The 143708-nt window shown below is 38.7% G+C and overlaps 5 protein-coding genes across 17 annotated transcripts; 1 reads left to right on the forward strand and 4 right to left on the reverse strand.

Annotated features, from left to right (window-relative positions):
- Positions 1-1372: 1372 nt before the first annotated feature.
- CCL28 (C-C motif chemokine ligand 28) lies at positions 1373-11835 on the reverse strand. The gene is made up of 3 exons (XM_050716596.1): positions 11754-11835; positions 3994-4120; positions 1373-3181 (listed from the first exon to the last, which is right to left on the reverse strand). Exons 1-3 carry the CDS (start codon positions 11815-11817, stop codon positions 3007-3009), a joined length of 366 nt encoding a protein of 121 aa, XP_050572553.1. The 5' UTR covers positions 11818-11835; the 3' UTR covers positions 1373-3006.
- A 13299-nt stretch (positions 11836-25134) lies between these two features.
- Positions 25135-36465, reverse strand: TMEM267 (transmembrane protein 267). Of its 5 annotated transcripts, XM_035566145.2 has the most exons (5): positions 36189-36427; positions 34550-34695; positions 33120-33289; positions 32067-32454; positions 25135-26325 (listed from the first exon to the last, which is right to left on the reverse strand). In XM_035566145.2, exons 4-5 carry the CDS (start codon positions 32388-32390, stop codon positions 25990-25992), a joined length of 660 nt encoding a protein of 219 aa, XP_035422038.1. In that variant the 5' UTR covers positions 32391-32454; positions 33120-33289; positions 34550-34695; positions 36189-36427; the 3' UTR covers positions 25135-25989. The 5 variants fall into 5 exon arrangements, with proteins under 5 accessions (XP_035422038.1, XP_035422039.1, XP_050572440.1 ...); XM_035566146.2 differs by lacking the exon at positions 33120-33289 and having other exon boundaries at positions 36189-36465; XM_050716483.1 differs by lacking the exons at positions 33120-33289; positions 36189-36427 and adding an exon at positions 36444-36464.
- Positions 36466-36864: 399 nt separating this feature from the next.
- Positions 36865-49503, reverse strand: CZH5orf34 (chromosome Z C5orf34 homolog). The gene is made up of 12 exons (XM_035566153.2): positions 49112-49503; positions 48846-48935; positions 44798-45444; positions 44073-44174; positions 42603-42726; positions 41897-41988; positions 41608-41677; positions 41143-41313; positions 39995-40083; positions 39155-39247; positions 38332-38372; positions 36865-37534 (listed from the first exon to the last, which is right to left on the reverse strand). Exons 1-12 carry the CDS (start codon positions 49304-49306, stop codon positions 37341-37343), a joined length of 1908 nt encoding a protein of 635 aa, XP_035422046.1. The 5' UTR covers positions 49307-49503; the 3' UTR covers positions 36865-37340.
- A 3352-nt stretch (positions 49504-52855) lies between these two features.
- PAIP1 (poly(A) binding protein interacting protein 1) lies at positions 52856-74112 on the reverse strand. Of its 6 annotated transcripts, none has more exons than XM_035566118.2 (13): positions 73855-74112; positions 72766-72947; positions 69077-69193; positions 68884-68934; positions 67728-67916; positions 65466-65578; positions 63597-63708; positions 62164-62289; positions 58543-58649; positions 57420-57537; positions 57187-57241; positions 56383-56476; positions 52856-54280 (listed from the first exon to the last, which is right to left on the reverse strand). In XM_035566118.2, exons 1-13 carry the CDS (start codon positions 74054-74056, stop codon positions 54187-54189), a joined length of 1560 nt encoding a protein of 519 aa, XP_035422011.1. In that variant the 5' UTR covers positions 74057-74112; the 3' UTR covers positions 52856-54186. The 6 variants fall into 6 exon arrangements, with proteins under 6 accessions (XP_035422011.1, XP_035422010.1, XP_035422012.1 ...); XM_035566117.2 differs by having other exon boundaries at positions 73846-74112; XM_035566119.2 differs by lacking the exon at positions 68884-68934 and having other exon boundaries at positions 73846-74111.
- A 2862-nt stretch (positions 74113-76974) lies between these two features.
- NNT (nicotinamide nucleotide transhydrogenase) lies at positions 76975-119696 on the forward strand. 4 transcript variants are annotated; one of them, XM_035566115.2, is made up of 22 exons: positions 76975-77131; positions 77976-78173; positions 84865-85094; positions 86265-86482; positions 87157-87244; positions 87976-88064; positions 89621-89808; positions 90024-90157; positions 92397-92588; positions 93734-93887; positions 94332-94493; positions 95262-95372; positions 96161-96306; positions 97317-97512; positions 98910-99143; positions 101054-101214; positions 101772-101951; positions 105829-105988; positions 107013-107094; positions 115927-116045; positions 117005-117120; positions 117473-119696. In XM_035566115.2, the coding sequence occupies exons 2-22, from the start codon at positions 78023-78025 to the stop codon at positions 117620-117622; spliced, it is 3261 nt and encodes a 1086-aa protein (XP_035422008.1). In that variant the 5' UTR covers positions 76975-77131; positions 77976-78022; the 3' UTR covers positions 117623-119696. The 4 variants fall into 4 exon arrangements, with proteins under 4 accessions (XP_035422008.1, XP_050572079.1, XP_050572080.1 ...); XM_050716122.1 differs by having other exon boundaries at positions 76975-77088; XM_050716123.1 differs by having other exon boundaries at positions 77063-77202.
- Positions 119697-143708: the final 24012 nt, after the last annotated feature.

Below are 143708 nucleotides of genomic sequence, written 5' to 3' on the forward strand. Positions count from 1 at the left end.
ACCAAGTCATGCCCCAGACTTGGGATTGCCACCATCTGAACCCCATCTTGTGAGAGTGCAGGTCGTTCCCCTTCCATGACTGAAGAACTTAACCAATCTGCCCAGTGATATTTTCAGTAGAGACCGTAACAGAGATGGTGTTTGGTGTATTTGTGTGCCAGAAGGATTGCTGCACCTCTGTAACCGTGGAACTTGTAACCTGAGAATGGGAAAGGTCCACTCATTAAAGATGCAATTACCAAAGAAAGACGGAATAATTCAGAATGACCTTGGAGCTCAGACGTTGGCAGTGAGAGGACAAACAAACATCCTTTTCCTCCCTTAAAACCCGTTCATCATTTGAGCCCATTAAGACAGAAGATGAGTTTGAATTTGAGTCTCTCTTAGCATTTCTCACTTACACAGAAGTGAGTGGAATCTCCTAAACCAAGTGCTTTGAGAGAAAATTGTTTCTTGTCTGATGATTCTCCTTTACCTCTGGTTACAAGTCACGGTAACAACTTTAGGACTCTGGTTTTGTCTCGATAGACCTGACAGATTCTTTGTTTCTGTTTCGTAGTTCTTAGGCAATCCTATCTGTGATAGGTTTTTCTAAAGCCCAGAGAGATGGAGATCACCATATTAGGTTAATATTTTAAGAGTTGATGACTCTTAAAATAAATTAAACAACCAAACGTTAAAACTGTTTCTTGAAACGGAGTAAATTTATTGGAATTTTCAAGAATATTAAATGAATCATGGGCCAAATTGGGATGGAATTCAATGGAAACTAGGCTTCTAAGTCACTAAAATGCTCAGTGAGGTTATCAGAAGCAGCTGACTGCATCTTTAGTTGCCTAAACCCATTGCTATCATTTTTTTGGAAAACAAAGTCATGTGCTGTAATAAGCCCTTCTGCAAAACAAGATGTTGAGATAACTACAGAAAAAAACATTGATTTCATTTTGTTGCCAAGTACAAAATAGTAAAGGTCAAAAATAATGCTCAGGTACAGAGAGTGTGAGGTCACCTAAGTGAAGGTTTGGAAACTGGAAGAATTTTCTTTTTTGTATTTGGTGTTTGTGTGTCAGGGTTCAGGGATAAATGAAGCTGTACCAGAGAGTAGGTCTTCAAAGTGCTGTTTTGATACTTGATATACCAATACTGGAGAAGACATTTCTTTAGATTGACTGCTAGACGTTATTCCTAATTCAATTCCCAAAAGAATGCACAGGAACACAAAATCAAAACACATTTGGCAGCTGGAGATAGAAGGCCTCTATCTTCTCCTAATCTTTCAATTTAATCTACTGGGTCCAGGAGAAACTAATAGGAGATAACATATAGTATGAAGAGCTGGAAGACGTAAACAAAAATATCACACACTGTCTTTCAAAGTAGGTCCAGTAAAGGCAAATATTTTAATAGCATTCGAGCTGCAGATCCGGCTGGGTCTTACAACACTTGTGACATTGTAGTAATTCCAGTTATTAAAAACTACAAAAATACATTTAGACTCCACTTTGCTGCTTTTCTGAATATGTTGAATATCCCCGATAAAACAAACATGGAAATTAGGGTACAGTCAGTATTATACCAGTCTCAATATTTAGGGTACACTCCATAGGCTCAAAAGCCACTGGTTGCATCGGTGAGAAAGCTATGAGGAGCTACGATGCCATCACAGACCCACCTGGATGGGGACTCAAGAGGGAAGCATGAAGATAAAATCTGGAATCAATAGCAGAGCACAAGGAATAAAGGGAACAGAGCTGCTGGGAATCGATAGCACAGTGTAATATATTTCAGTGTTCTTGGTGCTCTGCTAGCCTGGGCCCATGAGGTTTGGATTCCGTTTAATACACAAGACACCAACGCACTGCTGTACAAGGCAGTCGACAGGAAGAGCTCCTGTGCATGCCCAGCCAGAAAAAAAACTGCAACTCCTGCTCCTGGCAGCCTGCTTCCTACATGTCATCATGGCAGGCAGAGGATGGAACTGTGCCAGTGTAAGCAGCGTACACAGTATTCCCTAGAAACTGCAGGAAGCATTGCCTCATCCCTGTTAGGGCACCGTTGGCTTATCAGAGATGATAATTATGTTTCTTGTTTTCTCTTATCTGCTTTGGAAGGAGTTTCATCAGCTATGTGTCTGTGGGAGTGTGCTACCTGTTCTCTAGTGGCCTTGCTACAGATGTTCCTCTTCTTCTTTAGGGAACTCAGAAGCAGCTGCTTCTATCTACTGTCATCTGCCTTGCATCCTCCCACGTCTGCAGTATAGTTAGACATAAGAATTACAAAACAAATACAGGAGATAACTCTGAGGAGCTAATTCATCAAATGCCATGAAGAAGGGGGAATTAAATGCACAACATCAATCGAGATTATCTTTTCTGCATAGCTTTGGATGCCACATGCTGAGTCCTATGACCAGGCTTGGTTCAATGGTATTCTGGTATTTCCAGCGATAATAATGGCTGAGAGCAGAGAGTGTTTGGAGTAGGCAAAAAATCCATGGTTTTGGCCAACACTAACTAAACTAGGATCTAGAAATGTATCTGTAAAATCACATAGGAAAAAAATAATAGAAAAAAGTCCAGATTTGTGACTAGAAGAGTAGAAAAAAAGAAGGCAACAGCACAATGGTATTGCACAAAAATGATTGCAAAGGGGGAAGAAACGGAGCAAAGATTAGGAGTGGGATAAATAGAACAATGAGAAGGATTGTTGGCATGTTAAATAGAAATCACAGGGAGGTAGCTGTGAAGGCAGTGTGAGAAACAGGGGGATTTAAGTATACCCATAAATCAAGGAGGTACAGCAGAGCACATGCTACAAGACATTGTCAGGAACATCGAGTCATTTTGTTGGTAATTGGCCCAGCATCATCGTTGTATACAGGTGATGATTTTTGCCACTCTTGTCTCTAGAACATAGATATTTGGAAGGTTATTTTAATGCTATAGTCATCCTTCATTGATGTAGTTTGGTGTCTGTTCAGAGTGCTGTACGCCACAGGTATCTTCATCATGGGACTTGCTTCATCATGTTACTGCTGCTTCTCTCTTTTTTATTACTTTTGCTTCTTCTCTGTTTTCTACCGTGAGCTTTTTTCCCAGCAATTTTGTGCTTCTTCTTCATCCATTTTTTAACTCTTCTAATCTGCGGGCTCACACAGAACTTTCTGTCTCCTATGTAGAGACTGCCAGAGCAGAAATCAGTTGTCAAAGAAAAAAATGAAGAATAAATAAATAAATAAATAAATATCATACTTCTCATTCACCTACAAAAGCATCACAAAATATGTTTAGTCTTATATTTTGTAGCATGTCCATTTCCTTTTGTCTGTTTTCAGATATGGTAACTGCTAATACCGAAGGTTTACATGAATACACTTTCCTCCAAAGTCTGAAAAAACTTTCCTGCTTCAGTCACTCTGAAGAGAACCACAGTGCAAAACTCTACATTTCTATTGCCAAAAAAGTAAGTAGATCACTTTATTATTACTATTGTTGTGATCATCATGGAAATGGTCTAGAAATGAAAAATTTCCAGTATTACATACAAATTTGTCAGTTTGACCCAAACGTTGTAATATTGTACCAGCCAAAATAATAATAATAAAAAATTAAAATAATTGAAATTGCTCATGTGCAAAAGTAAAGCCAACTAATGAGTTTAGGCAGGGTTTGCAGGGGATCAAGAATTGGAATAAAAAATAAATAAATCAGAGAACCCTAAGGTGCCTAAGTCCTTTTTCAATGGTGAAAATAAAGCACGTGTCAAAGTTAGTGCAGGCTGAATAAAGATCAATATTTTTATTGAAAAGGAAATTCAATTTTAGCAGCCTTAAGTTCAAACAGCACAACAAAGGACAATTCTTAGATCACACACAATCTTATGTTTCAATGAATTTCTGTAAGCAAACTAAGATTCTACTTGTTAAAATGATGCCTAATAGGTTTCAATTTGACAGTACCCCTCTCACAGTGAAGCACCCAAAACATTTCTTACATAACAGCTTCTAGGTGACACAGGCCATCAGCTTTCTGGATTTCAAACCTCTCCACTCTTGGGAGAATTCCTTTGGGAATTTCATCTGAAATTTTCGTGCAACAGTTAAAGGCCCCAGGAAACAAAGCTAAAAAGAGTAATAACAAAGTTAGAAATGGCTTAGACATGAGGGGACAACCCGTAGCTTAACTTCACAGAATCACAGACTGGTTGAAGTTGAGAGGGACTTCCTAAGATCATCTAGCCCAGCTTCCCTGCTGAAGCTGCATCAGCTAGAGCAGGTTGCCCGGTACTGTGTTCAGTTGAGCTCTCAGCATCTCCACAAATGGAGACTCCACAGCCTCTCTGGGAAACCTCTTCCATTTTCTGACCACCCTCACAACAAAAAATGTTTTCTTGCATTCTTGCTTTTTACCCTCCTCTCTCGTCCTAAGATCTTGAATCAGCCTCATTATCGTTTGTGTTTGAAATTATTAATGCTATTGATGGATTTTGTGTTTTCTTTTCCCCCTGGGGCTTGTGGGTTCATGACTGAATCTGTCTCTGCTAGGGAATGATCTGCAGATTTTTTCCTGCTTGATAAACACCATCTTAAAATTAAAAAAAAAAAAAAGTGACTAGAGGTTAAAAATCAGATCCTAACTCAAGAATTTTTGGTAACAAATAGTAACACTTTGATATTTGTTTTTCTTCATCGCTAACACAGAAATACACCTTCTAAAAGGGATTCCCTTCGAGAGTTCAAGGACAAGCCAAGCTATGTGGTTGAGGGATTTATCTCGGGTGTGAGAGTCTCGGGATCAAAACCATGCTTCAAAGTGAGCACAACAAGGACTTCTCTGTCCCAGCCAATGAATCAATCTGTGTACGGTAGGGAAGGAATCTTCCTATTTAATTTTATTTTTTTCCTGGCCATGAAAAGAGTCATGCTGTTTCTTAAGTAACCATTCAGCCTTGGAGTGCAAGAGTTAAAGAGCAAAAAAGATAAAAATAAGAATAAGCGAGAGAATCCATTTTCAATGGTTGCTGTAAACAAGAAAATAGAAGTCTCTTTACAAAATTTCCCCTAAGAAGACTGTGTGACCTGGTTCTCGCAAGAATTCTCTCTGAGAGCTAGAATAACAGAGCATGCTGGCAGAGCTGCAGCAGTGAGCTAAAGCAGCTAGCAGTATAGCAAAATTCACCAAAGGCCAGTCACGCTACCTGCTACAGCTTGCAGGAGGTTTTTGTACCTGGTGGGGTAGCTGACAGAGCCCTGGGACTGCACAGTTATAAAGGAGGGTGAAAGGCACCAGCTGCTCTGGTAGTCGCCTCCTCGGCAACCCAGAGAGGAAGGCTATAAATAATTGTATGGTGCAGAAGGATTAATTAAGTATTGTATGTTACATGTATTATTTCCCTTATGTCCTTTTCTTTTCTCTCTTGAGAAGAGAGAAAACAGCATACTGTTCATGAAGCCAATTAATTCATGTTTGCAAATGGGAATTCAACTCGCAGAGCACCACTAAGTTTAATTTTTTCTGAGGGTTTATGACTGTTAGTGACTGAAGTATGAACGTTCATTGTTGCCAGTCGGTTCCTTGCAGAAAAATTACACAGGAAAAAAAGCTCAGGGAAGGGTAATTGTATCTTGAATGTTATCTGAAGTCTAGTCCTGTGCTTCTTTGGGGTCTAGTAAACTAAAAGACTTGCAAGGCCAGCACCGCCAGCCTCGGGCAGAATCACCAGATACTACAGAAGGTTTTAGGGTGAGGCAGCTGTCTCCTGAACTTGTACTCAGTTGTCACTTGCTTTGTTCCCTTGACCTGGATTGTACTGAACTGTCCTTTGCACACTTTATAACTGAAAATTAATAAATTATTTTTGATGTACTTTTATAGCTGTATAAGCTGTATAAACATATGAGGAAATTAAAGCAAAATTAGCAAAATTAATTGCTAATTAAAATTAGCAATTTTAGAATGAATTCAGTTACCTGATGCTCAGTAAATCTTTGAACTGGAGCATTAATCCTCTCTAAATCATGCAGCTATGCAAAAAAGTATGCCTCTACATATGAGAACACACAACGGACTCCAGTGAAACTGGTGAATACACTGACAGAAAACAGACTGAAATTTTGTAGTAGAGCATGAATGAGGTGGTGCTTATTTCCCTTTCTTACAGAGATTGAGAACCTGCTAGTAACTTTTTGTTGGAGGTGTGTGCTTAGAGAGGCAGTCTTGCTTTCATAGGCTTGTATGGGTGTTGACCGCGAGGAACTCCAGTCTGCACTAACTTCACTGCTTTTCAACAAAAAATAAGCTATCGCTTTTAAATAAAATTTGAATTTTTGTTGTTGTTGTTCTGTACATGAGTGTACAGTTACAATATGGCAAATAGAAATTAATTAGAAATTAAATGTAATAGAAATTAAAGAACAGTCAGGGCAGTGAGTCAAGGAACTTCTGTATTTCCCCCGAGCCCCAGAAGAAGGGACCTGTTGTCCTGGAGCACTGGGATGAGTTATTAACATAACTGTGCTCTGATCCCATAAGTGGGAAGGAACTAGGTGGTAATAAGCAAAGCTAATGAATTCAGCCCAACCCAATACCAGAAATGTGTTTGGGTTTCAGCAATTAGGTCAGGCTCATTAGTTGGTAATCACTGGTTCACACAGTGGTTAAAAGCAAAGAACTGTGGTTTTCCACACAGACGTTGGCCTGGCCTTTTATTGCCCTTTGTGACTCTAAGAGATTTTTCCAGTGCTGGCTATTTCACTTGTCTCTGTGGCCCAGTGACACAATGAGAAATCCACAGCCGCTTACCAAAAACTGTTTAGACCTGTTGTGTGACACTGAGCCTCTTTAATGAGGACACTAAAGGAGCAGCTGACAGGATCAACAAGCTTAGCAATCATCTCAAGACAGGTCCACTCAGGGATTGCTCTGCTGTTATTTCAGCAGGTGGTATTACTTGCTTTGGTATTTATTCCTTGGGAACACTCACCTGGGAAAGATCCACTGCTATTTAAATGTTTTGTGTCCTATTTTGGGGTGGCCTCTAATACTTCAAATCTTGCAGGAAATTCCACTGGTGCAAGTTAAGCACTCTTGCAGAGGGCGAACAAGAGTAACTGGAAAACACCCTCACTCACCCAACCTTCTCTCTCAAGGATGCCTAGGAAGGACCTCCTTTCTGGATGCATGCTTTGCCTCTGCGGCTTGTGGAATACACTATTACTATTCTTTTTATTATGCTGGATTTATTTAACATGCTATGTATAGCTTTACCAACTTCAGAAGAAGTGGAGAGAAAGGACAGCCTTGCATTGGCTTCCATATCTTATCCTCTACCCAGTCAAACTCAGTATGTAGAAACGTTTTTCATCATTTCTGCTTTGCTTTCTTTGGTCATCATTCTCAAATTCGAGAGCCACATGATTAGCAGTTGAAGAAGGCCATGTCATCTAGAGTTCAGGCAAGAAATGTTAAAAGCAGTTACTGCTTCCTGCTCAGTTTCTGGAGCAGTCATGAACACTTCACTCTTTCTCCAGTTTTGGGCTGATTACCCTAGATTTTCTTTCCCATTTACAGAAACTGTAGTGCCTGCTGAAGGGACCTCCTGTGGAATACAGCAGCAGTAGCAGATAGCTATTTTGCTGGTCTCTGACTGCCATTTTTAGGCAGACAGGGCTAGATAAATGTTCCTCTGTGGGTAGACACTGGGGAGGAGAAACACAGCAGCCATTGGCTCAGCCAGGCTCTTCTGTAGGAAATTTATTTATTTTTTTTATTTATAAATTTTTTTAGCCGGACAGGTCATTGTCTCATATTTTAGCTGAAGGGGACCAGGTGGAGAAAAAAGAGGAATCACAGAATCACAGGACTGTAGGTGTTGGAAGGGACCTCAAGAGATCATCGGGTCCAACCCCCCTGCCAAAGCAGGTTCCCTAGAGCAGGCTGCCCAGGTAGGCATCCAGACGGGCCTTGAATATCTCCAGAGAAGGAGACTCCACAACCTCCCTGGGCAGCCTGTTAAGGAGAGGAAGCCACACAGAAATAGATAGCGAGTGATGGAGCCATGGCATTCCCCACCCCTGCACCTTTTTGCTCCTTTTAACCAAGCACAATAGAAATACTGGGCTGTAGGTGGGAACAGTGGGAAAGACATTTTTGGTCCCATCTCAAATACCCGATAGATAGGTCTTGCACTTACACAGACCAAGGGAGTCTGGCAAAGATGCGCACAGTTATTAAGCAGAATGGGCTCTCCCAACAAATCCTGTGTTCATACAGACAGCTTATCTTGCATGGTGAAATCCGGGAACCTGGGACTCTTTCTGTGTCTAAACTGAAATGTGAGATCTGCTGCTAAAGTGTCTCAAATTCATCGTGCGTTGATGCAGCCCTGCACTGATTGCACAATTTCGGCACTGCTGGGATTATCAGCAGCAGTCATCAGTGTTTCCTAATGGAATTCTTTTGTGGTTACAAAGTAGGCTTTGTACATATGCACAAAAAGCCCTTGCATTGATTAACTGGATTAATGTCTTGATTAGTCAGACTATGATAAGTATTAAAACGCTCTAGTCTCAGTACAGCCATTCCCGTAGATAAATTTCCCACCTTAATCCAGTGCTGTTGATTTATGACCATAGAATCCGGGCTCTGCCCTTGGAAGGAAGATTTCTCTCAGAACACGTACACTTTATACTAACTTCTGTAAGGCAGATCATTTAGTACCCGTTTGCTAATGAAGCTGCCAGAAAATGTTTCTTTCATCTAAAACAAACTTGGGGCTGCTTTAAGAGTTCAGTACCTTAAAGCATGTCTTTTTAGCTTAACACAAAGTAGGTCAGTAACTATTTCATTATGAAGAAGGCTCTGAGCCTGCTTGGCAGGTGAACAAAGCAGGTTGCTAGAATCCTTGGCAAACACAGCGTAGTTGTACTCTGTTAAAACACGGAGGTTGCTCAACAGCTGGAGTTGAGAGGGGAACTCAGATGCTGAACTGTGCCTTATTAAACCTTTCCTTCAACTAGATTGTATGAGAATACACAAACCTGAAGCATAGAACTGAAAAAGAGACAAAGAAAAGATTTATAAGGGATTCTAAGCTATATCTGCTAAAGTGGTGAAAATAACATTTAATAAAATATAAATCATAGTATATAATTTTTCTGGCCTAGAATAAATATAAATGAAGTTATTTAGTGATGCCTTTTCTGCTCTGCTATGAGGACTGCTGTTAATACAGACAGTTTCAAGCCAGGAGGGCTAACTGGAGGCTGACAGATGGGTGTGCCATACAGGCCATGATTTGCAAATGTGTCTTGGTCCCTCAAATCACCATCAGATTGCAAGCTTTCTATTCCCATGCAGCATCCTTGATGCAGGCTGAAAATTGGCAAAGTACACTCTGAAAATTGGCAAGCAGTATGTTTCTGACCGCATACTGGTGTGGTCAAGCAAACACTATTATCCAGTGCCTTACCAGAAGGTGAAATTTCTACTTTTCTTAGCAAATAAAAAAAAAACATGTAATGTCTTGCACATTGCAATGCAACAAGAAGTTGTCATATTAACATACATCTGTTATTTTTCTGTGAAGCAATGCAGTTTAATAAGAAGAAACCCATCCCCCACACTGCACAGATGACCCTCATGCTGACTGGACTGGCGTTACTAGAATAACTTGACTGGGATAACTACAGCTAACTGCATCAGGAATACCCAGACAATCTTATTTACTTGTTATTCCAACCCTGTAGCATTTAGCACTTGTTTTGGATGCTTTTATTATTCAAGAATTATCAAGTTTCTGTCTTCATGTCTTCAAAATTAAATATATGTAGGAGTTTTCAAAAGAGAGCTGTCTTCTCAAATTGAAATTCAGATCAACCACCTTTGAAATATTTCCTTGTCCAACCTGCTGCTTAGCCCCTCATGCACTGCCACAGCGGGTGTGACAGTGTCTGGCACTGTAAAACCATGATGCTGAAAGCAATGAGTGGATAGAAGAATATTGTTTTTTGTTGTTGTTGTTTTCAAAGCAAATTTTACTTTTTTTTTTCTTTTAATTACGTTAAGGGGAAAAATAAAATATAAATTATTATTATTATTATTATTATTAATAATAATAATAATAATAATAATAATAATCGTTATTATTATAACAATAATAAAAACACCTTCCTGGAAACCCTTCCTGCCACACTTCAAAACAGCCTTGCTCTGCTCATTTTCTGGCACTGCCTGGCAGAAACGTTCCTGCCTGTGGCTGGGTGTAGTTTGGCCACCAGATGGCTTACCTGGCGTCCGTTCAACAGCTGCCAATCCACAGCCACGAGCAAAGGAAACTTTTGTAATTCGGTATGTAGCAGCCCAAAATTTATTCATGTCTCTGTACCGTTCCACTGAAATGAACAGATGCATAATGGCCAGCCTAACTAAGCAGCCTAACCGGAGTGCTGGTTCAGAAGAGGGTAGGGTGTGCCTGTGCCCATACAACCAGATGCAGTTCTGCCTTTTTTATTGCGGGCTCTGCTGTTTGAATGTTGTTGTTAAATGTGGAACATGTTTGTGTAAGGAAAATTAGGCAATGAAGGTATTTCCCCTGTGCCAGGTAGTTCAGTATGAAAGAATGAGCGTTAAGAAAACCTTTACTTTGACCTGTGTGTGTGTGTGTACATGCCATATCTGTTGTGCAAGACCTTGCTGACTGGCCAGATCATAAATCTAATGGAAAGGAACTCACACAATCTTCTCAGGCCAGCAGTTGCAGTAGCCATTTTAATGGGACAAAACGTTAAGGCACATTTTGTCCATGTGTTCTCTAAATCACCAGGGAACTCTGCATTTCCTACTCCTACTGTAACCAGTGGAAAATGGGGAAAGTGCAAGTGATATTTGCAAGAAATTGCAAAGATTGATGTTCTCCAGAATTTGAGTCATCTTCTCTGAGAACACAACTTATTTTACACTAGCAAATTACAAAGAAACACTATGAATTCAAGCACAGCACTGGCTAATCTGTTTTGAAAGTTATTTTGATGGAAATACAGGAGGAAAAAAGCAAGCATTAGGAGATCTCATGGAGCCTTGAGATGCACAGTGAATGCGAAGCAAAGCTGTGAAAACCTCTTCGCTGCGTGTGAGAAATTGGTTACGTGAAGTATGTCCTTATAAGCATTTTGAAATCTTTGCCATCCAGGACATGTGAACATAAAGGAAAAAGAACAAGTGATTTTCTAGCATATTGCCTCTCAAGAAGCTCAGAAAGTAGGAAATCACAGCTGAACTAGAGAGATCCCTTTAAACAAACAGTAAAATTTTATTACGTGTTCTGTCGGAAATTACTGCTTTAACGGTCTTACACCTTCAGCAATGAAAATTTCTCAGCTACTGTGTTCCTGACAATATTTGCTATGATAAATTACCCACACGGCTTTTCCTTGTTTAAGCCATTTTGCAGAATGACAAAGTCCTCACGTCTGTTAAGGGTAACACGAAGGAATGCTCAGGTGAAACTAATTCCACTGAAACAAACTCCAGTTGTTCTACATGGGTTAGGAGAGCCAGCTTTCAGTTTTAAAACCTTCCCATGCTACAGCACAGACCTTTAAGCTATCATCTTTGATCCCTTGCAGAGCTGCAGAGGCTTAAGGAGACACAATTCCAGGTAGACACACCTTGGGATTTTTTTTTTCTTTTCGTTTTTTTTCCTTCTACTTTTAGGAAATTAAAACATAGAAACAGATAAAGTGCAGTTGTACTTACTCTCAGACGTCTGACTAACTGCGACTGTTAGAAGAGCAAGAACAGTGACTAAGTTCACATCCATTCCTCCCAGGAGCCGAGGTACACTGAGGGAGCCGGCTGTGAGTTACAGGAAATATCGTGTGGCCCGACCTCCCGGCTGCTGGGGAAGAACGTGATTGCCAGCCCCACCCTGGGCAGCAGCTCGAAGTCGGCTCCGTCCTGTACGGCACAGCGGGCTTCAGCAGGACTCCTCTTCTTACCTCTTCTTGTCTTCTTACATGCAGACGGGGAAGTCTCGGCCCGGTGGGAGAGGAGGCTCTGCTTATGCGGCAGCACCAAGGCTGCTCTGCCTCACCGTTGCATCCTCCGAGCCCTCCTCGCTGAGGAGGCTTTTCAGCAGTAGAAGTGCTGCGTATAGAAATGCCTCGGAAACAAACATTTGCAGGATTAAATCAGGAGGACAAAAACAAACCAAGCATCTTTGTTATTAGATATTGCCTCTGTGTGAAAGCTAAACATGCGACCACACAGGCCAAACCCGCTGCACTGTAAACGGGCTCAGCCCCAAAGAGCCACTTGCCGTGCACCAGCTTTGTGTTTGAGTGTCGTGTTTTCAGCTGGTGAAAGACCCTAAACAAGGGCTGTGTTATTTAGCACGCCTTAGCCCCTTTCTGACCTGCTGGTAGGGCAGCAGCCATGCTGTTCAAGAAAGAGACTGGAAGGTTTTTTGGCAAAAGACAGCTGGGAATGGTATATCCCTGGTATATACCCCTCCATTTTCTCATAACTCTCATTTCTGCAGCCATGTCAATAATTTTCTGTGATATTAGAGGAACACTCAATCTGAACAAACGCATGGCTTTCCATGAGGAAAAAAAAAAAAAGTTGCGTATTTGGAGGCTGATAATATCTGTAATTCTTCAGTGAGCGGCATCAAAAAGGGTTTTCCTGACTCATGCAGGGGAAAACTCTGGGGAAAATAACACCTGAAATTTCCTGCTACACATGACATAGGTCACAGGTTCACATTTTCTAATGCCTGGAAATATTACCGCATGGTGTCTCCCTGAACTGAGCACTGCACCAGCAGCAGGTGGTTTCCATATTTTGCCACCCTCCACCACTGCCAGTGCCATGCAGGCTGTCTGCTGGGACCTTTTCTAAGAGCGAACTAGAAAAATCAGCTCAGGAAGTCCATGGACTCTTCAGCCAGGCTCACCTTTGCTCTGGCTCATTACAGCAGTTCTTACCATTCCTAAATTTCCAGAGCACAAGATATAAGAAATTGCTAACCTCAGTGACTTTAATCTATGCTTACACTGTCCCAACACCAGTTTTACAGTTCAGCCTCATAATAAATTACTATCGTGCGATCAAACTGACCGGCTATTACAGCTTTACTTCTTAGCTCTTGGTTCCTGCTTGACACTGTTATCTACCAGGATAAGAGAATAAGGCACCTGCAGAGTACTACACATTCAAATGAGGCTCTACTGTGTTAAGAGAAGATAATGTGTGCCACTTCAAGTATGATTTCGGGGAAGTCATTTGTGTTGAAATCAACAAGCTGACTCATTGCTGGCATTTAATTACAGTGAAAAATCTGTTAAAAAGTCTAAACTGCCACTACCAAAGCTAAGACAGCTCTCAGCACCTTAATTAATATGAACTTAGGTAAGGACAAGACTATTAGCAGCATTAATGTACTTCAACGTAGCACAAAGAGGAATAGGCTAAATAAAAAAAGTGTTACTGAAGTAACGTGCTAAAGAAATGGCTTCTGTCAGTACTAATTGGGTTTTGTCTCCTCTACAGTGCAGAACTGGGTGCTTTGTGTCCCCGAGGATACTGACACCAAGTAGTTTGCTCTGACAAATGCTTTGCATGGGATCTCCAGATGCAGTTTTAAACGCCTGGTACAGATTGCAAAAGTTTCAGTCCAGTAAGAGTAAGGAGTGTGCTGAGCTGTAGCAGGGATGGGGTGGGAGAAGGAACCAAAGCACCCTGCACAAGAAATGCAGAGTGTTCCCAGGTGGCTGCTCAGACACACACACACATATCCTGTGTCACACAAACACAGAATAAACACAGATACCTGCAGGCATTCATTTCTCTGCTGCTGAGAAAATGCTGTGGCATGCTGAATACAACTCACTTCTTCAGTCAGATTTTAGCTCAAGTTTAACATCTTCTGTGCCTTCAGAGTTCACAGTGACATTTACAGCTCCAGAACAAAATAAATGCATGTTCACTTCAATGGGAAAGTACAGCAAGGAAATGATGATTATGGCAGACCCAGAACATGATTTCCACTTTATGGAGGCTGTGTAATGTGCTAGTAATTTAGAATGTCAAACCTATTAGAACAGGACAAAATGTAAACTGAGAAAATAACTCCATTTTATGACATTGAGAAATTCAAAATAAAAAATAAAGCCAGGAAACAATAGCAAATATTGTGCTATGACTCCGCTTAAACATACAGGCAGCCATCCAACATACAAAGAAAGAACAAGTTAGCCAGAAATTCTTTTCCCAGAATTGCACTGACATAGTTGACAATGGCATTAGTTGCAATTATGGCTGGAGGAACGTGAAGGCTTTTATTGACATATTGGCCTGGACTGAATTCAAACCTCAAATGAAAGCTCTAACCTGCAGGCAGAAGTATTGCAAGTGAGAAGGTAGTTATTCCTCTGCCCTGAGAAACAAGGCAAATTCTTCCTTTAGCCATTTTTAAAGTTCTGTCTTGATTTTTTTCTACTTTAACTGATGGAAAAGCTACATCTGAGAGCAAAGCCTTTAATTTTTTGAGCAGAGGACTGTGACTTTCTCTATGCTAAAATGCACTCTAACGTGTCTCACACCTTTCTCCAATTACACAAGCACAGGCAGGAGTAAACTGGCCTTCTTTAACCCCCTCCTTGCCCTTGAACAGCTTTCTGCAGTGAAAGGTACGGCATGGGGAACAGTAGCCACATGCTTCTGCCCTGCCCGTGTACCTGCACCCCAAACCAAGAAGTTCTGTGCAGCACACATGAGGAAAGCGAGGCTTGAGAGCCTTCCAGTCTCTGGAGCCAAACTTCCAACAGAAGTGCTGATTACTGGTGAAGAACAAAACCACCAATTCCACTTTTTAAGTCAGGATAAATCATGTTAAAACAACTTTGGATTATTGCTGTCTTCAGCAAGACTTAATTTGAGCCTTTGCTCTTGGCTTACTGGTAGATGTAATGGACTTCTCTGGACTTCACTTCCCATTACTCTGCTAAGGCACACAATAATCAACTTGCAATAACTTTTTTTTTTCTTAGAATGGCCTAAATCATGAATGAACTGAGGATATAATTTACAATTATACTTTGGACTTTCTAGAGATGTCTCCAATTGTTTGTGTGGGTAACAAAACCCCAAGCCATGATCTCTTCAGACATCCCCTATTCTAGACAACACCTTACACAGGTGGAAGGAAGAGAGGCACCTTGAGGAGGCACTGGAGCACCCACGTCCCTTCCTGCTGGCCGATGTCCCCGCAGGCAGACGATGCTGCCATGGCTCCCTCTTCACCGCCCAGCTGGGGCTCAGGACCCCGTGCAGCAGTTGCAGCCCCGGCGGGGGGAGATGGGGGCACTTGTCCCAGCCTCTGCTATTACCTGGCACCTAGGGGTGAGGGCCTGAGCCTGGATCTCCTGCTCCCTCAGCAGGCCTCCTGACCGTTAGGTTGCTATAGACTGGGGTGGAAGCGGAGCTCAGCAGAATAATGCAGGCTTTTGTGCTGGGAAGGAGGCTTCAGGCTCTCTGCACCAGGAAGACGAAGGTGTGGTGCCAGCTCTGTCTCCAGTGCGAAAAGTGCAGAGAAACACCTCCTTTTTTCTACTGTCTGTTTCAAAAAAATGTCCTTTGCAGGTATTGCATCTGCAGCAGCTGACCCCACAGACACGAAGCAACAGCCAGGCATTTACCTGCAGGTGCCTTTACTGGATTTTAGCTCTTACTGTGGTAGCTTCTCTCTTCCCCAATGGAAATAGCATGGAGAAAGCATGAGCAGAGAGCAGGATTCACCTCACAAACTTTCTTTAGGACTGCTAGAGTGCATTATTGCCAGTGGACTGGATGGCTTGGCTGCCAGCATAGTGTTTCCATTATCTGGGATGTCCAAATTAAAGCCCTTTCCATATCTCCAATATGACTTTAAAAGTTGACATGCTGTTATGGAGGTTGAGAAAAAGGACCTATTTCACTGGGAAAATGGACAGAGGGAGAAACAGAAGATGTTATTAATCTCCCAGGTCAGGGGGGGAAAAAGAAGCGCAAAGTAAGCCCTTAGGAAGTTGTGGAAGTTGTGAAGTCCCTTTCTCAGGCTGGCAGCTATAACACTTCCCCTCTCAACCCCTCTACCCTTTACAAGCCAGTTTTACTGCAGAGGAAGACCATGTAAGAGAGGCTCTGAGAGGACCTGCATGCACTAAAAAGAAAGGAGAGTGGAGGTTTTCCATGGCTGGCTGCTGCTTTATTCAGGTGATAACCCGATGCTGAGATATAAAACAGGAAATAAGAATATTGGAATTTGTGTTTCTTAATAGAACAAAGACCAACAATTCTGCATGCTTTCCTATTAAAGATCCTTATTTTAAGAGATTTTATTGGCTACATAGCTTAGTAATTCTCTCAAACCAAACCCAAAATATGAAGTTTACATCAGTTGTCCACATACTCTTTTCTCAACTCTGTCTCTCAAAAGACTTCTCATGACAAGGCTGAGTACCAAAGACCAGGTGCTCCTAAGTTTTGTTGGCATTTTTTTCGTCGTAGGCCTTAACTGACTTTTGGACAAGACAGAGTCTGTTAATTTGGATTCTGAAATGCAAAAACCAGACAAACACATGCAAAAACTCACAAACACACCATGGGTGAAAATGCACGCCTGTAGGGCCAATATCTGACCAGTGGTCTGGTTCAGCATGATGCTTTTTTTCTAACCTTCTTCTCCTGAGCCCAAAAGAGCTTGAGACTGGTTTTCAGAGCATAGATTCTGAACATCTACCTGGATTTCCCTATCTTTTAAACCCCAACATTGTCTGTATAGGGGCATAACACAAGTGACAAATGTTCAATGGAAACTAATCAAACCAAGTTTAAAAAAAATAGTTGGTGCTCTTTTCCACAAACATAAATAAATACAGATGTTCTGGTCTTACGCTTTGGCTAAAACATGTTTATGGTCACGAGAGATTTACGCAGGGACAAACGCAAACATAACCACTGCACGAGGTTATACTAACACAGGGCTGTACATGACAGACGTTACATCAAAACGTGAGGATCAACAGACTTGCAACAATTTTACGGGGAATAAATGTGATTCTCCCTCTTTCCTAACCCAAATTCACCGACTGTTAGTGTGGCTTGTGAAGTCACTATTAACCCTGAACTATGATCTCTTGCAGCCATTGGTTGTACCGGGAAATTAAATTTTGCCTTGTAAACCATCACGCCCACATTACATCTTCGTTACTGAGCTGGCACCAAGGCTTTCAAGCTGCCTCTGATGGTCTCCCTCCTGCCAGGTAACAGAGTCCCTCGCAGCTCTGAGGCCGTGGCGTGCTCTTTAGTCCAGTGTAGTGTGCCTGGTTATTCATTCACAGGATCAAATTCACACTTTCCCTATGCTCAGCATAAGTTTGGAAGCTGGGGAAGAGGAAAAAGAGCTTCATGACTTCGTTTGTGCTTCTCACAGACAGAGCTCAGACAGGAGAAGGGAGCTTTGGTGAAGGATCTTCCCTTTCTGAAGGGTGCCCAGGCCCCTGATCGCGGCTTTGTGCAGAGCACAAGCCAGAGTGCTGTGTTTTTACCCCAGGTCTGTGTGTGGATTTCCTCCTAATGCTCGTCCTGCATCAGGAGTTGGTGTAAATGGGGAAAACTCACTGCATGAGGAGCCTTCATCCAAAACACCTGCTTGCCCTGCCTGTTTTGATTTTAATTCCCCCTTCTTATAGAAGGGCACAAAAGAACTTTGGTGCAAAAATCTACTGAAGATTTTTTTTTTTTTTAAAGAGAGATTAAGAAAAAAATCAACTGTGGGGGGCAAGTTTGGCAGCTCTCTTTCTGGAAGACCAGGCGCTTGAGTTTCACAAGTCCAAGGGGCATTGAAAATGCCAACATTTTGAAAAAATATATATATAATTTATGATTTGCAAGTCTATTACTTGAAGCTAAACAAGACCAGGATCATTTCTTCTCTTTTCATTTACATTTTTATAGTTAAATGTTACCTAGAAGATGTAAAACAGACTAGATTGGAGACTACTTGTAAGGGACTGTGTCATTGTTATACAACAGACAACATAATGAGTGACTGAAACCTTCCTGCACTACCCAGAACAAATACATTATTAATAAGGATGTTGTTAATGATATGCCTGCTTCTGCAGTCCTCACTCACTAATACCAGGAAGAGTTTTGTGTTTTGTTTGCTGGATTTGGCTTGCTTTTTCTTTTTTCTTTTTTTTTCTTTTTTCTTTTTGAGTCCCACTTAAAGAAACGTGGTCACCACATATTCCTCACTTACAACAAAGGTGATGGTATTAAATTTGCACAGTGAAGCAAACCCATCTCCCAGCTAACTAATTGAGGCTGCACAGGGCTGGCAGAATACAATTTGACCAGCAGATTGGAAAGACACATGATCAACTTTGCACTGAAACCCCTTCCAGGTTACACTGACCACTGAAAGTCAGGCAAGCAAACATTCCCCCGTGCTGCATCTCTGTCCTCAGGCACCCCCTGAGCATAACACTGGGGCAAGGATGGAGCCATGCAGCAGGTAGGGGCTGCCCGCCCTGCCGTGAGCTCTGCTCCCCAAAAGCCTCACGCACACTCGCCACCATAGTTCCTTTGCTCCCCCTTCTCCAATTACCTGATGGCTTCCAGTCCATCAGACACTTGGATGGAACAACACTGTTGTATGTTTGTATTTACGGACTTGGGGCAGGAAGGAGGTTTACTTTGGCAAGTGAATTTATTGCCTTAGTTCCTTGTCGCTATTCCAAAGCCTGTTTGCTGGCATTGGAAAGTGGTTTGCAATAACCTGTTCTCTTTCTGTAGATCTAAAGCCCAAACTGTTTCATCATTTCAGGCCAGCTAGCAAGATGTGACTGATATATCTTTTAACCATGAAATTCCCTGCTAGAAATTGCCAAGTTTGAAACAAGCTCCTCTCTGGAGCTTTTTCTTGAAAAACTACATTTCATCCCAGCATTCCCCAATCAGCTCTACTTCTTCAGCTTTGAAGAATTTCTCTTTGAACATACTTATCTGGCCCAGCTTCCCTGTTTGTTTTTGTTTGTTTTTTTGTTTGTGTTTGTTTGTTTGTTTTATACATGTATATGTTTTATATATGTATATATATATATATTTAAGCTTAATTAAAGACCTAGTGAGATTAAGTAATGCTTATAAAGCACTTGGGAGATAAAGGTATCTGTGCTAAATGTTACCAGCAGGTGACTTGTGGAGATAGGAATAGTAGAGGGAAGAAAACAAGTGTCAGGCAAGACGTTTTGCTTTGATAAGTTGTGAAGGGATGTAACACCTAATAGCATTAAAATGTATTTCGTGCATGTCACGGGACACTTCTGTTCACTGTTTTGATTCTGAAAGCCTAGCAGTTACCTCCTTCAGAAGGCCTGAGTAACACAACAAACCTTACAGCCACTCTCATGGCACAACAAAAAAACAGGTCAAGCAGGAGATAAACAAACAACTTAGTAAAACACTTTCTTCTCTATGCATCTCTGTAAGTCATCTCCTTCTCCTTTAAGTAGGCTATTAATTTATTCCCCAAATGCCAGCAAGTATGGGTTTCTTTGTGATAGGAAGTAAGCAGAAATACCAAATTCCCTTTGCAAATGTGATAGGAGAGTGTTTTCAAACAATGTCTTACATACAGATTATTCTGCCACGTTTTTTCAAGTCTGGATATAATATATATTTCAAAGATTTTAGTAGAAGCTGTTCGCATTACACAGAGAAAATCTGTGCTTGTTACCTCTCTAGATGTAATTATGGCAGTTTGCCAAGCTGGCTGGAATCTGAGCTGAAAACTAAAGCTTTTATCTCCATCAATAAAGTAACTTCTGCCAGGGAAACTGGCATGATATGCTTGCATAAGGAAACATCATCAGTGCCAGGGAAATAGCCTGTTCTCTACCTCAGCCAATACTGCTGCTTTTGAGAGATGCTTCCCCCGCACCGTCAGTGTCAGGTACCATCAGCGGCTCAGTAGCAGAGCGTTCAGCTGCGATCATATAACTCACCTTCACCTCTGCACTTGAAACCTCTCACCTGTTCATTTCTCAGGGACATGGTTTAGTGCTTGATTGGTCAGTGCTAGGTTAAAGGTTGGGCTAGATGGTCCTGGAGGTCTTTTCCTACATAAATGCTTTTGTGATTCTGCGATCCTTCATGGAAGCACAGGGCATGTGTACACTGTGTGGTAATGCAAACAAGCTCACTGAAAGGCCGGTCCTTCCACAAGCTGGAGGGGTAGAACAACTGGATGGAGAAAAAAATAATGCGAAGCAACTCTGCCATTGGTGTTTTGTGTTTTGTCTTTTCATTGATGTTTTCCTGTTCAAATCACAAACAAAAAAAAATCTGGCCTTTATCCTTCTCCACCATCCTCACTTCTCACTCTCAAGTGTTGAACATAACTTTCTAGACAAGTACACACCTGCCCTTCTGCCCACTGCTGAGACAGTCTTCAGACCTACTGTGACTTTTGTGTTGGCATCGTAGAAGAGTTAGAAGATACCTAAAGGGAAATGTGGGATTCATCTCACCTTGTCTGCATCAGAGCTACCTGCCTCAGCTGCCATTTTAGTCAGCTGCCCCTGGGTTAGGGCAAAACATGGCAAGAAGAATGCAATCCTGTACACCAGTAGACGTCTCTTGTGGGAAGAGCTACACGGTGATCTGCGCACCACTGCACGGACTGACTGGCCACACACGGATATAATGGCAGTCTACGACGGTTTGCTGTGAGATGGATCTACACTATTGGCCAACAGATGCCTAGGATGTAACAGCATGTCGAATTGTTCTTACTTTGGGGAAGTAATGTACAAATAAATTATGTGCATACATTTTTATGGTATGAAGTTGTAACATGCATTTAGTTGCTTATTCGCGTTTTATGCACAAGACATATAAAGCATTCACCCAAAATATTCTTGCAAGTCATTCAAACTTTCACCTTGACATGTGTCTAGAAGAAGGGAAAGCCTGTCTCTCTGAGGACTAATGAAACAAAAACAGCTAATGTTAAAAGGTTTTGCTAGCTAGGGTATTCTGTACCAGAACCCCCCCAAACCCTATCCATGAATCCACAGTAAGACCAAGGGTATAACTGAATGCTTGGCTCTATCTATTATAAAGAGTTAAACGAACAAATAGATTATTTTGTTGAAGTTACACTGATAAAGCCTTATGACTTGAATCTTACAGTACTCATTTGTCCCGGAACATTTCACATTTTTAGAGGGGTCCTCACAAGATTTCCTTCCAAGTTGTTGGCAGCAATACACGAAAAGAAGCTGGTTTTGGCTATCAGCAATTTAAATTGAAATGTAAATGTGAAACCAGCAGCATTACAAACTTTCGAAGTGTCCTTGTAGGACTGAACAGTCTGCTAATGTAAATGACAAAGTGACCCTGAACATCGTGGATGTTGAAAATTCCTTATGCCATTGTTATGTCTGACATCTTTGGTTTTGTTTTTTTACCACGGCTCCTGTACTAAAACAGCTGCCAACTTAGACTATCGAAATACTTGTTATGAATGAGCAAGAGCAGATTAAGGAAACTACCCCACACCTGTTCAGGAATCCTTACCAAATGCTATGCGAAGGCGAAGAATGTCTAAGATCAAAGTAAGATCAGGTTTACTTGACAGCATGAGGAAGGCTCCAAGGAGAACGATAACTTTCCTTGGGCAAAGGAGTTGCTTCTGTAGTGGATGTGGCAACACAGCATATAGTCTGACGTGGGGGGTTACCCCTGCCATAGCTGCAGTATACAAATTCACTTTCACAGATTGCTCAGTGCAAATGTTTTCAGTCAGCTGGTTTTGATTAAACACGTTTTTACAAAATGAAATCTGTTTAACACTTCTGTCAAAAGGAATACAGTATAATTTCTTTTAATTGCTTCTCAATATTCTGAAGATTTCCTTAACATTGCTATAAAAGCTTTTTTTGCTAAGTAGTAGTGTGTCTGGATCTCCTATACATTCAAACACTCCTCCTTCCCTCAGGAAAATTAAATACAAATTTAGGTTACAGAAATAGAAAGTGATTATATAAGCATCAAAGAAAAGATGTGTGATACACATAAATACAAGTACTATTTACCTTTAATGTTACTCTTCTGTTATAAACAAAAAAAAGCAGTTCTACCATGCAACATTCAAATTTACAATTCAATGTAAAGAACACAGAATTGGGGGTATCAATTTAGTGTTCTGAGGAAAATCTTACTACTGTTTCTGTAATGAATGCAAAGGGTACTTCATCCTGACAGCACTTCCTTTGCTTCAAAGCAAGGTCTGCCCACAACAGGGAAACAAATCCTAACTGGTGGACTCAAATTGCCAGTTGATCAAAGCCCACGCTATGCAACGCTTACAATACAAATTTCTACTGCTGTGAATAAATTTGCATAAGTGACAGAATTTAGATCAGCTCAAATAGTTAAACTGAAGTGTGCTCTTGTGCATTTCATCACTTTGTTTAATTCTGGGAGAAGTTGGTGGAGTAAATGCATATATCTGTACTCAAAATGAACATTGTACTAACGATTCCTTAGATTAAATTTTAACCCCTCCCTCTAAGTCTCTTTCTAGAACTTTATTTCCATTAGCAGAGGAAATGTCCTTCCAATAATAAGCCACTACCAATAGGCTGACCACTAAAATTAAAATTATTTCAATTTAATTCAAACTCACCAACATTTTCCTTAGAGGATGGCATCAATTATGAATAATTCACTTATCAATAACTGGTTAAAGGCACACGACCATTAATACAATGTACTTCACTGCAGAAAAAACGGTACCTGTAGTTATGTGAAAATACAGATTATATTCTAAATTAGAATTATAAGATGATAGGAAATGCATTCATTCTTTCTGTTAAGGCCAACATGGAATTAAGAGAAATTTTATCTTGCTTTTTTGGGGGGGCTGGGGACTCAAACATTCAAACATTTTTAACTTGGCAGTTATGAGAACCTACTTTTTAAGACAGCAATCCATTAAAATCAGTACAACCTCTTCCTTTAACTTTAAAAGTACAATTTGAAAATATGTGGAAATAGTTTCAGTTGGCATAAGAAATGTATGAGTTAACAGTAATATTTTAGTGATATGTATTGCACACTGTGCATGAAGCTACTACCTTGAGTAAACAAATTTTTTGTGTAATTCACATACTTTTTGTATTTCATATTAATTCAATTGTGACAATGCAGTAAAGCACAAATTCATCAAGATATGTTTTTAGGGTTGGTTTATTTTTGCTATGTTTTTTCTACACACGGCAAATATCACTGCATAGCTGGAAAGATCAATGCAGTTGAAATGCACTGGTAAGAAAACGTTAGGAAGTTCATTTATAATAGGGAGGTGCATCTCCTAGGTGATGTGGGCTGAAACAAATATTTAACTTCTTTTTTTCTTTAACCTGGCTACCCACAAACTAGGTGTCACTTTACCTTAAAAATCTATCCACGGCCTGAGATAATGTTGTCTAAATGTCAGGAAGAGGCACAAGATTAACGTCTGTCTGGAGAGGGACAGAAAGAAGTCACATGTGACAGGTGCTTGCTACTTTCCTCAATATATGTATTTCTGCATGGTGCTTATGTGTTGCTTTGGTAGAACTGCTAGAAATGCAGAAAATGAACACATGCATTTTTAAACTATCTAAGAAGTACCCCATCATCCGATCTTTAAACACAGCTAGAAAGAGAAATCATTTGAAGTGAGAATCAAGCATCTTATGGTACAGTACCAGTCTGAAGGACTGATGGAGGATATAGAGTTACCAAAAATGTTAAACGATAATCTAAAAATGAGAAAGTGTTAATTTTCCACATTGTTTCTATGCACATTTAACTTTGAAACAAATCTGGCTAAAGCACAAAACTCTACGCATATATTATGAAACAAGAACATACAATTTTTTTACAGTGACTTGTACTCACTCTTGCACAAAAGATATTTATTACTGGCATTTTACAGCCTGTAGTTCAAAACACAGAACAAACAGGCAGACTATTCTTGTTGAGGGAAGGCACATTTTGAGGTGGTGTAACATTTTCCATACGTAGCTGAGTGTGCTCCAGAGAGCCTTTAGAACTTTGCATAGAAGGTCCCTGGTACCCATTAAGCCAGTCATCACAGTTCATAGTTTCTTATTTTTAGTACTTTTTACTAATATGTATTTATTAATGTAAATGTAGTATAATTTTAAGTTACGCTAAACATAAACACGTCACCTGATCTTTGCACCCTTTGATAAGTTCAGCACCTGCTAGCCTACCTATGCTTTTCCACAGAATTACCCCCTTTTGTCAGCTATTCATCAACAACTGAGGAAATTAATGCCCCATCTCCTCAGTAGACAATGGAGCTCAATGAAACAAAACCAAAAGCAACACCCCCCTCAGCCTGTCCTCACAAGATAGGTGCTCCAGCCCCCTGATCGTCCTTGTGGCCCTCTGGACTCGCTCCAACAGCTCCATGTCCTTCTTGTGCTGGGGGCCCCAAAGCTGAACACAGGACTCCAGGTGGGGTCTCATGAGAACAAAGAGATGGTGCATCACCTTGCTCAACCTTCTATCCTTACTGCTCTTGATGCCGCCCAGGACAGGGGTGGCTTTCTGGGCTGCAAGCGCACATTGCCAGCTCGTGCTGAGCTTTTCTTCAACCAACAGCCCCAGGTCCTTCTCCTCAGAGCTGCTCTCAATGCATTCTCCACCCAGCCTGTATCGGTGCTTGGGATTGCCCCGGCCCAGGTGCAGGACCTTGCACTTGGCCTTGTTGAACCTCATGAGGTTTGCACAGCCCCACCTCTCAGGCCTGGGCAGGTCCCTCTGGATGGCATCCCTTCCCTCCAGCTTGTCAGCCGCACCACACAGCTTGGTGTCATCAGCAAACTTGCTGAGGTTGTACACCGTAAACTAGACAAAAGCTAAACTTTTACTTTGTGACTTTTTCTGAGACTTTTTCTTTTTTTCTGAAATTTCTATTTCAGTGTAATAATAATGCATTTTATTTTGCAGTAAGGATGATGTTGCACTTCAGGAAGAATGCTATGTATGTACAGTAGTAAGATCAAACTCACATTTTAAGCAATTTTTATTTTCTTATACCTTCCAGAATCTTCTGTAAAGCTTACACTTTATTGTAATAAACGTTTGCCTTTAAACAGTCCTTAAATATTTACTAGAATTCCTTAGTTCCAAATTAAATACTCATAATTAATGTATTTTAAATCAAGCGTTTTGTTGACACACATAATATTGTAATCAAACTGTCTTCTTTCCATTGTCTAATTGTCTGCAAACTGAGTACCAAGCAACTACAGAAGAACAGAATTTAGTGTAAACACTGTATTATGGCAATTCGTGTTGAACGAGGTGCAGATTCACAGCTTCACTTTTTGAAATAAAAAAAAAGCATTTTAAAAAAAACCAATTGAATACGAGAGTCCAGCAGAAAAGCAAATAAATCACTTCAAGAGGCTAACTGATGTTTTTCAGAAGTGGCACACACTACTAGGTTATAATACTTAGCATCTATATAGTACTTCATGTTTTTAAAGTGCTATACGAATGCTATCTAGGTGAAACGTAGCCAGAATTCAAATCCAGAGTGAATGGTGATCAGATGAATGGCACGATGACACCAAAATGTAACACAGTTACTACAGAGAGACTAAGTGTTTCACAAATTAGTTAGCTATACATGAATGATAATGACCACATAGTTTTCAAGGGGAATGTATAAATACGAAATTATTACCATTTATGGAATAGGTTTCTGTGACCACAATGAATTGACACAGGAGCTGTAACTGGCTCCACAGGCTTCAAACGCCTAACTTGGAATTAACAGGGAACATAAGGAAACCTTATCAGTGACGAACACAGCTCATTTCAACTGCTAATACGAAAAACTTCAGACCTGTCATCCTTATACATCAATGTGAATTCCGTGTTTTATAGACATTAATTCTCTAGTGCCTGTCAAATACATAATAAATGAACATAGATGAGGTAAAGATGCTGTTATTGCCACATACAGCCAATATGGCAAAGGAGGAGTTTTTCCGAACGGGCAGATCCAGAGGCCATGGCGAATCCCATCACGAACATGATGAGAAGTCCAGGATATGAACAACATCCAAGGAAGAAAGCACCATGAGTCTTTAAGCCTGAAAAGGTGCATAATAAACTTTAATGTCAGAGCCACAACAGGAATCACAGTAGAACAGTGGAGAAGTGGTCTCTGGGGAAGATTGAGAGCAGCCTGCAGAAAAGAAAAATATAATTGGCAATGGCTAGAAATCATGACAAGCAAAAAAAGGTTTCATGGATGATTACAGGTGTATTGCCAATGGGCTAAGAGGAAGCTCAAAGAAAAACATACCATTCTTTTCCACCGTGGCTATTCAAAGCCAACAATACGAACAGCCAGATGTGTCAGAGCTGCGTACTGTCCTGTCAGTAGCAGGGCTGAGGGTGCTGGGACAGGTTTTTCTCTATTTTATGATATGAATCACGCATCCTACTGAGCAGTACTAGCAGCAGGAGAGGAAGGGAGAGGGATGAGGTATGCTGTTCGTCATCTACTCACACGGCAAACAGGAATCTGCACAGTATGCTGCACTGATTACATATATTTAATTTCACAACAATGAAAAGGACACCAGCCATACGATACGCTTGGAACATTTAATGTGTTTTATTGGCATTTACTCTCAAAAATTATACTTTAGTTAATACCTGTGAAGTTGTATTGTTCTCTATTAAATACTGTCATGCCAGAAATTTCCAATTCGGCAAAAAATACCAAAGTTACATATATTTCACTTGCCTAAGCTTTGCTCCATTAGCTTCCCACATGCTTGTTTGTGACACTCTTACAAGGTAGTGACTCTCACAAAGTAGTGACTAAGCTTAGTCCTGTTTAGGTGACAGGACTAAAGAGCTCACAAATAAAAACAACAACAACAACAAAAAATCTCAACAACTTTTAAAGGTATAGACCCAACTCCTTTAAGTTGCTGCAATGGGTACATTTTCAGCAAATCTGTTTCATACAAGCAGATTGTTCAGGGATTAAAGTAGAAAATCTTTTGATGGTGAAATTGTTTGTCACCTACCTTACAAAGACAATCAGATTTGTGTTACTGTCAGCAAGAAGCTAAAATATATATATTTTTGTAATTGCAGTACTGTCATCAGGCTTCCAAAATGCTGTTGCCCAAGTTCTGAGAGGATAGTCTGTTTTCTCTTTTACAGTCTGTAACTGGATCAACATTTACATCCTTAAGTTGCCAAGCCCAAGAGAGGGAGATGCAGTTCTGTTTGGCAATATAAGCTATTATGTTCTTTCTCCTACCAGTCAAATTACTTGCCCTTTAGAAATCATGATGAGATCTTAAAAAAAAAAAAAGTATATTCCTTTCCTGCCTTACAACATCCACCCACCCCATGAAAAGTACATGCTTAGTTTTGAGGCTTAGTCTACATCTGTAAATTCAATCTTAAATTCACTGTCTGTGAAAAGCTTATCCTCCAATTCCAGAAATGCTCCTGTGCAGCCCAGGTTAGGTCAGCAGTGGCACATTTAACAGCTCTGTTATGTATGTTTGCTGGTACAATCTCGTTTGCCATCAGTAGCATTCTCTACACTTTCACAAGCTGGTAAATCTTAAGTAGCAAGCTAGCAATTTCCACTTTTTTGTTCTGCAACATGAGTGTTTGGACCACAGGCCTGGGGGACTCTTGTCATTGAAGTCACGCCTGTACCACCTTCAACCCATCACACCACTCTAGTTTATCAGCAAAGCTGAATGCAATGGCAGGCTGCAGTAACTTCCTCATTTAGAGCTAGTCAGTGAGACTGAGCACTGGTTCTTAGACTTTATACATTCGTGTGCAACTATATAAACTATCTGGAATACACAGAGGTACAAATTCTAACCAGAAAATTCTTTGTAGACTTCATATTTATTGCCAAAAATAATGTGGGCAAAAGGTTAGATCACATGCTGCTCGGTACACAAGTATTTGTCAGAGTAAACATAAGTACCGCAGGTGACTATTTACCCTGAATACTCCAGAAAAAATAATGATGAAATTGGGAAAAGCAGCCCATTAGCCAAATAGTCCAAGCAACGAGCAGTGTCAGCAGGAACAAGAGGAGGAGTCTGTAGGTAGCAACCTGCAGTAGATGGCAATACTGCCTTGTGCTGCACTGAAGAGCTACTTCAACAAAGTAACCTATCATCAGATTTAATAGTTGTGATTAAGAGCATGATAATTAATTGTGTATAGCAATGTAAACAGTACTACTGTTATAAATTAGTAACAGTGGAGTGGTTAGTTAATTAGATTTCTTAATTTATTAGTTTCTCAGTAATGTGTTGCATAAGCAACAAACAGTGTAGTCTTGTAAAACAGTTACTCTCAGTCCTGCAATCTGGTAAGGGAGAATGAGACTGGGACTAACAAATTAGCAGTAAAAGGTAGTAAGTAATAAATCATACAGGCAACAGTTTGAAATTACGACATGAAACCAAAAGTCGCATCATATTAAGCTGAGGAAAGAAAAATCACACATTAAAATCTGGTCTAGCTAGCCAGGCAACAACACAGCAGAAAAGTTTATGGGGATTAGGTTAGATCACAAACTAAAAAGACTGCTGGCACTGCAAGAAGACAAAACACATAGCAGGATTTTTATGTTGTTTTAAAAAAGACAAAATTCTTGTATGCATTTGTTAGCAAAAAAGAATTAAACTAAGAACTTAGCTCAAATTTAGGGTATTTTTGCTAAAATACTGTATGTGGTTTGTGACAGGGCCCTTCAAAGACAATTTAAGCAAAAGGCAATCCAGAGGAGACCAGAAAAATGGCAGGACGTTTAGAAATCACAAATCCAGGCTCTTCAGCCTTTACTCAGTGAGTTACTTAGTTAAGAGACTTATAGTAAAGCATAATGTCTATTCAAGTTGCAAAAATAACACTGTTACAGATCTACATCCCTGATTTAGAAACCTACACAGGACACAGTTTACAGCTAAATATCCTTTATTAACCCAATTAACATATGGAGGAGAGTGGAGTTAGGTAGGCAAGGGACTTTGACAGGGCCTTTGGGCATCTTGCCTTCTCCTTATTTCAGCTATGTATGTGTGGCTACTCAAGGGCTACTCTTCTGTATGCTGCGCTTGTATTCCTAATTTGTCAAAAAATAAAAAAATTAAAAAAATGGAGAGAGCACAGCAACCAGACATCTTTTCCAGACAGGCATTGAAGAAAACGAAATCTAACTGTCAACATCATTAATTTAGGTTCAATACTAGAAAAAAAAAAAATATATATAACTACTTGGAAACCGAAAAAACACAGGAAGAAATTGACTGATACAATTCCAATAATTAACTTTGTCTGGGAGACAAGGGGCAGGCTACACAAACATTCTCCATCATGGAAAGTGTAAGCATATTTAACCTTGCCTCACTGGAGGCAGTTAAGGAAGCAGGTCACCTCCCAGTCCTACCATACAATGCCCGATTTTCTGAACTAGCACTGATGAAGAGCGCCATCTAGTCGTCATTATCAAGAAAAAATACCCGTGGTAAGTACCAGAAAAAGTAGCAAGAACATTTTAATATTTTTTATAACTTTTTAGTCATTCATTACTTGTGCTTACTGATTTTAAAATAAGGAATAAATGTGAGAATAATTAGGTTTACATGTTGTACTAAGGTGTCAGTATTACATGACTCATTAAACAAACTTTGCTTTTCTTTATCTAGTTTTCTAATTTTATGGCATTGCCACATGCAGAAAGTACATAAGAGGGGAGAACCAGGAGGTACCTAGGGAAGAACCACCCCAGGCACCAGTACATGCTGGGGACCAACGGTGCAGAAAGCAGCTTTGCAGAGAAGGCCCCGGGTGTCCTTGTGGAAGCGAGCTGAACAGCAGCCAGCAGCGTGCCCATGCCGCAGAGAAGGCCCTGGGTGTCCTGGGCTGCACTGAGGAGCGCGGCCAGCAGGCGGAGGGAGGCGATTCTCCCCCTCTCCGCAGCACTGGTAAGGCCATCTCCGGAGTACTGTGCCCAGTTCTCGGCGCCCCAGCACACGGGAGAGGTGGAGCTACGGAAAACTCTATCCGATGAAGGGCCACTACGATAACTAAGGGGCTGAAGGAGCTACCGTTGGAGGAAAGGCTGAGAGAGCTGAGACTGTTCTGCCTGGAGGAGAAATGGCCGAAGGGGGCAGATCTCACTCAAGGTCTAAAAATATCTGAAGGAAGGGTGCAGAGAGGACAGAGCCAGCCTCTTTCAGTGGGCTCAGCACCACGACAACAAAAACAGAGGCAACAGGCACAAAGCGGAGCACAGGAGGTTCCCTCTGAACGTCAGGAAGCACCTCCGTGCTGTGCGGGTGACGAACCCTGGGCACAGGTTGCCCAGAGAGGTTGTGGAGTTTCCTTCCTTGGAGATCTTCTGAAGAAGATCCAGGTGAAAATTCACCTGGACGTGGACCTGGGCACCCTGCTGGTGGTGTCCCTGCCTGAGCAGGGGTCAGACCGGGTGGCTTCCAGAGGCACCTTCCAACCTCAGCCATCCCGTGATGCTGTGAAAATGTCCTCTTTGTCAAAGAGGAACAAAACTGATCATATTAGAAGGTCCATCAAACTTACCAATAGGAAAAAACATCTTTTATTTACAATAAATACCCATGCTGTACACAAATAAAAAAAACTGTTTTCCCACTGGAAGTCTGATTTTTACATCTCAACTATAAACAATAATGTTTCTTACATATATATCTCTCTTACATATTTTTTTAAAAAAGGTAAAACATTTTGGATTGTTGTTCTTTAAATAAAGGATTGCAAAGAACAGCAATTTCCTTCCCACCTCTCCTTCCTCTCCTGCCTCTGTGTCCTAAGAATTATGTCCTCTGTCATCCATGTGAGCAGTTCAACACTACTCTGAGCAAGCAGGAGGAGAAGAAAGAAGACAAGACCGGCCGCTGAACAACTTATGCTCTGGTTGAATAAATAAAAGTTTCCCCTTCTGTACAAAGTAGCACATATGCATACATATGCTAGCAACACCGTAGCAATTCCTGGTTACAAGCAGAGTGGCATGGCTCTAGGGGTGGGGACCATGAGCTGGTACAGCCAGAGCTTGTGGGCAGAGCAAATGTTTTGGAGAGCATACAGAACAGACTGTTGTTTCAGGGAAAGCTGAGAACAGGTGGCTGGAGCACACAAGGATATATGTACGTGTGTCAATAGGGGAGTGGGAACAGGACACACCAAAAACACGGAAGAACCCCTGAGAAGGAGTGCCACAAGCTGGTAAACTCATTCTGCTGATAAACTGTGTCCTAACAGGCAGTTCTGCAAATGGAGGATGATCACATATATTCCTTAGCAGGAGCCAATTCACTTTTTTCCTTTTATTAAAAAGTTTGACACTTGCTTGATTTTCTTTTACAACCAACTATACTTAAGGTCAATCTCAGATTGTTTTTTTTAAAGGTGAACAGGCTATACACATATTGCTGGTTTGCGGGAGAAATGTTGATAGAATCAACTAAAAACAAACCTCCTACTGCTCAGTATGACTGGTTGAATGAAACAAAACATCAGCTGGATGATCTGTTTTCCAGATTTCTACTCCTTACCTTAAACAGAAATGGAATAATCCACTTTATACACAAAGTGTGCGTGGCAGCACTTAAATGTTAATTTGGATAACCAAACAACCATATTTGGATAACCATAGGATACCATGGAAAGAGGCTTTCAGAACTCTTTTTTTCAGAGCCTTGTAAGGGGTAGAACTTAACAGGGGATGTGGTATTTCTTCATTTTAAAATCATAACAATTGTATAAAAATATGAATTCCCATATATCTTTTTAAAATGCATCTAATTAAAGTATCGTTTAATTTTTGTTGTTGTTTAGGATATGGTAGATGAACAATAAAAATGAGCTGCCACCAATCTATTCACTTACCTTTAATGACAGGGAGCCAGCAAGGAAGAAGTGGTCCACGTCGATGACAGAGGCAAGGAAGCCAGCCAGGGTGACTTCTGTGAAGTCGCTTTTCTTCCGGAGTCCGATCACTATCGCCCAGGACCACATTCCTAGTATACCGTGCACTGCATTATCAGAGAAGGCTCGGAGCCAGTCGTTTTGCTGAATGAAGGAAAACTGCAGAAGCCTGTCTGCAGCAAAGCAGAATATTCCCAAACCTAGACTAGAAATAACTGAAGCTGTGCTGAAAGTTTGGAGGAGAGCATGGGCCTTTTCAGTCTCAGACGCCATGGCAAAGACCATGTCACAGCACACAAAATGTCATCAGGATATACACTGTGCATTGTCCCACGTGTCTTCAGTTGTTCTGCAAACGTCAGAAACAACAAAGTATTGAAGCAAAAAATCATTACCACAAAGCATTTGTCATCACAGCTACAAATAAGCATAAGAAAACAATGTTTGTATTTAATATTCCTACAGAAGCTTTGATTTTAGTCAAGTTCATTTAGGTGACAACTCTGAATTAAAATGCTTGTCCCGTTCCAATCAGCACACACACCTTTGTAACACAGAAAGCTCTAACTCCACTTTTTGAAATGCAGTTTCACAAAATAACTCGAGTTGTGTCTATGATAAGACACTGAATATATTTCAAGATTCCTCCTGGCCTTAAATTCATGATATTCATCAAATTAAATCCATTCCACTATAACAAAAGGAAGAAAAAATCAGTTTTAAGGATTCCTGGGACTGATGCTCAAAAAATCTCAAATCTTTATATACCAGAACAGTTTAAAAAAAATCTAATCTATAATTCTATTTTCAATATTTTTCATAGTTTGTAAATATATTTATTATTGCCATGGTACCCCTCTCTGAGCTACTCCTTGTTTATTCCAGGGTAAATAAGATTCGCAATTAAAATAAGCATTAATAACACGAGAAACACTGTAATATCCTCACCTTTGACAACAAACACAAAGACAACACCCTTCAATCAAGCAGAGGTAACCAAAACCAACTACTTACAGAGTGAAACTATGTATGTTCTTCCTACACCTCCATAGCACTCCAGCAGCAAACTCTACCGTTACTTCTAGGACTCCTCTACTATTTGTCATATTACCTTCAGAACAGCTCTTTCTGCAGAACTTATAAAAGAACTAATCCTAGTCATTTTACTTTTCAGAAGTTGACCACTGTAATTTGAAAATAAAGGCATTGCTATAAGTATTAATAATCACTTAAAAAGTCCTTAAACAATATTTATGCTTATGTAATTGTTATTAAAACCTCTTGCACAAGATTATTTCTGGGAATAATTACCCTGACCTTAAAAAAACTGGTTGACACCTCAAAAGAAATTTCAAATAGAATCCGAGGTCCAAAAGGCCCTCCTCACCAAAGAAGCAACTACAAGATACCTGGGTTATAAAGAGAGAGTACTTGTTGTAATGATAACACTAAAAAAAAAATAAAATAAAGAAATATCCACATATAATCGATGTATTCCCTAGTTTTGTGTTGTTAAACAGGCACTGTAAAGCAAACTTTAAAGCACAGTATTAATTCTAACTCCAACTATTATGATGTTACATACTTCTGTGAAGCCCCATCCCTGGAAGTGCACAAGGCCAGGCTGGATGGTGCTTTGAGCAACCTGGGCTGGTGGGAGGTGTCCCTGCACATGGCAGGGAGGTTGGAACTGGGTGATCTTCAAGGTCCTTTCCAACCCAAACCGCTCTGTGGTTCTGTGACAGAGCACAGTTTCAAAGCCTGCATCCTAAGACACTGCTATTTCTTTGCAATACACTAAATCTTGACAATTCCTTTCCTAGTAGTTATACCAGGTAAATTTTTATTCTAAATATGCTTTTTCAGAATGTATCAGACCTTCTTTTGAAATGAACGCTTCTAACAACATCGATAGACAGCGTTTTAGGATTTTAATAATTATTAATCATAAGCCCCAGAAAATATAAAATGTTTTTTTTCTGGCTTATTTACATGCCTATCTATTGTAGAATTATCCACAAGACATGACTACTGGTGTTAATCTTTACAGAAAAAAAATCACTGAAGCATTTATTTGGAAAAGGTTAAAAAAAGAAAAGAAAACATGAATAATACATGGTCTTTGAATACACATGAAAAGAAGTGGGTCAAGTTTAGAGCCTGTTAACCATGACTGTGCCTCTTCTGAATAAATATACAAAGTATTTCCTGAAACACCGGAACTGCCATTTTTTGAGGAGTGATATACTCCATATTTCTGAATAAACTATTTTTCAAGGAACAAATCACAATATCCTCAAAAAAATGCTTCTTTTACATAGCCACCATGACAGATTGGATTTTATTTAAAATTATCATAAAATCTGTGTTAGAATACAATCTGGTGAGAACTGATGTAGCAACATATCTTTAAACAACACATTGATATTCAGAGCCAAACTCACCATGGGACTAGGAGAATACATTTTTTCCCATTGCAGTTGCTTTATTCCAGTAGAAAATGTGGTCTATGCCTTAGAGTTGAGCATCTCCGCTTGCTGAATCCAGTCCAGTCCAGTGCAGGGAAGACGAAATGAAGTTTCTTCTGTCCCTAAATAAATCAAAGAAATCAATATATTAAATAAAGTCTATGCGTGGTCAGTCCAGCTAACATACTGAAGATTTAGGGTGGGTCTACATAAAACACACGCACATGACAGTTGATATAGTACCACTGTTTAGAGCTGTCATTGCTCATGACATTTTTATATGGGATAAAGCATTCGGTATGATCTCTGTCTATACTCCACAAATTAAGTTTTGAAGACATATTTAATTTATTTTACGTAAATTTGAAAAAATAATTTCATCAAATGCATAGTTGTCTTTGTAAATTACTGACGCAAGAAGATATTCATATTAAAGCTGCAAATATGCATTTGGGGAAACACCTGACACTAAAATGTCTTCAATCTCCTGGTGTAAGCGCAAAATAAAAATCCAATGGCTAAAAGTACCATTTAGCAATATTATTGCTCTCCAAAATTTTTGCTACAATTTAGCAAAATACACGAATATAAATAGGAATTGAATGTCTAAAAATCTACTGTCTGTTTTATGCAAGAAGTCAAAAGATCACATTGATCCCTTAGAATTCCATAATCTCCTCAAGAATATTATTTTAAAGTGGATATTAATCTATATGAAAAACTTCATAAAATATTATTATCCTTTAAAACATATGCTCAAACTGTTAATGTGTTACCTCCTGGAAAAGCAGATATGAGCGCAAAATGATCTCAGAAGTACTAATAATGCAAATATTTTGGGTCTGATAATTATAATGCATTATGGGGCTCAGAGAGTTGAAGGAGGTCAAAGAGGAAAGCAGACAAAAGCTCACAAGACATCTGCAGAATTCTACCACGATACTGAGGAACGAACTGAATTAAAACCACAAAGAAACAAAGGAGGAAACAAACAAACAAGCGAGCAAGCAAGCAAACACAAAATGAGAAATCTGCACTTTTTAATTAAATTGTTTCTTTCAGGGACCATAAGTCAAAGTGTTCAAAAATAGCCCTTCCAAGCTACCAAAATGCAGCCCTACTTCTTCAGCAGCACTTTGGAACTGAGATGAATTTGAGGGGAAAGAAAGTGTTGAAAGGAATATCCTAAAAGTATGCAGCATCTGGAAACAAACTGCAGTGCTAGCCAGTGGAGGAAAACATCATTTGTCATCCTACATCAAAAAAAAAAAAAAAAGTAAGGTTTATTTATTACCCTAATTACTACTATACCGTTTGGATCGTAAACAACTAATCCAATTTAGGATTAAAATACAGCCCTTCTGTGTAACTGAACTGGGGGATGAAGGAAAGACGAGCATGCGGCAGGCAGACATGTAAAATTAGGGGGATCAGCAACAATTTCTGCCTGGAGGTGGGGGTACTCTTTGTTTCAAGGCAGAACAGCCAAGGCTGCCCCGCAGACCTCTCCTCGGTCATCAAGGAACACAAACGTAGTCACCTTTAAGGAGAAAACAAAACAAAACAAAACAAAAAAAAAAAAAAAAAAAACAAAAAACGCAATTAGGAGCGTTACGGAAGCTAACGTGGGAGAGCCGGGCGGCACCCCGCTCCCTTTTCCGACGGTTACTCCTGACGAGACGCCCGCAGCGCTCCCCGCCAGTCACCACACGGGAACTCCACGCCGGCCGCCGTCACCGCAGCTCCCTCCGAGTACGCCCCTCCGAAATGCCGACACCTGCCTGCGGGGCCCCTCGGCTCACCGGGACCCCCGAACCCGCCTCGGGGCGGCGAGGCGCAGCCCGAGCCTCCCGCCGGCCCCGGCGCCCACCTGAGGAGCGGCCGCCGCCGGCAGCCCCCGGCGCCCCGTCCCGCCTCCGCCCCATGAGGGGTAGCGGAGGCGGGTGCCCTGCCGCCGCCGGGCCCGCGGGCATGCGCGAGCGCGGAGCAGGCTGGGAGCGCGGATGAGGGAGGTCCCCGCCCGTCTCCTTCTCCTCCTCCTTTTTCTCTTTCTTCTCCTCTTCCTCTTCCTTCTCCTCATCCTCGGAGGGCCCCGCGCTGGGGTGAGGAGAGCGGGAACTGGGGCTGTGGAGAAGCCCGGAGCGCTGCCGACGGGTTTTTTGTGTATTCTTGACGAGATTGAGTAAAACAACAACAAAAACAACAACAAAATAACAACCAAACAAAAACCCAACGCCGAAAGGCTAGTCACTGACCATGCATAAAACAACGAAAAAAAACCTCACAATGCTACTGACTAAAAACACGCCTTTTATTAGAAAACAATAGGTATAAATCGTCTGGGCAACTTTATCCAATATGTAGTCGTTGGGGTGACGTTAAAACTTAACTACTTGGTGTAAGTTTCTGGACAAAAGCATGTTTTTACCGTTAAAACGCCTCCCCCAAGTTACCCCGACAAGTTTCAATCAGGTTGGTCACAGAAACCTCTACAAAGCTACACAACTCAAACAGACATTCATACGCTCAGATGTAGCACTGTCAGGACAGCTCCCTGATATTTATCCAGCGGTGCCCCACCGTTTGGCCCCTAATTTTTGCCTATCCACATTATACAATTGCGGTATTACAATAACAAATTACACATGTTGCTGGTCTGGCAAGGCATTTAACTGCTGCCGTCTCATCCTTCATCCCTCTTACACTTCAAAGCCTCTTCAGAGGTAGCTGGGACAGCTCCTAGGAGGATACAACGTATTACAGATCTTCACTTCCCAGAAGCAGCAAGCAGAGATTCAATATCTTGAATTATTTTAGAGGTTTTTTCCAAAGCCTTCAGGATGCACCCTTCATTGAGTTCTTCAGTATCACTCCTATTTTCTGTTTTTCCAACGGCAATTGTAGGTGGATTGATTTTTGCAGCAGATGTCCTTTCTGGAACATTGCTATTATCCAATAAATCTAGCATGAGTTTGTCAAGAAAAATTCAAAGCCTCCCTCCTAATAATGAGAAAAACGCTTTGCCACATCGTAATCATTATTGTGCATTACAGAGGCTCACATTTCATACCACAGTAATTACATAAAACTAGAAAATGCTAATGTTTCTAGAAAATGTCTTTAACTAAGGCTTCTATTTGCCCAATAGTTAATTTAAAGAAAACTGATGTTACGCTGCAAAGTTTCATAGCATATATGTTTTTTCATCCTAATAAAATTAAAAGCTAGCATAAAGAGAGGTTTACACTGCCTTTAAGAAAATAGAGCACTGCATACTTTCTGAGCTGGTTGGACAGTCCTGAGGTAGGTAATAAACAAGACAGTATCTTATTGCAACAACATGCCAAAAGGCAATTGTACCATCCCTCTTTCAAGAACAGATTAGCAGATGGTTTTAGTGAAATGAATATATAATCTATTCATAATATATATATTATATGTAATGAATAGTGAAATGCAATAACCATTACAGGAATTCCCTACTTTGTTAATGATTTTATTTTTGTTTTGTACTCTGCTTTTGTTTTTATTTCCAGTGCTGTTGTAAAGGAATTGAACAAGATTAATGAGAAAACTGTAAGTGACTTAAAAAGGTGCTTTTAAGAAGCAGGTAAAACAGTGAAAAGCAGGTGAGAACAGAATAGAGAGCTTCTTATGTTCAGAAAATGCAGGTCTGAATACATGATGAACGATACAGATGAATACAGATGAACAACTGAATATCAAAGTGAAAATCTTCACGGCTTTCAAAAGGATACAGTTAAATCTCTGTATTTTTTCAAGCTCAGCATCAGCAGACCTGTCCAAGAAAATAATGATTTTTATCATAGTATCTAAAAAGTTTCTCAACCGTACTTTTGTACACCATTTTAATTTCAATTCTCAGAAATACAGAAAATTAGAAAGAGAACTCTAAGTGAAAAAAAACATTTTTTTTTCATACTACTAGTCAGTGGCTGCATTTGTCAATCATTTGTTTATAAAAATCAAGGCTCAGCTCTAAAAATAGTCTCCTTGCTGTATATTTATGTGTGTAAATATAGATAAAATTTTTGTTTCACCATCTACTGCATCTGCTATAAAGTGATAACTGAATCTGTAATCAGACTCATATATCACATTTGTAATATCTGATTATGTAAGTATACGATATCACTAGACCTTTGGTCAGTAGCATTTATTAAGAAGGACAAATACATAACAGATCCAGATGTCATTTAAAAGTTCAAAGTACTATTTTGGACAGCTTGCTGTTCTGTTAAAAGTTGCCTTTCTTAGTCTAGTTTCTCATTTTCACTTTGCAAGATGTTATTTCTATAACATTAATCTTATGGTAATATTTGGCAAGGTCACCATAATTCTATTTTTTAATTAAGGCAGGCAGAAGCAATGTGAAACAAACTTCACCTAGAATTCAACTTACTGTACATTTTAAGTTCCAACAGACAAATATGAAGTCACACAAAATAAAAGGATTTACAGTTTTCTTTTTGGATCCTTAGGAAATGCTGTCTATAAAATTCAGAGTTTATAGTCTTTTTGAGATTTATTTTCAACATTATTTAGCATAAAAATGAGTACCAATTTTCTTCAGTTACAGAGTGTGCGGTATATCCAGGAATTTCTTTGCTTTCATTCAAACTTCTGCACCATTCTATTACTGTTTCGATGTATCTGTTAACATGAAAAAAAAATGTTATTTAGATGAGAGATACACTGTTAATTCAAGATAGAAACAAACAAACAAAAAAGGCATTAAGCAATGAACCTGGATTCAGAAAAAAAAAAAAAAAAGACTAAAAGTCTAGCCTTTTTCCTATGTTTCTTTGCCCTTTTTGGATTCACAGTTTTTTAAAAGAATATCCTTCATATTTAAATCTATACAGTCACAGAAAATTATAACAAAGCCATCTGATTTGAAATGAATACTGTACAAACGTTATTTTTTGTGTGTGCATATCTGCTTGCTAAAATGCTTCTGATGATTTGCATAATAAGGCTGCAATTAGAGCAAGCAGATTAGCGAAAGCAATCTGTAGGCAGAGGTCAATATCTGTAATAAAGCAAAAATTGGATAAAGTGCTTTTCAGCTCTAGATGCCAGCTTTATACAGCACAAAGATATTTTTTTGCTTACCCAATGATTTAAGTGCCAAGTTGGAGCTCTAGTTTGAGGTTGGTTGATTTTATTTTTTTAAAAGACATTGCATTTCCATAACAATTATACTGAAATGACTGTATGCAGTGATCCTGAGTCATACAGGTCCTGAATCTTAGCCAGATATGTGTTTTTTATCATTATGTGTTTGGGCTTTTTTTTTTTTTCCTCCAATGTATCTCCAGTAAAAAACATTTCTTCATATAAAAGGGTTTGCTTAGAATTCTTTAATATTTAACTTTAAATTGTTTAAATTACTTATACCTTTCATAGATTCCAGGATGGCTTATTTTTATTAGCTGCTGTATCCCATCAGGAGTAGTTAGCTTACACCAACCTACATTTTCATTTACCTTAGAAGGAAAAAAAATTATTAGTATTAATTTTCTGCTGCAGTCTAAAGAAAAAAAAAGGCAAGTGAATAACATTTGCTAATTTAATAATTAAATTATCTGTGAACACTCCACTTTAAACAGTTAAAGTTTGTGTTTTTCTAAGTTTCTTATAGTCTACTATCACAAATGTGGGGGGAAAAAAAGGAAAACCTGGCATGGACCAATATTAGTTTTTGTGCTGTTTGAGAATAAATTATTTCTAAAAATGTGTAGGGATGTTTCCAAACCTGTAGTACTTTCGCTTCTTCCTACTTTTATCATTAATGAGTGTACAGATTTGAGCTGGCTCACATCATAAAGTTACAGTATCTTTTAAGAAACTAAGTATCACACTTCAATTGTTTATAGTACACATATCCTCAGGAACATCTTTTTGTGTCTAGTCACCATAGGGTAAAAGCAAAGAGTGGAAGCCAAAAATCTCAGCAGTCAACTCTAAATTCCATTCTGACATAATTTTCTCTGTAGTGCCATTTTACCACCATCGCCATTTTCACCACTTTGTAATGCAAAAGTCAACACAATCTTTTTACTTCAATGTTAAGTAGATCAAAAAAATTATCGAAAAAATATGTAATCCCATATCCACAAGGTTACTCCTGAGCAATTTTTCACTACTCAGTTGCTCAATTACAGATATTTTGAAATAACACCAGCACCACCACCACCAAAGAAACACTCCCATCTTACACCGATATGAGTGACTTTTTAAAAGGATACAGTTTTATCTTTTAGGCATGAATTATGCACTAGAATATTTTTCTTCCTCAGTTTCTGGGTAAAATACTCACAATACATGGTGCTATCTTCATGTAGTTCTATGTAGTTCTATGTCTATTACACCAGCTTGAGAGTAAGCCATGGCAGAAAACTGCTTTGAATCATGACTCTATCAAAAGAGCTCAGTTTGTATTTTATAGACAGAAAAACTCTTGATTTACTTTCCCCATTAGTTTCCTAATAACACTTTTTAATGAAGAGTTTTAAGAATAGTCACTTCTGTAAGTCATGAGTTACCTGAATCTTTCTACAGCCAGAGCTGAAATCCCAGACCATATTCAAGGTGATTCCATCCCTAAAAGTAGCATGGACTTTATAGTCTGAGTATACAAGAAGTCTTCCAATGCTGGGAATAACCTTTTCATCCAGCAAAACAGGCAATATTTCCCATCTGTCTGTCTCAGGCACCTAGAAACAAACAAATACATAAAAAAAAAAGAGGAAATGTCACAACTGGTTGTATCTCTCCCAGATTTTCATGTTTTTCTAGACCACAAGCATCTCTCTTTATCATGCAATTCATTGCTTTCTGCTTCACCAATTCACCTTAACAGTCTGTGGTGATGGTTCCAGTTATATACCTTTTCAACTTTGCATACAGGATATGCTCATGATTTTTCCCTCTAGAACTGGTCCTACTCCCTATAGCACATGCAGTCATCTTTGTGACATGGGAAGATTTATAAATCTTCAGCTACATACCATCTTCCAGCAGCAGAGATGATAGTTATGAATTAATGATAGTTTAGTCTTGTAGCAGTACTGAAGGATTCTGAGGAAAAAAAGTATTAAATATTAAGCATTTTGTCCTTACATTAGTATCTCCTACACAGTTGTGATCTTTGTTCTGTAAGTTACAGATGTCCCCAGTGATATTATAAATTTGTTTAATTTTCATACTTAATAATAAGTATCACATGTAATTGTAATTACTGTCCTTTCACAGTTAGAGGAGTTAATGTAACAACAATGAAGGAGAAAAGTAAGTTACTTGGTTGCCTGAGTAATGATGGAGGATATAGAATATGGACTTCCTGGTACATCAGGAGGAAGACTGTTTACTGAATACATCTTTTCTTCTCTCTGCAGTAGAAATAGGAGTTATTTATAGGTACTGTAGCATGACAAAACTATTTATAATCTTGAAAGAGATGAAATTTCTGACCTCCCAGACAACTCTAACCACATTTAAATTTCTCCCAGAAGACAGGTATCTCTTTGAAAAGTTAAAATAAACACACAAACAAAAAATGCAGTTGCATCCATCCCTTAAGTCTAAGGCACATTCACAGTTTTCATACACTCAACATGGACCAATAGGTTATTTTATCAGGGAGTATAGTTCATTACTGAGTAACTAAGTTTTACTACAAGTTAGAGGCTAGGTTCAAAGGGTACAGCATTGATCCTTTATGCTGCTTTAAAAATAAAAATATCCAAATCTAAGAACAGAAGAAAAAAACATTGAAATTAGCACACACGACTCAATAAACTTTTTTTTTTTTTAAAAAGGATAAAGTTAAGAAAGAGAAGTGGAGTAACAGCCATGCCAAAAAAACTAATCACTTGAAAACAAAGTAGAATTACCTGAACAACAATGTAGGGTCTTGACTTTAGACTACATATCCAAATGTCTTAAAACATAGCTGCTAAATTGAAGGAATTCTGAAAATATTTTTAAACAGTTTTATTCCTACCTTGTTTGTTCCTTTCTGGATTACATAATGCACGAAGTAGTTTCCCAAAAAAGCTCCTTCAGACTTGAAAAATGATTCATCACCAGGATAAATTTCTGCAATGTTTCTTTTGCCATGGATAAATCTAAGAGAAATAACAAGACTTTTAACAAGTATTTAAAATGCTGTATCAATAGACAGTACAGAAGAAAGCACTAAACACAAACATTTTCAACAACTCTCACAAGAAAAACTTTCTACTGTTTCACAAACAGCAGGGCATACCAATTATTTTTTTGATGATTAGCATTACCAAGTCATTTTTGCAGGGTGGAGGTGGTGACGGGATTAGCATGTTCAGAAGGAGAGCCTTGTGTTAAGGTAGGTATCTCACAAAAGATGTCCAATGCCCATTCCACTGAACACAAAATATAGCAATGCGCAAGAAGGAAAAGGTATTATTTTCAGGGGACCAGCCCTAACAGGTGTACACAGAAAAAAAAAAAAAAAAGAAAAAGCTGTAGAACTGAATGCTTCCTAAATAACCAAAGACTTCATTTCCGCTGCACCTGGGGTTTTCTTTTCTTTTTTTTTTGTTGTTTGGTTTGTTTGTTTGGTTTGGTTTCACTAAGATTGCCAGTCTTTTTCTTGTGATCTTGGAGTGTTAAGCTTATTTAATGACTCAATTCTGCACTATGTGGTCAGATGCCAAAACTTCAGTAACGGGACTTTAAAACTAAGTGTTATAAACTGGGTCTTATAAGACTAAGTATGGCTACTCACCATACTTCCAAAGAAATAAGTTATAGTACTGAAAACACTGACAAAACACTGTATGGCAGAAAGATGAAAGCTTTAAAGAATGATTATATTCTTACCAAAAACTTTTGAATGCTGATAGCAACTGTGGCACTTTCAAAGCTTGTATAACAGATTTGAAGAGCCTATTTTACAAAAATTCTTATTTAAAAACAAACAAAAACATACAGACAAGCTGATTTGCCAGGAAAATCCACAGTAGAGTTTAGCTGCCTGTTACATGGAAATTACATAGGTCACCAAGACAAGCATTTCTAAAACGTGAAATCTTTAGCATCGACAGAAGTGATGTAATTTGAAAAAAAAAAAAGCAAACAAAAAAAGCACTATAGTTGTCAGTGAAGTCTGTGGAAGTTACAGTTGTCTATTTAAGTCTCTAAGAAATCAGATCACTTCTTTAAAAGTCTTAAATATGGTTTCAAAATCTTTGTTTCAGGCATACCCGCTTTCAGACCTGGAACTACACTCTATTAGAGAATGTGAAGCAAATTTTAAGCTCTGTCTTCAAGCTCTAAGAACAAACAAATGGCAGCAATTAATAGAATCTTCCATAAAAATTGTGTACAATGTCTAAAGGAATGGGAAAGGGACAAAGTAAGACATTTTATCTTGAAGTTTAATTCCCATACAAATGAAGTCTTCCAAAAATGAAACGCATGACTTCCTTCATACCTATAAAAAATACCTTCGCACCATACAATTTCAATTAGCTGAGGGTATGAATACTTTCCAGAATCTTGCTTCTTTTGTAGAAAAAAGTCACAGAAACTCCACCTGTATAAAATACAATAAGACCTTCAGTAAGATTGAATGTGTGTTTTTTTTTTTTTTTTTTTTTTCTAGGCTGGTAATCATTTCTGTATCCTAAACAGAAATATTTTTCTATACCAAAACAGATGCATGCACAACTACTCAAAAGAAAATAGGCCACATATTTCCAATGTCCCCTAGTTCCTAGGATACCTAACTACTAACTAGTTCCTAGTTACCAAATTTATTTTCTCAAACCTACAATTATTTTTTCAACTATTTTTAGCAGGGCCGACAGAGAATATATGTCACTGTCCCACTTCAGAAGTATCATCTATTCAGAACCGAAACAAAAACAGAAACTCAAACCCCAGCACAGTGTTCTTTTTCAATACTCTCTTTTTCATTTACATAGCATGTCAGAAATATTTTTTTTTCCCTCTGGACTAATTAGTTTTTATTCCTTGACAGTAGGATAAAGAATGCTAGTTTCACAAATTCCATGTTTTCAAGAAGTTGCTAATAAAATAAGGTATGATGGTATTTTTTCTTTTATTTCTTATAGTTAGATTTCAGTTATTTTGCTAAAGGTTGAAGTTCAGAATTGTAGACATATGTTAACAACTAAGACACAAAGTTTAAATTACCTGTGTAAATGTGGTGCTCTGCAGCTTAGTGGCAAAGCTGCTGGCAAACGAGATACTGCTTCACACGCTTTAGGGTCTATTAAAACATCTGCTCCTATAGATGTATGGTTATTTCCCTCACATGTTTTCATTTCAGTCTTAACAGTATGTAAGTTATAGCACATTAATGCCAAAGACAAAGGGTATTTCCATTCTTCTGGGTACGAGGAAACAGACCAACACTGTGTAACCCATGCGTATTCATAAGAACAATTTGTACAAAACAGAGGAACTCTATCTCTGTCTTTTTGGTCCTTTGGTTTGGTTGGTTCTCTGTATTTTCCTTCAGCACCGCCATGTTCATTCTTTCTATTTTCTACTCTCGTTTGTTTTGATAACATTTCAGGAAGAGAATTTTTACTTGATTTTCCATACTGGTCTTCATTTTGATAGTTGCTGTTCTTTTGAGAGGAATGTGAATATGCTGCAGATGGTTGGCTGACTTTGCATAAGAACTCCACAGTAAATTCTTGCTGCAATTCTGACAGGTAGAGGTGGGCATAACCATCCAATGAGGAGATCTTCACATTGCCATTCTTTATACATCTCGTCAGGTCTGCAGTAACAGGGTCAGGCCATCTAACTTCTAAGATATCACTGAAAAGAATCTAATACAAGAAAAAGGGTTGAAATGTGCTACAAAATAAAATTTACATGCTTGCCAGAAATTACAATGTTGGGATTGTGAATTTTTTGACATAATTCATGTCTTCTGCACGCTGACGTATGGCATGAAACATTAGTCTGTATTTATTTGTACCCATGAACTCAGGATATCTGTTATTCAAATCATCTTCCTCCTGTTCTAACAGGATTATTTCTAGCAATATGCTTATAATTTAATACCCATTCATAAACCAGAAAGATGCATGGCCAACTGACCAGGCATAACTGCCCACTGACAGCTATTTCAAACTTTTTAAGAAACACTGAGGAGAAAGCTCAGGATCAGGAAATGATCAAGATCATTATGCTGATCATATCTGTTATCAGTGGAGCTCATGCAAAGTCCATATTAAAATTGTGTACACTGAAATGCCACGTAGTCTGAATTCTTCTATTTATAAAATTAAGCCTGTAAAATGGCATGTAATGTACCTTTATATGCTCTTACCAAAACTGAAAGGTATTTGTTCTTACCAAAACAGAAAGCATTTGCAGCACAGTAAACTTACTTAATCACACAGTACTGAAGATAAAGTTACACAGCTATTGCTGGAATGTGGATAGAATGTATTTGTGAAGGATAATTTGAAATATGACAATGGTTTTAGACACTTATACAGGATTTCAGAATTCTCCAAAGAGTAGCCTCATCTTACCACAGTAAGCTGCACTTTCTCACAGCGCAGCTTGCTACTTCAATTAGAACTTTTGTCCAAAATAAGTAAGAAACATTTTCACAGAGTACACCCTTGTGCTATCTCTTCTGTAACGATGAAGCCTATGATTCTCAACAAATTGCTCCAAACAAACACTGCATCTACCTCAATGCCCAGGTTATAGCTTTGCCCAAAGAGGTGGTATAGCTAAATACAATTTAGAAAATGCATTAATCACATTCTGAAAGAAAAAAAAAAAGTCAAGATAGAGTGTTTTTCTAGGCATCTGCAAAGTTCTGCCCTAAAAGGACATATATTTGTTTGCATTGTCATTATGCCTGATCACTGCACAGGAAATATTCTTACTCTGCTCTCCTTTGGAGACTCCAGGTAAAGTACTGGATCCTACATGAACAAAGAAATGCAAACCCACTTCAAATAAGGTCTGAAAAAAATCTCTTAGCAAAAGAGTATTCATTCAGCTTAATCAACTTTGTCCCACTTGACTGTTTGCTGTTTCAGCTGGGACAGAGTTAATTTGTTCATTGTAGCTGGTGTGGTGCTGTGCTTTGGATTTAGGATGAGAATAATGCTGATAGCACACCGATGTGTTAGTTGCTGCAGAGTGGTGTTTTCACAGAGCCCAGGATATTTCAGCTCCTCGTGTGCAGCCCTGTCAGCAAGGGGACTGGGGATACACAAGGAGCTGGAGGGGACACAGCCAGGACAGCGGGCCCAGGCTAGCCAAAGGGATGACCCACATCCTCTGGCTTCATGCTGAACAATAGGACAGGGGGGAGTCAGCTAGGGTGGGGGGAACAGGGACAACATGACTGCTTGGGGACTGTCTGGGCATCGGTCAGCAGGTGTTGAGCAGCAGCATTATGCATGAGTTATTTTGCGTATTCATTCATTCATTTCTTTCCTATTAAGCTGTCTTTACCTCAACCCATAGGTTTTGCTTTGTTTTTCTCCCTGATTCTTTTCCTCATCCCACCGTGGGGGCAGGGACAGTGAGCAAACAGCAGTATTGTGCTGAGCTGCCTGCCAGGTTAAACCACAGCACTGATCTTAAATCAAACCAGGATCATACTTCTGCCCAGAGTCCAGTAAAAATGAAACAGGAGTGTATTAGCAAGGTGAAAATATCTGCCAAAGGTATTTAGGGCTAGCTAAAAATGAAAATTGACCATAAAGAATTGCAAAAGGACCCTAAAAAAATCAAGGGACCGCTCAATAAGGCTGCAGATAACTATTTAGTGGAGATAAATGGAATGTGATATAAGTGAGGAAAAGCAATCCTAACTTTACATCCAGAAGGATGGGCTCTGACCTATTACCACTAGGAATGAGATATTGGTGTAATGACTGAAAACATACTCTTTGATAGCAATATATCACATGCTACAAATTTCTAGGAAATGAACTAGATATTAAAAACAAAACAAACATCATCATCATCTTCAACAACAACAAAAACAAACACAACAAAACATACAACTACTGCTGAATAGATTTATGGTTAATCTGCATGTTCAAAACTGTGTACAGCTCTAAGCAATCCACTTAACTGACAGGATCCCCCTTGTCAAGCTTCCTAGAGATACAGATGGTCAGCATGGCCAAACAGAGCCTAAGTGAACGGCATTTAAGCATAAGTGAAGTAATACAGTGTAACTGTAGATGCATTTTTGTATGTAGCAGCCCTATAAAAATAGTATCATCACTGCTAGTAACAGGTCACAGACCTTATGCTAACTGCGCCTTAAGATAACTCGTGCCAGGTGCCAGAGTGGCTTGTTAGGCTCGTGACCACCTTGTTATGTGAACTTGCTGTGTGTACTTGGAGCTTGATAGCTGGTATCTCTTGCTATACTGTACAGCTTAAGTGTGGCAAACAGCAAAGGCCTTGAAAATATGGGCACTGGTGAAGAACAGAGGGCACAGAAAAACAAGCTGATTGTAAATTACTGGTCAGAAAGGGAGTACAACATCAGAAGCTACAAAAACACTATTCTTGCTTTAAGGAAAGCAGTTGTGGCTAAACCAAGAGAAAAAGAGCCCAGCAAAAAAAGCCACTTACTGTGGCGTTGGAAAGTTATGCCTCAGCATCCTGAAGCAGGTAGTGCAGGTGGAAAGTATGGTTAGGAACTGCCTAGAAACTCAGCCATGTTATAGAAGAAGATCCTGAACCAGTAGAAGGTGGGAGGTTACCCACTATTGCACGCAGCAGAGCATCAGCTCTGTGTACATGCACAGCGCATACATGATATGACTGTTAAGGTCTGACTGCTGTAAGTATGTACTGATAGTCATTGTTTAACAAATAAACATTAGCACAAAGCGTGCTGCTAATGGAATGTCAGGTGATTTATCGGTCCAGGTGATTTATCAGTCTTTTAAAGAACATGAAATATCTGGGTTTTAGTCTTACTAAGACCGGGTGGAATCTGTACTGTTCAGCTGTAAAGGATATGTAGGACTAAGGATAAAACACTAAGCAAAATGTAAAACTGTAATTTGAAATGGCAGTATTCTAAGTGAGTTGAGAAATGCATGAACCAAACTGTACGCTGTTGGTCTTCAAGGCCTGTACTCATACACACGTGCGTACAATTCTGTAAGCCCACTTTGTCAGACTACCAGGGCAGCTCAGTTTACAGAAGTGTTGTGTGTATAAAACTTACAGTCTTTCTTTCTGGGGATATAAGACGTGAAGGTAAGTATGGCCGAGAGGAAAACTTGTTCCGGAAATCTAGAGCTCGTGCAACTTGTTCCTAATTAAACAAGAAGACAAAAACAAACTGTACTATCACGGGTTTTCTAGAGGCGTTAGCAGACCGAGCCCTCTTCCCTTACTTAGGAGGGCTGAGGCAATGCCCCGCACCTCTCGGAGGCGCCCCCCCACCCCGCTCCTCTGCCCGTCCCATCTCTCTCCCCGGCCGCCACGTACCCTGTGGGCGCTGAGGACGAAGGCGACCCGGCGGCGGCAGGTCTCTGCCGGCTGCAGGGGGTGTGCGGCGGCGGGCAGCACCTCCTCGTACAGGTACTCGGAGCCGCAAGGCGACAGCACGAGGCGGGCGCCCCCCGCGCAGCGCACCTCCACAGAGCCGTCCCCGAGCAGCACCATCAGGCCCGCCGCCGCCATGGCGACCGAGGGAGGGCGGCCCGCCGGGCGGGAAAGGCAGGGCCGGGCCGCCCAGCTCCCTCAGCATATACGGCCGCTTTAATTCTTTGGTTTTTATTTATTTATTTATTTATTTTTAATATGGCTGTTTGGCGGTAACAGCCCCTCTATGTGGCTCCCGCTTGCGGTGCTGGCCAGGCGGCCGCCGCGCCCGCTGTGTTTGTTTGTGGCGGCGTTTCTCAGGCGCCGGTTTCTCCAGGCTTGGCGGGGGGGCTGTGAGAAAAGCGGGCGGATAAGACAAGAATGGAAACGGATAGCTCTATAAACAGAGCTTATTGCTGTTTGAAGTCGTGGCTTTCGATAACGAGGAAAGAGAATTATGTGGGTTAAAATCCAGAAATGAAAATTTGCAGAATGGATGCCCTGACTGCTTACTGGTAATTGTGCTACTTTAAGACGGGCATCTTTCGACACGTGTGTTTGCACAGAGCGCAGCTGCCTGCAGAACTGTTGCAGCAGTACCTGCTGGTGTTTGTCCTTGCCCTCCCCCCTTCAGCCTGTAAGCGGCTGAGTAATTCGTTAATTCATTTCCTCCGCACGTTAACATCTCTGGAAAATGAGGAGGCGGCTTGGGTGACAGGATTGAGAAGGCAGATTGCAGATCTACAACATAGCCCAAAGACAGATTACAAATAAATATTTCTCTTGTGACTGCTGTTTTACATACATATACTGAAATTTAATCCATGTATTTACTCGTAGCAGAATCTCAGAAGCCCTAGCTGAATAAAGATTTGACAGATTAACTTCCCAAAGGCCAATTTATAATTTGCCTTTTTGGAAGATACATACATTACCACCACCATCCACCTTTACAGTTTAATCAAAGCTATTTTAAATAGAATGACAGTTTGCAGTTAAAGGACAATTCATTACCAATGCCTGGTTAAAGCACTAAGTAAATGTAATTCAAGATCCTTTGCCATAAAATGCCACTCTAGATCACATGGTTCATCTAGCTGTAAAAATCATTCCTTACCTTTGAAAGTACAGGTTTCTTAGATCAATATGTGACCATGGAATTGCATACAGGACAAATTTCCATCCTCTGCTGAAAAAGCAGCCTCAGAGGGAAGGTCAGCTTCCAGTCAAGTGGCTACAGATACAAGTATGCACAGAAATAAATCTGGTTCTATTTGTAATACTGTTTTTAATTACTATTTTTCTGCATTATACTTGCCTGAAGCAAGTTTCAGAGTATATTTTTAGATTATAAATTATTTTTATCCCTTTTATTGTAAAATCTAGCAGTGTAAAGATAATTGCTTTTAAAGTAACCAAGTATAAGACTTGATAGAACTGGACTAGGGTTCAGAAATGCAGATTCTAGTCCTGGTTGAGCTTTTAATTATTTGTATCCAATCATTTAAAACACAAATAATAATAGTTCTCTGCTCTATTTTTTTTTTTATCTATGGAAGATGCATATTTTTTTTCTGGCAATTTCAGTGCTAAGGTAGGAACCCTAAACTTGGGAGCTGTGGAAGCAGGTCAAGTAGACTGAAGTAGACATGACAGAAGCAATTCAGGAATATATTTACGTACACATACAGTACTGTTCTCAACTTTTGGCTGGAATGGCATTTTTCTGTACTTAAATCAACTAGTAGGAACCACGCACATAACATGGATAATTAGAACCATAATTGTGTCAAAGAGAAGCAAAGTTGCAAACTTGAGCTATCGCTAATTGCATAAATGAGTTCTGTGTAGAAAGGAGAGAAAGGCAGAACATTTAGAGATGGAAATACTGGCCCTGAGAGAAATAAAAACAAATATTACAATCCAGAGCAAGTGTCACTAAAGCTCAGTGCCATAATGGATGCCGCTTAAAAAAATCCCAACTATACATAATCTGTGATACCTGATGTAACTAAGCCAGTTACTTCTGTCTGTAGTGCTACAATTACACTTAAAACCAATATTCAAAAAACCTACTGATAATGTTTTTCCTAATAAAAAATTAGGTTAGTAGCAAAAGTTCTTAGCAGATGTGAAAAGAAATTACAGAGTAAAGGTTTCTGAATATGTAACTCATTCAAAAGCAAACAGAATGCAAAGTGACCCGTCTTTCAGCCCAGCATGAAGTGACTTCAAGCAGTGAGATTTTCTCATATTAAACATTTAACTCACAATTGATTTCTCAAGAGTGGCAAATATTGTGCATACTTTTCATGATGTGTGAAACTAACTGCTTAGTCACATGCATGAACTCAAATGCAAAGAATGTTTCTTTGAAGAACTAGTGCTTAAAAAGTTGGCTTAACTTCTCCCCTGAAGTTTAATTTCCCTGTTTCTGTGACTTCATTGGCTTGCCATTATGAAGAAAAAAATAATAAGAAAATATCTTTTCAAAGGCTTTTTCATCAGAACAGTAAAATAAAAGCACCGTTGCACAGTGCACTATTAATTTGAAAATGCTAAAGTGTAGTTGAAATCATCCTTAAACCCCCACAGACGCACCTCTATGATACACAGAAGAGCTACTGGCAGTTAAGTGGGCAGACAAGCAGCAAAAAGTGATTGTTACAATACAAAAGCTGCTTCATTCATTTGCTCCCTCATTTCATTCCATCCTCACTAATTTGTATTAGTCTCCTGTGAGATTTAAGACAAATAGGGAAGATGGTTAAAATGTTTAAGGCAAACATGATCTTGTTTTTCCTTAATCAGTAGAGGAGAGTTAAAACCATTTTCTCCTTACTGCAATACAAGTCTATAGCTCTTACAAATGTCCATGTGTGCATAGAACACCAACTTCTCCGCTGTTTTGAATTAACATCCCAATGCAGAGCTTTCAATATTTTTGCTGGAAAAATAGGAAAAGCCTGTTTTGCAAACCTTGATCTGAATTGCTTAAAATATACAATTCCTAATTTGAACATTTTTATACAAGATGACTTACAATATTTCTTTCTTACATCTACATCTAAGATTAACTGTCCCCAAAAGCTGACAGGATGTATCATCTAGATACATCTAGAGTCAGACTGTTACTTTTGATAGAAAGACACTAAACAAGAAATGTAAAACTAAACATAAAAGGCAGAGCCCCTTGAAGACACTATTAACTTACTATCATGCACAGGTGAATCCTTGTTCCGTGGTCATACTATTGAGATTTTCCATTTTCAGCAATCTGTTTTCTACAAGACATTTACTTCTGAAGTAACGAAGAAGACTGACCTACATTTGAATTAAAAATTTTGTAAGAAAATTATGCACAACTTAAAGTCAGAGAATGTGTCTGTGTGAAGTATCTATCTGAAAACTATTTATACTTTTCTTGTTTCTGGATTTTCATCCAGGCTTTGAAGTGCTAATATAAATCTTATGACTAGTATTGTCATTTTATGGATTTTGTGTGTCCAATCTATATTAAAAGATAATCTTCTCTGTATCTGTGTACTTTAAAGAAAAAAGGACTGTTAGGGGTAGGAAAATGAGCAGATGAATGGACCAAAAACTTTAAGAAAAAAAAAAAAACAAAAAGGCAAAACAATGAAAATATACCAAAGGAAACAAAGCTAGTTAAATTTTATTTTCCAAAAACTCCAACCTGAATGAATGTTAAATAAACATCCAGAAAACAGTCAGTGCTCACTGTATTAGCAGACACAAGTTATTTAACCAAACGTATTACAGTGAAATATTAACAGAATTATTTACATGCATATTTACAACATGTTCTTTACAGTAGCTACTTTTTGGGATTTTTATTTTTTTATTTTATTTTATTTTTTGCAAGGGGTTCTACTTCGTCTAACCAGTAACAGACAACAGGAAACAGTACGACTGAGTTTGGCAACACCAACAACAATGGAATATCCTAGGGACACTAACATGATTATATTGGGTCAAAAAAGAGTAGTTGGCTTCAGAATGTTAACATATGTGAAATATACGAATGTATTCAAACTACAAAATTAGGACAAATTATACAAAATAATTAGAAGAATGGAAAAAGTTACAAGGGTTGTCAGAAGGTTAGACATGTTAGATACATTCAAAAATATATTGAGCACTGCACATACTTTTGAGGAGCATGAGTTAAACGCTAACTATATTCATGTAATCTTGAAGAACACAGCAAGTTATTTAAAAGGATCATTTTTGCATGTAAAAGTTGAAAATAAGCTTATCTGAACCAAATGTCTTGAAAGCACCTGACTTTCAAAATACTGCTTGCTTTTCCACAATATCAACATATCACATGTTTATTCCAGGAAAAAATGTCCAGACCTCACCCCTACAGGTCTGGGGAGAGGAAGAAGGAAAAAAAAAAAAAACAAACCACAAAATAACCCACACAATACAAAACCTTAACAAACCAATTCTCATGATCTACAGAACAGGTAAGCCATATTTGGACCATACTCTCCTTAGCAAAAAAAAAAAAAAAAAAAAAAAAAAAGATAGCTTGTATATGGCAAAAAGGATGAATAATTCCTAATGTATACTAGAACAAGCAAGCAAGCAATTAAAGTTAGATCACGTTATTCTTCCCCTTTCTCCCAAAAAGGGAAATATGGGACAGATCCCCTTTAGTTAAATTTTAATTTCCATTATGACACTTTTTAAGTCAATTTTTATTGCAGCCAAAACATTGTTCATATACCTGTACATAAAATAAACTATGATATATACACAACATTTTAAGATACAGGACATAAGTTTACAATTTTTGGCAGATTCTGTTTAACAAAATGGAAATTGTGTATCTTTAGTACTTGGAGAAACTCAACTTCCTTATTTTGGTACAAATGTTACAAGTTTTATATCCCCATGTATTCTAACCATGCCTAAACTGCTTTAATAAACTAATGTTTATGTTTAACGTCTCACTGTTTTCTCTCATGTTCCGATTCTAGACAGAATTTTTCATATGCTTCTTCAATTTCTGGATCCATCTCATCATCAGTGTCATCAAAATACCTACAAAAAAACACACAAAAATAAGATTAAGTACATACTTTCAGCAACAGTAAATAGGTGATATATTGATGTAGATGAGAAATATAAAGCAGACCTTTATAAATAGTAGTTAACTATTGACTAGAAGAGGGTGAAGAGGGAAAAACAAAATCATGGCTACAAAAAGAACCCAAGATCACAAAGCACAGGCATGTACAAATCACAATAATGTTTGTCACCATTTTAGACAGTCTAATGCTCTCCAGCAGTTAAGAGTTTTTTAGATGACAGAAAAAGCAACAGTGCAATGCAAAACAACTTCTTTCCAAAACTTAATGATGTTTTTGCACTCATTTTTTTTTTGCAGAAAGCATAATTAGCATAATTTTTGGTTAGTCATCATCCTAGTTCAAATACAGAATCAACCGTCTTGGTCGCACGTGAGTCAGAAAAAAATACGTTATCCTATCTGTTGATACTCAGAAGAAGGCAACCTTAATTCATCCCCCTTTTGCATCTGCATTATAATACCTCCTATTATATGGCAACCAGTCTATTTAAAAAAAAAGATCTCTTATATTATATTTAAGACCAGAGAAAAGGCTGCATCCTGTTAACAATAATCAGTACTGCACAGAGGGGAGACTACAAAAGAGTTTCAAAATAAAGCTGAGATATGATGGGGATGACGTAACAGCTTTGCTCCTTCCCACAGCTACTGGGAAGTAACTTGCACGTCGCTTTTTTCCCTGTAGGTCCAACTGGTGTCTTCACCACTATAAATGAGGACAATGGAGTTGTAGCTAGAACATGATAGGGTATGTAATTCTAAACACCCTTATAAAGAAAAAAATAGTCAGCAGCTATTGACCCTCAATAAGTGTGCCTTTGTTTCAGGTGCCCAAATCATCTTCTGTGCCTGTGTTCCAAACAAGGGAATTAGCATGATTTATCTGCACTGAGGCCATAATTGTTTCACACAAAACTTCAGTAAGTGCCAAAAAAAAGTATAATTAAGGAAATTATTTTTTTCTTGAGCATTGTGCATTAAATAAGTAGTTAAGATATTTATTTGTTCCTCCTTACTTGCAGGAGTGTAGACTTGCAAAGGGACTTGACACAGAACCCTTTTCCCTGATGACAGCCACAAGAAATAGCTGACAGAGGATCAGGACACATTTGGCTAAGCTTTTCTTAAGCTTTCAACAAGGGTTCCACAGTCACTTTGCAGGAAGGCTGACTGTCTTCCACAGGCCACTCTTCAAATACTCTTTTTTCTTTTTTTTAAAATGCTGTCTGTTTCCATTTTGCACTTAACTTGGTCTCCTAAGCACAACAGTTCAAATGGGTATTTTTTCCTCAATATGAGCCTGTTGATTCCTCATGACATCTCTAATTTACCCTCCACAGCTTCTGCAGCTAGCAGCCATCTTAGTCTTCTAATTTACTAACAAAAATATTGATCCAGGCCAGCACTGTTAGCACACACAACAACACTGAAAATACTTTTAGATATCAAATCCTATTGTGAAAGTCCTCCTTTAACCAGAAGAATAAAAAACTCAGAACAATTTACTTTAGACCACATTCCTCCTACTGGTTTAAATTTTAAATTCTTATAAACCAGTGTTAGAAAATCAGACCGTATTCCCATCTACTATTTCTCCCTTTGCTATTAGGTTGCTTTTCTTGGTCTGCAAAAATACTAAACAGCCATTTCATGGGGGAATGCTATTTATCCTAAGGAGAAAAATTTAGCAGCTTCCCCTTTGAAAATTTTGTGGTCATCTCTAGGTAGGATATATAGCCATCAATCAACTGAATACAGGTTGCCTCATTTTCTGATACTTGAAGCTCTGTTGCTGCATTCTGCTTGCAATATTCTTTTCTACATTAAAAAGTTTGTACCTGTGTGGAAATGCTAAAATTTCATTACCAGTTGAATAAAAATTTATTACAAACTTGTATGATAACAACGTACAACTTAACAAACATTTAATTTCTACTGTAGGGCTAAACAATAATTATATTATTATGGTTTCATTTTTGTCAGGATTGCATTCTTAAGTTTGCAGAAAAAATAACTAGTATCTAAAAACTTATCACTCTGAAAGAAAACATACAGATAGTCAGCTCCTGGTAAATCTGTTCCATTTTCTTCATTATCTGGGCAGAAATCTTCTCTTTCAAGCAGCTCTTGGTATTTTTCTTGGTAATCTGGCATAGTAAAAATGAGACTGAGTAGTATATATCATAGGGATAGTCCTCTAAATTAACATTGATCTATACAGTCTGAAAGTAGCCTACGTAATGAAACCATAAAAGGCATAAAACATAATACAGAAAAACCTACTACTATAGTGTTTTTTCAGGACATCAACCAACCTTTAAGAATAAGAAAGATACCTATGATACCACAGAACTGCAAAGGTAGTCACAGATATCTTCATTTGAAACATCATGCCATGTTGTGCCCAGATGACAGAAACCAAAAAAAGAAACAAACCCTTCTGCTTGTTACTAAGGAACATGGTTTAGTGATGCTACTTGGTAGGCCAGGCTGACTGTTGGACATGATCTGGAAGTTTTTTTTCTAGCCTAATTATGATTCTATGTTTCTAACAACGGACAAAAGACGACTTGAAGTTTTATGGGCTTGTGGATAGACCAAGTGCTGAGGACTATGGCACAAATTCTTCTACATGAACTGTATGAACTCAAATACATATCCTCCATTTCAAACATTTACATTCTTCAACCCTGAGTAAGGCATGCGTTGCACACTTAAGCCAGAAATTCATACGTTATTTTGTCTTTTAAATTGCACGAGTTTCAGATATTTTACAAACAACTTCAGATATACTTCAGAAGGGCATAAACTTAATTATAATTTTTTAAAGAAGATATATATTAGGCTTGTGATGTACCTGGATCAGCAGCAGTGAAAGGAATGCCATCAGAAGTGTAAAATGTTGGCTCATTCTAAGAACAAAAGTTATACAGTAAATTGTATGCATTCAGAGAAGCAGCTTTTTGTAGTTTTCAGCAATATGAAGTATACTACAGATACGTTTTCAGCAAAATATGTTTTCAGCAATATTGATGTCTACGGATCAAATTAAATTAACATTAAAGAACCAAAGTGTCAGTACTTTCTTACCATAAAATAGTTTGGGTCATTTTCAGGGGTAGCTTCTGTATGTGAAGAAGTTCCAAGAACTCTTCCCCAGTTACTTGAGCGCAATTCTACTAGTTTCAGAAGCATACGTTTCACATCTCTAAAATAAAGGGAAGCAGTACAGAAGTTAGAATGTTTTTCTGATAAGCAATAAAATGGCTTCTCTTATCCTACAAATTCTAGACAGTTACATCATAGAAAAAGCCCCAAAAGGGACAAAATACTTGGTCCAGTCTGCAGGTAATTTTGAGTTAATTTTGAGTCTCTTTTCTGCAAGTCCAGATGCTCCATGTGTCAATTATGAAATACTCACACTCCACTTCCTCTGTGTTGATGTAGGGAGTCCATATGAAATAGAAACAGCTCTAGTTTTTATCAAGATACCAAGTCTGCAGCACAACTTGAGGAACAAATCCTTTTCTTATAAAAGGATAGTAGTGGGGAATACGGGAAGAGGCGGGTGATATTCAAACATCTAATGTATAGTCCTAACTTTAGCTCTCTGAATCACATTGAATTTCTGTAGTCAACAAGCAAACTAATCTCTCCAATACATTAGATATCACCTCCTATTTTTCCCTAAAATAAGAGAAATTGTTTTCTTCTTCTAAGGACATCCATGGAGAAGAGTTCTCATTCAGAAAGGTGAAAAAAAATTTCCAGTTGTTTCCTCTACTTTTTGCAACCAGTAGTAAGACCCTACCAAAACGGCATGTTCTTCAGAAAAAAAAGAATTCTATTTCACTCCTACAATTACAGCAATTTAAATACCATATTTAAAAATGTTTAATTCTGATTTAAAAGTACAAACTAGGAGACATCACAGCTATTATATTTACACTTGCTCTGAGAGCCTAAAGCACTTACTGGAGATTAAGATCTAAAGGTCATTAATCACCTCTGTTGAGACAAAAAACAAAACCAAAACAAAATAAACACAAAACACCCTTAGTTGAAAAAATATTACTTATTAGATGCAAAGTGATACTTACATCACTTTTTGTGAATATAAGTTTTTTAGGCTGGTAAAAGTGTGTTTTGGACATGTTCAGTATTCTTTATTTTTTTAAAGTATTCTAAACGTGTAGCAAATTTATCTTCTCACCTGCTACAGTTTGCATCCAACACAACATTTTCAATTCGCTGAATCACTTCATTCATGTCATCCTTTCCTTTTTCTTTCCAGGCATCTTCTAAAACTGAGCCTGTTAACTAAAGACAAGGGATGAGCACTATTTTTTTTTTTTTTTTTAAAAAAAAAAGCAAATCACGGAAAAAATTAACAAGTTGTTACAAAAACTCCTATGTTGACAATTTGTAACATGCAAGATTGTCCAATTATCTGAAGGTTGAACCTGCCAATCTTCTAAATCTTCTTACTAAATAGAATAAAATTGACCTTGTTAAATAATCTGTTTAAGACTATGTACAGTAAGGTAGCTCTATGTCCAATGCTTATGTTACCTAAAAGTCCACAGCCAATTCCCTCCTGTCTGTCTTTAAACCAGAATTTGAAATAACTCTTCAATGATTTAATTACACTGTGAACCAGTCATATTAGAACAAAACACGTGTTTTTTTTTTCATTTTTTCCTCCAAACAGAGAAAACTCTCTTCTCCCAAGAGACCTGGGTCTGTTCAGCCTTGAGAAAAGATGACTAAGAGGGGATCTTATCAATGTTTACAAATATGTTAAGTGTGTGAGACAGAGGGATTTGGCCAACCTCTTTTCAGTGCTTTGTGGGGACAGGACAAGGGGCAATGGCCACAAAATGGAGCACAGGAAGTTCCGCACCAACGTGCGGAAGAACTTCTTCACGGTGAGGGTGACGGAGCACTGGAACAGGCTGCCCGGGGAGGTTGTGGAGTCTCCTTCTCTGGAGATATTCAAGGCCCGTCTGGACGCCTACCTGGGCAGCCTGCTCTAGGGAACCTGCTTTGGCAGGGGGGTTGGACCTGATGATCTCTTGAGGTCCCTTCCAGCCCCTACAATTCTGTGATTCTGCGATTAACATTGCAGTGACTTCATGTAGAAAATCATTACATCTCATCACCTCTCTGAAGTCAGATGTCAGTGGAGATGGAGATTGCATGTGACCATACTGTTACCTGGGTCACAACACAGAAATACGGCAGCATTTTGAATCCTGCTCAAAAGGATTAACAGCATTTGTCAGATCTTAATTGCTCTAAGTGCATGCTCTGCACTACATTTCGCATATTATGAAAAATGAGACCATATTTTTGCAGGTAATGCCGCTAGTTTACCTGAGAACAACAAACAGATTAGTAATCTTTTGAAACACCTCAATCAACATAGCTATCATCAAACATGGCAGAGAGTTTCATCTGTATAAGAGGAGGCAAGAATCATCTAACCAGACTAACCTGAACTTTAATACTTAAAATCTGTGAGGCCTGAAACTGCTGCTGAGAGCACTTTAGCAGCAGACAATCTAAAACTGCTGTGGATGAAAAGACTTTTCTGTAAGAACTGGCACTTCACTGCCCAACATCTGCACAGTAAGAGTAATGAGTTAAACCATGCAGAATTAGTTTGCTACTATTGTCAAAGTTAATAACAATTTCTGATCTACTCAGTGTAAGTATCACATAATCCAAAATGCTTGGAATGGCATCTCATCATACAAGTGAACAAAATGTAACAGAAAATCAAGTATCTTAGCTCTTATTTCATATTCCCAGATTTCTATAAGGGTCCTGCCTTGATCCTAGATAACAGTACCAAAAAGGTTTAATATAAAAAAGCCACCGCATTGCAAAGCAAACAGGTAAAAAACTACGGTATCCACTGCTATTCCAGGGAAGAGGTGAAGTGGTGGTTTAAAACCCTGAAGGTATTTAAGAGACATGCAAACGTGATAGCGACACGGTTTAGTGGTAGACTTTGTGTCTACCGCTTAGGGTTGCATTCATGGTTGGATGTGATGGTCTTAAGGGCATTTTCCAACCTAAATGATTCTATATGAAGAAGAAAATATATCAGGAAAAATATATTACTTCTGTAGCGACACACAGAACATAAGTATCAGCTGCAGGAGTGACTGTACTCAATAAACACAGCCTCATACTTGCTATGAAGCAACCAGCTTGAACATCCAAACTTTGTTTCAATGTTTTCAACATTCAAACTTTTGTTTCAGGGAAGATATAAAAGCTCTCTTCCCTATTCACCGTATTAAAAGAAGCCACAAGAACTGGAATTTAAGAGAAGAATCTGAAAAACCATAGAGTGGGAGGACAGGGGAGGAACGAGGAAAAAGAAACAAACCAGCACCAAAAACACGGAAACAAAATTCTGGAAAAGGAGTTTATATTTTGACCTTCATTCCCAAAATAAACTGTGTTTTCCCAAGTATAAATATTACTAAGGCTCGTGAAAACAAGTTTCTCCCTGTATAGTTTTTTTTTTTTTCTTTTCAGGAAAAGTAAAACTAACGACAAAAGAAACTTTTTGTTCATCATGAAAGAGAAATACCTATTTATACTGTGGTAATGATGCAAATAATACAGTAGGAAGTGATTGATACAAAAAACCTTTTGCTGCAAAGAACTTTTGAAAGTGATACACCCTAACTTCTCAGCATCTTTCAAACCAGAAAATATACCCCAAAGCTCGCAATTCATTCAAGTTGGTTACTGTTTTCTCCTACAACAGAAGTTGAAAAAGGAGAGCTGAAAGGATTACTTGCTCCTTTGCTTCAGTTCCATTGCCACTGTATACGGCCTCACACTTTACTTTTGCAGTAGTACTTCACTTTTTTGTTTGTTCAAGTTCGCAGTGAAAAAAGTAATTGTGTTACTAATAATGTAGAGCATAAAATCCCACGAACATTTCCTCTGTTGCAGCTTTGTCTCCCCTACCACTACCAAAAGTAAGACAGTACATCCATCATCTCAAAAAGACATATAATGCTCTTATGCATACATTTCCTTATCTAGTATGGCTTTTAAAAGTATTATTTTCAGTTATCCATTTTCTCTGCCCAACCTTCAAGCACTTTTTTTTCTATTTTAGATAACCAAAATTCTTATCGTTCTAAGACAAAGACTTCCAGAAGACACGTCACCTGCACTTTGTGTGTTACAGAAGCACATCCCACTGACTTTATGCACTGCTCATTTCTGGTTTGAGGCACTCAGTTAAAGCGTTACCAGTGCATGGAAGAATATGATAACAGGGACATTCAAGAATGACAGCTGCTTAACTCTAATAATGTTCATGCTGACTAAGAAAAGAAACTACCCTCTCTCTTTTTACCTTACCAATTCTGAATTTCTAATTACCCACAATTAGAAACCTCTCTTTATCATGTTATTTAAGGACAGCTAATAACGACACACTACAGCATCAACCTATAAAAAGAACTGTGTGATGTGGCTACCTCTCTTAGCCTGGATCTCATATTTGTGACCACTGTGGTATATGGCACAAAGAAATAGGCTTTCATGAGATTTTTCCCCCTCCCCCTTTTTTTTTTGTTGTTACCCCCCCCACCCCCAATTCACCAGCAGGAACCATTATGACATGACTACATGTGATGCACTGTTTTTAGTTATCCCAGATGAAGAAAAAGCAAAGTAACTTACTATTTGTGTTTAAACTATACCATGATTGACATATAATTACATAAGTAGTACCAGATTTTCCAGCTCAACTACAGAACTTGATTATTTTTTTCTTCTTTTAAAACAACTGCCTCACCTTCAGCAGTTTCACTGCACATATCAAATTATTGTCCACAGGATTGGAGAAAAGTGCATTTAGTAATTCTCGAAGGCCTTCTTGAAGAATTTCTGCTCGTGTTACCTGACCCTTTGTTGCTTTAATCTGCAAAATATCAAAAACCAAAAAATCATAGAATCAAAACAAACAACAAAAAACAGTTAAAAGATTCAAGTTTCAGAAATTTAGTCACATTTTTTCTTTTAGATGCTCTATGATTTAGTTGGTGATTAACATAGTTGAACTCTTCAGACGGAAGACCATATCAAGTACTGCAACTATTTTAGAACACAGACTGAGTAACATTCTTAGAAATCTGACAAAATCATAACAACGCTCTTCTAGCATTGTGTTTCTTTGTCAATAAATTGCTGAGAATGGCTGCAAAATGCCTGGCAAATAACCTGAATTTTTTTTTTTCCCCTATTACATTACGCACTCTCTACAGCTGTAGAGTGACTTACTTCTGTAAGGCATATATATTTTAGAATTACAGAAAATGGATTAAAAATAGAGGATATACTTCACAAAACCAGACAAGCTCCTCTCCTTCCATGCCCTTTAGAAAGCTTCCTTTTTATTTCAGCAAGTGAAAAGTATATTTCAAGGCCCACTTAAGTACAAACATGAAAGAGTTGGAGAATTATTTTCTTTCCTCGTGACACAAATTTTTTATAGTGTCAGAATAGATTACAACATTTAAATACTCCAGTCAAAAAAAGTTATTTTTTAAGGATACTACAGAAGCTACTGAATTTATCGAACTCACAGGTATGAGTTGTTTTTTCTTTAATGTACAAAAAAAGTGTATGTATACATCATAGATACAAAAACCTGATCTAAATACTAGATTACATGCTTCACGCATGAGCCAAAGACTCAATTTTAAGAAGAAATCCCATTAAAGGTCTCAATTTTTAATTGCTCTTCTTGAAGATTCCCACACCTTCCTCAAGCATCTTATAATACCTCTGATTAGTGGCTTGAATTACATGGTTTATTGATTTTGATCTGCTTCTGCAAGTTGTAACATTTCTTACATTGGTTAAGTGAAGTAACCTGATGGTTTTACAAGCCAAAAGAAAATACTAGAAATATCATTCCAATTCTTCCAGCAGAGAAAATATGTGACCAGACACAAATTTTGGAAAAGGTGGTTTATGGTTGGTTCTTTTAGTGAATTCTTATAATTTTCTAAAAATATCTTTTTACATTTCTCTTTTAACGATCTTGTCTATTTTTGCTTACTTGTTTCTTTGATGCACAACTATAATTAAAGTTTTCTCAAGTTCTTTGACTTATTCACCTCTACATTAAAAAAGCAACACCTCAAATGATACTCCATTTCAGTGTTTAGTTAAACACAACAAAAAATTAACAAAGAACCACTTGACACACAACTTTCTTCTTACCTCTAGGTTAAGATAAAGTTCAGCTAAGAACAGCACAAAGGCATGAAATTGTTTTCGAGTAGCCTCATCTCCTTTCGCAGCTTCATCTCTGTTTTCAAACTCTGTTCGACACCTTAAAAATTGAAACAAAATTGTATAGTTATCATCTGTAGACATTCCAACACATATAACATGCTACTTATTTAGTAGAATGCTAAGAACGTATGAACTGTGTTAAAATTGTTAAATGCTGAATTCTGGGAAGTATGATTTGTGAAGGAAATGAGAGGGCTTTACAAAGGCTGTGGATTTTGCACTAGGTGAATAAATATGATTACATGATTGTGTTTTCAAGCACTGAGATATATGAGATTTAAAAATACACATATTATAACACGGGTGCAATAAGTTTAACAAAGGTAGCTAAATGTCAACAGAAATAAAGTCATAAATGATATTTTCCCATTTCAGGGTGCTTCCCACATTGCCATAGATGCCTTTACACTTATGTGATAAATTCTTTATCCAGCAATTTTAAGCAACAGCTGTGCATTATTTAGTTACAAACAAGCATTTAAAAAAAAGTGAACACATTTAATAATATAGTTTAAGATAACAGGATAGTTATGTAGTATTTTTAGTCTTCAACAACGGTGTCAAAAATATGCAGGTTTGCATATCGGTTCAAAAACAAAAGGAGAACAAGACAATCTCCCATGTATTCTCAATGCTTATGCAACAGATTAAGAAGTATCTAGGAAACTGAAAAATATAAGGAGTTGAAATACCAAATTTTAAGTCAAGATGTGGGCTTAGAAAGAAAGAGGAGTTTTCTGTATTCGTATGGTTGGCCTTTTTATCTACACCCCAATTCCATCCATATTAGCAGCAAAACAATAAACTACCTTAATATTACAGCTTCAGGGTGCTAGAACATTATCTATTGGATTGGCTTTAAAACCAGGAGTCAGGTAATCCAATATTAGCATGGATTTCTTTCATGCTGTTGCTCAAGTAAGAAATGTAGATAACGTGATAAGATAAAAAGTGATAATTTGTAGTGTCATTTGGAGTTAGAAAAGGCTCATCTGCTTTGGAACAAGTTAAAAAATAAGTATTTTCAGCTTCTCTGTAGAGTACTGTTCCTGATTAACATAAATTCATTTAGATCATCTTTTAAACTTTGTTTTTTCCTAAACATACATGGACTAAGTGAAACTTTTAAATAAGTCTGAAGCTTATAAAGCCAGAAGTCCTTAACTGTAAAAGGATAATTTGACTCCTAAAGTAACGTGTACTACTCCTTCAAATGTAATGCAGTAAGATTTAAAAGGAAATATATCTATTTAAAAAACACTGTATTTTTATCAACTATGAAGCCTTAATCATTAAACTGCAAGCCCTCAAAATTCTAAAAATTGTGGAAATTTACCCTCCTGCATTTTATGTATCTATTTCACATGTGTAAAGTCACTTAGCTGATCAACAAATGAACTTCCCACAGGATCTCCAGCCAGAAAAGTAATTAAAGAAAAAAAAAACAGAATAATGAAGTCTAGCATGAGTCAAAGGACAAGAATATATGTACGTTTAGGATACTTTTGAAGTTGACTAGCTGTGAAAGTTACCCTGTAATTTGGTATCAGCCTAACATACTGAGTTCAGAAGAGACTACAGAACCTGAACTGAGCATTATTTTCATATTAAAAAAATAAATATATGTATGTATTCCATATGCAGTACGCACCTGAGGATTTAATAACCCTCAATATAAACTTCCATTTTAAATATGTACTTCCTCTATGCTATGTAATTTAAGAGTTATACATAAAAGAGGAAGACAGGAAACCTCAGGAAGTAATAGGTTTAAAGTGACATGCAGATACTGACCTTTGAAGTAACAACTGTCGGAAGTTCCCACTTTGTGGGCTAATCGTTAGATGGTGAGATAGGTAGTTACACAACCGTGCTCCCATGTAGGAAAAATTTGGGACAGATGTGGCCTTCCAAAATAAAAGTGAAAATAATAAATTATTTGTACAAGTAATTATTAGGTTATCAGGAAATATATTTAAAAGCATTTTAGAAAATGGTGTTTAACAACAGTTAACTAGGTCACTGAAGAGTAGAAGATTAATAACTACTGTTTGTCATGTTAACTTTCATATCTCATGAACACTTTGCTACATGCATTTCGACACATAAAAGTTTATTATACTGTGATAATGTGGCTTTAAGAAAACAACTGCCATTACACCACGTGTCCTCAACTCTATTTCTCCATTGCAGCCTATACCAAAGAGCGTCTGAAAGTCACTTACAAGCTGTTTATACAGAAGTCAATAGAGGGCATTAAGATGCTTTTTCAAGGACACACACTCTCTCAAAGAGCAGTAAGTGATTAAAACAAAACAAACAAAAAACCCACGTTCATTCAGTCTGAGCACTATCTATACTAGAATCTATGTTTGGCAGTAGTGGATGCCCAGAGAAAGAATACAAAAACATGACAAGTAAAAATAAATACATAAAAGGATTAGGAAGAATGGGGGAAGTAGATCATTACTCTATATAGACAGCTTGAGATACCTGACACCCAAAAAAAGGGAAAACTGCACAGGGCTTTTTTCTTTCATTTTAGCATTTTTCCGTCACAAGTCTAGCATCTGTAAATCTGCACAATTAGGTTAAATTAATATCACTGAGGCAGATGCTTAAAAACACGCTGTGGCTATTGCAATTAAAGTTTTATGATAAGCTAGGACTAAGAAGCACAAATACTTGAGCAGAAGCTTAAGAAAAAATAATAAAGCAGACTTGACTGACATTCAAATGCCATCACCTCCTAAAAAACCTAAAATCTTATGTTTTGGATACTAGGACAGCTTTTTTTAAAAAAAAAAACATTGAGCTGAGTTTCACTTTCCACATAAACTGTTGTATTTCAGATTGTTTACACTTAGTGCTTCTCAATTAAGGAAGGTACAGCCAACCCCAACACTGGACCTGTTTTAAACAGGGAGAGAGAGGAAGAGGTAACATTAAAGATTTGCATTAAATGTTGAGTCAATTTATTTAATGTATACAAAAATTTTTAAGTGGGATAAATTCCTGTTTTTTCTTTCAGTAAAGTTATATTGAATGCTGTAGTCTTTTATCACTATCCTCCACCTATCCGAATAAAGGGAAAATGATGCTGCCAGACACAGTACAGGTTTGGCAGCTGTACGATAATAAGAAACTCAAGACTCTACAGTCCTGTACGATAACCAACCAGTCATGCTGCTTCTACATACCCCAGATTATTTCCACAGTAAAAAAAAAAAAAAGTTCAGCAAGTACCTGCACTTAAAAGGTGAATAAAAGAGCTGTTCACATCCTTCAAGGAAGAGTTTGAAAGCAACCAACCCAGGAAAGTGAGAGACACCCAATGTAATAAATAGCAAGTGCAAGTGTGACTTCGTTCTGTGCAGCAAGCCCAAAAGACAGAAACAGCAGCTCATTTGCTTAGCAACACAGATTAAGCTGTTCTTTCCAGTGGCTCCCCCAATTAGTACAGAGTTCAGTTTAAGGTCTCTGTCCTCATTTCCCTGGCCATCAATGGGACTGGACCCAGTAACCATCAGACCAGCAATGAAGAACAAAGCCTGCCATTGAAGAAACATTTCCTGAAGGGAGATGTGTACAATAGGTATCTAGCTATGTTTTTTAAATGTCAAGGAGTAAAAGACATCTAAGCATTATGAAGAATATTTTTTGTAGGAAAAAACAAAACCATGGAACTCGGACATGGCTTAAGAGTCGTTTCTATCTGTACTACATAAATACAGCAATTCAAATATAACCCTTTTAATTAGGTGCTACAGTTTCAGTTCTACTATATGACCTGGGAGATTCAAATACACAGCAAAGGCCACTGAGATAACTGGTGAAACTTGTCAATGAGGCAAGCTTCCCACAACTGAGCTATCATTTCAATCTGTCAAGCATAATCTTTTGCTGTATGTTTCAGTCTAAAGAGAAAGACAATTCAAACCATTAAAATGCTACATAGGTACAATTATATAACAACTAATAATACCATGTCTATTCTTGGACACTAGGTAACGAGAGTTATGCTATCCATGGTATAAGACAGAATACATAGGCTACCTGCTGATAGATGAGCTCAACAAGTTCTTGCAAAGCTTCATCGGTAGTAACCCAGCCATTCAGTGTTTCAGCAAACTGTTCTATTTCAGTTTCAAAACAACCTGGTTGCTCAGTGAGGTGGTTTAGGAAGTCTTGTACATATTCTGCCAAAGTCAGATAGCCATCATATCCATCTTCATAGGAAGAATCCTACAGCAGTGAAGAAGCATACCAACATTTAAGAACCTAAGATGACTTTGTTACGCTTACCAGCTCCAGAAGTAACCATACAGCCCTTAGATATGAATAACATCCTGATGCGAATATGAATAACTCCTGATGTTTTGCATGCATGCTTCATAGTGATCTTTAGTACACGGTTTACAGACATTTTTAGAGAGCATAAACCTCAATGCATCAGAAAGCTGCTGTAGTCCTATCATCTTAAGAACTAAGTCACAAACTTTTACAGAGATTAGGGTCTCCCAGACAATTATTTATTTTTTTTAAATTAGGAGAATTAAACAGTTTGTCAAACTGAGTGTAAGATTAACTAACTAACTCACGTGTAAGTATACCTGTTACGAATAGAACTACTCAACTGAGATTAAAAACCCTTCATGTGCACACACACTGGGCTGTAGATAAATGAATTGTAGAAGGAAAAAAATGGAAATAGGAAACAAAATGTTTTGCACTTACAGAAAGTGCTAAAGTGCTCCAAAATATGCAGGAGGGAAAGAAATTACAGAAATAACAAATACAGTATAGTGTTCCCACGCTTAAAATTAAGTCAGGAAAACTGATCTTCTGAAGTTAGCAAAGCCCATCTTTTAGCAATAGATGAAAGATTACATGACATGAAATAAAATTATTTCAGTGGTATTGCATTGATTCACAGTTATTGAGGTTAAAGTGCAGACAGTAAACACACCTGTTCCCTAAAGAAAGGGGGGGGCTAGCACAATAGCACTTTATCAGTGTTTATGCTCCCAGTGATGGAAGAAAAGACTGCTAATTTTGCCCATTCAAAAGTGAATGTATGTAACACTTTAAAGTTCAGTACTGTTCTAGGATGATTACAATGCAAGTACATGAGAGGAATAGCATAGGAAGCAACATACTTTGTGATATCACTAGAAATAACACATACAAATAATTCACTTTGTCACACTACCCAAGGGATTGTGAGCATCTCATATGACGTTTCAGATGTCCAAGCAGGAGCCTGATTCAAGACATGAGGGTAACAGTCAGGACATCAGAGTTCTCAACTGCTTGTTATTTAACAATAAAAGAATTTAAAATATATACACTATAATGAAACTTTGAGGTAAAGCGGTAAGACTTCCTTTCTTTAGTGGACTTACATATATTATGTTTATCATTCTATTTTCTTTCTCCCCACCCCCCTTAGTGAGCAGATGTCCTTTACTTTCTGGCTTCAAAATGCCACAGTAGAGGAGAGACTGAGAAGCAACATGGACCTGCAAAAGATCAAAGCCCTGTATATGAACTGTGGGGAAATACAGACACACATTGCTAAAAATCAAGTACTGACATTAAATTTCAGGACCTGTGAGGAATGTGTGGTAAAAGTGCATAATTTCCAAAATTATTCAGAGACCCAGAGACCCCATGTCATAAGGGCATACAACTTAAACTAATGAGGCACACATGAAAATAACAGAAGAGAAACTAGAAAGACATTCTTGTGATGTTTTATTCGGTGGAATATTTGACCAATGGATGACACTGAAGACAATGTTACTTAAAGTTGCACACCAGAAACAGGATAAAAATATGTTTTTAAGGAAAGGGTGGCTAGTTGTTACTATACATAATGATAAAGCCTTGAACAACTTGACACAAGTTTGCTTTGCTTTAAGCTTGCAATTGGTCTAGATGAACTTGGGAGAGCCTTTCCAACCTTGAGTATTTTATGACTCTAGCAATTTGGTGCCTAAGGAGCCAGGGAGTAAGAGCTAATAGGCCTCTCTATAACTTGCTAGTATTCTGTTCCTCTAAAAGAAATCGAACAGCCCAGAAAAAAGTACTGTACAAAGTAAAACTAGTTTGTTCCACATGAACATGACATTATTGTTTAACTACTGCAGCTTAGTCACATACAGCCAAACTACCTACTCTGCAAACAAGCTGTTTTGAAATTCTGCAGCCAGGTTGCAGGGAGAGTAATTGCTGTAGCTGGAAAAAGCATCTGCTCGTTCTGACATTCACCAGGTTGTTAATACACTCTCATTCAGCAGAGAAAGTATCTTCTCATCCTCACTGTAAAGAATCTAGTCTCGGAAAAGAATGTCCTTGTTTTGGAAAGGGTCAATTGGTGTCCCTGTATTCATGTTCCTCCTCGCATTCTGAATTTAAGAGGCTAAACTCAAGACCACATTCATCTACTTATATTAAATACACAATTCCAAAGGCAGCCCAAGTTTCAGTAACTATGCTGGGAACAGAATAAACTGAAGGAAAAACGAGTAATTAAAATGTTAATGTATGTTGTTGCTAAATTAGTAATGTTCCATACTTTAAAAACTATATTTAGTTCAGTAACTTCTAGACATAAGTCACTTACATTTCTCATTGGCAGATTTTAAGATTTAACAGAGAATACAGCACCATGCACTGTACCAACTAATGGAAAACAAAGCAAATTCCTCCTGGTTATTTTTAAACAGTAGTTAGCGAACAAAAGGCTATAAGTTTACACATTCATTACAAATTTATGATTCAAAGCCACAAAAGTCAACTAGAAATTTTCCATTAATTTCAATGATTTCTCAGTCAGGCCAACACTGCCTAATCCCTCTCTTTTATGTTTGACAGCTATAGGACTAGACCCTGGATTAGGCACAACAAAAAAGGAAGAGATGCTAACTTGAAAGTTGTTGGTTTGTCTCTTTTCTACTAAGAGTCGATTCACGAATTTAAAGCCATAACAATGGACAGGCTAAATAGGTACTACCCTCTGATTTACATAAAAGTAAAAATCAGAAACTCTATAGAAAAGATGCATGAGCTGCTCTCAGGCTGTTTCAGCTAATGTGCCAAATAACACTTTCCTATACCTGAGAAGTACTCACAACATTTCCACTTAGGAACTTAAGTTACCAATAATTTATCATTGATTTGATTTCTCTTCAGACTTCTTAGGAACAAGCTTTTCCTCCTTCAGTTTATATACACTCATCAAGTTTACAATAACATTATTGAAAAACTTAAGTACAAAGAATGCTGTATGTACGAGGCTGCATATTTTAGTTCATATATGAGGTTAAGTGACACTCTTATGCTTGGCTAAATGAATAAAAACAGCCACTGAGGCTTCTCAGCCTCTAACTGGAAATTATTTGAAGTAGAAAAACAAGGGTTAAAAAAAAAAAAAAAGCTTCCAACCTAGAGAACACAAATTTTACTACTGGAACTATGGCATGAGGACATTATGCCCTTCTGATGGATGGAAGGATGTATTGTTTTCATATACCCTGTCCAAAGAACAAGTCTGACATTTCCTACTGGCAATCCAAACCTGTATCTAGTCACCAATTCTACTGCAGACATCCACATCTTCCTATGCTACTGACAGCTGTATACAAACAGAGAATTCCACAGGAATTCTACATTCTACAGGAAATTTGCCAGAATTCTTCAGAATTTCCTGAAATTTCTAATAGGCCTTGGAGCATCTTGACTAGTAATTGACAGTTTTGAGTATGACCTAACTGGAGATGAACTGAATATTATACGGACACTTATAGTAATTACAATAATGCACTACCACACGAGGAATTAACAAGTTATTTTAAAAATAATAAACGTTTAATAAATAGCAAAAGCACTGTGTATTTTGTAAGAAAAAATGGGAGCTTTTGCATCTAAAAACTCCAGGGAATGTTACAAATAAAAGCTATGAAATACAAAGTTGAAGAAACAGAAGTTTCCTGTAACTTGTTTTGATTCCAATTTAAAACTCGTGGTCAAAAATATCACTATTCCATGCCTAGTGTGCACTGATTAAATTAAGGTCCCTGCAACATACCAAATACATCCAAATGAAAGCCTAGGTTTTGCTGGCACTTCAGAGTTATTTTTATTAATAGTTGAGTCACACATATTCATAATATATTCTTACAACATAGCAACGAGGAGCTCCCACATGCTTGTGTGTTTTTGCAAAGCACCTGAAAAGCAACATTCATTGCTGGCCTCTGGAGTTTGTAATTACATGTATGCAAATGTCTACCATTCTAAATGGCATTTTTTAATCTTGAAACTGAAACCCAGTATTTACAGAGAACATGTAACGTACTGGGGCAAAGTAATAATTATTCATTCAACATGAAGCATGTTCATGTTGGCTTTTTTTTTTTTTTTTTTTTTTCACAGTTGTATATTGGCATGGGCTTGCATTATCCAGGACAGTAATTTTATTCAGCAAGCCAGCAAAGCTGTTAACATCAGATAACATGATTTTACTGGCAAGAAGGAAAAAAAAATAAAAAAAAAAATCAAACACTACACTTAAGATTCAAATCAATTATTTTTGTTTTAGTTATTCAAAATCTAGTTGTTTCAGTGCAATTGTTTATTATCATTTGATTCTATTTGTAGAAGTGCAAGTATATTTGTAAAAGCTTAAGTTGAAGCTTCTCTTCCCACACATACTTCAAAATCCTGAGAAATCAGTACAAAAACGCAGCCAAGCCTCTACTTAAAATACATTGTAGATGTAAACGCAGCAGAGTCAGTCTCCAAAAAGATTGCTTATTCGGATGTTGCTGAAGTCAATGCTTGGAGTAATCAACAAGGAATGTGGTTATCTGTAGCGAGCTTTAGCAAAACATCCCACACTAAATACTCTCAGGGTCACCATAATATTCACCCCACTATCACTTAATTTTCTAGCTTTATCTCTAGAGGCTATTGTCTGAATCTTTTGAATTTCTTAGGGAGCATTTAAGATAACAAAATCTTGAGAATACATTGTTAAATTGAAAATAAGTAAATTAGAATATACTAAGAAGAAAAGATAAACACTTACTGCAAAGTTCTGACTGAAGTTCTGGTTGTATCCTGATGGATAGAACTCAGGTGCTTTAACCGACAGCTTTGATACTACCACAGGAGCCACAGCCACCTGAGGTTTAGCCATTTCTGGTCCGGAATCAGGAACTGAAGCTTTATCCTGTGATCCAGATGGAATTATTGTCTGTTGCAGGTGGTCTGAAAAGTGTTTATTAACAGCCTTTCTTAGACATTGTTTAATTGGTATGCATTCTCACAGAGTACATAAGGAATACGTATTTTTTCAACATTAATCACAGTATATGATTTCAAACATACCTTGTATTATTTAGACGCCATTTTAGTTGATTTTCTTAAACATGAATAGTTTTCACTTTTGGAAACTCTAGACTCCTTTCCTTTCCACATTATAGAAAGTGAACAAATGTTCGTGTGGAAGTGATGGAAGAGAGAAAGAGATGAGAAAGAGGAAGAGAGGAGGAGAGGAGAGAAAGAGGAGAAAGAGAGACCGCCTCCAACACATTTTCTAAGTGAGCTAACCCGAGTAGTAAATCAATGGTTTCCTTGCTTGTTTTTCATGAAGGTTTTTCATAATTTTAAATGCAAAAGCAATATTTTAAAGGTCAATAAATAGCAGACACCACTAATTTTAATATACTCCCCAAAGACACCTAGCTATTGTCCATCTAGTACATAATTTGCCGAAAAAAAAAAAATCAACAAAACCGTGTTTTTAAACCACGTTTTGCACATTTTCTAAAGATAGATTATAGTCTTTATAGATTAGCTCGTAAGTTTATTGACAAGGGACCCCGACATGTACCCAAAAAAAAACCAAGCCAGCCGACAAACACGGCTCTGCGCTACCGCAGGCTGGTGTTTACGCGCTGGCAACCCTCTAGGCCGGATCCAGGGGATCTCCAGCACGGGGAGGGCTGGGCCCAGCCGCGGCCGGATTACCACACGGACAGAACGCTCCGGGAGGGAGGGAAGCGCCGACGGGGCCGCAGACACACACACGACCACCGCCCGCGGAGCCGAGGGGGGCCGCGGCCGGGAGGGGGGGGGGGGAGGTGGAGGTAGGGGGGAGCCCTACCTGCGTTACCTGCGCCTCCGCTGCCCGGCGGCGCCGTCTTGGGAGGCCGCAGGCCCTCCTGCTGCGGGGGGCCGCCCGTTTTGTTCTGCGGCGCCTCGGCCGCCTCCGAGCCGGGGGAGCCGTCGCTCCCGGGGCAGGCCGCGCCGCCGCCGTCCGCCGCGCCTCCGCGGCCCCGACCAGCGCCCGGAGTGCGGTCGAACTGATCCGCCATGCTGGGGCCGGGGCGGCTCCGAGCGGTCGCGGGAGGGAGGCCGGGAGGCAGCGAGGCCGGGAGGCAGGCAGGGAAGGAGGGAGGGAGGGAGGGAGGGAGGAGGTGGCCAAGTCCCGCCTGACCGCAGCCCCAGCCTCCACTTTCAGTTTGAGCCCCGCACGCAGCGCCCCCTGACGGCTGCCCGCCCGCCCGTCGCCATGGCAACGCCGGCGCTGCCGTGGCCTAGCTCCGCCTCGGCTCGGCCCGGCCCGGCCCCGCAGCGGGCCGCCCTCCTCCGCCGGCGGCGTCGTGCCAAGGGCGGCCTTGCCCGCGCGCCGCTCCGCCGCTTCACGTGCGGTGCGGTGCCTGCCCCGCGCCGGCGGCTGTTCTACCCCCAAAAAGGGGCACAAACTGCGAGCTAAACCGCGGTGTAAATGTAATCCCACGGTTAAGCCTCCCTTGAGACAATGTTACTGCAGTTAGGCGTACTTAAAAAACCACCAACCCTACTGGTTGGTCAGTGATAACATATTTTCAAGTGATAATGTATTTTCATGTACAATCTATACACGAAATTTCTTATTAAATGCTCACATATAAAGCCCTCCACACTAACATAAACCTACAATAGGAGACTGCCCATTTTGCTGATCTCTCATTAGCCTCAAACGATTCAACTCACACCTCCATTCGCAACTTAATTCACCGTTTTTGTTCTGCCCTGGCAGTCCTGCTCTCCTTGCTTTGCGAAATCCAGAGCCCAACCTGCTTTCACACTCGGGAAGGGTGCACCTCAGCTGACCGCGCCGGTGATATTTGTGGTTTATCTCCCAGAACAGCCTGGCCTGTGCCGACCTTTCCACCTGTTATTTCCAAAGCCCAAGCCAAACGCTTGTGTGTTGTTGGCTCAAACTCCGTTGATGACTCATGAGAGGATGAAAAATAGGCAAGTGTGTATGAAACGCTGCACGAAATCGGAATAGTGCTGTCCTGCATTTTTTTAAAAATATGACTGTTGTAAAACTTTATAAATGCTGTTCCTGCTTATTATTACATTTTACTATTTTAAAATTACTAATGGAGGATATATAGAATACAACATATAGTGTAGATTTTTTATATTCCTGAGGCATGTAATGGACTGACTCTTAGTTAGACAAAGTTGGCCAGATTATAAAGGTGACACAGAATTAATTGGACTCATGGGAAAACTGTTCCTATGCTGAAAGTGAAGATTGGTAAACTAAATAATCTAAACTGCACGACTGAAATGAGAGCAAGTATAGGAGACTAAAGAGTTTTCAGAAAAGACTTCACTTGTGTAAGTAATTATTAAAACTAGATTTGAGCAGTATTATCAAACCTTTGAAGATCACAAAGAAGCTACTAAAATAACAAAATTAAAAAATTAATATATTTTTATATTATTCCAGTCCTGGTTTTAAAGTCTATATTGTGACCTCTGGTTGCATTTGTAAACTTTATCTTACCATGACGAGAATTAAAAGCTTAAATCAACATGAAAAAGGAAGTAGAGATTCTTAATCATTGGTTAAGGATGCAGAGGCTCCAAGAAAATCATCAGGATATCCTGCGACCACTTTTTGAGACACTGATCTTTCAAAAAAGCATATCTCTTTTTCAATGTATATACCTATGATGAATTAAATGCCTCAGGTTATCATTATTATGCCAGACAACATTTCATTTTTGGTCATAAATGTGAGTTCTTTCCAATTAGCAGACCTTCTATATTATTTTAATATAGTGACTGTTTGCAACTACTTATGGTGTGGAGTGGAATGTGATCCCAGATCCATCTTTTTACTACAGATGCGCAACTGAAGTTTGCAAGAGAATAGTTGTTTTTGACTGGGAGACCAATTTCTCCTTCCCAATGTAGACACCAAAAAAAAAAAAAGTATTTTCAGGTGATTAAATCAAAAAAATCACAATCCCCAAATATTACCTGCAATACTCAATCCCTTTAGACAATGCTTAAAGTTCTCCTTACAACGTCCTGGCCTGAGGACCTGAAGTCCTGTTGGTTACTTCAACGCTTGAGAACAAGCTGAAAACCTGACATACCCAGGCTAGCAAGATATATCCTACTGGATTAAAACTTTCAACAAGTGCAGTTACGGCCGCTTATAAATATCCACTAGAGGAGTTACCTGCTTTGTCCTAAGCAGGTTACCTAACAGCCAGAAACTTAATTCAGAAGCAATCCTGCACAGACCTGCAGTGCTTGGTGCTGGGAAACCACAAAATGCAACTTCATCACTATTCAGAACGCAAGCATTTTTTTTTTAAAGGTGACAACATGTTTCTACCTGGGGAGAAGAAGGGAGGAGGGACTGCTGCTGTGTTTTAAAACTGAATATACTTTAATAATTAAAAATATAGTGTTACCTTTATATTTACATCAATATATCTATATATTTAATTCATATTGTTACATCTATAATGTATATTAATATATTTAATTTATATTTAATATATTTATATTAATGAGGTATGTTGCTGCACCAGTTTTCGGAGCCCCAAACACAAAGGACACAGCAGCACATGGGCTGAACTCCGAGCTGAATCCTTCTCACAAATGCATTTAAAAATGGTTGTCTCCTGAACAACCAGCGCTCGGTATCCTCTTATCCACTCTCGGAGCCTCACGCTTTCATTGCCTAACTTCACTTCCAGCCGTAATTCACCGCCTGACACCACGGGACGGCCTGGGGGAGCGCTCTGCACGGAGCCGCACAGCCGTAAATTAACTCGAGCCTAATTCCACACCTTGCAGTTACAAATTGCACCAACAACCTCCGCACCAGCAGCCGAGCGTGAGGCTCCCGTCCGCCCCCCCGGTGCTCTTCACCGATACACCGCCCCCACAGGCCTCCCCTTCCCCAACCCGACCGCGCACCGCTCCCCTTACGGCGGGCCGCCCCTTCCGCCATGGCGGCGGCGGCTGCAGCCGGGACCCCCACCCCCACCCCCCGGTCCCCTCCCCGCTCCGCCCCCGTCCCGGCCCCGCCGCCTCGTCTCGCCCCAAGGTCGGTCAGTGCCGCGGCGGGGCCGGCGCCGGCGGCACAGCCGGTGGGTGCGGTGGGGACGGGACGGGACGGGACGGGACGGGACAGGACCGGACCGGGGGAAGGGGGCTCGGGGTGAGAGCGGGGGGCCAGCCCTGCGCTGCCCTACCCGCGGTGGGGAGCCGGGGGAGCCGCGTTGTGCTGGGGGGACGGTGGCGGAGCGGCCGCTGGGGAGGGGAGGGAAAGGACGGGGAGGAAGGGGAAAGGGCGGCGGCGGCGGCCGCCGGTCCCGGCTGAGGGAGTCGGGGAGAGGAAGGGGAAGGCAGCGCGGCTCCGCCGGGCGCCATGGCCGCCGGGCGTTGTGGCGGGGGCGAGCGGCCTGCCCAAGGTCAGCGGGGCGGCGGGCTATAAATAGCGGCGGGGCCGCTGCTTTGCCAGCCCCGGCACGGCGGGACGGGACGGGACCGGACCGGACCGGACCGGACCTCATCGCCTTACCTTGCTGCCTCCTTCCCTCCGCACGGGCGGGCAAGGAGCCCTTTTCCCCCTTGGCCACCTGATGGAGGGGGAGGCCCGGCCCTGCCCTGCCCGCACCCCGGGGTGCCCTCACCGACCCCTGTCGGGAGCCCTGTCAGGGCCGTGGGTCGCCCCCCAGGTCCCCAGGGGAGCTGCGGGGTGTTGGAGCTGCTCGTGGGGAGCCACGGTTCCCTCGCCTTTGTTTAATTTCATAGCTTTGCTCAGCCGCCCTGCTTTGACAAACAGTGGGTTTTGTCCTCTAGCTGGGGTGAAAAGGCAGGGAGAAATGATCTGTGCCTGGCTGGTGGCAGTCACATAGGCCCAGGCTGCCGAGTTTACATACCTCCTGTCTGATATCATTAATAATCGTTGCTCTGTTTTCACACACGCAGCAGGGATTCCATACGTGGCAAGGAGTCTGCTCGGAGGTCTGGGCGAAATGACGAGCCTCCTGCGTATTGCTGTTAGTGGGTGCTCCACTCCTGTTTTTGGCAATGTCTTACCACCTAAGGTGCATTCTGCAAAGATGCCATGTTTGCGAATGTTTAGAACCCACCAGGTACTCTGGTCTCAGGCAACTCCAAAGCCAGGTAAATTGATTAAACTGTTGTAAATAATCTCTTATTTTAACATAAAAAGATAGCTTGATTTTTTTTTTTCTTTCGAATAGGCTAGTACAGTCTTATATGGTCTATTTTACAGTCTTAAAAAAGAACACCCTTAAATCATACCTGTAGCTTTAGTAAATTGAAGTTGATGAAACAAATAATAAACTAGCAATTTTATGCTAGTTTACAGAGCCTATGCAGAAGGTATTTGTCTTTGTTATGAATAACGTGGATCCAAATACTCTTTACAGGTAGGTGGTCAGAACTGTTGCTGATGCTTATTTTGCTTGAGGGTAGTACTTAAATGCTTTTCTTAGCTAAAAGCCTGAGTTCCCCCTGAATTTTGCTTTGTGTGCATGCAGTGGAAAATACTTTCCTCACAAAAAGAGTATCTGAAAGCATGATCGTATCTGGATGTAGTTATTCTGTGTAAAAAAAAAAAAAAAAAAAAAAAGTACATGTGATGCACGGTAGGTGCCACATTAGTAGATCTTTTGGAGGTCTAGAAAAGCATCAGTGTTTGTGAACAGAAATGTCTGAGAAAACACAGCACATAACATATAACTTAGAAACACCTTTACCGTGTGGAATTTCTGTCAAACTGCATTAGTGGCTGGTGCGTTTTGGGGTCCTTTCAAGTCAATGACATGGTGTTTGGGGATTCTGAAGAAATGTGGTGGGAGAAGAGCGTTGTTTGTTTATTCTGACAACTTCTGATAATCTGTATCACATGACTTTATACCAAAATTGCATGGAGAAATTTCTTTGAATTTCAGAGTCTTCTTTTTTGAATTTCTTTGACTGACAGCCCAGGGAGCTGGGTTCTGTGAAAACTGATCAGGGCATTGTTTTGATATCCCATGATTTTTTTTCCCAATTTTTTCTCCCATATTTATTATCTGAATGAAAGAGACATCTGTCTGTCTTGATATTGCAAATTATCCTTTGGTTGAGCATGTTAACCTGGGATGTAGGAAACTAGGTTCAAAGTTCGTTCTCAAATATCCCAGGTAAGGGCTCTTGTTGTTTGGATTTGTAATCAATTCTTGTGTTTGGCTTTGACTGCAAATTTGATCATGAAACCGAAGGATCTCTTCTGTTTTTTTCAAAATCACTATGTCTGTATATATTTTTTTTTACTTGTTTTTATGAATTGATGTTCATAAACTTTTCCACAGGAAGGGATAAGTCTTGTTAGCATAATATGTTTAAGCATTCAGTGCTGTCCTTTCCACTCTCATGTGGAAGCCTTTGTTTAAGGGAGAGTAGTATTTATATTCATGCAATATAGTTGTTTAATACTGAGAATTATGAAGTTTCATAAGTCTTCTGGTTGATAATTAAGCTGTCCTTATGGCTCATTTTGGTAACATGAGATATGTCATTCAGCAGAGGACAAATCAAGGATAAAGCAGTAATTGAGGGACAAATCAGTAACAGTAGTGCTGCCTATGTATACTTATTTACGTGCTTTTGAATCAAAATTCAACAGCGTATAAAATAACTACATTTTATTCTTAGTTTTAGGAAATTGTTTGCTTAAAGTGATGCTTGGTGAAATCATCGTAAGATTAAGAAAAATAAGTTTTGGGAAAAGACTAGTGATGCTGTGTTTCTTCTTAAGCCTGTAGTTATTACTTCCACGATCTCAAATAAGCTTTCATTTAGTCCATGATGTCTTAAGTACAGGAATAACAGTTCCCTGCACAGTGAAGAGATTTGGAGTCAGTTGAAAAGTAAACTTGGAGGATGGATACGTTTCTTACAGCTGTTTATGTTGCTGCTATTTTTTTCCTTTCTTAAAATCACAGGTATTTTCATACAGGAATAAACAAGTATTCCGATGGTCTATTTCAACCAGTTGCCAACATCAGGTTCTTCAGAAAAAGATGCAAAACTTTTCCTAGACCCTGCTAATGGGTGCTTACAGAGTGACCAACTGAAGTTTCTTATTATGCATCCAGATTGGCTTGTCCACAAATATATGACTTTCAACTCCCTCTACCTTGGGATTTGTAATGTTCTTTCTGTTTTTGTTCTTTCCTATTTTTTTCTAAATCTTGCAAGACTTTAAACCTATAACAGTTCATTGACGATTAATTTTATAGCTAATCTGTACGTTATTCATAAACTGTATACCTCTTCTCTCTTCTCTTCTCATGTAAAGGCAAGGCTCAGTTGTTTGTTTAATCTTCTTTATCATTCTTTTTTTTTTTTTTTTGCCTACATCATATTGCTGTTCTGCTGAATTTGTCCTCATCTTCAGAACAGGTGAGATGGTTTGTTTAAAGCTATTGTTAGAGTAATTTAGCAGTTAGGCAGGTTTCATATCCTGTTTTCTCATTCCAGAAAATGTAGCTTATTTCTCCCTTCCGTTTTGTCTCAGTCAGTCAGTGATATTTGCTGATCCTACTTTGCTACAGGGTACTTCATGAAATCAGGTTAAGCAGATAAATGTATTTTTCTCATTTTTTTTTTCTGCATAAAATATGCTGGGTTTTCTTGATAGCTTTAATTTCGGATCTTCTTTAAATACCCAATTTGTGAATGGAAGTTAAGTGGAAAAGATTGCTTTTATAATACTTCTTAATTGTTTGATTTCTGAAGCTTGGAGATCTAGATTACCTGCGTGTATTGTGTTTACCTGAAGTTCAAGACTGTGCTTTCCACTTTTCTTCTTACACCGTGCAGATTATATTAAGGGGGGTGAGAAAGCATAATAATAGGTGTCTTACTTAAAATTACAGTATTCTCATTATTTTTTCTAAATTCGAATTTACACGTTTAATGCTAAGATTCTAAGGCCTGTGAAATTTGATGATTCTACTTTTGATAGTGGCAAAATCCTTTTTGTGTTGATTCTTTATATCAGAAAAAGTACTGTGCATCTCTTACTGGATGAACAGCACATTTGAAGTCTTCATGTGACTCGTAGTGGTCAAGGTATGTGTAAATTGGTCTGTGTTTGAGAAATGTTCTTGATGTCATAAAGCAGTAAGTTACTAAAACATAGGCCAGGCACTTCATAAAGAGATTATCTTGCATGGAGGCCTAAAAATGCAACTTGAAAGCTTCACTGATGCAGTTTTAAACCCAAGACAAAGTTAGCAGATGTGCTTTCTCAAGTTAAAAACTAAATCAGGGTTCCAGTTTTATAATTGAAACTGCTAGATTCAACAAACCAGATCTGTGTTAATGGTTTAGCTTCCTTCAAACCTAGTATTCATCATATCCTCTCTTGAAGTTTCAACATAGATCTTTACTTTGCAGTTGTAGACATTTTTGTGTTCAGTGTGCTCCGTTTTTGTGTTCAGTGATATGATAGCTCAGGGTAGTGTCCTTAAAAAAGTGCCTTTTAACTGGTCTGGGTAAAGGCTGTCAAACTGACACCTGTTAGCTTCACTTTTCACTTGAATTCTGGTTGCTAGATATCTGGCAGTGGGACAGAGGAGAAAAGGGGATAGATCAACGAGACTTGCTGAATGTTCTTCTTGGATTTGATTTCCCAAAGCATTGGAGAAGGACATAGTCCTCAGTGTTGGTCTCCAGTCATTCTGCTTAGTAGAGGTGGTACAAATCCTTTCTGTATTAAAACAAACAAACAAACAAAAACTTTACGTGTTTTTATTGCATGAAACAATAATGTGAAAGAAGGAAATGAGAAAACACGTTCGGCACATAGTACATATTCATGTCCTGTCCTTTGTAGCTGTTACCTCTTCTGCTCTGGCATTCCACACAAAAGCAAGTGAACAAAAATAAGTTAGTATCATTTTTCATAAGAACTTGGGCCTTAGCAGATAGAAATATATTCTAGTATACATTTCATCAATTTCATCAATTTCAATATATTTCATCGAGTGTCTGTGCACCTTTAAATTTGCAGCCATCATTCTATTCCCTGTATGTGCTCTAATGCATTCCTTCCTCTCTCTGTATTTGTCCACTGCAAAAAACTTCTAAAAGGAGAATGCAAATGTGTACCACCCTAGTTTTTATTTTCTCAGTGCTTCTTGAAAAGCTTTTTGCCTCCAGTCCTGGAGATACTTCTTTCCTGAAATTGTGGCTCATCTCTCACTCTAACAAATTTTAGTCATTTTGGTTTCATTTATGCTTTTAAAAGACAACAGAGTTCATTTCCATTGAGTTGATTTCGTGAAAGTCATAAGCATAAGTGATAAGGATGCACTTAGTTGCACAGCACTGTTTAGATGCGTGTGCTGGTGAAGCAAATCTTTGCCAGGCATTGTTGTCTCTGTGAGTCTGTTGTTTTAGATGTACATTCTCGTACTTGTTACTACTTTTCCTTTATAGCATTTTTTTAAATTGATTTTTGCCTTAAAAAACTTTAAATGTTCTCCAACATAATAAATATCACAACACTTGTCTTACAGTTTTATTAGTTTAAATTAAAGAAAAAGCTAAAATAAAAAGTAATAATAATAAGTAGTTCTTTGATTATCTTTCTTGCTGCCTTCTTATTGGTTGTGTTTAATTTAGTTTTTTTTTTTCTAATGGATGAGACAAGTACAGGTAGATATTTAAGTACCAGCTCTTAGCAACTCTTTCTACTGTATTTTCAATCAAATTACTATCAAATTGATAGTATCTTGAGAGTTGTTAATCTAAAAATTTCAGATGTTCAGCTTTAAGCACAGTGCAGTCCCAGTTTTATTTCATAGATAGGTTTAGATTTAAAAATATCAAAATAATTAATTTCCTTAAAGTTCTCATAGTATGATATGACTTTGGTTTTGTTTTACTTGTTTCTATCACAGTCAAACAAAAAGTGAAAAGGAGGCCTTCCTAAAATGTGCAACACTTTCCTAGTCTGGCACAGTTTTTACAGCAAAATGCAGAGTATTGGTGGCCAATTAAAAATCAGATTTACAATTTAAAATAAGGCTATCACCCTCTTTTGTTTGCTTTTTGTTCTTGTTTGTTTGCTTGACATTTAATATGAGTAACTGCTTAGGTGGCTCAAGTTATTTTTCAAGAACACATATGCAGTGTAGGCCTTTCATATAAATGTCAGAATCCAGATTTAAATTCTGCATACACATCAGTGAAAGCTACTGCAGAACTGGGCCTGTGTGCATGCTGTCTAGCAATGTGGCAGTGTGATATATGATTGTTCTGCCTGAGACTGTATTTATAAATGTATTTAAACACTTGATTGGATCAGAGTTTAACTGTCAGACTGAAGGACTACAAAGAACAAAGTTAGATGTTTGTAACTTGAAACGTTAAGTTTGAGAGAAGGACTTGGGGATGTTGGCTGATGAGAAGATCAATGTGATCCCGTGTGCTCTTGCAGCCCAGAAGGCCAACTGCGTCCTGGGCTGCACCAACAGAGGGGTGGGCAGCAGGTGGAGGGAGGGGATTGTGCCCCTCTGCTCTGCCCTTGTGAGGCCCCACCTGGAGTGCTGCGTCCTGGTCTGGGGCCACCAGCACAAGAAGGATGTGGGGCTGTTAGAGCAGGTCAAGAAGAGAGTCATGAGGATGGTCAGAGGGCTGGGGCACCTCTCCTGTGTAGACAGGCTGAGGGAGCTGGGGTTGTTCAGCCTGGAGAAGAGAAGGCTCTGGGGAGTCATTACAGAGGTGTTCTGGTACCTAAAGGGGACCTACAGGAAAGCTGGGAGGAACTCTTTGTCAGGGAGTGGAGTGATGGGATGGGGGAATGGCTTTAAACTAAAAAAGGATAGATTTAGATTAGGCGTTAGGAAAAAGTTCTTTACTCAGAGAGTGGTGAGGCCCTGGCACAGGCTGCCCGGAAAAGCTGTGGATGCCCCATCCCTGGAAGTGCTCAATGCCAGGCTGGATGGGGCTTTGGGCAACCTGGGCTAGTGTAAGGTGTGGGATGTTGGAACTGGGTAATCTTTAAGATCCCTTCTAACCCAAACCATTCTATGGTTCAAAGCTAAAACTGGCAAATTGAAGCTTCTGCGGTTTCCTGGTGTTATTTAATCGAACTTGGAAGAACTTCAGGCAAGGAGATAAAATTAAAGAGAGGTATAATTAAACAAACCAGTAGCCCGATATTTCATTATTCTTCAACTGCTTCAAAAAACTGTCATTTTTTTTCATTTTCTCTAGCAACCTTTAGAGCTGTATATTAATGTAATTGTGCCCCTCAATGTGCTTTTGTGGTATGTTTTTTACATTCATTAGTGGTGACCTAGGACAACTGTAATATGGTTTTGATAGACATTTAGAACTGATGTTTATTTAAAACACAGTTCTGCTACTAAAACTCATTTGTGTATTTCTTCATAGTAAAGTTAAAGTGACTAGAGAGGGATTTAAATTCATCTTACACCAGACTGAATGTGTTATCACCAGAATACCTTATATTGTATATTTGTTATTCTGATTTATACAACCAGAGTTGTATGAAATCAGATGTGTATGAACTGCAGTAAACCCTTGTTAGTGCTTGCGTGGATGATTGTGCTTCTCTGCTGATACCTGAGAGAACAGGGACATTTAGAAAGATGGCATAATTTGAAGAAATGTAAACTGCACTGCTAGAAACAGTAATTCTTCCCTTTCCCTGAAGAGAATCATTAAATGTGCATGTCTCTGTACAACACTGAGGAGTATTATTAATATAAATTCAGTAATCTTCAGTGCAGCTAATGCTATCTTATCTTATCTTATCTTATTCCTACAGGAATTCCTTATAAACAGCTGACTGTAGGTGTCCCCAAGGAGATATTTGAGAATGAGAAGAGAGTGGCTCTATCACCGGCTGGAGTTCAAGCCTTGGTTAAGCAAGGTTTCAATGTTGTGGTGGAATCTGGTGCTGGAGAAGCCTCCAAATTTTCTGATGACCATTACAGAGAAGTTGGAGCAAAGATCCAGGGGACCAAGGAAGTCCTGGCTTCTGATTTGGTTGTCAAAGTAATTGCTTTATTTATATATTTGTCTTACATTCTTTTTGGAGAAACACATAGGTCAAATTTTTCCAGTAGTCTGCTGAAAGTTCAGTAAAGAAGTTCCTTCTTTTTTTTTTTTGTTTCATTCTAAGTTCTGATTTAATTTAGTCTTTTTATTTATAGCTCATGTGTGCAGCTATAGTACTTAACTAGCAAACAACAGCATTGAAAAATTTGAGGATAATTTCTTGTCAAGTTTTTAACTACCTTGGAGGATTTGTTTTCTAGAGAAAGGTAGACTAGTTCAGGACTCTAATCAGACGAGATCCATGCTCTAAGAAACTTCTACTCCAAGATTAGCAACGCACAACTCCAAGTTACTCTTCAGGGAGAGTTGCTTGGAATTTTGAAGGTGTGAGTTTCTAAGTTTTCTCAATCAGACATACAAAAATTGTGCAGCAACAGTGTGTTTCAAAAGTACTTGTAACTAGAGGAATTGTAATTGATCAGTGAAGACTGCTAAAAGTGAAGTTACTTGACAGCTATTAGGTTATGCTGTGTCCTGAAGGGACAGAATGGGCCTTCATCTTGATGTCGAGGCTTCCTTTAAATGTTTTTTTTTTTTTTTTTTTTTTTGAAATTATTCCGTAAGGGTTGAATACAGAGTTTCTGTGAGTTAGTTTGCGAACAACCATTTTTAGTTGGTTTATTTATTTAAAAAAAAAAAAAAAAAAAAGAAAAATTAAATGCAGATCAAGATGGGTATTTGCTGGGGTTCATTCTTGTAATTTCTTGTTTGTGGTAGTGCATTGCAAAACTGGTTAGCGATTCTTCGCCTGTAGAGTTTAACTGGCACCTATGTTCAGTACTCATTTTGTTTGCAAATGGCTGGTTTTGAGACAGCTGTCTGTCATGAAAGCCGGTAACTGCTGGTTAGAAGCTGTGAGATCTTTCTGAAAGTGTGATTATTATTGCTCTGTCACCCATCTACATGGAGCTAATTCTAATACATGGACTGCATCTAATAAATGCAGTTACTCAGTTTAGTTGTGTAAACAGCCTTTGATATACTTCCTTGTGTATTTTGTGGGTGGAAATGAACAGACTGCAAGCTGTAGAAAGGAAGCAGAGTGTGCACTGATTTAATTCCACTGATTAATTTGGAAACTTCTTTCTTACTTCTTCCTTTCTTCAGGTGAGGGCTCCTATACATAACCCGGCTCTAGGTGTACATGAAGCAGACCTTTTCAAGACATCGGCTACCCTGATTAGTTTTATCTACCCAGCACAAAATCCAGACCTTCTGAAAAAACTTGCAGAAAAAAAAACTACTGTCCTGGCTATGGATCAGGTTCCACGGGTCACCATTGCTCAGGGATATGATGCACTTAGCTCCATGGCCAACATTGCTGGGTATGAAACTTATTTTTTTTTTTATTAATAAGAGACATAATTGCATAGTAATCTGCATTTTCAGATAGCTGCTGTGATGTTAACATGGTGTCCAGTCACCCGTTCCAGGAAGGCTATGAAAGCAGATGGGTAAAAGAAATAAAGTTGAGCACCTTGCCCTAAGGTATATAAATCTGAAGAGTTAGCTGTCCTTTTTTATTTATTTATTTTTCCTGAATGTGTGCTTGCTTGTCTGAGTGAGCTTACTACAAAATTACTCTGGGTTTTGCAAATGCGTGTATGTGGTTCCTTCCCTAATGAACCTTGGGTTGTAGCCTTTGAAAGTAGCTTCAAAGACAACACTTAACTTTTGGCAAGTTACATATTTATTATTCATTGAAAATTTTATTTGAGAGTGAATAGTTGTCGACATCCAGTATTCTGCAGTCCAAAAGTCCTCTCTGAAAATGCAATGCATGATCATTTTTCTTTTTTTTTTTTTTTTTTTTTAAAAAAAAGGGCAATAAATATGAGCAAAGATGGAAAGACTGTTAAACTTGGGCCCAAGAGTAAAATAGTAAACTCGTTTCGTCTTGTGTATGCTATAGTCAAATGTGCATATTTTTGATGGCTGTCATGAATGGAATTGTGCTGAGCCAGGGAAAATACTGAATGTTTTCTTCCTTGCTTGACAGCTACAAGGCTGTTGTACTGGCAGCAAATCACTTTGGTCGGTTTTTCACGGGTCAGATCACAGCTGCTGGTAAAGTTCCTCCGGCCAAGGTAAGTGCAATTAAGCAGATACTGTGCCAGGGGAATATGTGAGTTCCTGATCACAGTTAACCACTGCTGAAAACTGTGTTCGAGGCTTTTTTCCCTTCTTTGTGGATAATTCTATAGACTTCAGAAATATGTATTAGTATTCCCATATGGATTTTTGTTGACTACCTATAGTGTTTTCTTGGGGGGGAAGAATAAAGTAATTGGAGTTTTAAGTTTGCTTAGTTTTAAACTTCAGACTACATATACATGGATGTTTATATATATATATATATATATATATATATATATATATTTTTTTTCCAGGGTGGAAGGCAAGGACGCAGTTAGGAAAAGTCAGAGATGCAGGGATTTCTGATGTGTTGAAGGCTGTGCTTGAAGGGGTTGCTTTGCTTGAAGGAATTGCATGCAGTTGGATTAGGATGAAGAAAAATGAAAGTAAAGATTAAAAAAAAACAGTGAGAGAGAAATTAAGGGGAAAACCCATATCTGCTTCCATAAACTATTAGCTACAGATGAGTTGACTCTCAGATAAATGAAATTAAGAGCTTTTAAACTGTTACTTTTATAGGGCAATTTCAGTCATTCTGGGTTCTGTGTCCTATGTTAACTCATTTAAATGACTGTTTATAGTGAGGTTTATCTGCTGTTGTGAAAGTGGTACAATGTTGCTGTTTATCTAATCAGCTCTACTTTTAGCTTATGCTCAAAGCAGGATAATGGTATCGTTCTAGGTCTTGATAATTGGAGGAGGAGTTGCTGGCCTTGCTTCTGCAGGAGCAGCGAAATCGATGGGTGCAGTGGTTCGTGGATTTGATACAAGGTGGGTGTGTGAAAAAAGAAATAGCAATCTGAAATGGTTTTCAGCTAAGGTTGTTTGCAGCAGTAGTCCAGTGAAAGCACTCTTTCTGCACTGAATCACAATTCCCTTCTTACCATTTTTTTTCCTGCATTATATCTTCATTTTTTATTCCACCCAAAATTGAAACTTTACAAAGATCTTATTCAATCATTCGTAACTATATGTATATAAAAAAAAAAATCACTTTATGAAAATGATAAAGACAGGGCCTTTGTCCAGAATTGCATGTGTCTGTTTTTTGGGTTGCAGGGAAGAAGAGTAAAGAAAGAATCTCTATGCTCTCATTTATAGCTTGCTTTGATCCAGGTTTATAGCTGCATACTGTCATTCACGTCTACTCTCCTGATCCCAGAGAGAACTTCTCTAGGAACTTTTTTGAGGCAAACTTCTTTCAGTCTGCTGAAGGAAAGAAAGAGATCAAGTTATTTTATTTATGAAACTCAAGGTGAAGGAGCAGGAACTGCATCTGAAGCTGCTTTAGATGCTGATTTCTTGGGGGATCTCTTTTACGTTCAGAAGTATTATTTTGTCCAATGGCCATTTTTAGAGTAATAGACTGGGAAAATTACAGACAAACATTCTTATTGATACAGGAAATGCAAGTGTGATTAAATTTTTTTCAGTTAAGTGGACTTCTTATATTTGTCCGTGGTTAATATTGTATCTACATTAAATTACTTGTTTGTTTTTATGCAGAAGTGGCATCTAGTGCTACTTAGCTGTATCTGACATGAAAGAATAAAAATGAATATGCTCCAGATTTATGATGTGCATTATTAAAAAAACTTTCACTCTAGTTTGTTAGAAAAACTGTATGTCATAAAAAGAACAAAATCTGTTTAAAGCATTTCAAATTTTTCTTTTAATTCCAATTTTAAGCATCCCGTATATTTTTATCTCATTGTATGAGAATGTTTGTGGTAAATCCTCTGCATGTTGTGAATCTTCACCTCACTGGAATTATGTTATTTACTGTGATATAATGTGATGCAACATAAATTACAGTTTTACTGTTAAAAACATAATACTGTACAAATAACTGTTAAAAACAATTCTCGCTGTGAAAGCCAGACTTACCGGTATTTCCCATTTCACAGGCTAAAGACAGGGCCACAAGCTATGGTGTCTATTTTTCACCTACCTTAGTCATCTAAGTTAGGGCTCTAGACTTATCTAGTCAAGGCAACAGAACTGGGTGAGCAGGTGTAGTCAAAAGAGCTAAGTTCCCAGCTCTGCTTCTTGGAGCAACTCCACTAACTGTACAGGAAACCTGCCTGTAAGGCTGCCTACATTCCTTATCCGAGAGTTATCATTAGGGACCTAAAATTACTGATGCAAACACTTCTTTCACTAAACACAGAAAATTGAGGACTTCAGTTACAGTCTCCTTATTACTAGGATAAGCTTTGGATTTTGTGTCTGAAGACTGCTACTAAAAAGATCATAAAATTCATTGTGGATCGAGCTACTTCTGAAAATGCAGTATTTTCCTTCCCCCCACAATTTTCTTTTTCTAGAGCTGCAGCTCTGGAACAGTTCAAGTCTCTTGGTGCAGAGCCTTTGGAAGTAGACATAAAGGAAGCTGGAGAGGGCCAAGGTGGTTATGCTAAAGAGATGTCCAAAGAATTTATTGAAGCTGAAATGAAGCTCTTTGCCAAACAGTGCCAAGATGTTGATATTATCATCACTACAGCACTTATTCCAGGTATGTTTTACACAAAATATGCTAATTTTTCGTTTAGCTTGTGTAAGTTTGCATGTTTTGGAGCTGTGTCTTCTGTTAAAACAAAAGTGTTAGATGCTTTCTGTGTATGTACCTCATCCCTCATAAACATCTGTCTTTAAAGTGACCTTTTTTCTCCACAAACTATGTGCAGAAAAAAGCTGTATTTTTTAACTTGCTTTGTCCTGTCTTGACAGGTAAAAGAGCTCCTATCTTATTTAAGAAAGATATGATTGAATCGATGAAGGAAGGTTCAGTTGTTGTGGATTTAGCTGCAGAAGCAGGAGGAAACATTGAAACTACAAAGCCTGGAGAATTGTATGTTCATAAGGTAAGCATTTTGGTCTGCACGTTGTTCTCAGTTTGCATGAATTCACATTCATACTTAATTTGAAGATAGGATTTTATAAATTGTATGCTGAAAACGAGTAGCCATTTTGTCTGTTTGGACTAAAGTAATCCTTTAGATTTGCATTTGTTTGAAAGTCATCTCTTTGTATAATAATTTGAAGATTTTTAAAGAAACAAATACCTTTTTGTAGTATTAGTTAGGCTGGTAAGTAAGGAAGCGTTTTTTCTTAGGCTTCCAGTTCAGTGGTTTGTCTCTGCTGAGCTTCTTGGTCTACCTAAGGAGACATCAGTAGCAAGAGATTCTTTGACTTGCTCATCACCTCTCACAACTGGAGGTTATAATCCGTGTCACAGGTACAACTAAATAGGTTCAGACTGTATCAGTATGTATTTTAGTGCAATCTCTGGCTTAGCTCAATGCAATTTAAGGTTCAAAAGGGTGTCATCTTGATATGTCATCAGCCTCGCCAACATGACTGTATCTCCCCTAGAGTATCCAAACCACTTGTTAACCAAACTAGAAGTAGCATTAAATTAAGCAATTTTGACCTGCGCTGGACTAACTACTTCGTGTTTGCTCCAGCGTTCATTGACTCAGTTGAGTGCTTGTTTTCAGTTCATAGGTTTTATTTTTGGTACATGTGAGAAATCTATTAGTGATTACTGAAATATGTTCAAAGTAGCAGATTTCCCAGGTTGTTATTTGGTAACATACACGTGGAGTCCTGTGTCCAGCTCTGTGCTCTCCAGCACAAGAAGGACGTGGACCTGCTAGAATGAGTCCAGATGAGGGCCATGAGGATGATCAGAGGGCTGAAGCACCTCTCTTGTGAAGACAGGCTGAGGGAGCTGTGGTTGTTCAGCCCGGAGAAGAGGAGGCTCCGGGGAGACCTTATAGTGGCCTTCTAGTACGTAAAGGGGGCCTACAGGGAAGCTGGAGAGGGACTCTTTGTCAGGGAGTGGAGTGGTAGGACAAGGAGTGATGGTTTTAAACTAAGAAAGTGTAGATTTAGATTGGATGTTAGGAAGAAATTCTTACTTAGAGTGGTGAGGCACTGGCACAGGTTGCCCAGAGGAGCTGTGGATGCCCCATCTCTGGAAGTGCTCAAGGCCAGGCGGGATGGGGCTTTGGGGAACCTGGTCTGGTGGGAGGTGTCCATGCTGATGGCAGGGGGCTTGGAATTAGGTGATCTTTAAGGTCCTTTCCAACCCAGACCATCCTCTGATTCTGTGAACATAAGGGCATATTACCAGTAGTGCTGTACTCTAGGGAAGCCTCTAGAACATATTGCTACCATGGTTGTCATTAATATAAACAGGGCTGTACACATATATTGCGTGTCATACATTGTATTTGTGGTTTTCAAGACTTTTGGTGTCTTTGTTTAAAAGCTGAACTTAGGGTATGTAGAACAGAAATAAACAAATACTTGTTTGAAGAAGTTATGTGGAGTGCTTTTAGTCAGAGGCATATTATCCCTGAGTATAGTGTACTGGAGCTGAGCTGTGGAACAGAGCAGCAGTGCGGAACTATTAGCAGTGTTCTACAGCATTGCGTCAAGAAGCTGGAGTTCCTAGAAGTATGCACAGGTCTTAGCTGTAAGCTGCAGGAGCAGTGTTTTAATGTGAATCTGCTTGAGCATGAAGAGTGTATGCTAGCCTTGGTTTCCAGCATCTTCCAAAAGCTCAAGAGCCTGACAGCCAGGTATACTCACACTTGTTCTGCGAGCAGTGTGGATGCATTGTGTTATATTTCTACATAAGTGTGAACCTGAGCATACTACTTGGACAGCTAGCAAGCTCTGAGGAAGCTCCTTTCACTCATCTGTGGTATAGAAAATTGCCTCTAGTGTATGCCCTCTGGAAGGACTGAGAAGGTGCCAAGCACTGAGCAGGATAATCTCTTACCTGGTTGCTTTAAGAGAATCTGAGTTCTGAGAGAACAGTAGCATTTGGAGAAGTCAATCTCTTGTACCAATATGACCTTGTCTCTGTGTAGGCTTGTTGCTAACAGCATTTGATGTGTTGGCTTTGATCATGTTGAATTTTCTAACTGTTGTAAATAACCCTCTCTCAGCTAATTCTGTTAGAGATGCAGGTAACAGGAAAAAAAATGAAACTGTTTGGATACATATTTCCAGAAGGATGTATTGGAAGAGATGCTGCTTTTTCAGAACACTGAAAGACTAGTCCTTATATTTTACTTGAATCTTTTTCAGGGTGTTACACACATTGGCTACACAGACCTGCCTAGCAGAATGGCTACTCAGGCCAGTACTCTATATTCTAATAACATTATCAAACTACTAAAGGCTATTAGTCCTGACAAAGAGAACTTCTACTTTGATCCAAAAGATGAGTTTGATTATGGCACTCTGGATCATGTAATTAGAGGAACTGTAGTAATGAAGGTAAGTCAGTAAAATATTCCCTTTCTAACTTGCGGGTACATATTTTCATGTTCATTAGTGCTGTCTCCTTAAAACATATTCAAAGATAACTGCATGCTGACAGACTTCAGAAGTGTTTTGGTGGACGTTGTGGGCAATCATGTTTGTATTCAGTTTAATATTCCTCTGTCCCTTTTTGTGAAGGAAAGCCTCTTTGGTTCTGTCTTCTTACCATGGTTAAACAAATACCTTTGTCTACTGTTGAAAAAGAGAAAAATATTAAATTTTCATGTTGTTTTCATGTGATAAAAAGTAGCTATTTAAAACAGTTTAGAAATACTATTACAGGCCCATAAAAACATTCCTCCTTTATTACTACTATTTTTTAATATGTAAATACAATTTTTTTTGTTTATACAGGAGAAACTTCCGAAAAAAATAGTGGAATTAGAATATGCAGGATAGTTTAAGTTTTACTAAGAAATAATAAAATACAAACTTTGGGCATGGGCTAGTATGGGCTTTCCTTGTGCAATGATAGTATGCAGAACACTTTTAGTTCTATTAGGTAGGAAAGAAGAGGTATTAATTTTTGTTGAGTTCTGTTGGATAATGTTACCAAGATGTTTTAATGCTTATAAATATCTACTTTGGAGGAGGCTTATGTTGACTTCAGATCTCTAGACCACTGAGGAGGTGTGTACAATTTTCATGTCTGAAAGTTCCAGTAGTTTCTCCTTCAGAGACCTGGGAACACAAAAATCTGAGGCACATGCCTGGACCCTTTCTGAGGTCTGGCAGACTGATTACAGTTCTGATCTGTAGTAGAACTTGCTATTTCCAAGCCCCCATTTTATTTTGGATAAGTTTTTTCTATTTAAGAAAATTTCCCTCCTTGTTTTGGGTCCAGCTTTCAAGCCACATGCTGTGCTTTTACCTGGTGCACTTGGACCCCAACATTAAGTTGTGTCTGATAAATGTGCGAACCAATGTGGTTAATTTAGTCAGGCCGTACTATTCCTTCAGCCTTGTAAACTTCTGATGCATAAAAAGGAAGATGCTCTGGGATGTTAAGACTTCACTGAGTTACAAGATTAAGAATAGTACACTCTTCTAGTTATAAAGCATCTGCTATGTTAGGGATAACTGTAAATATCTCTTGTCAGGATGGCAAGGTGATTTTCCCAGCACCACCACCAAATAACATTCCTCAAGGAGCTCCTGTGAAACAGAAGACTGTAGCAGAGCTGGAAGCGGAAAAAGCAGCTACTATTACACCTTTTAGAAAAACTATGACTAGTGCTTCTGTATACACAGCAGGTAAGCAATTTCCGGAGTTGGAGAATCAGTGTAGACTGCTCCTCATTTAATTAATACTTTTAAGTGACTCCTCATCTTACTTATTGAATTTAATAACTAGCTCAGAGACCAGTTGATTGGCTGGTGTATCCTAGCATGAAATCAGTGCTGTGTAATAATTGCTTTTGAGAGAATAAAGTTTTAGAAATTTAACCAAAAATACTAACATTTCAAACAGTGCTGACTCACACAGTGAGCCTGTATGTATGTTTGTTTTTTGTTTCTAACTATCTGTAAAACATTTCAATTGTTGAAGAACTCTTGCTAGGAATTGTCCATACTTTGCAGCAGAACTAGCTTAATCTTCAATCTTTAATGTATTATGTGAGACTTAAATACCTGTAAGTTTAAATGCAGGAAACCATTCAAAAGTTGTAAAATAATTTTCCTGTGCTTTTCTTCTAGGCTTAGCTAGCATTTTAGGACTGGGCATTGTAGCTCCTAATACTGCTTTCACGCAAATGGTGACGACATTTGGCCTAGCTGGAATAGTGGGGTACCATACAGTATGGGGCGTGACTCCTGCTCTTCACTCTCCACTTATGTCAGTGACTAATGCTATCTCAGGTAAGTAATAGTCATACAGCTGCTTGTTTCCTACTTGAAGGAGGCACAACTCCTTTTATGTGAGCTTTAGACAAATGTCTGATTTGTCTTTTAAAATGGCAAAGAGCATCTCTACTTTCATCAGTTACAAGGATAACTAAAACACTATTTCCAAGAGCCTTTTTTTTTTTTTTCAAAAGAAAGGCAAATGAGGTGCTGCGTATTTTTTATTTTTAACAAACTTTCCATTCTTAAACTCCTTGCTTTAAAGTTTGTTTCACTCAGGAGTGCTGCAGTCTCCTCTTTCATACAACACACCTTTTCTCCCTTGTGTCCGAAGTATTGACCTGAATATAACATGTCTTTCATGTCTTCTGCTTTTATTTTCCTCTCCTCAAAATACGTTCTTTGGAGGTGGGGGGAAAATTCTGACAGTGATCTCTAAGATTGATAACATATAAAAATTTCAGGTAGGGAGAGAGGCTGTCTGTGCCTGTGTGACAGGCTACAAGCCTGATCTTTTTTGACACTAAAAGCAGTTTCTTTATTGAACCGTTATTCAAAGGCTGACTCTGTGCTTGAAGCACCATACGTTAAAACTACATTTGTGTACTAACTGTTTTCATTTGAAACATGTTTGTATTAGTGAAAAAGATCATGGCAATTTTTAAATACTAATAGAGACTAGATTAGGGGTCAAAACTTCACTGTTTGACAGCTGGAAGAAAGCTTTCTATAGATATAGGACGTTATAAGGTTCAATAACGTTTTTTTTTCTTTTTTAAATAGGACTAACAGCAGTTGGTGGGCTGGTATTGATGGGAGGAAACTATCTCCCTGAAAATGCTCCTCAAAGTCTAGCAGTGCTTTCAGCCTTCATCTCTTCAGTCAATATTGCAGGTATGAATGTTAGCCTTTTTTTAAGGATAACTTAAAGTACTTTTGTAATTCTTTTATTTCTTTTAGATCTTTAAGTGGATAGACTTGAGAAATGTTATTCTGGAAATAATGTCTAAGAACATCCATAAAGGGAAGAACAAAACAAAACACACAATTTCGTGGTAGCTAGTGTATCTGGCTTGTATGCCCTGTGGAGTAACCTCTCTTTTTTTTAAGTATTTAAATGTGCATTTTTCTTACAGTATTCTTTGGGTGATGACTGTATGAAATATATTTTCCTGTATGCCTCCAGATGGTATTGCATTTAAACTTGAATTCCTTTTTCCACTTGAAAAATATACCCCTGGAATAGAATGAAATTCTGTTTGCTTGATCTTCAGAAGTCCCAGCTTCAAAATAAAAAGATGTGAAAAATAAGGCGTGTGACTTAGAAATATTTTTTTTTTTTTTTTTTTTGCTAGAATAGACAGGGAAAAGAGCAGAATCATAAACCAGACTGCACCTTATAGCCAGCAGAGAGTATGGAGTAAGAGCAAGTCCTCCAGGCTTTCAAACTCCTCTCGTTATGAATTCACTTCGAAGGTTAAAAAAAAACACAGCAGGATCTCACCCTGATTCCACCTTTGTTTCCAGGTGGTCTTCCAGCTTACTAGCTTTCCAGAAGTTTTGTTGGTGTCAGTTACTAGCTTTTTGTGGTAATATGGTTTAACTAAATATCTCTTATAGCTTGGCACATGCTTAATTTCAGACTTTATTTTTGTAAAGTTGTTGCTTTCTTTTTTGGCTAGGTGGGTTTCTAGTTACACAGAGAATGCTGGATATGTTCAAACGTCCCACTGATCCTCCTGAGTACAACTACTTGTACCTGCTTCCTGGTGCTGTATTTGTAGGAGGTTATGCAGCCGCTCTCAATGGTGGCTATAGCATTGAACAGGTAAGAACATAAACCTTGTGGCGTTCAGCCCACTATTCACAATGTGGTGTGCTTCTTTACTGCTTACTCTGTTGAGGTGTAAATAGCAGATCAGCTACTGTGTTTTTATCAGGTTTGTATTCCCACAAGGCCAAGCTAAAGTTGATTGACTTTAAGCTTGCAATCATACCCCAAATACTGAATCTATAATTTTAAAAGCTTAATTTTTTTTACTCAGGAGCCCACAGATACTTTATTTATTGGATAGTTTTCCTAAGCTACACCTTAAATGTTAAAGTGACTGTGGGAAACCAGTCTTTGGTTTAAATGTTTCTAAAAGTTCAACTTGGAATGACAATTAAAGGAGGTGTGACGTCTGTAAGGAATGAAATTTCAGTGCAGAGGGATATGCAGAGATTGTACCTATAGAATCTTTTATGGTAGGCTTTTGTTTGCATTTGTTTCAATAATAAAAAAAAATCAATGTATATTGCCTTTTATGCTTGGAAGAAAAAAGTAAATTCAAGCATAGTTTTATTCCAGGTGCTTATAATACATTGCAATTTTTTACTTATCTAGACATGTTATGTGTAGCTCAGTTCATTTAAGTTTGCTTATTCTTTATGAAAGCAGGAGTTCAGGGGCACTGTGAGCAAAGTCTGAAAGTATTCCTATAATGAACGGGACAGTTCAGCTATGGAGTAGTACTGAAGAAAAACTTGCTTCTGAATTGATGAGGAAAGTTGGTTTGACTTGAGTTTAATATTCACGGTGAAGATAAACTAAGCTCATAAAATGGGGAAAAAGTTTCAATAAAGATCACATTTTAATTCGTCAAAATCACATCTCTTACAACAATTTCTCACAGTCAAGGCTTTGATTTTTACTTCAATTAAGAGCAAGTCACCTGGTGACTTACACACATCCTGGAGAAAACCGTATTGTGTAATAATCAGAAAGCTTTTGACATCAGCTGTGCACTACGTGCCTCTACTTCATATATTCTTATCCATGCTTTTCTTGTTTTAAAGATGATGTATCTGGGCTCAGGCTTATGCTGTGTTGGTGCCCTGGCTGGTCTGTCCACACAAGGAACAGCTCGTCTTGGAAATGCTTTGGGTATGATTGGTGTTGCAGGAGGTTTAGCAGCAACTCTTGGAGGCCTTAAACCCTCACCTGAATTGTTGGCTCAGATGTCAGGTGCAATGGCACTCGGTGGTACCATAGGTATGTGTATTCTACTATAAACTAATGAATATATGCTCCGTACGTGCATTTATGCAAGCTGTAGATACAAAATATTGTAAAGGTCACAGATGAATTGACTTACTGTGGTGGTTTCACACTGATGGCTAGATAAACTCCACCACTCTGATCTCTCGCTTCCCTTCCACAAAAGAACAGGGGGAAGAAATAGGATGAAAAAGGGCTCAAAGGTTGAGATAAGCAGAAGATCACTCACCAGTTATTGTTGCAGGCAGAATAGACTCAATATAGGAAGACTTAAGTAATTTATTGCTTATTACTAACAGACTAGAGCACTGATAAACTAAAAGCAAGCTAGAAACACCTTTGCCCCCTGTTCACCCTTTTCTACCTCCTCCCTCCGAGTGGTGCAGGGAAATGGGGGCCGCGGTTGTTCCTTAACACTTTGTCTCTTCCACTCCTTCACGGTCACTCTCTGCCCCTGCTCCAGGCGGGGTCCCTCCCACGGGATGCCGTCCTTCCTGAACTGAGCCTGCGGGGGCTGCCCACAGGCAGCAGCTCTTCAAGAACTGCTCCCACACGGCTCCGTACCACGGGGTCCATCCCCCAGGAGCAAACTGCTCCAGCACGGGTCCCCCCTGGGAGGGGGTGTCTGCAGGGTTGTTTCTCCCTACATTTTCATACTCCTCTCCTGGCTGCATTTTTTCCTATTTTCCTTTCTCAAATCTGCTCTCCCAGAGATGCAACCAGCATCACTTGCTGGATCAGCTCTGGACAGTAGCCAGGTCCTTTTTGGAGCTGCCTGGAGCTGCTCCTATCTAACAAGGGGCAGCTGCTGGGCTCTGCTCACAGAGGGCATCTGCGCAGTCCCCCTGCTACTAAAACCTGGTCAATAGACTAATTTATAGCTTGTTTATATTATTTTGCAAGTATGTAAATGAAAAATTACAAGTCCCAGGGCATTTATTGTTAATGCATCGAGATATGATAAAGAATGGGGAGACTGGTGGAAAAGCAGGAGTACATCATCTATGTTGTGGAATCTGGGTATAAAGAAGCAGATGAACCTGCCCAAGTTCATACTTACTTGCCCAAGCTGATTTGCTTAATGAATGCTACCAAATTCCCTTTTTCAAACTGTGCTTTCTTCACATAAAATGTTGAATTTCTCAGTGTTTAACTAGGCTTATCAGAACAAAATGTGCTTTAATCATCTCCCTAATTTGTATCATATCCTTATTGCACATTTGCAGCTTTCTGCTACTCAGCAATTTGTAATATAGAATGTATTTTTCCATTAGAGCAGGTGTGTATTTGCATGTATTCATTGTACGGCAAACCATGGTATATCAGTTTCTAGCTGCATAGATTGGTTATGTTTTTGTATGACTTCGCTTCTGTCTTCAACTCTTTAATAGGTTTGACGATTGCTAAACGCATCCAGATTACAGATCTGCCTCAGCTAGTGGCTGCTTTCCATAGTTTGGTTGGTTTGGCTGCTGTGCTCACCTGTGTAGCAGAATACATGATCGAGTATCCTCACTTTGCTACTGATCCAGCTGCAAACCTCACAAAGGTTGTGGCATACCTTGGCACGTACATTGGAGGAGTGACTTTCAGTGGCTCTCTTATTGCTTATGGAAAGCTGCAAGGTGAGATCTTTTTGTTCAGAACTAAGTATTAAAGGCTTGCCTACCTCTCCCCCTCCAGGATTTAGCTCTGCCTGTAGACTGCTATGTAATTGGAAAGAAACCTTGTGTTTTGCATCAGGTGAAATTTTGTATGTTTAATTCTTGTGGCTGTACTGTTTTCTATTTAATTCTGTTCCTGCTTGTGTACGGCTTTATTTATGAAAGGTTTGTCTTCAGTGCTTGGACATATCTGACTTGGTAATTAATAGTGGTAATAAGCTTCTCTCAATTCATCTTGTCTAGAAATAAGTGTTGCCATAGAGTTATTAAGACACTGTACCTGACATTTTCTTTATTTTATTGAAGTCTTATGATTGCAACTTCATCTTCCTGCACAGATATATTAATTGAAACCCTTGTGTTGCTGGACTTTATGAGCACCAGTAATATTTGTGAAATTTTGTTCTTAGCATCATTCAGGCTTCATTAGGTAGACAGTTTTGCAGTATCAGTTAAGACTGTCTTACTTTAAACCATCTGTTTACTATTTACCTACCATGCAAATTCTGTATTCCATGCCTCTTAATGTTTTAGTAAATGTGCGTAAACACACAGTAACTCCTGATTCTTAGGCACCTGAAGGTTTCTTTATTACATGTATTTTTGATTATGTAAGCACACAGCTTTTGAGAGACAGATAGTATCTGTTCTAAGAACTTCCAGAGGAGAGAAGAGCTTCCTATTACTAATCCTGTTACAGCCTTGCAGTAGTTCCTTTGGGAAACATCTGTTTGCTTTCTTCAGTGTTTCAGACCACCATTGAAGGAGGAAGCATGACATTGATGGAAAGCTGTCTTCTCTAATAATCTTTTGAAGGATTTGTCAGTAGTATGTATTTCTGCTAAGTAGTTACTCATTTGTTCTCGATTTTCTTCCACTTCTCCATCTTTGGCCTCACTTCCATACTCCCCAGTGATACGCGTGCATGTCCTTGGTGAGCTTCACTGCCTATTTCAGCCCACTTGTGTTTTTTTCCCCTTCCATTTTCAGATCAGCATCATAATAATAAGCCTTTCTACACCATCCTATTGAACTAGAGGTAGTAGGTCGCACCCTTTGTCTTCAAGTCTTGAGACTATCAGTTCATTCTTTCCCCTGAATTCTCATAAATTTAAATGAGACACTTGGCATCTAATTATGTAAATCAAAATTAATGGATAATAATGGATAAACGTGCATTATTTTCACTCTTCGCTGTGTTATTTTAAAAAAGAAAAAAGAAAACAAAAAACCACCAACCCCCTAAGGTGAAAATAAGGATGTTTGTCTTTTTAAGCTGAATCACAGAACCTTTTTTCCAGTGAAGTCTCTGCCAACATAGGAAGCTGTGGGAATTCTGTGCGACTGAGGGTACTGGTGAAATTAAAGCATTTCAAGCAGGAGTATTGTATGTTTGGGGTTTATCTGTGCAGTCGTGTTCTTGTAAGCACACACCTTTTGAGAGTCTGATAATACCTGTACTAAGAAGTTCTAACTAGGGGCTTCCTATTACAGAACTTCACATACAGCATGTGAAGTCTTGGGGCCAGAATGTAAGTTGAAAAATCAAAAACAAAACCAAACGAACCACATAATGAAGGCTTTTTTGAGAGAAAAAGATATTTAGATTAGGTAAGTTATTCTGAAGCACTGAAGAAAGATTGGGAAATAAAATGAGTTTAAACAGGAATATTTGAGAATCTAGAATACACCTGAATGCATTGCAATGCTGAGTCAGTACAAAGTCTCAGTTTCTACTAACTTTTGTCTCTTCTCCCCGTCCCCCTCCCTCCTTCTTTTTCTCTTTTGTTGAGGTATTCAGTCTTGTCTGGGGCTAGAGACAGACTGTCCTACATGTATGTTTCAATTTCTCAACATGCATTTGATTGCAGGTATCCTGAATTCTGCACCACTGCTTTTGCCTGGTCGACATGCATTGAATGCAGGGTTGCTGGCTGCTAGCATTGGTGGAATGGTTCCATACATGATTGATCCTAGTTATACTACAGGAATTACTTGCCTAGGTTCTGTGTCAGCTCTCTCAGCCATAATGGTAAGTTGGGAAATTATAGAAGGCAAAACAAATATTTGTTTTTCTTTTCACCTTTTCATCTTTTCAAGTCTACTCTTAACAATTATATTTTACCATCCTGAGTCACTATCATCATACACAGTGCCTATATGTTGACTTTTCAGTAGCAAGTTGAACTGACTTTCTTAAATCTAGCTGTAAAACACAAATGTTCTGAAGAACTGGCATTGATATATCTAATTACTTTTTGTAGCTATGACTTAATGGAGCCTTTCATATACATTTAAAAGACTTTTGGAAAGTTCGTTCCTAAAAAAATCCATGGAATTGGTAGGTGATTTTATGTGTAGAGATACGTAAATTAACACAGATCAGGACAATGGAGTGCCTTCCTCTCCTCCTCCTCGATGTCTCCTATATTAAAAATATTAAAAATACTTAAAATATTAAAAATACTTGGATTCTTTATTAAGTAACTTCGTATTTATTTTTTTAATGCTTCAGGAAGACTGTCATTTGTGCATGTTCTTTTTCGTCGTAGCTTATACTGGAAGTATGCATTGTCTTTCCTTTTTCAGGGTGTCACTTTAACAGCAGCCATTGGAGGTGCTGACATGCCTGTAGTTATTACTGTCCTGAACAGTTACTCTGGATGGGCCTTGTGTGCTGAGGGCTTTCTACTAAACAACAACTTGCTGACTATTGTTGGTGCACTCATTGGCTCCTCTGGGGCCATCCTCTCTTACATCATGTGTGTGGTAAGTGAGCAGAAATTGTGCTTGTTTTCCAAGTGCTGGAAAACCTTATTCAGAATGTTTGCTAGAAAGATTAGTAATCAGAAGGCCAGACTGCTAGGTATTAGAAGCTAGAATTTTTAATTGAAACTCCTGGACTAGATGTAAGTCATACCTCTTAATTTGGAGAGACACCCACTTCGGAACTAAGGGAAGCCTTTGCATTGGACTTGCACAATTGGGGTTTGAATCTAAGCTCAAATAGGTATGATTGCTCGTGCTCAACTGTCTTTTTAGTTATGTCACTCTGCAGTGTTGTTGACTTAAACTAAATTTTAAGTTTATCAGCAGGAGGAGATACTTTACATAGTGACTTCCTTTTTTCTAAAAAAAAAAAATTGATTTGTTTAGAGAGTAATTTTTTTTTTTTTTGAGTGTGGGACAGTGTGCTTGAATAGTTTCTTCAGAAAATAGTTACTGTGAAGTACCACAGGGTGGCAGCAAACTTGCATAAGTTTATTGCTGATACTAATGTGTGTGTCAGAGCAAACTTGAGCTTTAACTTTTCGTGTAATCCTACTGTATTATTAGTAATTGACTTCCTTTTTTTGGGGATCGTTTACTCAGAAGTCCTTCTTGTTTTCCCAAAACAAACAAACAAACAAAAAAAAAAACCAAAACAAAAGCTGTTCACCTAAATTGCTGATACACGTACAATCAGCAATGTAGGCTGTATCAGTAGAAAGATGATGCTTATGGGGCAACAGAGTTGTGCAAAGTATGTTCTTTAAAGTAAATATCAGATTCTTGTAAGTCTTGGTGAAAATACGATCTATTGGATATATATTTCCCCACAGGCATAGTCACTCTACAGCTTAATTTTTCTGTTACTGACCCTTTTCTGTCTTTTATTGCTAGCTCCTTTCAGTACTCAGAATTTTGAGATACTTGCTGGTGTTTTTTGGGGTAATGCAGGTAAATAACAAGCCTAGGGATTCAATTAACAAAATAGTTATGCAGTGACAGAGGGGTTTTTCTCTATGTATTTCTTAACATTCAGGAAGCTTAGTTTTTCAGATAATATTCTAAAAGTCTTGTGCTGCTTCACTTAAGCTTAGACAATTAAAGTTGATCAGCCAGTGAAATTAAAATCAGTTTGTATAATTTCTATAAAATACACAGAATAACTTATTTCTCTCTCAACATTTTTCTTTTGTGCTTTGCTTCCTTTAATGGAAAACATTACTTCTAAAGCCTTGCTATAATCAAGGGATTCATTATCATTGCCTTCTTCAAGCTGTGTTTCAGGAAGAAAAAATGCTTCTGAGTTCCAGTGGTTCCAATAAAGGTCTCTGCTTTAGGCTGTTGTAACCTGTGCTAATGAAGCAGCGCAGTTTCTCCCTACATCCTTTTTTTTTTTTTAACCTCCAATATGACTTCCATACAAAACAGGATATGTATTGAAACTCATCTAGTGCAGACATGCAGGTATTTGTGGAAACATAATGGCTGCAAGCTTTTTACATTTCCAATTGCCTTTTTGTGATAACACTGTATCCACGTGATCCCTTACAGCTTTTACGCGAGTTAATAAAACTGGCCAACATGTATTCAGGTAATCCCTTAAAATTTTGCACTCATATCTTATTGACTGATTTTTTCCAACCATTCCTGTTTTGTGCCTATTATTAGGGTGAGTTAAGGACAAAGAATTTAACTTTCAAACAAAAAAGCAAAGGCCTGTACTTGTTCACTTGTCTTGTGGATTTTGGTTCTTTTAAAGCACTAATGCAACATGCCTTTTTACAGAACATTTGATTGTATTAACATTTCCTTCTCCCTGTCTTTTTCAGAGTGAATACTTGATGATTGCAATTGTAGTATTAGAATCAGTATGCTTAGGGATGGGGAAGATGCTTCAGGTGGGAGAGGAACCATAAGCTGAGGTGATGAAACAGAGCAAGAGAAGGCACAGATTGTGTTAGTCTTACAAATTGTATGCTGCCTCCTCGTGTACTAACTGTGCTGTTTATGTGGGCACAGTGAGTGTGGAAGAGCTTGGCGTTCTCAGGGATCAAGGGCTTGGTTTTACCTGGGCTGGAAGCCTCAGGCAGTGTCACTTGTGTATACATACATACATACATACATACATACATACATACATATATATATATATATATATATTGCAGCAGAAGGGGTTTTCTTCTGGTAATTGGGTTATCTTTGAATAACAGCAGTGATGAAGCCTGCTCTTTATTTGTATATGTTTGTGGTGGTAAAGAAGGTGAAGGAGGCTATGGAAGACTTAGCATACTGTCCCTGTGCTGGGTAGGTCTTAGCTGCTTTGGTTAATTTTATTTAGTGAGGTCTTGACTCATTTTGAAGCCGTCTGTGGTTCATAGCCAGGCAAGGGTGCTACAATCTCATGCATGCTTTGTGTGGTTTCTCAGATTTCTAATACTTGAACCTTTTTTTGCTTTGTCCTGGTCTTACTGTTGTCTTTTGTTTTAAATAAGACTTGAAAGTGCTTAGCTTCTTGTAGTCTTACAGTGTGCAACATCTAAAAAATGTATTCTTCTGCCTAGACTGTTTTGCCAGATAAAACTGCTATAACTTACTAGTCTCTTCTCCCGTTTGAAAGTTTAATGTTTTGATACACATCAAAGGCAGTGTGTTCTTAAAGGATAAAACTACTGCAGTCTGTACAAAAATGCAGATTTCACAAAACCTGTATTTGGGCCCTACTGTGCACCATCCTTACAGGATCTGTATCAGAATAAACAAAAGTTCTTCTAACATCTTTGCTGTGCTTCTTTGCTAGATGCTGAATTTCACAGAGTGGCACATCTTCTCAGGCTATAGGAAAAACCTGTGGAGTTGCATGAGATTAAGTATCAGTGGAAAATGGACTTGGAAGCATACTTTTGTGTGGGTGTTTCCTTTCACTTGTATGTGTGTCTCTCCAGATCCATTCTTAAAATCTGCTGTGATTTATGAGCTAGCACAGCAGGTGAATGACACACGTTTAATTAAATAAGAAATTTATGCCTGTTCCTTCCCTGCTTCTGAAATTTTGTTTATTGCAATTACAAGTTTTGCCTGCTTCCAGATATTGCTTTGGGACCATGCTCACAAGGAGACATGCCAGTGAAAGCATTTAGCCAGTGGCCTTTCCTGGCTGTGTATCTACAGAGCCGAATTTTCAGGATGTGTTCTTCTCTTAAAGCTCCTAGTTTAAGATCTCTTGTTCTCTCTTGGTACTCTGCCAGTAAGTTAATGGCCCCCTTTAGTACATTCAAATTTGTTTTCAATTAGCATTTGGTTAGTTTTGTGTGGCTGCTTAGCTTTGTCCTGTTCTTTTCTGTTGTGATCCTGTAGGAGCTTTGCTTCTGTACTACCTGTAAGAGCCATGTGGTTTCCATGCAGTAGTTCTGTGCTTACATCTTGAATTGCTCAAGAATTAGAGAAATACCTTACAAAAATTATATGTATAAAATTATTATATGTAATAAATTATTATTATTATTATTATATGTGTAAAATTTGTCATCAAATTTGTATTCTTCTATATCTTCATTTTAATGACAGAAAGAGACCAATATTTGACAAAGCTTTCTTTTGTGTGTTTTGTTTTGTTCTTTGCCTTGGGAAAATGCTGTTTATCTGTCATTATCTGTGTAGTATTACGTGTTAGAAGCTATTGTTTGGCATTATTGTTGTAATCTGTGTCTCTGTTTTAAGGAGCCTGTTTTAAGAACTTTGAGTAGTCAGCAGGCAAAACCAACAGATAAAGACTATTGTCAGGAAGGTTTTAATATTTCCAGACGTTTACTTTGTGGACGTCTCCTCTGCTTTATTTTTCCATTTCATCTTATCTGATCGAAAACCTCTTGTCTTCCAGGCTATGAACCGTTCCCTTGCAAATGTGATTCTAGGGGGCTATGGCACCACATCAACAGCTGGTGGGAAGCCCATGGAAATTACTGGAACCCACACAGAAATCAATGTGGACAATGCAATTGAAATGATAAAGGAAGCTAATAGCATTATTATTACTCCAGGTAAGACACTCTTGACTTATAGAGCAAGATGTTCAGAGGATATGTTATTAAAACAAACACACACCCCAAAACAAAAAACTGAAGTGTTGTCTGGAGTTGTGGGATATGCTTTTGTTCCCAGGTTAGTTGTCATTCCTCTGTGTAAACATGTGTATGTCACTTCACTTTTCTGTGTGGGCATCTCTTCCCACTTTTTCCTACTTATGTAGTTTTTAAATTCATAAGGACAGAGGCTGTCTTTTGCAAATTATGTTTACAGTTAATTTTGTGTACAGGTGTTGTGCAAGTTTCCAAGGTACCACTGATACCAGTGAGAAAATTAATAATAATCTGTCACTTACATTACTGAGGGTATTTGTGCTTATTCTATGCTTGCTTAATTCTGCATTTTTTTTTTTTTTGGAAAACCTGCAGGAAAACATTTGAATCTAAGTTAGTATCCAACAAATACTGGAATTCAAGTAGGAAAAAACCCGAAAACCAAAACCCTGAGTTCTGGGTTGAGCCATAGGCTCATATGGTTCAATAGTATATTTCCTGTTAGGAGAGATCAGATGAGGAGTGGTTGAAGATGTTCTCTTCAACTGAATGGCACTGTTGTGTTAAATCATGTAAATCATATATTTGCAATGGAATGGGAAGAATGCAGGAAACAAAGTTGTCCTTTTCTGATAGAGCAGGGAACACATGTTTCAGTGAAAGTGAAACAAGTTACTTTGTAGTTTGGCTGGTCAAACTACTATACTGTTAGTGGTCAGGAGACCAAAAAGATGAGATGAATTACATTCCTAGGGAGTTGCAGCCTGACCACTATATGAGTATCAGCGATACATGCATTCACATATATGTTTGTGTATAAATATACAATTTTAATTATATATTAACTAAAATATATATTATTTTTTATAATATATAATATGAGCAGACAGCTGCTGTTTGTGTGGAAGGTATGCTTACTCCCTGTAACTATTCTGTCTACACTGAAATAGAAAAACAGCTTAAAACATTGGAATTCTTCTTTCAGGTTACGGTTTGTGTGCAGCAAAAGCTCAGTACCCTATAGCTGATCTTGTGAAGATGTTGAGAGAACAAGGGAAAAATGTAAGGTAAGGACTTTCCTTGATGAAAAGTATTATACTTCTTTTCATTCCATTAAAATCTGCAGCAAGTGTATGCTTTGGTTAATTTTTCTTTCAGCAATCGTTCTTATGCTGGGCTCTCTAAGAAATAATTTCCTAATGGAATTCATCCCTCTGCTTGTGAAACTGTTGGGGTATAGCTGAAGGGCTGCAGTGAGAATAGTGGAGGATCCTCAGAAGGAAATGTGGGCCTTTTGCAGTATGGAGAAAGTGCTTTTGCTTGTGTCAGTCGTATGTGAAGTGGAAGAATAGATCGGGTAGAGTGGCCTGTGCACCAAGAACACAGGACTTATTTCTTTCATTGGATAACTGACTTGCATTAATGATAGCAATGCTTACAATTACTCAGCAGCAGTAGTAAATAATAGCGACAGTAAAATCCAATTCTGGTGGGCATGTTTAGATAGATGCCCTTCTTAGATTTAAAAAAAAAAAAAAAAAAAAGAAGAGCACAGAAGGCAGACTTTCATTGATACCTTCTGTGCTCTGGGGTAGCTAAAGATGGTCAGTGTGTACTGTTAAGAAGTGTCTTGCAGATGCTCAAAGCCCTGTGTTTGGACTAAAATGTGCTGCAGACAGTCCCTCAGTTACACGTAGATATCCAGATTCCTCCAAAATCCTCATAGGTCAATCCATGTGATCTTAAATTTGCAGCAGGACTTCCATAAGATATGCTGCCTGATTTTTTTCCCTTTGCCTCCTTCAAGCCTTAGGGCTGTGGTATCTTTTCTCACACCACAGTTCTAAGGCTTCTACAGTCTCACTTGTTCAGAAGGCAGTCAATGAAACCAGGAAGGTGTATAAACTTCTATCACTATTTTAATGTAACCTGAACCTTCACAGAATAGCAGGATGGTTTGAGTCATAGACCTCTGGAGATTATCTAGTTCAACCAGTACACTTATTCAAGGCAGAGTCAGCTTAGGATGCAGGTTGCTTAGGGTCTTGTCCAGTTGGGTTTGAGTATTCAGTCTCCAGGGCTGGAGACTTAACAGCCTATCTGGGAAAGAGTAAAACAGTTTGTTTTTCTGAGGTTTAAATGGAATTCCTTGTATTTCAGTTCTTGACCATTGCCTCTTGTCCTTTCACTGGATAACAAAACCAGATTCTTCTCAGTGGTGTTTTTGTTCTTCTCTATTAGGTGCTTACACAGTGACATCACCCTGAGCCTTTTCTTCTCCAGGTTGAGGATTCCAGCTCTCTCAGACCTTCTCCCATGACAGATACTCTAATCCCTTAAGCATCTTAGACCTATTTTTTTGGATTCCTGTTAAGTTTTTGCAATTGCAAGTAACACCGTAATTGGAGTCCATTGAGTATTGCATGGAAGGATTATTGGAAAAGCATGTGGCCACTGTCAGATTTTATTTATTTTACTTTATTCTGCTGCAGTGCTGAGAGAGAATTCTTAGGTGCTAGTACTGGCCTCAAGTCCTTTTCTCCCTCAATTTTTTTTGTAGACCTTAGAGGTATTGAAAATACCGGAAAGCTAGCATCATTCCTCCCTTGTTAATTGTTTGGGAAAGTATTTTCTAATTATGGTAACATAATATCTTAAAATTAGTCAAGGGTCAGCTTTCGTTTGAAACAAGATATTTGGACAGATGCTGGTTAGCTATACTCATTCTGTATGCATTCCTTGTGTTTATTTCATTTAGATGGTGACTCTCCTTTGAAATCTATACTCCAGCAATTAGTGGGATTTTTTGATTTTGTTTTTTTTTCTTTCACTATTTTTTCAAACTCATTGGAAAGATGCATATAGGTCTTTGCAGTGTTTTACAGCATGCACTGTGGTGGATAACAGCAGTGCTGTTGTAGGGTTTAGCAACAATTATTTGTTAGTGTTTATCCAGAGTTGCAATTCTGCATATTAAATTGCTTGATCAAGGTATTTTTCCTTGGATATGTGAGAAGTGAGATGCATGCTCATGTATCTACTTCCTGGAGCAGTTCTCTCCACTCCTTATTTTTCCATGTTTAGCAAAAAGCTGAATGTGTGTCCAAATTGCATTAAAATTTTTGAAGACCTGTTAATTGTGCAACAAAAGAACCTAGATGAACCTTCTTGACTGATGTGATGACAGTTTCATAAGCTTTTAGCTTTCCTTTTAGAGCTTCTGTGTGGGGGAGCTCTTTTTTTTAATAAAAGATTGTTGGTTTTGCCTTTTTATGGTGGCTTTGCAGGGGAGAAACATGAATGAATCCTTGAAATAACTGGCTTATACTTGACATGAGTGAATTTCAGGAAGGGATCACTGCAGTGGTTACCTAGCATTTTAATGAAATAAATCTGTATTTACAGTTTGTGGTAATTTAGGCCTTTCTTCACTTTGCGGAGCTCCCACGGTGTTCATTGAGTACAGCTGCTGTCCCTCTGGTTTCAGTAGGGCTGGAGCGCCTCGGGACCCTAAGTACACTCACCATCCAGATGTAGTGACAGTCTAACACATCCACTGTGGAAGAGTGCCAGCATGGACATACGATTGTCATCAATTTGTAATGCCCATACTGTGCCAAGAAAAATTGCATCTGTCATATGGTCTTTTTTCCCTTCATGGCTCATGACTGATCCAGAGACACTGTTGTTTTAAATAACTATGCTTATAGCCCTAACGTTCTCAGTGAAAAGCACAGATTGTATAAAATGATGCGTAACCTTTTATGACTAGGGCTTAAATTCACAATTGCAGCAGAGTTTAGAAACTTTAGACTGCTTTAGTTATTAAATTGCTAACATAGCTAACATCACATCATCACTTACTTGAGATGGTATTGCAAGTAGATTACATCTTTAATGCATTAGTAGGATCACATACAAAACTGGATATTGCTGAGCCTCAATTATAATGTTACCTAGTTATGGATGGCCAAAACAACAAAACTTTTTATTGTCTAAATCCCACAGTCTCCAGAATTCATTGGACTTGGGGGATTTGGAGGGAAGGTTGCTTGCTTTACAACTAGTTTTGTGTTTCTGCAAAGTTACAACTGAGTAAATTGTGGAAAGTTCTCATGTTAACAAACTTCAACTACATGCTGTGTTGCTTGTAGGCCCCTAGTTGTGAAATTCTGATTTCTTTAATTATATAATAATTCCATATGTAAAGTGTATAATTCTTCTGTAGTATTATAGTACAGTTAAAAATTGTATACATTCTCATATGTAGATGGGTAATTGACAAGTTTCATGTCCACACCAAAATGCTGAGCTTTTGCCATAGCATCGCTTTCCTAAGACCTTTTCAGTCAATGCGTCTTAATTTCCTGCATAGTACTCTTGAGAAGAAAATTTAATTCCAGGTTGAAAGGGCTTCTAAAATTATGCTTTATATGGACTTTTAAAAACTAATTAATAGTTAAGGTATGATGGTTTTCTTTTCCCTCTCATAGTTGAGGGAAATACAGATCACTTCTTTAACAGCCTTTTAGATTAGATGTTAAAATGCTGTATTTTTTTTTTAAACCTAATTTGTATAGGTAGATGTCTTGCAGGACTTTCATTTCTGTCTTCTGGTGCTGGAGAACCTGATTATTTTTAAACACATGGAAACACTTATGGGTTTCTTACATATCTGAAAATGTGACAGGATGGATTTAGTGTTGCATCTGCGTTTTCGAATTCTTCTTTTTACCTCTGGCTGAGCTCTAATCAAATGTATTTAAGGTTCAGTTTTTTAATTCAGTGGTGCTAAATGTTTGTGATAGAACACGTGGATGGGTACCACTTACACGTGTCTTTGTAACATAATGAATAAAATCAACTTACTGAAATTACTTATTTCAATTTAAAAACATTGTTTTTTGTAATGCAAGAAAATCTGCTAGAATTGTAAAGCATGAACAGTTAAGATGCTGTCCTAATCAACCTTCAGACATTGCATAACTCAGGCGTACATGAGAGGAAGATTACTGTCAAAATGCTGAATGGCAGCACTGTACGTGTTAATGCAAATTTTTAGGAAACTGAAGTACGCTCATTAGGAAGAAATTAAGTGGGTATGTGTATGTCAGTTCTCTGTTTCTTGTAGTCAAATTAACTGGCTGGGCTCTGAATCATTAGTGCTGCAGATGGAGGGACAAATGATGTCTGACAGATCTGTTAGCTCAAGTGCTGTATCAGTGCAGCTAGAGAGAATGATCAAACCTTACAGCACCTGATCTGCTTCTGCAAAGATGTGCAAGTATGGCTGCACGATTCTCGGGGTGTATTGTTGGTATGTCAATGGTTCATTATGCATCAGCTCAGTTCCATGTGACCTTCTTACGTCAGTTGGTGATGCTTTTCAGAGACTTTCCTACTGCTGGGTTCTTGGGAGGTCTATTGCAGTGAGCCAGGTCCATGCCATGTACTTGGATCTTGCCCCTGCTCTGATAAACCCTCTCACCGGAGTAGTTGGAAATACAGAGCCAGTACCAGCCTCCGTTTAAGTATGCTTAATTTAAGTGATTTAATTCCGTTTCAGTTTAGCTAACCTGACTCCAGCAGAGCCATTGAGCTTTGTCTCTTTCAGGTACTGTTTCTGGGGTCATCTGTTTGTAAAAGGCATGTAATCAGACCTGAGCTAGCTATGTGCTGCTTTGCTGCTTAGCTATGCTCTGTGTAGTCATCCATAATGTGTGATCGGAGCACTATATTGTGATACTTAGAAGCCGTGCTGCACTTCAGATGATAATATGTCAGGATTTAAGCTGCGTGCTGTCTGAATGGTGCTGTCTGAATGGTGCAGTCCTCTGTCCATCTCGTTTTTGTTTGTCGTCTCCTGTTACCTTGAATAACAGATTGTTGTCTGTGCTAGAAATAAAGGAATCCTGTGTCAAAGGATAAGTAAAGTGAATGGCGGCTCGTGGGTGGTGAGAGGGGATGAGGCATAACTCTTGGGCAATTTATTCTCTGTGTATACAGCTTCTAAAATGTTGACCAAGCTAAATCAGGCACCAGCCAGATGTTACATACTTTAATCACTCTGTTTGGCCTTGGCATAATGGCAGGAATCCTTTCTTTACATGATGAAGTGATCGTGAAATACTTTTTGCATTGAGTTAGGTACGTGTTAGCTCTTTCAGTATTAATGACAAGAATATTATCTAGCCATTGGTAATACAGAAAGATGCTGACTTTATTAACTTAGAAAATGGGATTTCCATCTTGAGTTTTTCAATAATTTCAGTGCAGTAGTTCTGAATTTAAATGCCTTCTGTGCTAGAAAGAGCTGTCCCAGATATGCCACATGTTTGTGAGAGGTTTTAGATCTTTAGTCTAAATTTAAAAGAAAATGTTGCGTTCCGTTAAAAGAAAAGCTTCAAAGTACGTCCTGATCTTTTCAGTGTGGTTTCTTGTCTTCCTGAAGCTAAAAATCTACCTGAAAGAGGCTAAAAAAAAGCTGTATATTCTTGCCTAGTACCCATACTTTTAGGTGTGAAGTCTGTCAGTAGCATAGATGTGTGTGCTAATTTCAGTGTATCTGACAACTGGCATGATAAACAGGCCCCATGTTATACAGTCTGAGTCAGGGTTGAGATAGAAAATTCTTGGAAGATCTGTGTTTCCATGAACTACCATAATAAGGTTTCAAGTCAGGCACAACATGATTTTGCATCTTTGTTTTGGGTAAAGTATGTGTAGGCAGAAAACTTAATGCCAGGTAAACAGAAAATCAAGAGTGTAAGATTCTGCTCTCATTAAAAGAAAAAATAGCTAAGGGAGTTTTTATGTCACTTATATTAAAAGCATATCAGAGAAACTTAACTATTTTTCCACCTCAAAACATTTTCCTTACAACATACCTCTTTTTTAATGTCATTCATGTTTTAAATTTTTAAATATGAATGTGATTCATATTTTGAACATCTGGGAGAGCATATGTGACAAATGGTTTCTGCTGTAGAGCACATAGCTTTGAAGAACTGCTGCTGTTTTGAGTCAGGAGCAAGATACATGGCTTTTGTTGGGCATGCTGTGAGCCATCAAGGATTTTAGCTATCTCTTTTCCATGCTTACCTGAATTCTACTTTCAGTTGGACTGGCTAATTTTACTCCAGATGTGTGTATATCTTGGGAAATTATGGAAGCCTTAAGATAAATGAATATTTTTAATGATTCTTTTTGACACGCTTGCATGTCGAATTTCAAGAGGTACTGGCTGCTACTGTCATATTTGGTTAACAGGCTCTCAGAAACAGATTTCTGGGAGTAATTTCAATATTTGTCCAAAAAGCTTTTGTATGAGCAGCTTTCTCAAACTTTCTGAGTATACAGTGTGTGGTTTCAAACAGTCTGTCAGAAGATTTTAACTGCTGATTGTTCATGCCATAACTCTTCCTGAATGAAGATCATTTGTCCCTTTCTTTTCTTGTTTTTCTCTGCCTCTTGCCAGGAATGGTGAAGTCAAAGGTGAAATTCATTCTCTTGGCAGCTTAAATTTTGGCTTTCCAGCTCTTGAAATAAGATTGTATATGTATATAATACTTAATAGAAACCTCACGAGTATTTTGTTTTGTGTCTTGCCAAAGCAGCTTTGGTCACAAAGAAGCTCAAATCATTTTATTAGAAACAAAAGAGGATTTTGTTGGAAAATCTATTTTCATTGCCAGAGGAGTGATGGTTTTTCTAGGGTATACTTCAGAATAAAAGTTCTCCTAGTGTACTGTAAGTGTTTGAATTTGGTACAGTTTAGGACTAGCTGCATGTCTTATGCATGGCTTATGTTACTGACAGATTGGTGTGAAACATAAGCTGTTAATGTTTTGTCCTGTGTATTTGCAATCCTTTCTCTGATTCTAGGTATTATCCTTTGCATCAGGATCCCAAATGTTTGCTAGCTGAATACAGTCTGTTCTCTTAATTTATTTGAAATGTTCCTTTTAAAGCTGACTTTTATCCTGCTCTTTGACCTGGAGCTTAAAGCTGCAGTGTATCTAGCTTTATGTGGATTAATCATATGTCCTTAATTTTTTCAGGATTTTCAATTGTCTCATCTTTGCATTGTGTTAATGCTGTGTTGCTGATGGAGCATTCAGTTGCCCTTTTAAGGATGTATTTGTACTGTGACTTGTGGACCCTCAGTCATCTGGTATCCACTTCCATCTCTGTGGAGTTGAAAATAGAAATATGTGGCAATCCCTCAGACGTGGCAAGCTGATTTATCAGTCTTTCATTTCTTTCTGAGGAATTCTGTATGAAGTCCTTTTATTGCATTCCTGACTCACTTGGATTTCTGTTCTGAAATTTTTCTTTAGAAATCCAAGAATTTACAGTTTTCTCCTGGGTGTTTTCTGTCTATTCCAGAATACATGTATGCTTCTGTATTAAACATTTAGCTTCATCCATATACAACATTCATCCCAGACACTTCTGCTGTGCCTGAGTCAGCATTATGCTTGATTGCTCTGGAACTGGAAAGATAAAAAAAAAAAAAAATGCGTACGACAGTAGACATGATCTGCCTAGTTTATTCAGGGACAGTAGATGAGTAGAAGAATACACTCTGCCCACAAGAAATAGATTTGCTACTAACAAAAACGTCTGTGGGAGTTGCAACTTAACCAGTGTAACACCTCTGTTCTGAGTTTTGTCAGTTTAATAGTCTTACATGCTTTAATGTCCCCCCTGGTGCTTTGTGCATCTGTCTGAATATTTAGTAACTCACAAGCAATGTGTTTCCTATATATTGGTTTTAAGCTGTTCAGAAAACATTTCTCAAATCATTATGCTTAAGCTGGTAGAGCTGCTTAACTTCTTGTTCCCCCTCCTTTTTTTTCCCTTCCCAAGATGAATCATGAGAAGAAAGTGGCATGTTACCCAAATTCAGTAAAGCATTGTCTTGTGCATGGAGTCCCTGCTAAGTTTCCTGTTGGACTGCAGTGTTAGGCTACTGGTAATCATGCATGCACTAGAGATACCTGATTCACTAAGTTATTTGCCAAAGACGTTTCTAGGTGTAGGAGTCCTTTTGTTTCAGGAAGACTACACAGTCTTTTAGACTTTTCATGAAGAGTGTTATATTTTGGCTTGTTCACTTTGTGGTGCTTTCACTTTTCAGTAATGTAAGGGACACGCAAAACATATTAAGGGTTGTTTTCACACGAAGCAGCGTTGCTCATAAAGAATCAAAGAGATCAGTCACAAGTTTTTAAATATGGTACAGCTTGGAAGGTGGATGTGAATGCTTGTTGTGTGAGCTGTGGCTCAGGCTGGTGGCTGTAGCTAGTAAATGGTAAAATAGACCTATTATTTTCAAAAGTAATTGAAGAACAACCACCAAGTTTGTTTTTATAAGCTGCTGCTGGGTGGAAAACTTAACATTCTTGTTCCATCCTGCAGTGATGTGTTTGCCAGCATTTGTGGCCACTAGTTGCTTCTGCATTGTTGCTAGAAGTGTGTGTGGCACTGTTAATGCAGCAGGCTCTCCAAAGCCACTGTTCTTGCAGGTGCAATGAATTTCTTAAAATCTTATGACGGAAGGGTTGAAAATGTTCTCCTAGCCTCTTTAGGTTTACTGGAAATTCAGCATATTCTTTTGCATAGCTGTTGTGTAAGTTATACTTCTAATTTTCCTGAATAGGAACAACCATTGTCTAGGTGAAGAGTCAAATCAGTGGGCCTTGTTCCCTCTCCCACCCATTTAGTTCCCTGCTGCACTTGAAAACTAGTATTTTTAAAGTGTAACCATTTCCTTTTATTAATTCTCACACACTTACACTCGAAGAACTTCTTGGCTTTTGAAGTCAAAGGTGGCAGTTTTATTGTGTAGAACAGAGTGATCACTACTTACTAATAGAACTGGACTTTTCTTTTAGGTTTGGTATTCACCCTGTGGCTGGCCGTATGCCTGGCCAGCTGAATGTACTCCTAGCGGAAGCTGGTGTTCCCTACGATATTGTTCTGGAAATGGACGAGATCAATGAAGACTTCCCAGGTTACCATGCAAGCTATAAGCTTCTATTAGATTTCATTTGTTCTTGCCAATTTTCATTTGATTGTTTTTACGTTGCACAAAGATTTTCAAAATAGAAAAAAGTCAGTCAGTGAGCAGAGGTCTTTTTTTTTTTTTTGCAACCTGTCTGGTTTCGCAGCTGATTGCAAGTGAGTGTAGAGGAATACAAGGAATAGCCTGACTCAAAAGCAGAAAACTGAGTACAGACAGGTAAAGCAAAAATAAGTATTGAATGGAGGAGTACAGAAAAAGAGTAGGCATTGAAGGGGGAGGGATAAATAGGCCTGTGGAACTTGTATCGTCCAGAACTAAGAGAATAGTTTTATTTTGATTTTCTTGCTTGTAGATGTGGGATAAATGACAAATGCTGTGTCTCTTTTTCACTACCATCCCCCGCCTCCATGTAACTGCTCCATACAGGAAAACTACTGCTACTTTTTTAGGTCAGATGCTGTGGATGATTTGACCCTGTCATATCTTGCAAGCCAGAATAGTGTTGTATAGACAACTTATTGATGTATTAAAGCTTTATTTAAAAATCAGGAAGTTGCTGGTAAAAGCTTTTTCAGGAGAACATTTAAAGGAAAAACCAGGCACAAAGAAATCTGAAAGTGCTGGTACTATGTATGTATGAAGTCACACTGAAGGATTTAACTTTGCGTGGCAGAATCATTTAATGAACTTGTTGGAGTGAGTTTCTGGATTCTTATAAGCTTGCTGGGGGTAGTTGGTAGCACACTTGGGCTCTCACATATAACTTGCCTGATTAAGTTTATAAAATAGTTGTGAATGAAGTCCTCATAAATGTTTGTAGAGTACTTACCACAGTGGGTTCTTCTGCCTCTAAAGATCAGATTTGTCACAAACATGTACACCAGTGCCTCAGTGCTCAGGTTTCACGTAATTTTTTTCTCACTTTTGTTTTCTTTCTCTTGCTGCAGATACTGACTTGGTCCTTGTAATTGGTGCAAATGATACAGTTAATTCAGCAGCTCAGGAAGATCCAAACTCGATCATAGCTGGAATGCCAGTTCTTGAGGTCTGGAAGTCCAAACAGGTGAGATTAACTGGATCGTGTCAGCATCTACCTACGTATAGAGAGTGTGCTTTTAAAAATATGGTTTATAGGAGAAGCTGGCAAGATTTTCTTAATATTTCATTTTCCATGAGAAGCTTTTCTAAAAGATGTTCAACAAAACAGTCAGTACTCTGCAAATATGATGCAGTGCTCATAATTTTATAATCCCTGATGAGTGCTTTAGTGAGACTAGTGATGACTGCAGTCAAAAAAAACTAACGAACATACTTTACTCACAAGTGTGAGTAAAGTAAAATGGTTTTGTCTTCTGTATTTGAGTGGGGGTGATGTCTGTCTTTTCCTGTATCAAACATGAGCTCTTTATATGCAGGTCATTGTAATGAAGAGATCTTTGGGAGTCGGTTATGCAGCTGTGGACAATCCAATCTTCTACAAACCCAATACTGCCATGTTGTTGGGAGATGCTAAGAAGACTTGTGATGCCCTGCAGGCCAAAGTCAGGGAATCATATCAAAGCTAAATACTGATTTATGTTCAACTCATAATTGCGACTACAGTTTTGTCACAGAGGTCATGGAAAACAAGAGTTAGAAGAATTTCTTACTGTCAAAATTCAGTCAGCATTTGCAGAACACAGCATTGACTCCTAGGAGATGTAGTTGAGTCAGGGATTTAGGTTGTTATGAAAGCATGGACACATTAGCTCTTCAAACTAAACCTCCTATGAGACAATGCATTAGAATATGAAAATGTGCTTTTTAAGGTTAACGTTGAGTTGTTGGAAGCAGGAAGTAATTACTCTTTGTCATCTTTAAATGGTTATTGGCTTCCTCTTGCCAAATGTCTATACTTCTGTCATGGAAATTCACTAAAAAGTACTGTGCCAAAATTGTATTCTGTCTTATCATCAAAGCTGTTCTTTGGCCAGTATGAACAAAAATAACTATTTATTTCTTCAAAATATAAAGCAAAATTACAAACAGCTGTGAACAGACGCAAATGAGCGCTTGCATGATTTGAGACTCTAAGCATAATACTATATTAAATCTCTATAAAAAATGGAACTCTTCCTTTTGGGGATATATGGATGCTGTGAATGAGGAACGTTTTAGGATAATTACTTTCCTTTAAAATACAGTTCCGCATTTTTGTAGTGTCCACTTATGTAAAATGAAACATGGGATTTCAGGGACCTACCAAGTGATCTTCAAACCTGACAAGGAAATGTACACCTGTACTGCTTAACCATTTTCAGCAGCTGCTAGATTATCCATCTTTCCAGTTGTTGCATTTTTAAATTTTATGTAAAAAAGGTCCAGTTCTGCACAGAACATGTTGCGTAGATGTTCTGTTCACAGAATCTGGACCACAGTGTTTCAGTTTTTATTCACTTAGACGTTTAAATGTATTTGCTATTTTAAAATTTAGTGATGCTTTCTTAATCAACATTTTTGTGATGCTGGAAAAGGCACTTTTGAACATATTTAAGATGCTGGAGTTTATTAGAATTTTTTTAAATAAGCTATTGTTTGGACAGCACAGAAATATACCAAACTTAAAATCCAATGTTTTGATTATTTGACTTCTCCCTAATCCAATTGAAAGCACTGTTTAAATTCCCACAATAAGTTCAGCAAAGAATTAAATTCTGACATAGATTGCTGTTTTATTTTTATTATGTTAAGTGTACTTGAGTGGAACTCAAATATTTGCCTAATAAAACAAATTTATCATGTTTGCATAATGATGTAGCAACTGTCTGTGGTGACAAAGGCTAAACAAATAGTTGTACTTGTGTTAAAAAGCATTAATATCTGGGGAAGTCAAACTGCTATCAAGTAAGTCTTGAAATTAATCCATCTTGACTGACAGAACAAATGTTATTTTTTTTATTACACCATGTATTGAGACTTCGTATAAAATATAGTATTTCCACGTAGCTACCTCTGTTTTTATGTGAAGATCACTTAAAATACAGACTTTGAACAGGTAATGCATTGGAAATGTAACAGAATATGAAAGCTACCCTTTTTGCAAATCTCTTGTATATAATTTGAAAACAAAAATTACCACATAAGCATTAACGTGTTGTACACTGCAGGAAAATACTTGAAATTAAATTGTAATTTAAAACATCGTGGCAGCTATGTGTAAAGGTAGCATGTATGACCACTTTAATTTCACTGTATTCAACTTTTCTTTTAGGTCTGCAAAAAAAAAAAAAAAAGAGGTGAAATGTGAGAAAGGGGAAGAGTTAAGAAATGATCCCCTTTCTCTCCCTCACAACTAGGTGAAAAAGGGATTTGAAGGGATTTAACATCCTAAAGCATTAATTTTTGTTTTGTCAAACTTCAGGTATCTTACTGTAGTATGCAACATGTCTTTGCTTGTAAGTACTTAATATCGGACTTAGATTTTCTTTAAAAAAACAAAAAAAACGGTGGGGAGACTATTATTTTTTGTTCTTTGTATTTGACAACAAAATGTACAGTTGGATCAGAGGTACCAGTGTTATCTTTAAAACTGTGCTTTACCATGGAACACCAGGTAATTGTTGAAGTGCTAATAAAAAGTCAGTTATTTTTCTTTATTGATAACTGTCTCTTTTCTCACCTGTTGCATTTCCTGATTAGGTAAGTAATCTGAGGTTCTTCTGTGAGTTAGAATATCCACCCAAGGATGTTGAGATTGAAGAGTATAGTGAAGGGAATCATAGTGAAACATGCTTTTGCCTTTTTTTTAATTTGGATTTTACTTGAAATATACATCTGAGGTATGAATGACATCACCTGGCCTTAGAAACTTGTCTGTAACCTATTCTAGTAAACAAAGAGGCTTAGACAACTTAAGGTAACACATTGACATCAACTGCTCTATTGCCTTAAAGAAAACCTGGAAAACTAGCTTGGCTGAGTGCCTCATTTTCCATTGGCTGAAGTGCAAGATGAATCTAATACAATTCAGTTCTTATTTCTGCAAGATGGTCAAGCTGGTTGTTGTGGTGATTTAAGTGTCTACCTTCAAAGTGAGTGATAAATGGATAATGTTAGCGATTTGATAGTCTGTTCAGTTGTATAGTTGCACAGGTCTGACATGTAACTCTTATGCTTTCTTCAAGCTTTGGTCAAGCTGAGACTTGAGGCCTTTGAGGCTGCAGTCTAGTGTTGATTCATGAGGTAATCTCTCCCCTTGATTGAGTAGCCCACCTAGGGAGCACATACCCACACTGTAGATTTGCAGTCTGACAAATAATAAAGCCATGACCTATGTCCTTTCACTGATCCGACTACTAGTTTGAAGATTTTATTCTACCCTCTGTCTGCAGCTCCTTATTATCACCTAAGATGTATGTAGCCTGTATCAAACAGAATATGAAAACCTGTTCTGATCAGATCATGGCAAAGCACTGAGCAAAAACAAAAGAAGATTATGGAGGGCACTAATTTCTGTTCACCTGGCAGAACTTTTCCAGTTTATAGTGTCTGTGCATGGCTGTGAGACACCTTGGATGTTTGTTTTTAATAGAAATCGTTGCATTATTGAAGTTTCGGAGGAATTTAGATTGGAAGGATCGTCTAGCGATAATTTGGTCCAACCCTCTTCTCAAAACAGATCCAGTTTTTAGATAAGATTGCTCCAGGCTTTGATCTGAAGATCATACGGGTCTCTGGAGATTCCACAGCCTGTTTCCCTGTTCCAGTATTTTCTTCTTTATCGTGTTTATTACTTAGCCTAATCCTTTTACTGTTCCCCTCTGAGAACAGTCTTTCCCCACCCTCCTGTTGAAAACAACTCAAACATTCTCCCCTCATCCTTCTAAGACTGACAAAATGTGTTTTTTTTTTGTGTTTCTCCTTGTATGTTGTGTGCATGATGGTTCCTGGTTTGACTCACTCCAGTTTGTCAGTAGTTTCTTGTACTGGCCATGCTAATTCAGATGCAGTTTCACAAGGACGAAGTACAGGGAAACAATCACTTCTTTTATCTCCTGGCTATATGCTTATCAGTCTGCAGCCCAATATGCAGCTGGCCTTTGCTCCAAGGTTGTGCTGCTGGTTCATGTTTGACTTGTTCAGTGGGACAATCTCATCCTTTTTTGCAGAGCTGTTTTCGAGCTAGGCAGACCCCAGCCCACACTGTCATATTGGGCTATTCTGTCCTGAATAACGCACTTTGCATTCTCCTTAGAACATAATGAGATTCCATGCAGTTTGTTTCTTCATCTTGCTGAAGTCCCTCTGGCAATTGTGTGCTCCAGTATATGATTTGTTCCTGCAGTTTGCTAAAATCTGTGAGCTTGCTGAGAGTGCTTTCCTTCCCAGGGTTCATGTCGGTAATAAAAGCATTAAAGAGTATTGACTTCGGCACTGACCCCTTTGTGAGATACTCATACCTCACCCGTTGCTGGACTTTGCTCTGCAGTCTAAGCCATTTAAGTCTGGTGGACCAGCCAATTTTCCACTTGGTCAATATTCCACCTATGGAAATTATGTGACACTAATGAGCCTGGATACTGTGGGAAACCTTAGAAGCCCATCCAAGCCATAAGCAGCCAGTTTCTCCACAATATGCTGTAGGAAGCAGTATAAAAAGCTTTACTAAAGTCTAGGTAGACGTTCACAGTCTTTCCCTCATCCACTAAGAGGGTCACCTTATTGTAGAAGGGGATCAGGTCAGTTGAGCAGGACCTGCTCAAAAAATCCATGCTGACTGGGCCTGATCACCTGGTTGTCCTATAAGTGCTGTGTGATGGCACTCAAGATGATCTGCTCTATGAGCTTCCCTGGCATTGAGGTCAGACTGACAGGTCTGTAGTTTCCTGGGTCCTCCTTCTGCCCTTCTTGTAGAGATGGGTGTCACATTTGCTAGTCACCAGTCGACTGGGACCTCCCCAGATAGCCAGGACTGCTGATAAATGATGGAAAGTGGCTTGGTGAGAACTTCCACCAGCTCCCTCAATACCCTTGGGTGGATGCCATTGGTCCAGTTGGGCTTTATCCCTTCTAATTTTCTCCCTGCATAGCCTCATGACATCTTTGTAGTCCTCCTGAGTGGCCTGCCTACAGTAATGAGTAATACGTATCCTATTGTGTCAGTTCCTTAAAGAAAGTGTGTGATTATGGTCCATTCAAAAAGGGAGATTGGGACCTGAACCTACTTTTTAATTTTGATTGAATCAGAAATTGGCTTTTGGAGTGAGTTGCAGTTTTATTCACTTGATATGCTTTGGTTTCTGTTGCAGAGTGGTCTTGGAACACACAAACTTGGATTCTTTTGAAACTAAACCAGAAAATACATTAGAGCCACAAATAAATATCCAGTCTGCAAGACCAGATTAGAGGTAGTCCACAATGAAACACCCTCAGATATACAGGTGTGGATTTCTTATCCTCACCACCAAGTGCTTTGTTTGCTAGGTGTGTTTATATTGCACCAAAATAATTTTTAAGGTAGACTGCAAGATGTCTAGAGCATAAGAGAGAGATTATACATTGTAATTCACTTCCTTCTTTTCTAGGGTTTAATTATATTTAACAATTAAAAAAAAAAAAAAAAGCTTTTTGCTCCAGTGACACATAAATGCTTTTTTGTAAACTTCCAAATTCTGCAGGAAAACTTTACAGGAACGAATCTGAATACTGGGAAATCTGGAATCTGGGCACTCTGTTCTGTACCTAAGAAGTGCAGCTCAAATACTCATTTAGTGGGACTTGCAATTATTATTTTTCCAACAATATCACTAGTGTGGGGTGGTTTAAAAAAATCTGTTTAAAAAAACTAAATTAATTAAAAAAAGATAATGATTTGCATAATCCAGCTGCTGTGTAGCTACCTAGTGGATATAATATTACACCAACTACCCTAGACTAACATGATACATGGTTCTTTCTAAAAGCAAGCAGCACACTTTCATAAGTGGGGTTAGTAATACTTGACACTCCAAATTCCCCGAAGAAGATGTTTGAAGTAGCAAAAACAGACCTAAAATATTAATTTAAAGTATTATTTGCAAAATTAACACATTAACTTGTAGCCCTTAATCTAACCATCATTATGACCTCTAAAGTAAGAGCATTTTCTCCAGTTCTATAAAGATAATAAGAAATATTAGCTGAACACAGTATTCAAGGTGCGAACTCCCCAGAGTCAAGCTGATGAGAAGAGAGTGAAGGAAAAAAAGTGTTAGAGGAAACCTAACTATTTTGCTTTCTCTAGTTTCCTTTTCCCTGGAGATAGATTACCCTGGGAAAGAGGGGGATCGTACCCTTCAGCTGAACATAGGCAGACATACCAAGTGTGCTTCCTGTAATGATAATTGGTAAATTTTATTTTTTCTCTGTACACTGTAAGACTGAATGTAGCCCTTGTACTTCCCTTTGAAACCTGGCATGCTGCAACCCAATTTTCTGCACAACTTTACTTACCTGCTAAGGAAATGGCTCTCTGAATTCTACATTGCTAGTTTTTAAATTCATACCTCTTGACACATTTTAGAACTCTCTAGGTTGTACTTCTGCAAAGCAGTTTTAGATGGACAAGGATAGAGAAAATAATTATTAAACCTTGTTTGCCAGCTACAGATGGTTTGGAAAGTAACATAAACAGGGGGTAAAAAATATATATCTGTTATATCTTTTGAAAATGGGGTCAAAGTTGACAAGACAAGGTAGGGAACGTTTTGACAAATTTTATGTCAGAGAAGTAGTCATACTGCAAAGATCAGACCTTTTCTTCATATGTGAACACAAGCTTGAAAATAAAATCATACATGATAACACTTCTGTTAGATGTGCTGAATATGGTATTTACTAACAGTGACATTTTACAATTAGGCGTCAGACCAGGAAAAGCCCTTGTGTGTCTCTTGACCTTCTTTTCCTGTCTCTTGCTGACAAAACCCATGAAACTGGTTATTATCCAGACCTTTCCCTGTTAAAGGAAGGAATCAGTAAAAGAACTGGAGGATAGAAGGGGGCTTCACACCCAGTAAGAATTGTCTTCTGAAAGAAGATTGTGGTTGAACTTTAGCACAGCATGAAATTAAGTTATTCTGCTACATGGTCAGTCTAACCCATAATTAAAAAAATTCCTAGCAGAATGGAAACTAACAGCTAGTGAACATAAAAAGCTCAAGCAGATGTTAAAACTGTCTTGTGCAGTAATAACTAGCAGTTGCCCATTCTCCCTATTAAAATATTACAGATGTGAGTAGGAAGAACCATTTGGTTTTCTGATTGTACATTTGCAGAAGCTCATTGTTGTCATAGGCCATTGTACAATGAATTTAAGTTTTTAAGTGTTTTATGGTAGATTTGTTAATGTGTGGACACAACACAGGAAGTTGACCCTTCTCTAATTTATAGACACATCAGCAATCCTTATTTGTCATCAACATTCTGTCCCCAAAGGTACCCACTCAATGCTAGCTTAGTGAAGGATAAGGTACGAGGTGATCTAATTATACCTGAATTTTAAAACCAGTGGACTGTAATCCACATAATGCAAACTAAAAGTATTGCTGTAATTTTTGTGTTGCACTGTGAAGTTTGCTTCATCAGAGATGGGATTTTTTCTTTGTTTCTGTCACTTTCTTAGGCTTACAACTAATCTTAAGTGAATTCGGAACTTATCCTTCTTTTGAAGAAGTGATGTATGCCTTTAATTGCAGTTAGTGGGACTTCTCTGCTGGTCCTGCTTACTATTCAGAGGATGGCACAGGACAGAGAGCTACAGCTGCAGCAGTGAGTGAACATTGAGGCTGTGATTTGTAACCACCTACATTAAAGTGATCGGATGGCACAGTTATCCAGACAGGTTATTTGCTGCCTCTCTGGCCTCATTGCTTAACATTTTCTGATTCTGTGATTGCAGAATGGAACTCAGTCTTGCTTTGAGAAGAGGGTTTGGGGGAAAGGTCTTTGTGAACCTGGCAGGAGGCGAATTCTTAATGTAACATTGAGTTTTTTATTTTTTAGACTTTCAGAGATATCATAAGCCACTCCTTCTACTTGGTTAGTTAGATTCATGAGCAATATGTTAAAGTTACCCACGACGCTGCTGAATTCTATATGTAGACCTCAGGATCAGTTACTTTTTTTACCTGCTTGTTCCTTTTTGCGTGAAATCATTATGGCATCTGATATTTGCAAGAGTTAACATTTAGAGGGATCTAATTTCTGTCATCCTCTGAAGGAGGTGGTTACCTTTGCATTTTTGGTGGAGATGATCCTATAGGAAACCACAGAGTAGACCCATCTTACTGTCCTCTTTTACTACTTTTAAGCTGTAAAGGAGAAGCAGCTTCCCATCTCAACTGTAGACTGACTATTGCAGTTGCTCCTAAACTGTGTTGCTCTATCTAACATATCTTTTCAAACATGAAACTGCTCACCTGAGCCTTTATAGGTGTAAGTCCTTTATGTTCATTATTGTTCACTTATGATCATGTTCAGATCTGAGTGAACATGGCTGAACGGAGATGATATGAGTGAGAAACTGCAGTTTTAGTCTGAAAACACACCCATATTTACTTTTGGATTACTGTCATCCTCGTTTTAGACATGTTGTAATTCCTCAGATTAAGCCAGAATTATTAAAATTGATTTTATTAAATGGTTGAACAAAATATCACTGGGATGAAGCTGAGGTAATGGTGAAGACCAGAACATGGTTCAAAGAGCTCAGTGTAAGAAATAATACAATGTTTGAGGTAAGAAGACTCGCACTGGTGGTCCTGAAGATGTTCTGAGTTGGTCTCCCTGATGAACTGCAGTGTACCCCTCTGGATAAGAAGAAGGCATCTGAAGTTTTATATTCTCAGCTGATGACAGGAGCAGTGAGGATATTTTCAAGAGGAGTGAGCTTGGCTTTTTTAATGATCACTTCTCTGGCATCTTATTCAGGGGCCAGCCCTGTGGCTTTGGACTGAACAGTTAAATTTCTGTGTTTGAATGGGTGTGATATCGTTCCATTTCAGAAAGTGTACAATAGCTTACGGATAGCAACCATCTTTTAAGTTAAAGTAAGTGGTAGTCTTAGCAACGCATTGTTCCTGTGAGCGCATTCTTTTCAAAATAATTGCTTTTAAAACTGTCAGCTCTTAAAAAGAAAAAAAGCTGGTTCTTTTACCAAGCAGAACCTGGAACACGTTGTCTCTAGACTTCTTCCATGTTTGTTTTGTATTCTGCTAGGCTGTATCCTACCATTAGTTTTCAATAAACTTACATCAAATCCTTCCGTGAATGAGTTTTCACTGAAAATAACTGTAAAAGAATGTTAGCTTCCCGTTCTTTCTAATTCAGAAGCTCAAGTATTTGTAAGATATGTCTTTGAGATGTTTTGTTACAATTGTTCCCACATGCAATGCTTCTATTTAAAAAAAAAAAAAAAAAGCATTTTGGTGAGGTGCAGAAGTCAGTATTTGAGCCTTATTTTTCAAACACTATTATTTTTTTTTTTAAATCTTCAAAATGTACTGATTTGACTTTCAGCCAGACTTACCTAATAATATATTAGGTTAGGATGGGGAAGTAGCTCAGGTTTTGATCAGTTTGACACTAAGTTTACCATACCTGAAGACTTATGTTCTTTGCAGGAAATACCAAAGAATTTTGCCAGAGTGTAAATTCATTAATATTTTTCCATTTCCAAGCAGAGATAGAATCAGCTCTCTTTTGTCTACTTAGCTCCAAAAATTGCTTCCCACACAGCTTTTACTTTTAAGAATAGCTGCAGTTGATTTGGGAATTACTCTGATAAACTTGCAGTGTAAGTAACTTTTATTGAGTTCATTTTGTGGATGAATTATCCTAAATTATTTTTATTTATTTTCTTAATTGTCTGCATTTTGTGTTGCAGGAGTTGGCCAAGATTAACAGGAATGGAAACATGAAAAAAAAAAGAAGAATTACTGTGGTTTGCAGGCATTAAATTGTTTTGAATACAAAGATAATAGGAATGGGACACAAATAGGAGCTGGGCATTTAAAAGCTTTTTGGTTGTTGTTTATCTGATTTTTTTTTATATAAATATTAAAGGGCCATCAAAATAAAGACACAAGACATTTTATGCAGCCTGTGTCTGATGTTGTATACACCAATTTCAATGCTCTTAATAAGAACTATAAATAATTTATGTCAGAATTCACAAGCTGTCAAAATGTGGAGGTATTTACAGGAATGAATAACACATTTTTTAAAAAATAAAAATAAAATCACTTTTTCTGATTATAGACAAATAAACCATTATCCTCTTACTGGATTGTGTTTCTTGCGAAGATAAATTTAGCTTTGGCTCAAAATAGGGGATAGTTTAAAAGCAAGCCTCTTGAAGAACCACGATTCAGAGCTTTATACTCCAGGGGTGGTTTGATACTTTGAGAAGGAGAGTCCTAGTTTGCCTCATGACTGCCAGGTGAAGTTAACACCTCCATTTTGCAAGAGGAGTTAAGATCTTTGCCATCCCAAGCACCACATGAGTGTTGAGGATGTGTAATATGAGTTGCCACCCCCTCCCACCCCCCCAATCTTTTTAAGCTAATGTTTTGGCATCATTTATTAAAATCCTGTAGCAATAAATGCTGTTGAGGCCCAAGCAGTGGTGCTAAGGCTCTATTTGTATGTACGTTTGTGTGTATAAATATGAGTTAACAAAAAATGGGTTTCAGCTGATAGTTATCTCTACAAACATATTTTTGCTCAAACATCTACAATGTATATGTACACTCTTGCTTTGCTGCACATTTAGAGATTTTTTTGGAGAGGTGGTTCCAGAAGCGTCACAGTTAGATCTCTGGCTTAGCATGTGTTTTCATTACCACTGGGAAATAATCCTTAAGTAGACTGTGTAATGGAATTGCTATGACACAGTCATAGAAAAGGATCTTTCCTTCTTGGGGATTTGGTTGTTGCTATTGTTTGGTGGCTTGTTGCTGTCAAAACAGACTAAAAATGAAAGGGAGAGTTGACATCTTTTATTAGGCAATTGATGTAGCTGAGAAAAGAATAGACACGTTTTTCAGACCTCATTTTCTTCTTCTAGTCGGAAATGGCCTTGTCCTCAGCTTTGAATGGTGTCTCAGCCTGCAAGCTTGTCTGGTTCTTTTCCCAGCTATATTGTTTCATCTTACATTATTTCTTCTTACAAAACTTGTTTTCCATGCTATGTCAGGCCTTATGTATGTACCTTGTAACATTTCTTAATGGTAGAGAATCTAAGATTATTAAATATTAATGTAGCATTAGAGCTTTATGATTTTTTTTCCCACCTCTGGAGTTTATTCTTATATGGTCCCATATTTTTCTTTTTCTCTGTCAGCAGTGTTTGTTACTTTCTCACTTTAAATCCTAAAATCTTGAAAAATCATTAGATAAGAATTTAAGATAAAATATATGTTACTATTAGCACAGCCAAAACTGAAACATCTTACATTTAAGTGCTGGCTACAGCAAATATAGAAGTTGTGCATACATGGTGAACAGGTGCAGACAATATTTCAAGACAGAAAAGAAAGGCAAAGTATTTTTTGTATTTTAAAAACAAATACTATTTTGTGTTATTTGATGTCTTTGAGACCAGAGTCCTTGGTTTGACTATTTTATCACTGACTTCTTTTAAATTAACTAAAATATTTCAGTCTTTTACAGAATTACATAGTTTATAGCTTAGCATAGTTTTTCTCTTATTACTTAACTGGTTTCCAGTTTGTGTCTTTCTCATTGGTAATAAAACGGTATAAAATAAAATAAATGCTCGCTATCCTAAAGCTGTTTGATAATCATGTAATATATTGATTCTAACAGTTATCATATGACACAGATGGTCAGTGGCTGCCTTCTGATGGGACCTTCACTTCTTTTTCGTGCTGTGTTCTTTTCCTTTGTGTTCTGATATCAATTTTAAGAACAGCAAGGCATGTTAAAGCCCAGTTGCTGTTTCTGGGCCTTATTCTTGAGACTGTCATAGATCTCCCATTTTCTTGGGATTATTCCAGTGTTTCCAGGTTGGAAAGCCGGGCTTCCGGTCCGGTCTTGCCTGATGGATAAATTTTGACCATGCGGTGTTATTTTGAGAAGTGTTCTGTAAAAAAGTATTAAGGAGATAAATCTGTGTAGCACTTTGAATTTTAATTTATATCAGCTGGTTGACTTGCTATTGACACTTGGAGTAAGCAGAAGAAGGAAGCGAGAAAAATTCAGATGCTGGAACACCTGGTTCAAAAATTAGTCTTGAGAGTTGAATAGTAATTGACTGCACCGGCCGCTAGATGTCACTTGTTCCACATCAATATATATAAGAAGTTGATCTGGTGTCAAAAACTCGTGTGTATACAGAAATGCTGCCTAGGTGAGCACAGGATGAGGAATTTTTCTTTCTCTACTTTTGTGCTTTTTCATCTGCAAATTAGGAGGGACTATTTTGTAGTGACACCTTGTTATCTTGGAGCGAAAGAAGCCTGTAGCTGACTTTTGCTTATGTTATCCTATAATGCTTAAGTGGGGTTTAGAGGTTGGCTTTTCTTGTAATGTATAACCATGAGACAGGCACCAGGAAGGTCCTAATTCTGCCACTATCATGCTGATCTCCATCCCCACGGTAGTGTTAGGATTGACTTGCACCATGAGTTTGAATCAACAGAAGTATGGTTGCTTTCACAGCAGCACTTTTGATCGTCTGTGCATTTGCAGACATGTCTTAGAGATGAAAACGTGGGAATTGATAAAGACATATCAAAGGCCGAAGAAAGAAAGATGCCCCCCTCACCTCCACAAAAAAAAGAAAAACTCAAAGAAAGGAGCAAACCCCAAAAGGATTTTGTCCCCGAAAGTATTATTTTCTTGAATTAGTGACAATTCACTGCAGAATATCTGGTTAAGGAATGTCAAATCTTGAAAAAATGTATGGGCAACACCTACACTGGTTAAATTCCAATTGTCCTCTGTAGATCAACATACATAGTTACGCTTTTTCTAGTTATGTATTGTGCATGTACATTGTGCCTAACTGTATAGTCCTTCTGTTATGTCTGTCCTAACTACGGCATCTGACAATATTATCAAAAACATAGAATGAAGGAACAAGAGTCTCCTCTTGACTAAGGCACAAAGAACTGTATTAAGTCTTTCTCTTATGACTCAATGTATATCTGCAGGTAACTTTCTGCCAGAGCACACTGTCCCATTGCTTCTTTTCTGTTCCTGGCTAAATTTTAATCATTCTAGTAAATAAGTAAAATAACAACATGCAAATAATATTCCAAATATATTAATAATACATAAAAGTATGTAAAATAACTGTATAAATGAATAGTACAATCTCTCTCTCTATATATATATATCAAATATCCCCTAGTTAATGAGCTTAACATAATTGTTATTTTTATGATATTCTGTGGGGGTAATTTTTTTGTTTGTTGGTTTGTTTTTCAGTTCTGTTATATCTTAAAACTCTACAGTAAAGTTTTCAGTCCCAGTTTTCACTATGGTATATAGCATTAATTTCCAAACAGGAAAGGCTGCCTCTGTCTGGTTATTGTAAAACAACATAAGATACCAATGGAGACAACTGAGCTTGCTTAGTCTTGATTACATACAATTCAAACAGTGTATAGGACAAACCTTTGCTAATTTTGTTTTATTAGTTAAACATACTGGTCAAATTTGGTAAATGATGCCCTAAAGGACTGTTCTACAGGTTATAAGGGCTAAAGCAGTCTGTCCTGGGAAGTGTAGCTGCTTTCTGGCATTGAATATTTTACTCAAAAATACGAATGCAGCTTTTGTAATCACACACATTATGAATGGAAAAATGCAAAGAAATAAAAATTCATCGTTATTGTTATGCCCTTTGGCAAAATTTCCTTTGTGTAAGAGATATACCATTTCAAATGTTCACAATAGAATTTAAAGAAGGAAGGAGACTGCGGTTTTCACCATGACTCTTCATGGAGATGAGTGTGTGTGTGCTAGATCTCCGTCACAGTTTTTCAGAGGAAACCATATTCACAGTTCATCACTTTATATTATTATTCCATAAGTATTAGGCTGGTGTGTTTTATATTTGAGGAAAAGGGCAGAAGGTTGCTTCAGGTAGACAGAGACATCCAGTTCTCTCATTTACCTTCTTTACTCTGAGCACTTTAGATTCCACCACAAGAAAGCCATTTCAAGCAGGTTTTTGTTTTTGGCTTTTGGTTCTGTGGTGCCAATTTCTACTCCCATGGTCCAATGGTGAGGAATTCCAAGAGGAAGAACAAAGAGAAAGTGTCAGGGGTAGTGTGCTGTGGAGTTTCCACCTCTCATTTCTATGCCTGATAACTAAATGAGGGAGATCTAACTGGGTGTTTTACTCATTTAGTTGTCTAGGAGTCTCAGAATCACAGAATGGATCAAGTTGGAAGGGACCTCTGGAGCCCAAGCACTCTGCTCAAGCAAGGATACCTAGTGCACGTTGCTTAGGACTGTGTCCAGGCAGCTTGTGAAGATTGTGAAGGAGGGTGCACAACTTCTCTGGGCAACCTGTTCCGGTGCTCCATCACCCACACAGTAAAGAAGTGCTTCCTGGTGTTCAGAAGGAACCTCTTGTGTTCCAGCTTGTGCCCAGTGCCTCTTGTCCTGGCACCGAGCACTGCTGAAAAGAGCCTGGCTCCAGGCTCTTTTGCACCCTTCCTTCACGTATTTATCAATGTCTATTAATAAAATCCCCCCCCAAAGCCTTCTCTTCTCCAGGCTGAACAGTTCCATCTCTCTCAGCCTCTCCTCACAGGAAAGGTGCTCCAATCCCTTGATCATCTTTGTGGCCCTATGTTGGACTCTTTCCAGTATGCCCATCTCTCTTGTACTGGGGAGCCCAGAACTGAACACAGAACTCCAGGTATGGCCTCAACAAAGCTCAGTAGATTGAAAGGGTTGCCTCTCTTATCTGTTGACAATACTTTGCCTTATGCAGCCAAGAATACCTTTAGCCTTCTTAGCAGCAAGGGTATGTTGCTGACTCATGTTCAACTTGGTGTCCGCCAGGACCCCCAGGCCCGTTTCTGAAGAGCTGCTTTACAGATGGGTGGCTCACAGCATGTCCTGGTGCCTGGGGCTGTTCCTCCCCAGGTGTAAGACCGTTCACTTCTTGTTGAACTCCATGAGATTCTTGTCAGCCCACCTCTCCAACCTGTCAAAGTCTCCCTGGATGGTTGCACAGCCCTCTGGTGAGTCAGACACTTCCCCCGGCCCCCAAGTTTGGTGTCATCCACAGATTTACTAAGGGTACACTGTACCTTGTTGTCCAGATCATTAATGAAGATGTTAAACAGGACTGTACCTGTTACTGAACCCTTGGGTACTCTTCTCTTTGCTGTCCTCCAGCTTGACTTTGCCCCACTGACCACTATCCTCTGGATCCAGCCATTCACCCCATTTTTAATCCACTTCACTGTCTGCTCATCCAGCCCGTACTTCAACAGTTTCTCTGTGAGGATCTTAGGGGAGACAGTGTCAAAGGCTTTATTGAAGTCCAGAAAAACAATACCCACTGCTCTTTCCCTCATTCATCAGGCTGGTCATTTCACTATATAGAAGCCTGGAAATGGTTTACCTACCCAGTCACTGAGGTGAGGCTAAGAGTCATTTAGTTCCCTGTGTTCTCCTTCTTGCCTTTTTTGAAGATAGGAATGACACTCGGTATCCTCCAGTCTTCAGGCACTTCTCCCAGCTGCCACTGTCAAGAAAAGATTATAGAGAGAGGCCTCTCAGTTGCATCTGCCAGCTTCCTCAGGACTCAGGGATGCATCCCATCAGGGCTTGTGGACTTATGCACTTCCAGTTTGCTCAAGTATTCCCTGACCCGATTCTCTTCCACCAATGACACATCCTCCTTGCTCCAGCCATTCTGTTTGTCCTGGGATTCCTGAAGGACAGTCTTGCTGGTAAGACTGAGACAAAGAATTCCTATGGGTCTTTTTGTGTTAGCAGCCTATCTCTAAATTGCAGATAAGTAGACATGAACACATTAGTCTTAGGCTGCTTTCTTACCTAGAATTCTACCAGCTTCTACCAAAGGAGCTCTTCTAACAAATCTCATAGAATGTCTCCCATGTTTTGATATATACTATTAAAAACATACTTTAAAGAAACATTTGCTTTAAATTCATGATATGTAAAGTCACAAAGAGTGGTATCCTACAGAGACCCATGTGTGTAATGGTACTGAAATTACAGCATATTCTTATGGCAGAAGTATATTAATCACACAAGAGCCCAGTGTTGTAAATTTTACGGCATTCTGGTTGCATGCACTGTAAGTGATGAAATGAAACAGTACCTACTAGAGTTTCTCTTCATGCAAACATTTCAAACAAGCTGAGGTAAAATGAATAATGTATGCATTAGTGTTCTGCAGGGTGATATATTCATTAATTCTTTTAAAATATATGATGGACCTATTTGGGAATCATGAAAAAATACAAGTAGTTCCAACTTGTTGAGTGTCAAAATCCATTAAAAAATGGATTTTGATAAGAAATGACAAATGAGAGAAATTCATTTAGGTTTTGTTTTGTTCATTCCTTTGAAAACTTGCGTGCCTGTATACTTTAAGCTGCTGTGAGGATAAAAATGCAAATCTTTTTTCCTTTCTTGTACAGCAAATAATGTAACACTCCTGCCGCTGACAACTCACAAAGTACAGAGAAAAAAACTAGGTGAAATAGTGTAGATAGAAGTAACTTTTTTTTCCAAAGAAAACAGGCAAGAAGATTTGACTTTTTCACTGAGTTCAGGCAAGCAGCTGAATGACTTGTGTGTAACAGTGAATACGTGTGTCCAATGATAAAACTCTGGGTTCTTTGTTCTCACACATTTGTGATTAAATTGGAAAAAATCTGCATCTGTAGTCAAAGCATTTGCGGTTAGAGTCCTAATATCAAAGTTGGTGAGATGACCATAGCTTAGGGTAAAAGGGCGTCTTCCTGCTTGATTTGGGCAGTTCTCTTCTCCCCAGCTGTCCAGTGAGGCAGGTTTTAGCATCAGCTACGTGCAGTTTGCCTTAACGATCCTTTTCCAGCAGAAAACATTGACTCTAGACTCTACAGAGCTGGTCCAGCTCAGAGCTTCAGCTTGGCATTAATTTAGGATGTTAACATGGCCAATGTGCTACTGCATATGGATGGTGAGTTCATGGCTCAACGGCATGTAACACTGGATTTGCATGCAGCATCTCCAAAAGCACAGACCTCCCATGGTTTGAGCTCAAGAGGAATTTCTGTCAGGATAGCTGCAATGGTCTGGAGAGGTTTCATTCCTCCCTAGGTCAGCCAATAGGGAAGGACCCATTTGCACGCAATTTGCAAAAGGCAGGCATTCCATCTAGCAAATCTGCGTAATAGACACTCAAACGAATACATTTCAATAGGCAAAGTCATGTGTAGTGTTTTTTGCAATTAGAAAATATTTATATGACTAATCTCTTAAGAAAATGGGGAAAAAACTACCAATTTTCCCACACTGAGAATTCTAGAATGTGACCTCAATAGGAGAGTTACCTTTGCCAACAGATTTCTTTTCATGTGCAGTACTCTTTGGTTTGACATTTGAAACTTGTGCTGATCAGTAAACCAAACAAAACCACTGAGGTCAAAAGGTAGAATTAAAAATCTAAATCTACCTTTTTGTTAATTTATTTATTTTATTTATTTTTTAAGGAACAGGTATGTGTGTCTGTATAGAAGGTAAAGAGATGGATTTTTTTTCCTTTCAAAAAGTTACTTATTCACTTGAAGTTTTACAGAAGAAAAAGTTATTTACATACTGGGCAAATATGTTCTGTGTATCTGCCAAGACAATTCTTGCACCATAATAATTCCTTCTGAAGAAACAAATGTCCCCTTTCACATTACAGCTCTGCACAGTTTACATGAATTTTTCCAGGAGTTCACTTTAGAAAAACTGCAGTAACACTTGCATGTTTTTCTTTCCCTCATGTGCAAGCTGTGACCTTTTTATCATGGCCCCCTGCTTACACAAGCCAAAGCACTATTAGGCGATAACCCATAGGTGTTATGAAAGTACTCAGCTAAACAGGAGCAGTGCAAGTTTTGTCAGAGAAAAGAAAGTTTTACCACTTCAGTGTTAGAAGGGCAGACAAGAACAGGAATTAGGAGCTCAGGCTTGATGTGAATGTAGGACTATCTGATCTGTGAAACACATCTAGCCTTAACTGTATTTCTCCTCTTTTGGATAGCCGTCTAACAATGTTCAGAGGCATATTACACTAAAAGCAAATCTTCTAATATTTGTTGTACCAAGAATTCTTTTACAACTTGACACTGAATTCTTTAAACATAATCTTTAAACCCCTCCAATGGAAATATATAATAAAAAAATTAATAATAAAAAAACCACAGGTCCTTCTAAACAGGGCTTATAACAGTTCTATAAGTCTTTTGGCTTGGTGGCATACCCAGCAGTTACCAGGAAGATCTGGAGGTAAGGGTGCATTCAGAATTATGGAACTTCCTCTGCCATTACAGCCAAAAGCATTGTTAAGTCTCTTACAACAGCTGATATGGAGTTTTCTGTTTTCCCTTGTTCAGAGATGTAGATCTAGCAACAGGGAACCAAAATCAAAAGCCAAATCTGAAGTAACCTCACTTGACTTCTACCTAGTACTATAAGCATTTTATCTCATAAGACTGCCTTTTTGACATAAAAATGAGCCTTTATTCTCTTTATTAATGTAAAAATCAATACCTATCTTCTTATGAGGGCCTTCAGGATGGCCTGAGTGAAGCTTCACTCCCCCGGAATACCAGTCCACTGGGAATTCTTTCAGGATGCTTAACTCTAGGGGCCCAGTGAAAGCACTGGATTCTTCCAGAAATGTAGTTGTACAGATGCTTTGTTTTAAAACAGAATCAGCACAACAATGTCAGCAAATAGCCTGTATAAAATAGCCTACTCTGTGCTCAGAGCACAGTTTCTGGAATAAAGCTTGTAAGATGTGAGGAGACACCTGCCTCAGAGAACTAAAATATGTCTCCAAAGAGTTCCCTAAACCATGGGCTTCTATAACATACATTTTTTGTTTGTTTGCTTTGTTTTGTTTTTAATTAGTCTTGAATATTTAACAGGCACAAACTTCTAGAAAAGGGGTGGAGAACTTGGAGTTTAGAGGAAGGAATTGCATCTTCTCCTCTGGTGATTGTGGTGCTGTAATCACATTTATTGCTTCTGCTGACCGCATCTGGAGATGTCCTTAATTGATTCTACCCAATAAGCAAATATAAGGCTAACCCTGAGAAAGGGTAAAGCCTCTTAAGGGTCTTGGCTAGAGAAACACCAATCTAGAACTGGGAATCTAACTTTTTAAGTACTTTCTATCTACTCAGGTACCTGTAAGTATAAATCCATCCAGAGGTAAGATGGATTTAGTGCCTTGGAGATCTAAGCTTTAGCCATTTACCCAATGTAACTCAGTATCTGGTGCAGCAGTGAAGAGGGCTTCCACAGAATGTATCCTCCATGGGTGTCTCGCACTAGGACCCTATATCTCTGCACCCGCCCTTCTTTTAATACCTTGCTGTGCAGAGCTCCAGGCAGAAGATCTGTTTATCACTGCTGCCTGCCTAGAGGGCCAATGTTCATTTCCTGCCAGAGGAACAGAGCCCTCCTGCCAATTAGGATGGCTGCAGTAGGTGCTGAAGGCACTTTCTGAGGCTGCAGCACATGACCAAGGAAAGCACCTCAGGCCTCCTGTTACCCATCCTTTCAGCAGGCAGAGCTCCCTGGCCCATGACAAGTGGTCACAATAAAGCTGTTATTGCTGGACTAACATCACACAGGTGCATCAGTCTCCACCAAGAATTCTCAATAAAGAACAAGAGCATTTCTTAAATTCATAACTGCACAGATACTCCCAGTTCCAAATCTTTAAAATACTTTACATATCACTAGGATTAAGCATTATTTGCTTTGACTCACCCATGCCTTAGAGGTTATCAGATACAGATTTGCTCTTCCTCTTGACAGTACCTTTTTTATTGAAAAACTATCTTTTTCTTGCGAGTTCCTCTTCTATTGGAAATGATGTAATGTATCATTCACAAAAGACTTGTGACGTTATTTATTGATGTGAGATGTCATTCCCAAAAGGCTTTTATAAGTGTTAGATGCGGGGAGAGTAATATTGTTCTGCTAAACAGCATTTTCTAAACACCATGTAGAATTTGTATCTTTCTTATGTTGGCCTATATTTTAGAAGCAAGCTAAAACTAGACATAAATTAAATGTATAACACAGGATTTATAAAATAAGTTCAAACTGAGATGTTTTCTGCAACAAATGTGTCATTTTATAGACAGTTTTTTTTTTTTTTCTGGAGAAGAGTGTGATTAATATTTCATATTTTGTACTACTCTTGACGTATTTGTTATGATTGGTGATAGGAAAAGTAGATAGACACTTGGTTAGCGGAAATGGAAGATACATTGTTGTTTTCATTACCAATTGTAACTTAAGTGTTAGGACAACACTTGTTGTATTTTCCTTTAAAGAGATATTGGTTACCAGTTTGTAAGTGCTGTAATGAAAACTAATATCTCTATGGTATGTGAATAATATAAAGACAAAACATTAAAAATGACAATTACAGATATATATATATATATATTGTTCCTTGCATTTTTCTTTGCTTAGGCAGTAAGAGCAGACCAGTGTATCAGTCTTTTTAAATGTCCGTTTGATTTCACTTATTAGCTTTTATAGAGTGAGACATTTCTTAGAAATGCAATGACATTAGGGGCCCCTTAAAATATGAACATCTCTTCTCACTGAGACAGTTTAAAATCATCTTAAAATTTGTATTAACTTTACATTTTGTTTAAAAAGGTTTTATTAAGTCCACAGTTTAGACCTAAATTATACAGACACTGTCCCTTTAAGAAAATGTCAGCATATAGTAAGTGCTCTGGATATGCTTTAAATTTTATTATTCTAGAGGTTTTTTTTTTTTGTATGTGTGTGAGTGTGTGAGTGTGTGTGTGTATGTGAAGGGGGAGGCAGGAGGAGGTTGGACAATTCAGAGCAAGGGGAAAGAAAACCTAACAAATTCTTGGGTACTGTCCAATGCCTGAGCTAAGCCATGAACTCCATATTTGGCTTGAAAAAAGGAATTTTCTCCTCAACAGCTGTCCCTGGAGTCAATATAAACTGTTCTAAAATATTTAGTTACCAGCAAAGAGATACTACAGCAGACACTAAAACAAACTGCCGTGAAGCACTGACCATTGTAAGGGAGCCCTGATTCATAGACGGTACTGTACATTGCATAACGATGCAGCTTGTCGTTGCCCGACGTGTTGTGTGTCACAGTGTGTTACATAACAGGAGGGCTTCCCACGCATGCAAGTAGTTCTCCCAGGAGTAATGACATGGAGATAAATAAAGCTATTTGTATGGAAGGGATGCAGACCTGGGCATGATGATAGAGACTGGATTGCCTTTCATTTATTCCATCGAAGACTTTTAAAAATAATATGGAGCTTACCTCTTTGCCTCTCTTTGTACGTTTTAAAGACTTACTGCTCTAATAAATGATGATTTGGAAACAATACTTCCTGACAGTGGAAGAAAGCCAAAAACCCCTTAAAACTTAACTGGAACATTAGAAATAAAAGTACCCTTTGAGTAAAATTTTACCATTTTGAATGAACTATGTATTCACTCAGCCTCAAAACACTCCTTAAAATGAAGCCCTAAAAAAGACATTACTTTTCTTCTTTCATTTATGAATTGTCATAAAAGCAAGACTAAAAAGCTCATTGTAAAATGCTGCCTGCCTCCTCAGATGCTGAGCTGAAATCCTACAGTATTCCAGTATATGCAGCTGAATAAAGAGCCGAGGTTGAGATTACCTGCTCTAGAGTTATATATTTACATTGCTGCAAAAGCCGCAACCTTACTGTATATTTAAACAATGTATTAAGGAAAGTGCATGCAAATAAAGGATGTCAGGTAGATATAAAGCAGGACTGGCTGGCTGGGGTAAGGGGGCCATGGAGCTGTGTCTTCTCTTATGGAACATTGTGCAGCCTGCTGAGAGCCCTGTATACGTGGTTATGATCAGGGATGATGACCATTGCTGAATTCTGAAGTATTGACATAGGAGGTTTGGACGAGATTTCTGCAAAGAAAGCCCTACCAGGATCATCACAGATCCTTATGGCATTTCTCTCTTCAAGGCAGTTCAGAAGAATGCAATACACATATACATACTACATATGTATATGTATATGTACTGAAATGCAACAACCGGCAAGAGTCATCTTGCAACTTAGGCAAAAGCTTAAGTCTGTATGGAGGCTGAACGTGATACAACAGCAAGAGGTTGGAACTAAAGTCTTTAGCTCACAGGTATTAAATTAAGTGAGCTCATTTGTGTTTTGAATGCTGGCTATTTAGAGAGTGGTTAACCATGTTCATTTAAAGCACAATCAGGAGGCTGCTTACACACTTACTCGCAGCAGCACAGCACAAAAAACAGCTCTGCCCTTGCAGAAGCAGCAGCTGCCACGTGTGGAGAGCAGCACCAGGCTGATGAGGCGCCGGAGACATCTGAGGGGTGCCAACACCCCCGGCAGTGTGGGGAGAGGTGGTCTGGCGATGGGCAGTGCCGACTGCCCCTCTGCCGGTTCCAGCCACCAGAAACCGGCACCAGCGACAGCTCCACCTGCTGAGGGGCCTGTGAGGGGAGCCTGAGGCTCATGAGGGACCAGGAGTGTCTGAAGGGGTGCTGGGGCCTGCCACCCTCAGTTCTGGTCATAAACTGTCCCCCAGTGAGCTGAAGCAGTGGTGATCACAAGACAGAAAACTGTGTTCTCCGTGTCCCCTTTGGTGTCAGCAACCCGTGGGACCTGACACAACTCCCAGGGAATGTGCAGCCACCCAGGCCTACAGTTTCTGCTGGTGTCTGAGGGCAGTAGTGAGAATGCCTGTGGGAGTTGCACCCAGGCAGAAGGCCTGCAGAGCTTCAAGGGAAGTGGACAGGTAGAGGGGCATCTGGGAGCCCAAGGACAGTGCTGGAATCACACTCTGCCTGCAGTGGAGCAGAAATGTCAGCTAGGTGTATAGCAGGTGACAAGGGGGATCCAGTACCCCCTCCCCACCAGGCAGAAGGAAGTGACTTCAAGAACAGAGGTGACTGGAGACAAGTCTGTGCTCAGGGCAGCATGGGAAGCTCCTCCTTGTCTACCCTGGCTTCCCAAGTGCCCTCACAAAACATCTGTGAGGCTCTGGAATTGGAAGGACAGGGACATGATGAGGTGGTTGATGATCCATCTGTGCTAGAGTAGTCACCAAGGTCAGGTCAGCCAATCCCCTGCATCATGACCATCACCATGAGGAAAAAAAGGGCGGTTTATTGCTGTAGGTGACTTCCTGAGGGGAGCAGAGGGCCAACCAGACCTGCCTTTTAGAGAAGTTTGCTAATTCCCAGGGGCCTGGGTTAAGGACATGTCCAGGAAACTTCCTAGCTTGATACTGCCCTCAGATGATTATCCACTCTTGCTTGTTCGTGTGAGTAGTGACGTAGTCATGATAAGTCCAAGGGAAATCACAGGAGACTTCAAGGTCTTTGGGGGACTCGTGGAGAAATCAGGAGCACAGGTACTATTCTCCTCTATTCTTCCCGTTGTAGGGAATGGTATTGAAAGAAACAGGTGGACCCAGCTTATCAATACCTGGCTCCAAGGATGGTATCACCAGTAAAATTTGTGGTTTTTCAATCACAGAATGGTCTATGCGACACCATGCCCACTGGGGCCTGATGAAATCCACCTTTCTCAAAGGGGAAAAAGTGAAAAAGTATTTTTGCTCATGAGATAGCAGGGCTGATTTGAAAAGGTTTTAAACTAGGTTTGAAGGGGATGAAATCAGGCATGCTAGTAATAAGCTATAGGACAACATGATGTTTTTTTGGGACAGTGTTCTTATGAGGGCTTTCACTCTGCTCAACAATGTACTGGGTACACTGGAGCACATTTGAAATGTTTGTACAGCAATGCATGCAGGATGTGGAGAAAACGAGGAGTGAGAAGCTTTGGTTCAGTCTCAGAGCTACGGCACCATTGGCCTAAGTAAACCCTGGTGGGAAGAGTCCTGTGACTGGGGTGTTGTGGATGGTTATAGGACCTTCAGGAGAGATAGGCAGGGCAGGCAAGGTGGAAGGGTTGTGCTCTATGTAAAGGAGTGGTTGGACTGTACAGTGAGGATATAAAAATATTAGAATGTGTCAAAAAGAGGGCAACAAAGGTGTTGAAGGGTCTTGAGGGCATGACTTATGTGGAGTGGCTGAGATCACTTGTTCAGCTTAGAGAAGGCTGAGGGGTGACCTTGTTGCTGTCTACAACTTCCTCATGAGGGGGAGCAGAGAAGAAGGTCTCCACTAGGAGGTGAAGGAATGGCTTAATCAGGGGAAATTCAGATTGGGTATTAGGAAAAGGTTCTTTACTGGGAGAGTAGTCAAGCACTGGAACAAGCTCCCAGGGTGCTTGGGTCATGGTCTCAATTCTGCCAGTATTCAAGAAGCACCTGGAAAATGGTCTTCGATACATGGTTTAATTCTTAGGTTGCTCTGTGTGGAGTCAGGAGTTGGATCCTTGTGGGTCCCTTCTAACTTGACATAGTCTAGGATTATTTAAACTGAGAAGAAAGGAGAAGGAATGGGAAATGAGAATGGAAAGAGAATAGTAAAGGAAATTGAATGGAAAAAAGACCAACAAAGTAGATATGTAAACATACGCAATATATAAAAATGTAAATAACCATGGGTTCTGAAAAGCTGAGGATTTTTCTTGTATTATCTATAGTATTTTTGGCATAGAGAAATTCTGAATAACAACTTAAATTACATATTTATTAAGCTCAGGAAAATGTTGCTATTAGATTTCTGTACAAAATTGCTGTCTTCCTCAGCAGAACTACTGCCATGAGTTAAAAAGAGTATCATCTGAAGTGTATATGTGGACACAGGAACCAATTGTTTACGTTAATTTGGTCATAAGGTTTAAGCTGTACCAACTTTTAAATGAAACAAACCACTTTCTTGGGACTGTCTTCAAAAATAGTTTTCTCTAAAGCCTTGGTAGTGGTTGAGACAGCTGGCAGGTGCAGTCTGGATACTCATCGCTTTCCAGTAGCCAGCTGGCATATTACTCCAGTGGACTAGATGAGAACCTACACTAATGTTAAGAGTATTTAATTGATTCTCTTTTGAACACCAGTTAATTTATTCTTCAGGTGGAAAGCCAGAGGTTTAATGGCCAAAGTCAGTTTTTTTTCAAGATACAGACGTGAACAGCCAGGCATTGGTGTGCAAGTGGCCAGAGAAGATGCTGGAAGCAAAGGTAGGCAAATACCATGCTCCCATCTGTGCTATTAGCTATAGATTGCCTTAGCTGTCCTAGGATGATAAACTGTACAGGTTTAGGATGCATGTAGAACTGAGTTGTGTGCTCATGCCTCGAGTGAAAATCCTGCTAGAAATCAAAAAGCTCAAGTTAGAAAGTTTTAAATTCATACAATTGCCTCTCAGTGGTTATAACCCCTAAATGAAGTCCATCCTCTGGAGGTAAGTCAACATTTTGCATGCATTGTATCAGTAAAGCACTGCTATTTGCTGCCTTCTGCTTGGATGATCTAGTATCCTGGAAAAATCCACGTAACATGAGAATATCCAAAATATTGACTGAAGTCTCTTCAAAGAGTGGATTTTTTTTTCAAGTTTTTATTTTATATAAACAGAATCACAGAATGGCTGAAGCTGAAAGAGACCTCTGGAGGTCATCTGGTCCAAACCCCTGCTCAGGCAGGGCCATCCAGAACTGGTTGCCCATGACCATGTCCATATGGCAAACAGCCATTCAATTTATTTTCTGTTGTAGTGAACCTACAGATCTCCCCATAATCCATGGAAATTACACTTACACAGCTCTTAGTATTTTTATTAAAAGTCAAAGATGATTTGAACTCAGAAGTAGTTACTGAAAAACACTATACACGTGACAAGTTGGAAGGCCACTCTTAACGTATTCTGGGTGGACTTGCATAATGTCAAATGGGTAGTTGAGACACTCGACAATTAATAAATACTAATCTGAATATCCTGATAACTTAATTTCAAAAACAATCAATGGAAGTCTGTTCTGAGAAGTTTTGAAGATAGTGTTTTAATTTAAATATATTAATTGCTCTATGTATAGTTCAACTTTTCTGTAAAAAGTTTAAAATTAATTATGTGTGGTTTTGAAGTTTCAGATAACTGTTGATTAGTTTCTTTATGGAACTTCTGCAATGAAAGCAGTTGTTTAAAACTGTCAGTCTACAGTCTGCAGTAAAACACATCTTATTTCTGTGAATTTTACTGAATGTAGGCATACAAATAAAAATTAACTCACAGCTCTCAAATGCTGATAAGTCATATCTGATGACATAACTGATTTTATAAAAATATTCATTAAAATATATACTTGACACTTGGGCAGAGTCTGCCCTCGATATGAAAACAGGTTTATATGTAGTAATGTCATAAAATTTATGATGCACATAACATTTCACTTTTGTGAA

This window comes from Cygnus atratus, chromosome Z (genome assembly GCF_013377495.2).
Source record: "Cygnus atratus isolate AKBS03 ecotype Queensland, Australia chromosome Z, CAtr_DNAZoo_HiC_assembly, whole genome shotgun sequence".
In the NCBI taxonomy this organism is placed as follows: domain Eukaryota; kingdom Metazoa; phylum Chordata; class Aves; order Anseriformes; family Anatidae; genus Cygnus; species Cygnus atratus.

What these genes read in the sequence shown, in the direction of transcription:
- CCL28 (XM_050716596.1), bottom strand. Translation starts at nt 11,817, where the DNA reads ATGGATGTGAACTTAGTCACTGTTCTTGCTCTTCTAACAGTCGCAGTT. An exon ending in AGTTAGTCAGACGTCTGAGA is followed by an intron (nt 4,121 to 11,753) that starts GTAAGTACAACT and finishes TACTCTTTTTAG; the next exon opens with CTTTGTTTCCTGGGGCCTTT. An exon ending in TGTCACCTAGAAGCTGTTAT is followed by an intron (nt 3,182 to 3,993) that starts GTAAGAAATGTT and finishes CTGCTCTGGCAG; the next exon opens with TCTCTACATAGGAGACAGAA.
- TMEM267 (XM_035566146.2), bottom strand. Translation starts at nt 32,390, where the DNA reads ATGGTCTTTGCCATGGCGTCTGAGACTGAAAAGGCCCATGCTCTCCTC. An exon ending in CTGGCTCCCTGTCATTAAAG is followed by an intron (nt 26,326 to 32,066) that starts GTAAGTGAATAG and finishes TCTTTTCTGCAG; the next exon opens with GCTGCTCTCAATCTTCCCCA.
- CZH5orf34 (XM_035566153.2), bottom strand. Translation starts at nt 49,306, where the DNA reads ATGGCGGCGGCGGGCCTGATGGTGCTGCTCGGGGACGGCTCTGTGGAG. An exon ending in ATCATTACTCAGGCAACCAA is followed by an intron (nt 41,678 to 41,896) that starts GTAACTTACTTT and finishes TTTTTTCCTCAG; the next exon opens with AATCCTTCAGTACTGCTACA. An exon ending in CATCCTGGAATCTATGAAAG is followed by an intron (nt 39,248 to 39,994) that starts GTATAAGTAATT and finishes TCATGTTAACAG; the next exon opens with ATACATCGAAACAGTAATAG.
- PAIP1 (XM_035566117.2), bottom strand. Translation starts at nt 74,056, where the DNA reads ATGGCGGATCAGTTCGACCGCACTCCGGGCGCTGGTCGGGGCCGCGGA. An exon ending in TTGGATGCAAACTGTAGCAG is followed by an intron (nt 57,538 to 58,542) that starts GTGAGAAGATAA and finishes CCTTTATTTTAG; the next exon opens with AGATGTGAAACGTATGCTTC. An exon ending in TTTCACTGCTGCTGATCCAG is followed by an intron (nt 56,477 to 57,186) that starts GTACATCACAAG and finishes TTACTATGCCAG; the next exon opens with ATTACCAAGAAAAATACCAA.
- NNT (XM_050716121.1), top strand. Translation starts at nt 77,413, where the DNA reads ATGGCCGCCGGGCGTTGTGGCGGGGGCGAGCGGCCTGCCCAAG. An exon ending in TCAGGCAACTCCAAAGCCAG is followed by an intron (nt 78,174 to 84,864) that starts GTAAATTGATTA and finishes TTATTCCTACAG; the next exon opens with GAATTCCTTATAAACAGCTG. An exon ending in TAGCATTATTATTACTCCAG is followed by an intron (nt 105,989 to 107,012) that starts GTAAGACACTCT and finishes TTCTTCTTTCAG; the next exon opens with GTTACGGTTTGTGTGCAGCA.